Here is a 137,540-nt window from a genome sequence, read left to right on the forward strand (position 1 = left end):
GCCTGGTGAGACTGCAGTTTGATTTTACAATGGACTTACTTAGGCTAAGGCCTAAGGCCATCCTCACAGGAAGGAAGCACTCAAAAGGCATTTAGAAGGTCCACCCAAGTCTGAGCTCCTGGCACTGCAGGTTCAGCCTGAGTCTGGTGGCCAGTCACACCGTGGCATAACGACTTGGGAAGGTTGTGTGCCCATTGTCACAAGAACAAAGAAGCGACTTTGTTGTAGCTCTGACCTTAAGAAGAGATGAGCCAGGGGTTGTGGCCTGCACCCGTGGTCCCACGCACCCGGAGGGTACAACTTTGAGGCCAGCCTGGGCTGTACAACAAGACTGTCACAAAGGTGGGCTCGGACATGGTGGCCACCAAGGGAGCAGAGATGTGTGGGGAGCAGGGTGGGCATGATGGCAGGCGCCATGCCCCTCCGTGGCCTGAATTGTCTGTGGCCATAGCATGACTCCTTTATCTCAGGAAAAGTAAACTTTAGAGGCTTGTTTGCTTTCCAGAGTTCTGGGCCTTTACACCTGTCTCCCACCTGCTGCTGCGGCCCCTGGTTCCTAGGCCCTTTCTGGCTCTCCCATCTCCCTCTGTTCCCAGCCCACGTTCTGTAAGTCCTGCTTCCTGGCCAGGCTCCAGGACCCCCCTTTCCCCTCTGCTCCCTTCTGGGGCTTGTCTGCCTTCCTCCGCTTCCAACCTGAGAGCCCTTGTGGGTTTAATTTCCAAACTCGGAGTTTAAAGAAACTAACCCCTTTCCTGGGTCCTATAAGTGGCCGTTCCTCCTGTGAATTTTCTGGAGCGTGTTGTGAGGGGGCTTGGAGGAGGCCTATGGGTAAGGGTCTCTGGGGTGATCAGCAGAGTGGCCGTCTGCCTCGTGGTGTCATCTTGCATGGCTCGGAGCGTGAGGCCTCGGCTTCCAGCACGGTGGGCTCCTGGGCCTGCTGTGGTGCTTCACCAGCGCCTCCAGGGCCAGGGGCAGCTGAGAGCCAGCGAGGGGAGGTGATACTGCCAGGTACGGTGACGGTCATAGGAGGGTGTCCTGCTCCCCAGTGTGGAAGGAGAACACGGAAAGGCCCCTGAGGCTGCCCATGAAGCAGGGCTTACTTAAGAGGGGTCACATAGACTCTCCTGGGAGGGGAGGGGCACAGCTGGTGTCCTGGTGTCCCCAGGAGCGAGGTGTCCTGCCTTCTCACATGTCCTGGGCTTCCGTTGCTCTGCTGCCCTCTCCCCTCATCTCTCCCCCTCCCAGCCCAGCACGCCTACCAACAGCCAAGCCCTGCTCCCATGTGCCCACTCTGAGCCAAGGATGGGCTGCCAGTGCTTCTCACCGTGTTCCCATGGCGTCCGCAGCTCAGCTTTTGCCATCCTCAAGCCTTTGCTGCTCTCACTGGGGGCAGCCCTAGGCCTGGACGGCACCTTGACCCTGGTTCTCATTGCCAGAACCTCCCGTGGCCTGGAGCTGCAGAAGGTCGCTGCTGCCTTCACAGGTTCCCGTGTTCTCCATGAGAGAGGATGGACTTGGCACAGCAGGTGGCTCTGCCTTCACAGGTTCCCCGTGTTCTCCATGAGAGAGGACGGACATGGCACAGCAGGTGGCTCTGCCTTCACAGGTTCCCGTGTTCTCCATGAGAGAGGATGGACTTGGCACAGCAGGTGGCTCTGCCTTCACAGGTTCCCGTGTTCTCCATGAGAGAGGACGGACTTGGCACAGCAGGTGGCTCTGCCTTCACAGGTTCCCGTGTTCTCCATGAGAGAGGGTGGACTTGGCACAGCAGGTGGCTCTGCCTTCACAGGTTCCCCGTGTTCTCCATGAGAGAGGACGGACTTGGCACAGCAGGTGGCTCTGCCTTCACAGGTTCCCGTGTTCTCCATGAGAGAGGGTGGACTTGGCACAGCAGGTGGCTCTGCCTTCACAGGTTCCCGTGTTCTCCATGAGAGAGGACGGACTTGGCACAGCAGGTGGCTCTGCCTTCACAGGTTCCCGTGTTCTCCATGAGAGAGGACGGACTTGGCACAGCAGGTGGCTCTGCCTTCACAGGTTCCCCGTGTTCTCCATGAGAGAGGACGGACTTGGCACAGCAGGTGGCTCTGCCTTCACAGGTTCCCGTGTTCTCCATGAGAGAGGGTGGACTTGGCACAGCAGGTGGCTCTGCCTTCACAGGTTCCCGTGTTCTCCATGAGAGAGGACGGACTTGGCACAGCAGGTGGCTCTGCCTTCACAGGTTCCCGTGTTCTCCATGAGAGAGGACGGACTTGGCACAGCAGGTGGCTCTGCCTTCACAGGTTCCCGTGTTCTCCATGAGAGAGGACGGACTTGGCACAGCAGGTGGCTCTGCCTTCACAGGTTCCCGTGTTCTCCATGAGAGAGGACGGACTTGGCACAGCGGGTGGCTCTGCCTTCACAGGTTCCCGTGTTCTCCATGAGAGAGGATGGACTTGGCACAGCAGGTGGCTCTGCCTTCACAGGTTCCCGTGTTCTCCATGAGAGAGGACGGACTTGGCACAGCAGGTGGCTCTGCCTTCACAGGTTCCCCGTGTTCTCCATGAGAGAGGACGGACTTGGCACAGCAGGTGGCTCTGCCTTCACAGGTTCCACGTGTTCTCCATGAGAGAGGATGGACTTGGCACAGCAGGTGGCTCTGCCTTCACAGGTTCCCGTGTTCTCCATGAGAGAGGACGGACTTGGCACAGCAGGTGGCTCTGCCTTCACAGGTTCCCGTGTTCTCCATGAGAGAGGACGGACTTGGCACAGCAGGTGGCTCTGCCTTCACAGGTTCCCGTGTTCTCCATGAGAGAGGACGGACTTGGCACAGCAGGTGGCTCTGCCTTCACAGGTTCCCGTGTTCTCCATGAGAGAGGGTGGACTTGGCACAGCAGGCGGCTCTGCCTTCACAGGTTCCCGTGTTCTCCATGAGAGAGGACGGACTTGGCACAGCAGGTGGCTCTGCCTTCACAGGTTCCCCGTGTTCTCCATGAGAGAGGACGGACTTGGCACAGCAGGTGGCTCTGCCTTCACAGGTCCCCGTGTTCTCCATGAGAGAGGGTGGACTTGGCACAGCAGGTGGCTCTGCCTTCACAGGTTCCACGTGTTCTCCATGAGAGAGGATGGACTTGGCACAGCAGGTGGCTCTGCCTTCACAGGTTCCCCGTGTTCTCCATGAGAGAGGGTGGACTTGGCACAGCAGGTGGCTCTGCCTTCACAGGTTCCCCGTGTTCTCCATGAGAGAGGACGGACATGGCACAGCAGGTGGCTCTGCCTTCACAGGTTCCCGTGTTCTCCATGAGAGAGGGTGGACTTGGCACAGCAGGTGGCTCTGCCTTCACAGGTTCCCGTGTTCTCCATGAGAGAGGACGGACTTGGCACAGCAGGTGGCTCTGCCTTCACAGGTTCCCGTGTTCTCCATGAGAGAGGACGGACATGGCACAGCAGGTGGCTCTGCCTTCACAGGTTCCCGTGTTCTCCATGAGAGAGGATGGACTTGGCACAGCAGGTGGCTCTGCCTTCACAGGTTCCCGTGTTCTCCATGAGAGAGGGTGGACTTGGCACAGCAGGTGGCTCTGCCTTCACAGGTTCCCCGTGTTCTCCATGAGAGAGGACGGACATGGCACAGCAGGTGGCTCTGCCTTCACAGGTTCCCGTGTTCTCCATGAGAGAGGGTGGACTTGGCACAGCAGGTGGCTCTGCCTTCACAGGTTCCCCGTGTTCTCCATGAGAGAGGATGGACTTGGCACAGCAGGTGGCTCTGCCTTCACAGGTTCCCGTGTTCTGCATGAGAGAGGACGGACTTGGCACAGCAGGTGGCTCTGCCTTCACAGGTTCCCGTGTTCTCCATGAGAGAGGGTGGACTTGGCACAGCAGGTGGCTCTGCCTTCACAGGTTCCCCGTGTTCTCCATGAGAGAGGATGGACTTGGCACAGCAGGTGGCTCTGCCTTCACAGGTTCCCGTGTTCTCCATGAGAGAGGACGGACTTGGCACAGCAGGTGGCTCTGCCTTCACAGGTTCCCGTGTTCTCCATGAGAGAGGACGGACTTGGCACAGCAGGTGGCTCTGCCTTCACAGGTTCCCGTGTTCTCCATGAGAGAGGATGGACTTGGCACAGCAGGTGGCTCTGCCTTCACAGGTTCCCGTGTTCTCCATGAGAGAGGATGGACTTGGCACAGCAGGTGGCTCTGCCTTCACAGGTTCCCCGTGTTCTCCATGAGAGAGGACGGACTTGGCACAGCAGGTGGCTCTGCCTTCACAGGTTCCCGTGTTCTCCATGAGAGAGGGTGGACTTGGCACAGCAGGTGGCTCTGCCTTCACAGGTTCCCGTGTTCTCCATGAGAGAGGGTGGACTTGGCACAGCAGGTGGCTCTGCCTTCACAGGTTCCCGTGTTCTCCATGAGAGAGGATGGACTTGGCACAGCAGGTGGCTGTGCCTTCACAGGTTCCCGTGTTCTCCATGAGAGAGGACGGACATGGCACAGCAGGTGGCTCTGCCTTCACAGGTTCCCGTGTTCTCCATGAGGGAGGACGGACATGGCACAGCAGGTGGCTCTGCCTTCACAGGTTCCCGTGTTCTCCATCAGAGAGGGTGGACTTGGCACAGCAGGTGGCTCTGCACCCCAGCGAGTGCCGCAGGTGCTCCTGAAGCAGCAGCCACCGAGGCCTCTGAGGACCCCGGCCGGCAGTCTTCCCATCCTGGCCACCCGTGTTTGTGATCCCCTGCCTCACAGTCGCCCTTTGAGCTTGGTCCATCAGGGGCTGCCCGCTGGGTGGACTCTGGGTCTTCAGGTGTGGAAGTTGGGCTTCCTCCTCCTCCGTCTGGCCCTCCGGCAGCCCTGCCGTGGCCTGCATGTGCATTTCTTGGGTGGCGTTCCTGTTAGTCAGCTTTCCATCGCCATGGCCAGAAGTCCTGACCAGAGCCATCGGAGGAACAAGTCTGTCTGGGGCGCACAGTTTCTGAGGTCCAGTCCGTGGTTGGCCGGCTTCACTGCCGCCCTGTTGTGGGCCTGAGCATCGTGGTGGAAGGATGTGGTGGAGGAGAGCTGTAGCTCAGGAGGCAGAGAGCAGGAGAGAATCAGTGAGACCCCAAGGCCCCTCCAGGGATCCCTCCCAGCCAAGCCCCACCTGCAAGTGTCCCACCTCGGAGCCTGCTGCTCTGTCACACACACGCACATGCACACACGCACGCATGCACGCACACAGGAGAAAGGCAGGGTGGGCTGGGAGGTGGTCGGTGCTGGGGAGACCTCGGGTCCCTGGGCTTACTCGGCTGTGGTCGGAAACCCCAACCTCCCTGACTTCCGAAAGATGCGGGGGAGGGTGGGGCATCGGTGCTGCGGAGGACCCAGGCAGAGCTGCGCGGAGAAGGTGGCTCCCCGGGGGCCTCCAGCCAGCCTCAGCCCTGCTGCTGCCCGCGCCCATCGGTGGGATCCGAGCGCAGGACGGGTTGGTTCCAGGGTGTGGGCAGTGTGGAGAGGGTCAGTGCTTGAGGGAGCAGCGAGTTTCTGGTTTGTCGTCCTACAGGACTCGTAAGCACCTTCTCATCTCTTCAACTAGATCCAAACCCTCGAGGGTCCGACCTGGTTTCTGCTGGGCAGAGTGGCACCTGTGATTCTAGTGACTCGGGAGGCTGAGGCAGGAGGATCGAAAGTTCAAGGCCAGCCTTGGCAACTTAGTGAGGCCCTTTCTCAAAAAATAGAAAGCACTGGACATTCGGCTCAGTGGTAGAGCCCCTGGTTCAATCCCAGCACCCAAATCCCAGTCTGCAGAATGTCCATTGGGGGGACATGCCATGAAACCAGTCAGGGTCACAGTAAGTGAATTTGGGCTGACTAAAAGACACAGACACAGAAAGTACCTTTTTCTTTGGGTTCAGTGACCCCTCCTCACTCATGGCTGCCACTTGGGGGGTCAAGGCAGGCAAGAAAGAGGAGCTCGCCTCGAACGTGGGTTTTATTAATGGGGGGAGCTAATACATAGAACATTATATCCAAGAAAGGGCAAAGGGTGGGATCACAGCAAACAGAGGGGTGTCATTAAACGCCATCGGGCGACCCCCGCTCCCTGAGCTGCACCTTTCTTACCCGAGGGCAGGTGACGTCCAGTGGCTTTGCAGGTGCAATACCGGTTCAGTACCCCTTTGCTCAGGACTTACAGGTGTGCATGTGGCTCCTGACGTTACGTAGGTTCTACAGATAGTCTGCCTTTTATTTAGGGACTTGAGCCGGTGAGTTGGTGTGTGGTGGAGGACCTGTGGCCCACCTGCAAGGGCCCTGCCTGTGTGTGTGACCCTGGGTCCATTGTGTATGGGGTCAGAGTGGCCAGGTGTGGCCTCAGAGCTGCTTCCCCGAAGGTCAGCCCCAGTGGGTGCCAGAGTTCGGTGGCTGTCACTAGGACGCATGTGACTTGCAGGTGCTTTCTTCCAGGTGTGGAAGATATCCCTACAAGGACCGTGCTACATGACCCTGCTGATGACGGCCTTCGGCCTGCTGTGGGGACACCTCCTGCAGATCAAACCCACTCAGAGCGTCTTCATTGCCACCTGCCTGTCCTTGTCTAGCACTCCCCTGGTGTCCAGGTTCCTTGCAGGCAGTGCCCGGAGTGATAAAGAAGGTAGGTGAGGGGCTCCGGTAGTTGGCGCTCGTGTGGATGTGGATCTCGGGCTCACTGTGAGCCTCCTCTTCCTAAGGGCTGTCTGGGCAGCGCATGCTCAGGCTCCTGTTCTGCCCAGGGCTGGCGTGGGTCTTCCCCCTGGCCTGGGAACCGTGCCCTCCTGTGCTTGCAGGTTAGGTAGCCTAAGGGCCTGAGAGAAGCCACCGTCTCCTGCAGAACGTCCTGGGGTCCATGGCCAACGAGGTCAGGGTCGGCCACTTCAGCTATGAAGTGTCCTGGGCATGGATTTGGGTTTGACACTCGTCAGCAAACCTGGGGGCTTTGGTGGTGAGGGGCTTTGAGTTCCCAGGTGGTTGGGTTTCATCTGTGCATGTGGAGTGCCGGCATCGGAGCTCCCAGGGCCCCCCACAGGCTCTGTCTGCGTCCTCTTCCCCTCGGCTGCTCGCCCATGAAGTGAACGGGGACTGCTTTGCTCCTGCGTTAAGTCAGTGAGCATAAGGCCAGAGTGTCTTGGTAAATGAACCCAGAGCCTGAGCACAGGAGCAGAAGGGAACGTGAACTGGGAACTTCGGGGCGGGGCTGGGGCGCCGCGGTAGAGCACTGGCCTTGCCCGTCTGAGGTCCTGGGCTCGATTCTCAGCACCACATATAAACAAACCCATAAAGTCAAGGTCTGCCAGGAACTAGAAAAAGTAAAAAAAAAAGAGAACTGCAGAGGCGTGCTGACCCCTGCGGAGACCACGGCTGTTCTGTGCTGGGCCTGGGCACCCCCAGCCGGCTCTCCTTGAGGCCAGCGGGGGTTCCTACTGCTGAAAGTGTGCATTGACTTCTGCCAGATGCCCTGACCTCGGGCCACGGGGCAGCCCCTCCATGGGGACTGGACCAGCTGCCCCTGCTGGAGGGGCTGCATCTCTGATGGCCCTGTGGGCCAGTTCTTAGGACAGCCCTGTGATGGTCTGGATATGTGGTAGCCCCCCCCAAACTCGTGTTGACCACGTGGGAATGTTCAGAGGTGGACCCAGCAGAGCGCGTCACCCGTGACCAGCTGATGGTGGGAAGGGACCAGGACCTGGCCGCAGGCAGGTGGGCGTGGCTGCAGAGCGAAGGTCAGGGGTGTGCCCTTGGAAGATGGTGCAGCCTGTCCCTGGCACGCACACGTGCCTGCACACACACACACCCGGCTCCCGTGAGCCGAGCAGGGCCGCAGCCAGTCCTTCCGCGCCATGGTCTTCTGCCTCTGCTCAGACCTTGGCACCTGTGGGCGAGGCGCCAGCTGATCGTGGACTGAGATCTCTGAAACTCTGGGACACATAAACGTCCGCTCCAGGTGGTTTTGTGAGATATTTTCCTCACATTTACAATAAAAAACCGTGACACCCCCTCCATGACAGGGGAGCAGGGCCGAGGGGCTGGGGCGAGGGCGATGGCAGAGACCAGGGCCGGGCACCCAGTGTGCACCCAGCTCCTGAGGGGAGAGCCTGTGGCTGGGGGACGCAGGGTGAGGACTCGGGGTTGCAGCATGCCCGACCTCACCCACGGGAGACTCCGGGGCTGGACCCAGTGGCCACAGTGTGACCGTCGTCCACCACACAGCCTGGTGAAGGCAAGGACAGACGGGCTTGTGACACTGGAAACGCGAGATTGGAGGCAGCGCGGGAGACGGTGGGGAGGTCGGTGCCCACAGACTGGCGGCAGCTCCCGTCTGCACGGCAGGAAGGCTGCAGCGTGGCAGCGACTCAGAGCACGTCCCCAAACAACAGGAAAGTGAGCTCGCCGTGAGAACGGCAGAGCTGCGGCTGCCCAGGGCAGCCGGCCCCTGTCAGCCAGGCAGGTGTGTGGAGGCCAGCACGCGCCAGGTCCCTCTCCAGACACTGTGGCAGACGACGGTGGAAATACCTCCGTGTGCTGGGAAGGGTCAGTCACGGGAGCCAGCAGAGAGGCCGCTGGAGCCTGGGCATGCAGGGGTGTCTGGAAAGGCAGCCTCAAGTGTCAGCTGCCCTCGGTCCTGCAGCGCAGACGGTGTGGGACGGCTCCCAGGTGAGTGGAGGGCTTCCTCTGTGGCCACATGAACTCTTAGGAAGGAAGTCTTTTGTTCCGTTTTGTTTTTTGGTACCAGGAGTTGGACCCACATCACCAGCCCTCTTTATTTTCCACTTTGAGACAGGGTCTTCCCAATTACTAAGTCACTTAGCTCAGAGCGTTGCCAAGTTGCTGAGACTGGCCTTGAACTTGTGGTCTCCCTGGCTAGCCCCTGAGTTGCTGGGATCGGAGGCCACCACACCCAGCCCAGGAGTTTGTTTTGTGTTTGGGGGTTTTTCTTAGAGCCACAGTAAAACCACGGACAGGAAGGTGGTCAGAGGGGCCGCTCTGTGGGTGCGTGTGCAGAGGAGGGGGGTGGACGTGCTGAAGGACTGGATTTGGACAGGAAGGTGTGACGGAGGTGTCCCTGTGGCACGGTGAGGTGGGAGGGTGTGATGGAGCCGGCTGGCCCCTGAGGCGTCCACGAGGACACCTGGGCATGCCTGGGACTTGCTCTCCGGACTCGCTCTCACTGGGGCGCTGGACCTCCACTCAGAAGCCTTTGCCAGCTGAGGGATGTGTACATACACCACAGGGGCTTTGGCCACCCCTCCTGGGGCCCACGCGGGCTTGGCACCCTGTAGGAGACGCTTGCCGAGTTTCCTAGCGGTCACCTTTCTGTCTGGATGTGCAGAAGTCCTGGATGCGTTCAATCCTTTATCATTGTAGAGAGACCCAGCCTGTGGCTGCAGGCCTTCTGACGGAGGTCGCAGAGCCTGCTGGTCCACGCACATCGCGTCTTCTCTGTGGATCTGTTTTATGTTTTAACAGATTCCTCTCCGCCACATTTGCTCCTGACAGACGGGACCTTCTGCTCTTCAGTGCAGGTGCCTGATACATAACGTGGGGTTAATCCAGGGGGGGACACTCTTCTCCACACGAGGACTCTCGTTCCTCTCATTCACCCGCCGCCTCTTGCTTCTCATCCGTCTCTGTGCAGAGGCTGGGACCCCTGCGGGTGCTCCTCACGCAGGCTGATCTGGCCTTCTGCTCTTTGAGTATGTGATGGGGTCGGTTCCATGAAAAACGCTGCTGACTTGAACTGTGAGTCTGAGAACCGCCTTTGTGTGGTGAGCCTTCGCATCACAGGCAGGGACTGGCTGCCAAGCCTCCGACGACACGGGGACTTTCCCGGGTAGGCGACCCAGATCAGAGAGGTCCATCTGTACGTTTCCTGAGCTTTCTGCTGCTACCGCAAGTCGAGGCTTCTTTCCTAAAACTACCTTTGCCAACAGCCCTCCCTGCAGGGCTCCTCCGAGCACCTCCGACCACCTTCCTGTCCAAATCCAGTCCTTCAGCACGTCCACCCCCCTCCTCTCCACACGCACCCACAGAGCAGCCCCTCCGACCACCTTCCTGTCCGTGGTTTTACTGTGGCTCTAAGGAAAACCCCCAAACACAAAACAAACTCCTGGCTGGGTGTGGAGACCCGGTTTGGAACAGAAAACTGCTTTCCTAAGTACGTTTCCTGGGAGACTCTCAGGGTACACGGGGATGGCCAAGGAAGTGTCCTCTGTGGGAGCAAGAGAGTGAGAGTGGGCTGGGCACTGGGTGCTGCCCCAGGCAGTCCAGTGGCTTCCTGTCCTTGGAAGGTTGCAGAAGGGGTGAGGCCTCCAGCAGCAGGTGCGGGTGGAGCCCAGCCTTGGGCACTGGGCCCTTGTGAAGCCTGGGCCATGCTCAGCACACCCCGGAAGCCCGCGCAGGTGTCTGGGTGCAGTGGCTCTTAGGGAGGTGGCCTGTGGCCCTGGTGTTGCTGGTGCCCAGGAGTGGACAGTGCCTGCTGCTCATCATGCAGCGCTAGGTGTATCTTCCTTTCTAGTGTGTCACAGTGAAGGCACCCACTGCAGGTGGGCAACGAGCAGCGTGCAATGGCCTTGTCACCTGTGTCAGGACCAGGGCATGCCCACCTGTGGGCATCCCGCCAGGGGAGGGAGGCCTGGAGTTCATGTGGCAGGCTCCTGGCCAGACGGGGTCTGTGCAGCCCTCAGGCTGGAGGGGGGGCGCGGGCGTCCTGTGTGTCCAGGACACAGACACAGGTCTGCATGGCCCTCAGGCTGGGGAGGGCCCTGGTGTCCTGTGTGTCCAGGACACAGACACAGGTCTGCATGGCCCTCAGGCCGGGGAGGGCCCTGGTGTCCTGTGTGTCCAGGACACAGACACAGGTCTGCATGGCCCTCAGGCTGGGCAGGGCCCTGGCGTCCAGTGTGTCCAGGGCACAGACACAGGTCTGCATGGCCCTCAGGCAGGGGAGGGCCCTGGTGTCCTGTGTGTCCAGGACACAGACACAGGTCTGCATGGCCCTCAGGCCGGGGAGGGCCCTGGTGTCCTGTGTGTCCAGGACACAGACACAGGTCTGCGTGGCCCTCAGGCCGGGGAGGGCCCCTGGTGTCCAGTGTGTCCAGGGCACAGACACAGGTCTGCATGGCCCTCAGGCCGGGGAGGGCCCTGGTGTCCAGTGTGTCCAGGACACAGACACAGGTCTGCGTGGCCCTCAGGCCGGGCAGGGCACGGGTATCCAGTGTGTCCAGGGCACAGACACAGGTCTGCATGGCACTCAGGCTGGGCAGGGCCCTGGTGTCCTGTGTGTCCAGGACACAGACACAGGTCTGCGTGGCCCTCAGGCCGGGCAGGGCACGGGTATCCAGTGTGTCCAGGACACAGACACAGGTCTGCATGGCACTCAGGCTGGGCAGGGCCCTGGTGTCCTGTGTGTCCAGGACACAGACACAGGTCTGCATGGCCCTCAGGCCGGGGAGGGCCCTGGTGTCCTGTGTGTCCAGGACACAGACACAGGTCTGCATGGCCCTCAGGCCGGGGAGGGCCCTGGTGTCCTGTGTGTCCAGGACACAGACACAGGTCTGCATGGCCCTCAGGCAGGGGAGGGCCCTGGCGTCCAGTGTGTCCAGGGCACAGACACAGGTCTGCGTGGCCCTCAGGCAGGGGAGGGCACAGGTATCCTGTGTGTCCAGGGCACAGACACAGGTCTGCATGGCCCTCAGGCAGGGGAGGGCCCTGGTGTCCTGTGTGTCCAGGACACAGACACAGGTCTGCGTGGCCCTCAGGCAGGGGAGGGCCCTGGTGTCCAGTGTGTCCAGGGCACAGACACAGGTCTGCGTGGCCCTCAGGCCGGGGAGGGCCCTGGTGTCCTGTGTGTCCAGGACACAGACACAGGTCTGCATGGCCCTCAGGCCGGGGAGGGCCCTGGTGTCCTGTGTGTCCAGGACACAGACACAGGTCTGCGTGGCCCTCAGGCCGGGGAGGGCCCTGGTGTCCTGTGTGTCCAGGACACAGACACAGGTCTGCGTGGCCCTCAGGCCGGGGAGGGCCCTGGTGTCCTGTGTGTCCAGGACACAGACACAGGTCTGCATGGCCCTCAGGCAGGGCAGGGCACAGGTGTCCTGTGTGTCCAGGACACAGACACAGGTCTGCATGGCCCTCAGGCAGGGGAGGGCCCTGGCGTCCAGTGTGTCCAGGACACAGACACAGGTCTGCGTGGCCCTCAGGCTGGGCAGGGCCCTGGTGTCCTGTGTGTCCAGGGCACAGACACAGGTCTGCGTGGCCCTCAGGCAGGGCAGGGCACAGGTGTCCTGTGTGTCCAGGACACAGACACAGGTCTGCATGGCCCTCAGGCAGGGGAGGGCCCTGGCGTCCAGTGTGTCCAGGGCACAGACACAGGTCTGCGTGGCCCTCAGGCTGGGCAGGGCCCTGGTGTCCTGTGTGTCCAGGGCACAGACACAGGTCTGCGTGGCCCTCAGGCAGGGCAGGGCACAGGTGTCCTGTGTGTCCAGGACACAGACACAGGTCTGCATGGCCCTCAGGCAGGGGAGGGCCCTGGTGTCCAGTGTGTCCAGGGCACAGACACAGGTCTGCGTGGCCCTCAGGCCGGGGAGGGCCCTGGTGTCCTGTGTGTCCAGGGCACAGACACAGGTCTGCGTGGCCCTCAGGCCGGGGAGGGCCCTGGTGTCCTGTGTGTCCAGGACACAGACACAGGTCTGCATGGCCCTCAGGCCGGGGAGGGCCCTGGTGTCCTGTGTGTCCAGGACACAGACACAGGTCTGCATGGCCCTCAGGCCGGGCAGGGCCCTGGTGTCCTGTGTGTCCAGGACACAGACACAGGTCTGCGTGGCCCTCAGGCCGGGGAGGGCCCTGGTGTCCTGTGTGTCCAGGACACAGACACAGGTCTGCATGGCCCTCAGGCCGGGGAGGGCCCTGGTGTCCTGTGTGTCCAGGACACAGACACAGGTCTGCGTGGCCCTCAGGCAGGGCAGGGCACAGGTGTCCTGTGTGTCCAGGACACAGACACAGGTCTACATGGCCCTCAGGCTGGGCAGGGCCCTGGTGTCCAGTGTGTCCAGGGCACAGACACAGGTCTGCATGGCCCTCAGGCCGGGGAGGGCCCTGGTGTCCTGTGTGTCCAGGGCACAGACACAGGTCTGCATGGCCCTCAGGCCGGGGAGGGCCCTGGTGTCCTGTGTGTCCAGGACACAGACATGGGGTCACCTGCCATCATCATCTTTGCCGAGGTTCTTTTTGTGGTGATGGTGGTCTGTATTTATGTAAATGACCAGTGAGTTTGAAAGGAAATATTACACAGAAAGTTTTTATAGTATGCTGTTGCTTGCAGGAGGCTGAGTCAGGAGGATTGCTCTAGCCCGGGAGTTTGAGGCCAGCCTAGGCAACACAGCAAAACCTTGTCTCAAAAAAATGACAATAAAGAAAGAAAAATGAAAGAGAAGAAAAGAAAAAAAAAAACAGGACACCACATCTCTTGGAAATCAAGTACTGAAGTGTTGTAAATATTAAAATCTCGTTTTTGGAGTCAGTGCCTCCCTCTGGGACCCAGGCTGGCCTGGAGCTCCGGGCGCCAGTGCTCTCCAGCCGCCACCCGGGGTAGCTGGAGTGCAGGTCTGCCTGGTGAGCGGGGCCTCCAGGAACCCCTGTTCTTGATGATCAGAGCTGGCCCAAAGCTGGCCCTGGTGGTGCACACCTGTCATCCCAGCTGCTTAGGAGGCGGAGGCCGGCGGATCGAAGGTTCAGGACAGCCTCCACAACTCGGGCCCAAGCGACTGAGCAAGCCCCTGTCACAAAATGAGAACTCAAAAGGGCTGGGGATAGGCTCAGGGGTAAAGGGCCCTGAGTTCGAGCCTTGGTATCCACCAACAGACAAACCAGTTTGGAGTGCTGTGGAAGTGTGCCGACGGGGCCGCCTGCCGACGGGGCTGCGTGCCGCCGCGGCCAGTGTTGGAGTGCCTTTTTCTCCAGCAGGTGACGGTGACTACAGCGCCCTTCTGCTGGGCATGCTGGTGATGCAGGACGTGCAGCTGGGGCTGTTCATGGCTGTCATGCCGGCGCTCATACAGGCGGGAGCAGCCCCGTCCTCCAGGTAAATGTCCTCCAGGGAAACGTCCGTGCACACTTTGCTTTTCTGGCTCCAGCGTTTGTTTTTGCGATTGCTTCCACCGCCTTTCCCACTGTAGCGTTTGAGCTGTCGTTCAGACTGGCCCGCGCAGGCTGCAGTGACTCCGTCGCTCCTTGGCTGTGGGACGTGAGCAGTGTTTCCTCACTGTCCTCCGCTGGGTCCCTGGCTCACGGTGGCAGTGTGGGGTCCCTACCTCAGGGTCGTGGGGGCACACGGTGAGCAACACGCATGTGCACACGTGACGTGTGGCCTCGGTTGTCACCATCACCCCCAGTGGAGCCCTCCCTACCTGACTGCGTTTCCTGGCTCACCTGGAGAGAGGCCACCTGGGGTGAGCTAGGCCAGGAGGCTGCACGGTGTGCTGTGCATGGATTCACAGCAGGAGCACCAGCAGAGAAAGTCCAGTTGGAGGGAGGGGAGCCACTGAGGCAAGGGCATTGCCCAGGGTGGACACACACTGCCTGGCCTTGACCAGTGTGCTGCCATTCATGTGTCTGAGCAGCTGTGCCTCGTTGGGCCTGGTCACAGCGGGCCTCCCTCTGCGGGGAGCCAGTTTGAGTTGTGGGACCTGCCGCAGGCTTGCCCCCCGCCTCTCTGCCTCTGTGCTCTGACTGCGGCCTGGGACCTGGCCTCCGTGTTCCCGGCCTCCGGGCAGCCAGCCGTTTGGCCGCCGGGTGGAGCTGGCGTGGGCTGTAGAAGCCCTTTCTCCAGGCCGACAGGTTTCCCAAGAGCGTCGTGAGTGGCGTGGGGCTCTGTCAGAGGCCTCTCCTTGGCCCCCTGGTGTGGTGGTGTGACTTCCTTTTCAAGAGTTGAACCGTCTTGGAAGTCACCCACTTGGTCATGATGTGTCTTAGCTTTTTCTTTGTGTGAACACTTGGTTGGTGTCCCGAGGCCTTGGGGATCTGAGTCAGAGACGGGGGAGTTCCTGTGCTGCACCCTCTGTGGTCTCAGCGTGGAGCGTCATATGAGGTTCATAAAACGATGTGGGAAATGTCCCTCCCTCTTGTGTCTTCTGGAAAACGTTGTACAGAACCAGTGTTCATTCGTCTGCCCACACCCGGCCTCCACTGGGAGGACTTCTCCAGACAGTCTGCCCAGCTGCTGCAGGGTGTCCCCTGCTGTCACTGAGGGGCACTGCAGCCCTGAGGAATGTGCGGGTCCCCTGGGTCACCTTCACAGGTCAGCTTGGAGTCCTCCCTGCTGCAGGCCTTCAGCCACAGCCTGCTTGACCTGTTACTCCTTTCTGTTGGCTTTGGGTTGTTTGGCTCTGCAGATAGTTAGGACTCCTTCTCAGCACTGTGGGGCTGCATCGTACTTGTGTTGATGGGTCATATTCTTATTTTCATTCAATCAGTGAATTTTTAAGATTTCCTTCGGGTTTCCCCCTTGGTTCATGGGATGTTGAGAGTGTTTGATTTCCTGTTGTCTGTGACTGACTTCTGGTTTGATCCATTGTGATTCCACTAGTAGAAGAGGAAAACCTAGGGTAATATTCTGGTCTACCATATAAACTTTTCTTTAGGAAAATCTCTCTTCCAGTTTTAATAACCATGGAAATTTTACAGTAAAATAAATCAAAGAAATAAAATTAGTTATAATGATAGAGACTTTGCTTATGAAGTTTTATTCAGAATTAATCTTGATCTTTCCTAAAGGAAAGGATCATCTCTCTCCCTGGCCAAACATTTCACAAAGAACAGAACTCAGAATAGAGCTTCCCCTGGGCTGGGTTGTGGCTCAGTGGTAGAGCGCTCACCTTGCACAGTGAGGTGCTGGGTTTGATCCTCAGCACCACCTAAAGATGAAGATATTGTGTCCACCTAAAACTCAAAAATCAATATTAAAAAAGATGATCTTAAAAAAAACAAAAAGAATTTCCCATAACTAGAACGGGGAAAGGTCGTGAACACGCTCATGGAAGAAGGGGTTGTGTGTCTAGGCATCAAGATCTCCTGTGCCTAACAGGAGAGTGGGACGAGGTATGAGGGCTCGATGGCAGCAGTTGTGACAGCACTTCCTTCCTGCAGCCTGCAGCCAGAGCATGAGGTGGCACCCTGCTCGCAGCTCCTGGGGAGGCCGTCCGGGCCTGGGGAGACCCGGTCTCAACATGAGTAGAACAGCCGTGGAGTGCCCCAGGTCCATCCCAGCATCGCAGAATAAAGAGGGTGGGGATGCCATTTGGCAGTAGCGCCCAGTGTTGGGGTGGGACTGGGGGGCGCCTGCATGAGGGAGCACTCGCCCGGCCCGGCAGAGGGAGGCACTTCCCAGAGCACTGTGCCTCGGGGGAAGGGAAGGAGCGGTGCTCCTGTTCCCCTTGGTGTGCAGCTCACGGTCCTCACAGCTCTGAGCAGAGTGTCCTGGGAGAGGCTGGGCCCACGCAGGCTGGCTCTGCCCTGGGCCTCCTGCTCACGGGTGGCTCGTGGCCATCAGGAGGCGGCCTGAGCGGAGTCCCGTGGATGGACGTGGCAGAGCTGTGGCTGGTGCTCCACCCGGGCACTGCAGCTGGCTCTGCTGCTTCCCAGTGCGACCCCTTTCTCCTCGGTCAGACAGATGGTGGGACGGGGCTATGCCCACTTCCTGGGGCGGGGGCGAAAGGAGAGAGATGCTGCTCAGGGAGGGAGGTGCCCGTGTCTGGAGGGAGGGTGAATGGATGACCAGGGGTCATCCACCCCAGGCAAGTGTCCTGCAGAGGACTGAGGTGGGGTGGCAATGTTGTGAGAGCAGCACCCTCCTTAGACCTACACGAGCCAGCCGGTGACGGAGGCCTGAGAACTCAGCTGTCCAGCGGGAGAGGAGGGCTGGGGCGGCATCCAGCGAGGGGCCTGGCGCATAGGCCTGCGCCTGGGGGCCCTGTGTGGCTGGCAGGCCGAGGGGAGGCAGGCTGGTGAAGAGGTGGCTTCCTGTGCGGGGAGCTGGTTCTTGTGCAGAGCAATGGGTCGGGACAGGGTCTTGGAGCATGCAGAGCATTGCCCAGGGCAGGTCCCAGCCAGGCTGGTGGTGGGGAAGATTGGTCAGGACTGCAGGGCACCCAGCAGCTTCAGCTGGGGCAGTGGAGCAGCCCTTGGGGCAGCCGTGGAGGGGCAGCTGCAGAGTGGGCTCCCTGGGCTCACAGAGTGGTCTCTGTTGTCTTTCCTGCTTCGAGTCCAGCTCTTTTCTGGTCTCCCAGGTCACTGTGCAGCAGTCTGAGCCTGGCGTCCAGTGCTGGTGCAAGCTGGACTGCAGGGACAGGCCCTTTCTTGTGATGGGACGGTCTCCTCTCTGAGCAGGCCTGGAGGAGGTTTGTCCTGACTAGCAACAGTGAGGTCTGAACCCTGCCACTGTCCCTTGGTGGCTTCCTGTGGAAGCTCTGGGCTAAGTGTCAGTGACCACAGGCCCCCACAGTCTCTGAAGCACTGGGTAAGGACTCACTGTCCTGCACCCAGGTGTTAGGTGTCAGCTTCAGGATATGACTGGGCACTGGGATGTGCTGCTGGAGGTCACCGTGCTCTCCTGGGGGTCACCGTGCTCTCCTGGGGGTCACGTGCTCTCCTGGGGGTCACGGGCCGCCTGCTGAGAGCCCGGGCGCTGACTGCTGGGAGGAGGGTCATGGTCCCTCTGGCGTCCTCACACCTGGGAGACTCGAATGTCCCAGTGCTGACTGCAGACTGCCCACGTCTGACTCGGATCTGACGCACATTCGTACAAGTCGCAGGTTCATTTTAGTTCTTGGTTGTGTGTGTGATTTGGTCATTTATTCTGTGACGTGCCACAGGAGGAGAGATGCAGACGTCCCCTGGGCGTGGGTGCAGTGACGTGCTCTTTCCCTTCCAGCGTGCTCGTGGGAGTGCTGCGCACGCTGCTCCTGGCTGGCCAGACCCTCTTCTCCCTGGCTGCGGTCTGTCTGCTGTGTCTCCTCCTGAAGACGTACCTCATAGGACCCTTCTGCCGGAAGCTGCACGTGGAGAGCAAAGGGAACAAGGAGGTCCTCGTCCTGGGCGTGTCTGCCTTCATCTTCCTAATGCTGACGGTAACTCACCCAGCCACATCCTTGGGGCCCGCGGACTCTCCCTGGAAGCCTGTGGTCGGGTCTTGGCCGTTTCATCTGAGTGACGATTAAAATGTCTATAATGCACCTGGTTCACGGTGCTGGGCCTGAACCTGCTTGTTCCATGCTCACTCCTGGCAGGTGTGGTCAGTGCATGCTGCGCTGGCCACCTCTGAGCTTGCGAAAAGCCTTGTGCACGTCTGGCCAGGCCGCTGTCCTGAGCCCTGCCAGCGCCCGAGCAGCTGGGCAGCTAGTAGCCTTGTGGCATGATGAGGCAGGCCAGTCTCATCTCCTGGCCCAAGTGGGGAGGGTCTGCAGGCCACTTTCAGCCCAGGCTTCTCCTCACTCTGAGGGGAGTTGTGGGAGGGTTCCCTTGGGCTCCTGGGTCTACCCGGGACAGCAAGGCAGCACTCGCACCGGCAAGGTCACCCAGTTGCTGCCTCAGGGTTCATCTTGCTGAAGAGAAGGCCAGTCACTTAGAAATGGTGCAGGAGTGTCCACAGCAGCTCCACTTGGAGTAGCCAAAAACTGACCTGATGTCCTTCAGGGTGAATGACAGGCCGCTCCCAGGAGCCCCTGTCTGGCCCACCAGCTGCTGGTATGTGTATAGAGCTGGGCTGCAGACTGCCCCAGAGTGTGTAAGTAGCAGGCGGACAGCGACTGTTTGGACATGAGGGCGGGTCAGGGCACCCAGGAGTGGCAGAGGGCGCCCGGGGTCTGCGCTGCAGGCTCAGGTGCTGCTGAGGCACGGCCCTCGTCCTCAGAGCCTCCCATGAGCACAGCATGCTTCAGGGTCACAGGTGGGAGCCGGCTTCACTTGCTGTGCGCGCTGTGTGCTGTCATTCGGGAGGGGACCGAGCGCGTGTGTGCTGGCAGCTGCTCGCGGTGCCGCTCTGTGCTGGAGGCTTCGTGGCACACGCCACGGGGCCTCTGCCTAGCACGCGGGTGGCTGTGACTGGCTGCTTTCCACTGCCTGGTGCATCCAGGGCTCTGTCCTCTCAGCCTGTCGCCAGGCTGTCTGCTCTGGGCTCCTCCATGCTGCCTCCCGGTGCCCACACCCAGGTCACAGGGTTCTCGTCCTGCCTTGCCCTTGGTGGCGTTCTTCCTTTGTTGCCTATCTGGACAGCACCTGCTGGGCTCCTGCCGCCAGTGTTGAGGTGCAGCCCAGGGGTCCTGGGGGAGCTTCCCGCGGGCTGCACTAGGTGAGTGCACGGCCACTCTGCTGCGGGGCGGGGATTGTGCCACTGGGGCTGCGTGAGTCCAGCTGCGTGCTGTTCAGCAGGGTTCTCTTCTGGATGAGCACAGGTTGGAGGTGGAGTTGCTGGTCGGTCCCAGAGCACAACTGACACCATCACTGCAGATGTGACTGCTACCAGCGTCCCCCAGTGGAGCTGGCCATCCCGCATCCCTACCCACGTGGCATTGTTTCTCTGGTTTTGTCCTCTCCTGACACCTGCATCTCCGTTGTCCTCAGGACTGCTGATGTTGCACACCCACTGGGCACCAATGAGCCGAGTAGGCACCTGCTGGGGTGCCAGGGAGCCGTGTGGGCATGTGCTGGGGCACTGGAGAGCCATCGGGCACCTGCTGGGGCACTGGAGAGCCATTGGGCACCTGCTGGGGCACTGGGGAGCTGTGCGGGCACGTGCTGGGGCATTAGGGAGCCATGCAGACGCTCACTGGGGTGCTGGAGAGCCATTTGGGCACCCGCTGGCGCACCAGGGAGCCGTTTAGACAGTTGCTGGGGTGCTGGCATGTCTGGGCACCTGCTGGAGTGCCCGGGAGCTGGGAGCCAGGGAGCTGTCTAGGCACCTGCTCAGGCATGGCAGAGCTGAGTGGGCACCTGTTGAAGCCTTTGGGTTGTTTCTCTCTGCAGTTGTGATTTTCCTCCACATCTGTGGGGACGTGCATGTGGCCCAGTGTGGCTGCCTGTGCTCTGTGAGCCTGTCTCGTCTGTGGTGTGGAGGTGTCTGTGCCTCACGCCTGCCCTGGCCACTCTGCAGCCGTGCCCTACCTGTGCACACTCGTGTTGGTGGGTTTGCTGGTAGATGAGCTGGACTCCAGCGTGAGTTGTCGAGTGTTTTCTTTAGCAGGTCATGAGAGGCTCTGTGTCGTCCAGCTCCACGGTCCTCTGAGAGCTCAGTGCTGGGTGTGCGCTGCTCAGGGACTCCATGCGCCTGCCCTGGATGAGGCGTGTCGGCCCGTGACCGTCATCTGGATTGTGGCTGTGGGCATCCGGCTGTGTGGTGGGCATGTGTTTGAGAGTGTGAGCCTGTGTGTGTGTGGGAGTGCTCGTGTGCTGTGTGTGTGCCTTGTGGCTGTGTGTGCTGTGCGTGCGTGTGTGGTGAGCACGTTTCTGCTCCTACCATGCCTGGATCTGTCTCCTGTGCTCATGTCTGGTGGCTGTGGGCCTGGAGGATTCTGTGTGGTCATCACACGGGGCAGTGTGGAGTCTAGCCCTGACACGTCTGATTGGTGCTATGCCAGGCCGTCGGGCTGCGGGGAGGTGTGTGCCTGGAGCTTGGGCATCTGCTGGGCCTGCTCCCATGCGGGAGTCCCGCCGCGCCTCTCGCCAAGGCTGTCCCAGCTTCCTGTCTTGCAGCCAGGTGCACCCTGCTCTGGCGACCTGCTGCTGCGTCCTTCCGAGCTCTGTGGGCACTCTTCTTCAGGGCCCTTGTTAGTGGTGTCTGTCTTCTCCTGTGGTTGGAGGTTTGTGACAGGAATCCATCTGCTAGTGTCACAGTCCCGCTGTTCATTGTTTCAGGTAAAGGAAATGCAATCACAAATGCTAAAAGTAAATGTTGAAAATGCTTTTGTCCAGAAGTCCCACGGCTCCTGCGTGAAGTTTCCCTACCCGTGTTAGTTAGGCTCCGGGAAGCCCGTGTCTGAGTGCAGTGCCATCCTCACCTTGCACCTGGTGGTGTGTCTGCATGTGCTGTGTTCCCGTCAGACGTTGTCTTCTCTGTCACCTAGGTCACGGAGCTGCTGGACGTGTCCATGGAGCTGGGCTGCTTCCTGGCCGGAGCTCTGGTCTCTTCCCAAGGCCACATGGTCACTGAAGAGGTCATGGCCTACCTGGAGCCCATCCGTGACTTCCTGGCCATCGTTTTCTTCGCTTCGATAGGTAACCTACCTGCTGTTGGTCGTGACTGTTGCTAAGAACTTGCGGATACTTCCACGAGTGTTGGTGTGTGAGCAGTCTCTCCAGAACCTGAAGGAAATCGGACGTAGAAAGCGGGAGGCGACAGGCTGGCTGGGGCTCAGGTGGAGCGCTTGTCTAGCATGCGTAAGGCCCTGGGCTCCATCCTCAGCACCACATAAAAATAAGTACAATGAACATATTGTGTCCATCTACAACTAAGACCAAAAAGAAAGGGGGAGACAGGCAGAAAGATGTGCCCATGCACATCTGCTTGTCTGCAGGTACCGTGGTGGTTACAGGTCTGGGAGGCCATCTCCTGCTGTCCCCACGCAGCCTGCAGGGGTGAGCTTTGTGCTCACCACCCCAGCACCCTGAAAATCGCAGGAACCATCCCCTAGGTGAGTTGTTAAGACTAAACCAATCATGTCCAGGGGGTTGCTCTGGGACCTCCAGTGGCTGGTTTGGAGAAGTGGCCTCAACTGACAGGGCTGCCTGGGCTGCTGAAGCCCTGCCATGTCCCTGGCCTCTCTCCCTGTGGTGATCATTGTCCAAGACACTTGCGCAGTCTGTGTGGGTCCGTAGATCCAGCTGCCCTAGGGAGATGTGGGAACTGACCTGGAGCTTTACGTGGATACGTGAGGGACCAGGCACAGCCACTTCCATCCCAGGGAGAAGCACAGGAGCCCAACCTTTCACCAGAGGGGAGGGAGGTCTTTGGCCAGTGGGGTTGGTGAGCTGGTGCTGTTCGGTTCCCGGGAGATGGGCCCCGAGCAGGGAGGCCATGGAGAGCCCGACGGTTGGTCTATCGTCCTTTTCCCTTGGCCCTCCACCTGTGTTTCTGCACTCAGGCCCCACCTGTGACACCCACTCGCATGTGGAGTGGACTCTGCCATTCACCCTCCACTGGGCAGGGTCTGAGGAGATGGACCAGGCTGCAGAAGGCACTGGGAAGAGGGCCCGTGGGTGTGGAGCTCCTGCTCTGGAGCCTGGGTCCATCCAGGGACAGGGTGAGCCTGGTGGCCGGCCATGGACAGGCCGAGCCGCGCCCTGCCTGGCCTCCCCCCGTTGTGAGGGAAGCTTTACTGGGACTCAGGGGGCGTCCGTGCTTGTGGTGGTCAGCTTGGGCTGTCCCGACAGAGCCCCTGGATGGGCTGCTCCAGCCAAGAGGTCTCTTTCTTTATCTAAGCCTCTCTCTTTTTTTTTTAACTGTTAACTAAGCTTTATTTGACAGAAAGTTTACTATGAGGCTCCCCTGCCTCTCTTCCTCTTCCAAGGCCACAGCCTAGTGAGTGACCCCCCTCAGTCACCTGGTTATGTCCTCAGGCCTCACCTCCAGACACCCCTGGTAGGGCCCCAGCTGCAGGGTGAGACTCCGTTCAGTCTGGGGCCTGGGGCAGTGCAGGCCGCATGGCCTACGAGGCAGGAAGCACTGGCCACCCGAACTCTGTGGAACGGGCTGCCGGCCTGCTGCTCCACGGCCACGGCCACTTCCTGCCAACCATTTGGTGCTCAATCTTAGGAGATTTTCAGCAATAACTTCATCCCCTGCCTGACCCACCTCCCTGGGCATAAGAGGGTTCCGGAGCAGGCCCTGCGGGTTTTGGTGGGATGGAGAGGTGTCTCGTGGTTGCTTGTCACTTCCTGGGGGGACCTGGCTTGAGCACCAAGGCCCTGGCCCACCTGGATGTCTGAGGCCTGGGTGCTGGCACAGTGACCCTGAGGGTGGTATTCACCCACCCCACAAGCCCACCTGGAAGACGCTGGGCCTGAGAGGCTGAGCGGTGTAGTTAGGAAGTGGAGGGCCAGGGCTGGGCGGAGTCACGGGTCCCCTGTGGCACACATGGTGTTTGGTGTTTGTCATGAGAGTCGGTGACACTGGATGGGAAGTTGTGGCCTGGCTGGCTTGCCCTCCTGCCAGTCGAGAGTGATGTGACACCCAGTGGCAGGGTTCCAATTTCTCGCGATCCCCAGTGCTGCCATGCTGATGTCGTGAGCCGAATGCAGGGCAGGGTGCCAACCAGCAGGTATTTCCTCCTGGACAGCGTCCACAACAGCTGGGCCTGCACGGACAGGGGCTTGCAGGGAAGCCTGCGGCAGCCAGGCAGGAGCCAGGTTGTTCACCAAGCCAGAGGCAGGAGCCCAGGCATCCTGAGGGTGGAGAGGCTCTGGGAAGAGCTGGGGCACTGGGGGAAAGCAGAGCACGGCACCCATCCGGGTCCGACAGCAGGAGCAGCTGGTGCACACAGGCCCCGGGGACAGGCCGAGGACAGGCCCTGGGAAGGGCACCCTCGAGAAGGGCCTGGGTGTGCAGTCGGCAGAGTGCAGCCCAGTGGTGGGGGAGGCATCTCTGGGTTTCAGGAGGGAGGAGACCTTCATGATGCACTTCCAAGGAGACGCAGATGGGTTGTGGGTCTTGCCTCCCGAGGTCTTGGGTTCAGTGCTCCCCTTGGGGGACGGTGAGGCTGCCCGCAGGTGGAGCTGGAGTTCACTCCCTGCAGCTGCCTGTCCTCTGGCCGTCCCCAGGAGTGCACGGCAGCAGCCTCCGCAGGAGTGGGAGCAGGGAGGTGTCAGGAAGACTTCCCTGTGGCCTCAGGGGATGAGCAGGAGCAGCCCGACTTGGGCTGGCCGTAGACACAGGACTGTGGCCCGCCTGGGTCCGGCTGCCCACTTGCAGAGGCAGGGCCACACACCCAGGTCTGCGAAGGCCCGTGCAGGGACCCCACCCTCCGTGTGGCAGGAAGTGGCAGTGGTCACCCTATTCCCTCTCTCTGGGAGAGGGAGAGGGCTCGGTCCAGTGTGGTTAGGGGACTCAGGTTGTAGCTCTCTCCTGCTGGAGCAAGGGGAGGGTCCAGGGCTGGCTGGGCCCAGGCATCCCTGGGCTCACCTGTGCTCACCTGTGCTGTCTCCCACAGGGCTGCATGTGTTCCCCACCTTCGTAGTGTACGAGCTCACGGTGCTGGTGTTCCTCACCCTGTCGGTGGTGGTCATGAAGGTACTGACACTTCTTGCTGTACTTCACGCCTGTGGGAGTCCATGCCTGTGTACTTCACTCCCTGGGAGGCCAGCTGGGACAGGCCCAGGGTGACCTGTAGCCTGCCTCCAAATGGAGGGGTTCACACGGGGGAGTTGCTGGAGGGTGAGACGGGGAGCACCCATCCGAGTTCCTGTGAGGCTCTGCTGACGTGGTCTCGCTGGGGATGGGTCTGCAGGACCCCAGGCCCCTTCTGACAGAGGCAGACGCACTCAGAAGTGAATGCCAGGAGTTGACCAGGCTTCCCGCATCTGTTCTCTAGGTCACTTGTTAATATTTCATAACATCCTGTGAAAGTTGGGTGCAGAATCAGATGGTGGCAGAGCAGCCTCACTGGGCTGCTGGGCTGCTCACTGAGAGAGGTGCCCCTCTCTCTTAATCAGAGCATCTCCATCTTAGACGCTACTCAACCTTAAATGCTGTTGATTTGGTTTGGGGAAAGGTGTATTTTCTGCTAGTAAACCTGAGCCTCCTCTTTCACCTTCATGGGCTGCCTAGCCTTGTGGCAGTTTGTGTAGTTGCTGTGTCTGGGGACCACAGAGCCTCTGGTACACCCTGCTTGGCCACTCGAGGCTGTGGCAGACTTTGATGCTTCCCATCTAGGTTCTGTGTTTTAATTTTTTATTTTTTGTTACTGGGGATGGAACCCAGAGGCACTTACCCACTGAACCCCATCCCCAGCCCTTTTTGGGTTTTAGAGACAGGGCCTCACTAAGTTGCTTAGGGCCTCACCATTGCTGAGGCTGGCTTTGAGACTGCAGTCCTCCTGCCTTAGCCTCCCCAGTCTCTGGGTCATAGACATGCCACCATGCCAGCTGAGTTTGAGATCTCACTGGACTTAGTAACACGAGCTGTGCTCTTGCAGTTTGTGTTGGCAGCACTGGTCTTGTCTCTCATCCTGCCGAAGAGCAGCCAGTACATGAAGTGGATCATCTCTGCAGGGCTGGCCCAGGTCAGCGAGTTCTCCTTTGTCCTGGGGAGCCGGGCGCGGAGAGCAGGCATCATCTCCCGGGAGGTGAGTGGTTACTGTCCCTCAGGCGTCAGCCCATAGGTCCCTGGTGCAGGGGGGGCCAGTCTCTTTCAGACACTCCTGTCTGTGCTGGGGGATCTCCGGGGTCACTCCTCCCCAGCACGTGTGGCGTCTCAGGTGAATCGCCAGGTCGCACTTCCTGAACTGCTGCCTCTGACCGTTGCTGATCTGTCTGGGAATGGGCAGCAGGATCCTGCCCTTGAGGCTGAGCTGCTGGATGCACAGGAATAGCACACAAGAGGCCTAAGCCTTGTACTCGACCCACTGAAGGCTGCCATGAGGTCAGAATCAGGGGTCTGATATCCCCTGAGTGTGAGGAGCACAGGAGTCTTCCTTCAGAGTGTACTAGAAAAACGGAACTGCCCCAGGGACATTGGGCAAGTTGGTGTGACTCAGGTGGCCCGTGGGGCTCACCCTCACGTAAGCAGAGTCTCAATGCCTTGAGTTTTTCTTCCCATGTCCAATGTCCTCACCCGTGGCTCTACTTGAGCTGCCCTGAAAAGAGAGAGAGCGCTTGGTTTGTAAGGTCCCTGTCGTGCTGGGTGTGACTCTGCCCAGCCTTGCACCCATGTGGGGATCTCCCTAAAGCTCACTGTGACATGTGCTGTGCTCACCTGTGTTGCAGGTGTACCTCCTTATACTAAGTGTGACCACACTCAGCCTTCTGCTGGCCCCTGTGCTGTGGAGAGCTGCCATTACAAAATGTGTGCCCAGATCGGAGAGGCGGTCCAGTCTCTGACCACGCTGGGCGTTGAGCAACTCTGGGACGACTTGGAGGAGGTGTGTGCTGGTGTCAGCCCGAGTGCCGTCAGCAAGGAGCAGTGTCCTCCTGTCTGCCTGTTGGCACAGGCTCCTACTGTTGCGGATGTTCCTGGCATGACTGTCTTGCACTTGTGCACAGTAGGACTGAGGCACTGGCTCACGGGTGCCTCCACTGTTTTGCCTCGATGTGCCTTTTTTTCTGAAGTTATTATTAATTTCTATTGTTAATTCATCAGTTAATTATTTTTTGTAAAGAAAAAAATTAGGAAAATTTTTATTGTGCAACTTTAGAATTATAATCTGTTAGTCAACTACTTGTTATTAAACCTGTCTGTGCTGAAATCTTAATTCTGGCAGTGAGTCTGGAAGCTTACTTTTACCCTTTTTTTTCCTAGGTGAGATGAATATTTTATAGATGTCTGTATGCCTCTCAGCTATTTATTTATTTGTTTGTTTATTTATTTATAGTGCTGGGGATTGAACCCAGGGCCTTGTGCATGCAAGGCAAGCACTCTACCAACTGAGCTATATCCCCCAACCCTGCTGTTTTATTTTATAAATAAAAATATTTTGGGGGTGGGGGTACCAATTTGTTGAACTCAGGGGCACTTAACCACTGAGCCATATCTCCAACACTTTTTATTTTTTTGTTTTATATTTTGAGGCAGGGTCTTGCTAAGTTGCTTAGGGTCTAGCTAAGTTGCTGAGGCTGGCTTTGAACTTGTAATTCTTTTGCCTCAGTTTCCCAAGTCGCTGGGATTACAGGTATGTACCACCATGGCTGCCCTTTTAGCTATTTTAAATGAAAACACTTCCATGTCAATCACTATTAGGTATATCACTCTTAAAATATTTGATTTTGAATCATAAGAATGTTCATTCTTCAATAAAGGTCAGTCATGATCAGGGTATAATTAGTTGAAATTTATTGAGAATCTGTTTTGATTTTTGTATTGAGCTAATCTTTGCATAAAACCTCAGCTAATTTCTAAAATGGTTTGTACATTGCCTTGCTGTTCTCCGAGGATGGAGCGAGTGCAGCACTGTTTGAAAAGCTGAGATTCTGACTTCTGGTATGTTGTCAGGTGCCCACTGATGGAAGTCTGACACAGGGACCCCACAGGGCCCTGTTTTAGTCCATTTCAAGGTGCATAACAAGACCTTCCTAAGGCTGGGTGCGGGAGTTCATTTCTGTGTGTGCAGCTGGGAGGTCCAGGTCCAGGGGGATACTGTCTCTGCACTCCCAGGACTGTGCCTGAAGGCTGTGTCCTGGGGGAGCAGCTGGGAGATCCGCTCCCATGAGCCCTTCCTGTACCACAGTCCCCTGGGGGGGCGGGACACACCTCTGCATCTGAGCAGGTTCTACTCCTTTCGGCTGCACAGGTATTTGGTAGAAAGATGGATCCTGTGTGCCCTTCACGAGGAAAGCTGTTGTGGAAGCAGTTTTCCTCTGCACATGGCTCTGGGAGCTGAACGGTTCCGCCAGCAGCCTTGAAGGAGATGGTGGCCCCATGTGCTGTGTTGAGAATGTCCGTCAAACCGTGGGGAAGTCAGCTGAAGCAGGACACATCTGGTCTGAAGCCATCAATGGAAAGCTGATAGAGAGGTGTCTGGAAAACGGCTCTGGTCTCCCTCACTGCTGCCTGATGCCACCCTGCTGGCTTTCCCCCCCAGTGTCTAGCGTCCTGCTGAGAGTGTTAGCCCTGCCACCCATTTTGGGTGTCCACACTGAGGGAGCCCAGGACAGGACAGCTATTTAGGGAGAGGGTGGACCAGGAGGCCTGCACTAAGACCTAAGGAGGGCAGAGTCTCCAGAGTGACCACCCTGTGTTCTGGAGCAGGGGTGGCTCCTGGGGACTGGGATCCTGTGTAGTGAACTGAGTGTTTCCTGTGAGTGACCTGGAGAGAGATGGGGAACTGGGTCAGGGGCAGCATCTGGGGTCTGCAGGAGAGAAGTGGAGATGGGCTTCACTGTCCAAGGGAGCAGTCACCAATAGTGGAGCATCAGGGTTTCACAGTGAAGGCTTTAAAAGAGGAGCCCCGTTAGGTGGTGCAGCTCCGGCGCGCTGCAGACTCAGGTGTTCCCAGTCAGTGGTGCCCAAGAGGCTGGGTGCTGGCGGGGATGGAGAGAACTTCTGCAGCCTTCTCCTGCTCGCACCCCTGGGATGGCCGGCTGTGGCCTGCTCTGGACATGGGCTGGGTGACGTGGAGCTGAGGCTGTAGACTTGGGCCTCAGGTCTCAGGGTTGGTGCTGGGTGGCCAGGGGACAGAGCCAGCAGACCAGTTTTCCTGAGGTTTGTTTCATGAAAGCCAAAACATTTGAATCCCCTGATCAGATGGGGGAGGGGAGATGGGTTTGTGCAGAGGAAGGTCTGAGAGGAGGCAGGAAGGGGCACAGCTGCTCCCTGGATTTCTGAGTGGGGGTGGCGGAAGGATGAAGTGGCCGTGGCTCCTTCCCGCTGGATGTCTCGGGCTCAGTGGCCGCGCCCTATATGTCAATCAGCTTCATCGCTGTGACCAAAACCTGGCAAATCACCTAGAGGAGGAAAAGTTTGTTTGGGTTCATGGTTTGAAGGGATGCTGTCCCTGGCCATCTACTCTTTGCTCTGGGCCTGAGAGAAGGCATACTTGAGGGATGGGTGGGGCAGAGGAGGCTGCTGGGCACATGGTGGTGGGGAAGCAGGGAGCAAGGGAGAGAGGAGGAGGGAGGGAGGGAGGGGCTGGGACAAGGTGAACCCTGGTTTGCACTCCTTCGGACAGCTACGTCCCACAGTCTCCACAGCTCTGGGGTCCCCACAGCCATCGATGGGTCAGTCCACTGGTGAGGTTGGAGCCTAAGGACCAATCACTTCCCAAAGTCCCCCTCTGGACTCTCCTACCCTGGAGACCAGGCTCAGGCAGCTGTTCCACTGGAGCCAACTGAGCTGCACACACATCACCATGGAGAAGCTCAGGTTTTCTGTGAGTGGTCCTGGAGTTGGAGTGTCCCAGCAACTGGGGACACTCCAGGTCCACTCCAGGTCCGCTCAGAAAACCTGCACCTATGAGAAACAGATCCCGAGCTCCTCCTCCAGGGTAGTGTGTGTGCAGCTCAGTTGGCTCCAGTGGAACAGCAGCATGAGCTCCTGCACCAGGGCAGTGTGTGTGCAGCCCAGTTGGCTCCAGTGGAACAGCAGCCTGAGCTCCTCCTCCAGGGCAGTGTGTAATCAGCCCAGTTGGCTCCAGTGGAACAGCAGCCTGAGCTCCTCCTCCAGGGCAGTGTGTATTCAGCCCAGTTGGCTCCAGTGGAACAGCAGCCTGAGCTCCTCCTCCAGGGCAGTGTGTATTCAGCCCAGTTGGCTCCAGTGGAACAGCAGCCTGAGCTCCTCCTCCAGGGCAGTGTGTAATCAGCCCAGTTGGCTCCACTGGAACAGCAGCCTGAGCTCCTGCTCCAGGGCAGTGCGTGTGCAGCTCAGTTGGCTCCAGTGGAACAGCAGCCTGAGCTCCTGCACCAGGGCAGTGTGTGTGCAGCCCAGTTGGCTCCAGTGGAACAGCAGCCTGAGCTCCTCCAGTGGTGGCCCGTGCGGGGAACGCCTTAGGGTAAGTGATAATGTAAACTGCTGGCTACTGAGGGCAGTGCAAGAGGATGGGTAACCATTTAAAGGTTCTTCTTTTTTTTTTTCGCTTTTGTTTTAAGTTGCCAGTCCCTGGAGATGGGTGGGACATTAGAAAAACCTCTCACATCTGTGGAAAAACTATTTGCGTCTGAGGAACAGATAGGGAGAAAGTACAGATGGACATTTCAGGAGGATAGAAAGGCTGATATAATGAATTTTTGTTTCATTTTGTCTTGGTTTTCTTTTCCATTATTTTAGTGAGGGGTATCTTCGTCACGGAAATATGGAATTAAAAATTAGTAAAATCCAAACTGAAAGGGTGTTAAGTAAATTGATAGAGGAAGGAGGCATCTCAGTAAAATCAAGAACAGTTAGGGCATACGTCAGGACGATACAAAGGTATAGCCCATGGTTCATTAAACAGGGTTATTAAATATATCACAGAGGGACCATCATGGTGAAGATTTAAAAAGGATAGAAAAGGAAAACCCAGGAACTCTGCCAGTTGGCACATTGCCATTGTGGATGATGATACGATTTTGTTTGCCTAGTCCAAACCTTTCAGTTCAGATTATGGTAGAAGACACATTAGATCAGGAAAAAGAGGAAGCCTCTTGAGATAATCAGAAAGGGGAAGAAAGTTTAGAGCAGAAAAAGCGATCAGGGGAAAAGTTACAACAGGAGGCTGCTAGTAACACCTTTCTATCACCAGAGGGCGTGAGTGTACAACCAACAGCTCCACCTACGGAGACAACATATGGTGGGCCCCCCAACCCCCATAGTTGATAGATGGGATCCTGAGACAGGACCTCAAAGATTAGCAGGCCATATATTTGAGATGGGAGGAGGGCAGCAAATTCACCGTGCTTTAGATTTCAAAACAGTGAAGCAGCTAAAAGAGGCTGTAACAACCTATGGTCCTCAAGCACCCTTCACTGTGTAAGTATGGCCGAATCCATTGCCAACATGAACATGACGCCAGCAGATTGGACTAGTATGTGTAAAGCTGTGCTAAATGGAGGACAATACCTGTTATGGAAGGTTGCCAATGAGGAATTTTGCACGGAGACAGCTAGGCAAAATGCAGCAGCTGGTTATCCTCAGAGAAATCTAGATATGTTGTTAGGAAAGGGGCCTTATGAGGATCAGCAGCAACAAATTGCATATGACCCTGTTATATACTCACAAATTTCTGTAGATGTAGTTAGGGCATGGAAGACTTTACAAGGATATGGAGGTTTACAAGGTCAATTATCTAACGTAATACAAGGAGCTAATGAACCTTACGCTGAATTTGTAGGTAGGCTTATTCAAACAGCTACCAGAGTTTTGGGGGATACAGAACAAGCAATGCCATTAATTAAACAGCTAGCCTTTGAGCAAGCAAATTGATGGTGCAAGGAGGCCATTAGACCATGGAAACATGAAGATTTAAACACATATATTAAATTATGTAGAGACATTAATGAACAGGGGCAAGTCTTGGCAGCTGCAGTACCACAGGCTTTAGATACCAGGCCAAAAAACATGCTACAATTGTGAACAAACAGGAAATTTTAAAAGGAATTGCTCCATAGGAGGAGGGTTTAACAAAACTAGGTATCAGAGGGGTAGAATACCAGGTATTTGCCTACGATGCCATAGAGGGAGACATTGGGCTAATGAATGCCATTCTCAAACCACCATAGAGGGTACTCCGTTATCAAAAAACAGACAAGGGCCAGGTGTTTACCCACGATATCATGGAGAAAGGCATTGGGCTCCATTGCCAAAAAACTGACAGGGGGGCCCAATGCTCTGGGGCCCATGACCACAAATATATGGGGCACTGGAGGAACCCAGCAATACCATCAGGGTAGATCCCTCATCAGACAAACCAGAGGGAGCGCAGGGTTGGACACCTGCACCTCCGCCAGAGCAGTACTAACTCCAGAGATGGGAGTTCAAATCATTCCCACAGGGGTAAAAGGACCTCTTCCCCAAGGAACAGTAGGCTTATTAATAGGACACGGTTCTTCTACTCTAAAAGGACTTATGATAAGTCCTGGGGTAATTGACCCAATTATGAAGGTGAAATAAAAATTATAGCCAGTTCTCCAAGGTGTATATCAGTAATCTCACCAGGAGATAGAATAGCACAGTTACTAATAATACCAAGCCTACATGATAAATTTTCCAATCATTCTGTAGAAAGAGGTTCCAAGGGATTAGGCAGCTGTAGATTGGGCTATGCTTTCTTTACATTTAGATTCTTGCCCATGCTAAAACTAAATATTCAAGGACATGAATTTAATGGGCTACTGGACACAGGTGCAGAACTTAGCATCATCTCTCATCAAAAATGGCCAAAACATTGGCCGTTACAACAAGCCACTCAAACGCTTCAAGGCCTAGGAGTGGCAACTAATCCCCATAGAAGTGCAATAGTATTAGATTGGAAGGATCCTGAAGAATGTGAAGGAACTATACAGCCATATGTATTGGACCATCTTCCTATAAATTTATGGGGTCGAGATGTCCTAGATCAGTTAGGTTTGACATTAACAAATAACATCAATCCAAATGCGCCCACTATTATGGCTAGACAAGGTTTTAGGAAAGGAAAAAGATTAGAAAAACAAGAACAAGGTATAGCAGCACCAATACAAATAGATCAAGAAATAGATAGACATGGATTGGGTTTTCAGGAGGGGTCACTGAGTCAATAAAAATTACTTGGAAATCAGAAAGACCAGTATGGGTTCCTCAGTGGCCCCTGACTAAAGAAAAGACACAAGTAGCCCATGATCTGGTCAAACAACAATTAGCAAAAGGACATATACAACCTTCCATATCTCCCCATAATACTCCCATTTTTGTCATTAAAAAGAAATCTGGTAAATGGAGATTATCGTAAGATTTAAGAGCCATTAATAATGAGATGGTTATTATGGGACCTGCTCAATCGGGGATTCCCCAATTGTCTGCTTTGCCGAAAACCTGGTATGTTTTAGTTATAGATATTAAAGATTGTTTTTTTTTTCAATTCCAATTCATCCTGAGGATAGTCCACGTTTTGCATTTACTATCCCTGCACTAAATCATGAAGGTCCTGATCAGAGATATGAATGGAAAGTACTCCCTCAAGGGATGGCTAACAGCCCGACTATGTGTCAAATTTATGTTAACAAAGTAATCCAGCCACTTAGAAATCAAAATCCTGAACTACAAATATTTCACTGTATGGATGATGTATTATTAGCACACAAAGATAAAAACACATTGCTAGAATGTTATGCCACACTTACAAACTTATTAAAAAATTATAATCTAGAGATAGCAATAGATAAAGTACAATTAAATTTTCCAATTAATTATTTAGGAGTTCTATTTTTCTCAACCATGGTCCATCCACCAAAAATTCAAATATGAGTAGATCAAGTCAAGTCACTTAACGACTTTCAAAAGTTATTAGGAGACATAAATTGGATAAGGCCTTATCTAGGTATTCCAACAGGAGAGTTGGGACCTTTATTTGATATACTAAAAGGTCCATCAGATCCAAATTCACCCCGCATATTAATGCCTGAAGCAAGAAAGACATTAAAAATCATTGAAACATATATGGAAAATATGCATTTGGATAGAATTGATATAAGTTTGCCTTTATTATTTATTGTACTACCAACAAAAAATATTCCTACAGGAGTATTTTGCCAAGAAGGTCCATTATTGTGGATACATTTATCTTATTCTCCTAACACTATTCTTACTAGGTATCCTGAGGCTGTAGAACAATTGATACTCAAAGGAATAAAAGCAGCAAAGGGAATGTTTGGAATTTCTCCCAATAAAATTATTACTCCATATACTATGGATCAAATTGATGAATTAGCTAATGAGTTAAATACTTGGGCAATAATCATGTGCAAATCTAATGTTTCATTTGATAATCACTTACCATCTAATCCTTTGCTGTCTTTTTGGTCTTCGCATCCTGTAGTTTTTCCAAAAATGACAAGAAAAATACCTATCATGAATGCTCCAAATATATTCACTGTTGGGTCAAATAATGGTACAGCAGCAATAGTTACACCTGATCAAACTTTTACATTTTTAGTACCCAAACAATCAGCTCAAAAGATAGAGCTTAATGCAGTATTACAAGTTTTTGTGATGTTTAAAGATTCTGTATTTAATTTATTTTCCGATAGTCAGTATATAGTTAATGGTATAGTATCCCTTGAAGATGCTGGTAGGATTTCCCCTTCCTCTACTGTTTTCTCTTTGTTTTCCACTATATAAAGTCTAATCTGGGACAGAAAAGATCAATTCTTTATAGGACATAGCAGGGCACATACAGGATTGCCTGAAGCCCTTAGTTTGGGCAATGATTTAGCAGATAAAACTACACATGACATACATATTTTTTCTACACTAGAAGAAGCTACAAATTTTCATAAAAGGTCCATGTCAATACTAATACTTTACAAAAGCATTTTGAAACAACTAAGGAACAAGCTAGACAAATAATAAAACAATGTCAAAATTGTGTGACCTTTTTACCACAAGTTAATCTTGGAGTCAATCCTAGAGGACTGATACCTAACCATATTTGGCAGATGGACATCACACACTTGCCAGAATTTTGAAAATTAAAATATTTGCATGTTACACTTGATACTTCTTCCAGATTTTTGATGGGCTCCCTTCATGCCGGAGAAAAAACTAAAGATGTTATAGCTCATTGCTTACAAAATTTTGCCACTGTGGGCGTTCCAAAACAGTTAAAAACAGATAATGCCCCTTGTTATACGTCTACTTCTTTTAAACAATTTTGCTCATCATTTGGCATTACTCATATAACAGGAATCCCATACAATCCACAGGGACAAGGCATAGTTGAAAGAGCTCATCAAACTAGTAAAATGTACTTATTAAAGCAAAAAGAGGGAATTGGGAAGGGGTATATATTCCCCAAAGATAAACTTAAAATAACCCTTTTTACTCTAAACTTTTAAAATTTGGATTCATCAGGGCTTAGTGCTGCGGAAAGGCACATGTGTCAAAAAAATGTATATAAGCCCAAGGTACTTTGGAAGGTTATTTAACAGGACAATGGAAAGGTCCTGACCCAGTGATTGTCTGGAGTCAGGGTTCTGTTTGTGTGTTTCCACAGGGAGAACAGTATCTGATTTGGATTCCAGAGAGATTAACTAAAGCAATTTCTACAGACCAAAAAGAAGATGACTTGGCTCAAATCTATAATAGCTGATATCCATAACTTCGGTTTGGCTATGCTTACATCTGCAACAGTGGTTCTCCCACACCTGGAGGCTAATGAATAATGAACACCATTAAAGCCTATTTCGGATGTGAGAAACCTTGGGGCTTGTTTGTGGGAATACCTTCAGACCCATATGCAAGTTACAGGAAAAAGGATGGGATATCCAAAGAAGAGTCAAATCCAGGTGGTGACCAGGATGCCTTTTTCAATATCTATTTTATTATTGCCTTTTCCCACATCATGAAGTTCTATTTTATTTTTTGAGCTCATACAGACCTAGGTTAATGTTTTTCGGTTCTGTTCTATTTTTTGACTGTGGAGTTTTTAAACATTGCAATGGAGATTTCACCTGTGTAAAACTACAAGGCCGTTATTATTGTCTTATGTGTTGTATGTCATGTGTGCACACTTGTGTTTTGTGTTGTACATCTGTATGTGCATATGTCTATATATATGAGGAGCGCTCATGAAAAAATGGATCTGAATTTTTTTTAATTCACATGATTTAAATGGTTTAATTTAAATTAGGTAAACAGCTGTTGAGGATTGTTTTTAAAGGAGGTTAACAGATCTGTTTGTTTACTTTCACCTTTCCTTTTCATTATATTTAATAATTCTGTTCAGGATAATGTAAATTGTTCAGAAAATTGTTTTCTTAGTACCTGCTGGAACGTTACATAATTTTTTTTTAGCCATCATTGCCAGAATTCCTATCTTCAACCCAGTGCCAGTGAAGACAAAGATAAAACCAAACTACAGCTTCTGCGATAGCTATCAAAACAAACTGTATAAACTGATGCATCGGGCTGGGGATGTGGCTCAGGCAGTAGCGCGCTCGCCTGGCATGCGTGCGGCCCAGGTTCGATCCTCAGCACCACATACCAACAAAGATGTTGTGCCTGCCAAGAACTAAAAAATAAATGTTGGAAATTCTCTCTCTCTCTCCTCTCACCCTCTCTCCTCTCACCCATGACAATGGAGGTGCTTTGTTAAATAAAATAAAATAAAATAAAATAAAATAAAAATAAATAAACTGATGCATCAATGAATAATGTAACTCAACAAGTAATAGTCAAGGAGTCGATTTACTTTTGGAGGAAATGCACATATTGATGGATTCCTCTGCTTTGAACTGCTTGTAGAACTTTCCTGGACTATGTATCACTTGTATGCATTGTGAACTATCTGTTGGTGCAGCAAATTGTGGTAGTGCTGGAGTATCTTTGCTGATGGTATCATCGGTGGAACAATTTTTCCAAAAAGAGCCGTCATTTGGCTTGGTGCCGTGGCATTTTGCATCCTCCTCCCTTTTGCTAGCAAAGGCCAAATTTGGGGACCAACTGAGGTGAGGCAAAGAACCTCACGCCCCCACTGGTGCAAAGGCCTATCCAAAAGAATGGCTGTATGCTGGACCAGTAGTCAATGATGGGTAAGATCCAATTGCAGTGGTACCAACCTAAGACAGGACGCTGATGCCTTGAGGTCAGCTCATCCGATGACGGGTAAGGACCATATGTAGTATTGGACAACCTAAGACAGGCCCGATCCCTAAGCCACATGCTTGGTGTTTAATTAAACAGAAGGGGGGACATGTTGAGGGCCACAGCCGAGTTGCGATGATGCATGGCATTATGCCAGAAGGAACTGGTTAAGAGGTGATGCCAGTGAGCCATTAAGATGATGCTGGATTGAAAAAGGCTGTGTATTCAATTGTATATAGACCCCTGCTGTCCACCTCTGGCACCCGCTACTTTGGAGTTCTCCTGGGGATTCCTGGGGAGTTCGTGTTAGTTGGTGATGTTCCAGTGGAGGGAGTTCTGTTTGGTGTGTGGGAGTGCCTGGAAGGACCACGTGGGTGGCGTTCACGTGAGTTCGGAAATAAAATTTGTTCCTGCTTGAGTGGCTCGTGATTTGTGCCCAGGCAGACTGCGGGACTCCAGGACAGTGTGTAATCAGCTCAGTTGGCTCCAGTGGAACAGAGGCCTGAGCTCCTCCTCCAGGGCAGTGTGTAATCAGCCCAGTTGGCTCCACTGGAACAGCAGCCTGAGCTCCTCCTCCAGGGCAGTGTGTGTGCAGCTCAGTTGGCTCCAGTGGAACAGCAGTCTGAGCTCCTCCTCCAGGGCAGTGTGTGTGCAGCCCAGTTGGCTCCAGTGGAACAGCAGCCTGAGCTCCTCCTCCAGGGCAGTGTGTGTGCAGCCCAGTTGGCTCCAGTGGAACAGCAGCCTGAGCTCCTCCTCCAGGACAGTGTGTAATCAGCTCAGTTGGCTCCACTGGAACAGCAGCCTGAGCTCCTGCTCCAGGGCAGTGTGTGTGCAGCCCAGTTGGCTCCAGTGGAACAGCAGCCTGAGCTCCTCCTCCAGGGCAGTGTGTGTGCAGCCCAGTTGGCTCCACTGGAACAGCAGCCTGAGCTCCTCCTCCAGGACAGTGTGTAATCAGCTCAGTTGGCTCCAGTGGAACAGAGGCCTGAGCTCCTGCTCCAGGGCAGTGTGTGTGCAGCCCAGTTGGCTCCAGTGGAACAGCAGCCTGAGCTCCTCCTCCAGGGCAGTGTGTGTGCAGCCCAGTTGGCTCCACTGGAACAGCAGCCTGAGCTCCTGCACCAGGGCAGTGTGTGTAATCAGCTCAGTTGGCTCCAGTGGAACAGCAGCCTGAGCTCCTCCTCCAGGGCAGTGTGTGTGCAGCTCAGTTGGCTCCAGTGGAACAGCAGCCTGAGCTCCTGCACCAGGGCAGTGTGTGTAATCAGCTCAGTTGGCTCCAGTGGAACAGCAGCATGAGCTCCTCCTCCAGGGCAGTGTGTATTCAACTCAGTTGGCTCCAGTGGAACAGCAGCCTGAGCTCCTCCTCCAGGGCAGTGTGTGTGCAGCCCAGTTGGCTCCGGTGGAACAGCAGCCTGAGCTCCTCCTCCAGGGCAGTTTGTGTGCAGCCCAGTTGGCTCCAGTGGAACAGCAGCCTGAGCTCCTCCTCCAGGGCAGTGTGTGTGCAGCTCAGTTGCCTCCAGTGGAACAGCAGCCTGAGCTCCTCCTCCAGGGCAGTGTGTGTGCAGCCCAGTTGGCTCCAGTGGAACAGCAGCCTGAGCTCCTCCTCCAGGGCAGTGTGTGTAATCAGCTCAGTTGGCTCCAGTGGAACAGCAGCCTGAGCTCCTCCTCCAGGGCAGTGTGTGTGCAGCTCAGTTGGCTCCAGTGGAACAGAGGCCTGAGCTCCTCCTCCAGGGCAGTGTGTGTGCAGCCCAGTTGGCTCCAGTGGAACAGCAGCCTGAGCTCCTCCTCCAGGGCAGTGTGTGTGCAGCTCAGTTGCCTCCAGTGGAACAGCAGCCTGAGCTCCTCCTCCAGGGCAGTGTGTGTGCAGCCCAGTTGGCTCCAGTGGAAGAGCAGCCTGAGCTCCTCCTCCAGGGCAGTGTGTATGCAGCTCAGTTGGCTCCAGTGGAACAGCAGCCTGAGCTCCTCCTCCAGGGCAGTGTGTGTGCAGCCCAGTTGGCTCCAGTGGAACAGCAGCCTGAGCTCCTCCTCCAGGGCAGTGTGTGTGCAGCTCAGTTGCCTCCAGTGGAACAGCAGCCTGAGCTCCTCCTCCGGGGCAGTGTGTGTGTGCAGCTCAGTTGGCTCCACTGGAACAGCAGCCTGAGCTCCTGCACCAGGGCAGTGTGTGTGCAGCCAAGTTGGCTCCAGTGGAACAGCAGCCTGAGCTCCTCCTCCAGGGCAGTGTGTGTGCAGCTCAGTTGGCTCCAGTGGAACAGCAGCCTGAGCTCCTCCTCCAGGGCAGTGTGTGTGCAGCTCAGTTGGCTCCAGTGGAACAGCAGCCTGAGCTCCTACTCTGGGGCAGTGTGTGTGCAGCTCATTTGGCTCCATTAGAACCTATTTCAATTGCAGCTCTTCACCAGCTGCCCTAATCTTCAAGTTAGCCAGTCATATGGAAGGTCCCGAGTCTTCCCATTGGGGCACAGGGCAGTGCTGTTGGTAACAGGTGAAGCCTACCTGGCACACCTGCTCTCAGGCAGTGTTGGAGACCTTCTGGCTGGAGTGCCTTGCCCACATACCTCCTGGCACCTTTGGCTTCTTGTGGCACCTGGTATTTCTAACAATTTTGGAGCCTGGCATGGGGGTCTATAACCAATAGTGTTCTCAGGGACCCTCCTCAGAGGTGACGCTTCCCACTGCCTTGTTGCCCTCGCCTTGCTGAGGGTAGGAAAGTGGCAACCCTGAAGCCAACAAAGGACCCACATTCCAAAGTGGATTGAAAGTGGATCGAGGATGCTGGGGCTATGGCTTAGCGGTAGTGCACTTGCCTGGCAGGCATGAGGCACTGGGTTCAATTCTCAGCACCACATATAAATAAGTAAATGTGTAATCAGCAACTTAAAAGTAAATATTTTAAAAAAAAAGTGGATCTGCAACACAGGGAAAAGGCCCAGACAAGAACCACAGGCACCAAGTGATTGTGTACCTAGATCAAAATTAGAAAATCCATTCTTGGGCTTGAGGGAGAAGTACTTAGTCCTTAGGTGGTCGGGCAAGAAATCCGTGGGAACGGGGACTGAGCTCACGGTGGGGTCCCAAGGTGTGTGAGAAATCCCTGGTAAGAGGGACTGAGCACAGAGGGGCAGGAGGTTCACTCACAAGTGGAAAATCAATTACAGGAGCCTTCGAAAAATGGGGAATAAAAATTCTAGGGCTGGGGACAGGGAAGAACTATGGAAAGAGCCCGTATGTATAACCTTTCCTTTAAAGAGTCTTGTGCAGGGAAATGAATGATAGTCATGGTGGAAATAAATGTGCCCCCTGGACCTTTGACTTCAGTGTCCACCAGGACTGCAGACTCTATTTGTAATGTTCCCAACTGTAGGCCCTTTCATGTTGGGGTCATACTGTGGAAATCTGTGACAGGCCCCATTTTAATTTCTGAAGGGTACATCTCATAGACTTTGATGAGTGTGTAGCTGTTGCCTCCTAGCTGTGGAGATCTGTCCCCTGCTGGAAACAAATGTGTGTTTCCTGTCTGTTTCATGTATGTTGCACACCTGTGTATGTGTCTCTGTATGTGCTTGTGTCTGCACCATGTTCCTAGTATCAAAATTGGCCTACAGAAAAATGAGTTCTTGAACCTTAGCACATTTGCAGTTTTACATATTAATTTCTTAAGTTTTTTTTTTTTTATTGATTGTTCAAAACATTACAGAGCTCAAGACATATCATCTTTCATACATTCGACTCAATTGGGTTTTGAATTATGAAGCAAAACTTCAGGGTAATAAGGTACAAGAACAGAAAGAAAATCAGAAATGAAAGAATCAGGAGTTCTTGAGCTATTGAAAAGTCATGAGCTAGTCCTAGTGAGTTATCAGTGGGCTGGGCACAGATGAATGGACTGGAGGGAACAGCCTGAGTTTTTGTATGTGACTGAAATGATTATCATGGTATTCTAAGTGTCTTAATATTCCCATTGCCCTATCATCAATGATAATTAATAATGGGTACTTATTAAATAGACCTATAGAAAATGCTCTGAAAACAAAATAACTATTTAAACAGTGTTTACCCATGGAGAAGGGGACCAGGGAATGTACCTTCATTGTTCTATCAAGATTCTTAAAAAGGAAAATTACACATAGTTTTCTTGAATGTCTGTCTCTTGAATTTGGAGATTAGAATAGGACAATCCTGACCCTTGGTTATAAAATCCCATGTACGACTAGCCTAGAGTTTTACACTGGGTTAAAATCTAATCATTTGGGCTGGGACTATGGCTCAGCTGTAGAGCGCTCATTTAGCATGGGCGGGACCCAGGTTCCTTTCTCAGCACCACATAAAAATAAAGGCATTGTGTTGCGTCCATCTACAAAAAAGATTTTCTCTCTCTCTCTCTCTCTCTCTCTCTCTCTCTCTCTCTCTTTCCTTTAAAAAAAAATCAAAACCTAAAAAAAAAAAAATCTAATCATAAAAAAAAAAAAAAAATGAGTTCTTGTAAGTTTGATGCAGAGATCCAAACACCCTTCAGTTCATGTCACTTGAATAAAACGTGGAAAAGGGGCCCCTCTAAATGGGTGTGAGTAAAGATGCCCTTGAAATGGCCAACCCACGTGTGTTTCTGGGTGGCCAGCCGGAGCGTTGATGAATAAGAACAGCCAGAGTGAGCAGTGAGGCCCCCACCCGAGGCCTTGTTCAGATGCACAGACCACACCAGCGCTGAAGCAGCAGACAGGGGCACCTCGAGCCTCTTTCCGATGTCAGTGACCCCGAGGCACACCTGTGGGGATCCTGCAGCCAGCTCCTTGGTCCCAGGGGCAGGAGAAACTGAAGGTGGACGAACCCAGACGAGAGTTCCAACGAGGACGAAACTCAGGCTGAAGGACACAGCCCTGACCCTCTTTTGATGCCTGTTCACTCACAAGCCCTGAGGCAGCCCACAGTGGGTTCCTCTGCGGGGCCCTCCCGCAGGCAGGACCCTGCTGCCTACCTCCCCTTCAGGATTGTCTACGGATCCTCTTCTTCACACTTGTGCCACGGGAACCCAGGAAGAGGTTGGCCAACACGGGGCCCGGGCTCCTCCCAACCTGCTTCATCGCAGGGCCCTAGGAGGTATCCGGAGGCCGAGTGGGACAGACCACGGCTCTGTCACTTAGCTTTTCTTCTGGGCGTCCTGTGCTGCAGTGGGTGCATTCTGTCTGTCAGCCAGTTAAAGCGGACATCACGGCTCGCTCGGGAAGGCCGTGCTGCAGGGAGACCCCACAGCCCTCCTGCTCTGGTGCCGAGTCCGGTCTTGCCTCAGCCTCCTTCCGTGGCGCCCATTCAACGGAGAAACTGAGGTGTCTCTTAGCAGCACCTCGGTCTCTGCCGTGGCTGCTCCGCGGTGTGAGCACAGGGTCTCCAGAGACACACACGGAAGCTCCGTCTCACTCCCATCTCCTGCCATGGTGGAGGACCTTGCTCGTAGCTCCTGGGATCCAGGCTGGGGTCACTCTCAGTGTGACAACTACCAGGCAGAGCCCTGCCGTCTACCTGCACGTGCGTGAGCGGGTCGCCTTTGCTTTCTCTTCTCTGCCTTGCAGCCTTCCTTGAAGTCTCTTGACCCCGTCCCATAGCCCCTCCGTCTTGCTAGTTCATACTTTAGCAGACTAGAGGGAAAGATGTTCTTGTCCTCCTAGGAAAACAGTGGGTTCCTACATGGAACCCTGCCGCTTTCCCCGGAAAACCTCTGGCTCTCATCTTAATTGCTCTAGGGCGTCTTGTCCGCTGCCCCTACGTGCTGGGTCGACTGTGTAGTGAAGTCAAACGTTGACTACTTCTCTCCTCCAGGTCTCAGATTTGGGGTCTGTTGCTGTGGGGACACCATCCCCGGCTCTGTAAGTCAGATTTCTTTATACCACAACCAGTTGGACAGGACTCGGTGGCCCTAAATGTGAGTTAGGTGGTCAATACATACGTAAATGTATCAAACCTGCCCAGGGCACATGGCTCTCAGGAACACGTCTGTCCCTCACCAGAACAGCCAGGAAAGTGACTGCTCTGCCCCTCAGTATGCTCAGCCCCATCTATAATTCAGGTAAACACAGTACAAATCGGGGTTTCTCCCTGTAAAAGGGAAAGAACACAGGGGGACGTTGGTTCTGCGCCGGTGAGGAGCCACCACCTGAGTCGTCCCACCAGGCCGCGCCCTGTGGCCCTAGTGCTCTGGGGACCACAGGAGATGAGGCGAGGGGTACGGGGAGGCATGGCCCAGGGGCCAGGGTCGCCCACTCAGGGGTGCCAGACGGGCCTCAAGGGGTCCCCCTGGAACACGGGACACTCTGATGTGGCTCCGACAGTGGAGGGGCCCAGAAACTGCTCCCCGTGTCTCGTGCTTGGGTCACACTCCGCCTGGCACAGCCGTGGGCACAGGATCCCTGTGGCCCTCAAGCTGGGCAGAGAAGCCTAGTGTTTTCTGCACTCGTTGGAGGACAGGCGAGATCACTCCTGAGGGAGGCCTCTGCTGGAACCCCATCTTGCCGCTGGACTTTCACGAGCAGCTGCCCAAAGTGGCTTGAGACCAGGAGGGGGAATGTCACTTTACACGGAACCACTATGGCACCTTCTCGTATGCTTGGGCTCACTCGCTCAGTAAGCTCTGACAGGGAGACGGAAGGAAAGAGATGGCCTCCTTAAACACCAGCTGCCCATGTGAGAAAGGCCCACGGTCCTGGGGCAGAGCTGTCGCCCGTGCCAGACTGACCACTCCTGGGGTGACGACGTTTGTCACGTGCCAGACTGACCGCTCCTGGGGTGACGTTTGTCACGTGCCAGACTGACTGCTCCTGGGGTGACGTTTGTCACGTGCCAGACTGACCGCTCCTGGGGTGACGTTTGTCACGTGCCAGACTGACGGCTCCTGGGGTGACGTTTGTCACGTGCCAGACTGACCGCTCCTGGGGTGACACTCATAAGGACTGTTTCAAAATATGAATTTAAGGGTCTAAAACTGGAAAAAAAAACAATAAAAGAAAGTTTTAGGAATGAAAATATATTTAAGTATATGAAATTAGAAGGTAAAAGAAATGTTTCCAGATGAGAAAGTGTTTTTGTGTGGTAAAGTAATATTCTTGTTCTAAAATCCCAAGACGAAGAGTCCAAGACTAAGGTTGTGAACGAGCTGTAGAATGTCTAAGCTGCAGAAGGGCTAGGAAGGCAGATCTCAGAAAGTTTGCACCTGTGATTAAATTAGCTATCATTACCACCATCAGCTGAAATCATTTGGACTTTAATGTACTGACAGGGAGCAAACACTGGGCATTGATCTGCTCGGATCTATCAAGATGATTTTCTAGTGTCTGTTAGTTTTTATTACTTAGGGGGATTAAATCCTAAAGGAATTGTTTTTACAACTCTGGTTAAACAAACAACTGTTATTTCAGTTTATTACTTACACTTTGGATTCTAAAAATTTTAAGAATATTTTTTAGTTGTTGATGCACCTTTATTTTTTATCTATTTATATGTGGTGCTGAGGATCGAACTCAGTGCCTCACTCACACCAGGCAAGTGCTCTGCCACTGAGCCACAACCCAGTCCCCCAATTTTTTCTTTTAAGGTTAAATGTGGTTAATAGAAGGGCATCGGTGTAAGTCAAGAGCTTTCTTAGTGTTTGGTTTGAGCCACGTTTCAGCATCCATCCTGGATTGTGTTACGGTTAACATCCGCACCTTACTTGAGATAAGGCTCTGCTCCTCACTCTACTCCACGTTAGGATGGCTCCAATGTAGGCTAGATTTAAGCTTATTTAAAGTTGTGTCCAAAAGATGGATTTTTGTTGTAAAGATTACTGTGATCTCAAAATAACAAAGGTATATAATACACAACTAAGTAAAGGTTTAGGTAAATTATAAAAGGTATTACGTTTGTAAGAGCTTGTAAAGCGTCTTCTGATTGAGTTGATAAATTTATGTGTCTTTATGGAGGCAAAACAGATACCAAAGATATATTAGTGTTATTATACAGATTACGTTTCTTGGTTCAAAGCTATTATACAAACTGAATGTTTTTGGTCTTGTTAATTTCATTTTGTATTTTCCTTACTAGTGTTTTGAAGAAACATTCCGTATAACAGAACAACCTGAGTTAATTTTAAAGTAAGCCATAGGACAGACAAAATATAAGGTCATCTAGGACCATGGGAACAATGGGACTTCTCCCAGGGCTTTGCAACTCCGGGTCACATGACCTCCTGATCAGGGGGATTAAGAGGACCCTAGAGAAGAGGAAGCCAACCAGTGCAAGTTCTGCAAAGAAGAGGGTCTTTGGAGAAGGAAATGTCCCTGATGCTACCAAGGGAAGGCACACGTGGTCAGCAAGACTCTGACCCAGCCTGGCAGGCAGCACTAGAGAAGCTGAGAGGTTTCTTACAAGTTTCCAAGAGTGACCCCCACAGGAATCTCAGCTGACTCTTAGTAGATAGGAAGGAACAAGATCAGTTTTGAATAATTTGGTGTTAAACGCCTGACCAGACAGTATAATCAAAGCACAGTCCTACCTGGGCATAGAAATGTAATAGCAATGTAACTAGAGATGCAGCTTTGTCAGTCCTCCCCAAAGTCAGCACACCATGGGAGGTTATATAAAAGGGGGTTTCTCTACAGAGTACCTGATGCTCATGTCCGTTGAGTCGATTTGAGACCTGGCTATGCTTTTTAATGTTTCTGGTATAATTATCATAAACGCTGCTCAGACTCCCCTTCTAGAATTTTCAACTCATTGCTTTCAGCCTGGGGGCTTGATTTTAATCAGGACTTGGAGAGAAGACAGTCTTCAACCGAACTGGAAAGAACCTCACCAAGTGCATCACTGGACGGCCGGCTACCCAAACTGCGAAAAGGGAAGAGTTCATGACCTTCACCACTTTCCATGTCAGAATGCCTGCGCCAGAGGGGTGGCACTACCAGAGGTCTCCTAAAAATGAAACCAAAGGTATAAAAAGAAAAAGGGGGTACTTGTGAGACACGCAAAGCCTGGTGCTCCATTTTTAGGACAGTAGTATTCAGCCTTAACTGGCTCCAATTGTGCCCATTTCAGCTGTAGCCCTCCCTCTGCCACCTTAATTCCAAAGTCAGCCAGTCGTGTGGATGGTACCTGAGACCTGCCATCAGGGTGCAGGGCAGCGCGGCACCAGATATGAAAGCAGGCGTCTGGCCAGCCAGGTTCTACAGCGCAGGCCGACTCTGCCTTGCCACCCACCTTGCAGCACGTGTCTGATTTCCTGCAGCACCCCCGTGATCTCTCACACACCTCCTGAGGGACACTATGTCCCTGGAGGGGTGGGCACTCTGGACACGGAGGAGACGATCCCAAGGATAAGAAGGGAGTTCCCAAGCCTGGTGGGTAGAAGAGGAACCAGCAGGTGAGTCCCAGAGTCAAACGACGTGGCTCCACCCCGACTGGGTGGCCAGGACCCGGCAGTTGATGAGGGCCCTGGGGCTGTCCATCTGCAGAGGAGGGGGCCCGGGTCATTTTCCTGAGCAGACTTACAGAGGGGTGTTGTCCAGAAAGAAGCAGACAGTGACTTCAGAGCCTGCTTCATGGCAGCTGGAGTTCATGTTGGGAATCTCCATGGTCCCCCTGGACTTTGACTCAAAGGTGAATTTCAGGCAGATTCATAGAGTGATGGTGAGAGACGAGAAGGACAGCGATGGCCCCACAGGTTGGGGTGACAGGTGGGTGGCGACTCTCAGTGGTGGGGCCCAGTGGAGGCCAGGCTCGGAGTGCTAGGCCTGGCGGGGGCCCTGGAGTGGGCAGTGCTGGCCTGGAGGATGGCCGAGGGTGCTCCCAGCCCCTCCTCTGCTCCTGCGAGACTCCTGCAGTCCCTCTGGGTGCTGATCTCATGCTGGTCCCTGTCTTCACCATCCACCTGCTGACCCGAAGGGTGCAGGGGGCAGCACCATGGGAGACAAAGTGCAAGGTTACGTGAAGGACAGGCCTCCTGTCTTCAAAGATTTCCAAATGGTGGCTTCTCTAGTTTTTTCAGAGTAACGAAAAATGAACTGGAAGTGGAGTTGTGGCTGGAATTCTTTATGATCCTCAGGAAACAAATGGATGTGTGCCAAATGGGCACAACTGTGGACGTCGCTTGCCCTTTGCCTGTGGTGGCCACAAGAAAGTTGCAGGCCTTGCTGCCACTGGGTGGCAGACACAGAGAGCAGTCCTCCATCCTCCACCTCCCTGGCGCTCGACTGCCTCAGACACACCGGGGCCCCTCTCGGGGCCACACGTAGCCTTCAGGTAACACCATCGCGTCTCACCTTCTGTATTTGCTCCTGTCCAGCTGCCACAGCTGGACTGACTCCCCAAAGAATGGCCTTGGAGGAGGCCCGTGCTGAGGGACCCCAAGACCCCCAGCACCGACACCCTGCCTGAGAGCCAGCTGGGGTGGGGCACTGCTCCAGGCCTTGTTGGGCGAGGACGGGAGGAACGGGCACACACCCATGGCCTGTGGGAATGTCAAGTGGCCACCACCTGGAAGACAGCTTGGAGCTTCTGGTAAAACTAGACATGCTTTTACCAAAGGATCCATCCCTGGCATCTACCCCAAACTCCACACAAAACATACCCATTATATCAGCTTTTTCTTAAGTGCCCAGACTTGGAAGCAGTGAAGGCCTCCTTCAGTGGGTGAATTGAGTCACCAGGAACAGTGGCTCAGCCTGTCAGCCCAGCTAGTTGGAAGCCAAGGCAGGAGAATGTCACGTTCAAGGCCAGCCTCAGCAACTTAGTGAGGCATCCGAAGTTAAAGGTAAAAGGGGCTGGGGATGTAGTACAGTGGTTGAGAGCTTCCTTAGCATTCTAAAAGCCCTGGGTTCTATCCCCAGCACCCCAGATGAATAAATAAGCAAGCTGTGGTCTACCCAGACAGTGGAGTATTATTCACCAATGAATAATTGCCAAGTGACAGAAGCCCAGCTGAAGGCTGTGTGATCCCAACCATGATCTTCCTGGAGAGAGCATAGAGGTAGGTGCTGCCGGGGTTGGGAGGAGGGAAGAACTGACTGAGCACAGAGGGCTTTCAGGGTGTTGAGATGACTCTCAGGTGCTGAATGGCTGCCACGCAATGTTGTACAGTGGCCCAGCCCCATGGAGCGCACAGCATCGGGAGTGAGGCCCCACCACCCGTGGACTCGGGGTGGCGGCCCGTGTCAAGGGAGGCGCACACTGTGGCAGCAGGCCACGCCGGGCCAGGGGTCTATGGAGCTATGCACTTTCTCCTCAGTTTTGCTGAGGATCTAAAGTGCTCTAAAAAATAAAGTCTAGGGCTGGGAGTGTAGTTTGGGTGTAGGTCACTTGCCTGGCATGTGTAAGGTCCTGGGTTCCTTCCCTAGCACTGGCCGAAGAGGTCTGTTAAAAAACAACAAGTAGTTCATTTCTACAAAAACCAAACCAAACAGCAAGGTTTGACTGGGATCTCACTGGATCTACAGGTTAGTACAGGAAGAATGGCCATCGAGGTTCCTGATCCACAATATGGTGTATTTCCTTATTTTTGATCTGTTTTAAACATTTTAAGGAGCGTTACATATTTTTCTGTGGATTTTTTGCAAATCTAAATTAATTGATTTTTATGCCATTGTAAATAGTATTTTAAAATATGTATTTTTCAATAGTTTTTTGATATATAGAAACAGATGTGACTTTATTTTGCATTGATTTTTGTGTGTGTGTGCCTGCTAGACAATTGCTCTGCCACAGAGCTACACATGCAGCCTCCTGCACTGGCCTCATGTCCAGAGAATCTGGTGAATCACTGGCTGATGTAGTAGACTTCTGGGTATTCCACACTTGTTGTCATCATCTGAGAACAAATAAAGCTTTACTTTCTCCTCTTCACTACTTATGCCTCTTTCTTTATTTTTCTTGTCTTATTGCACTGGTTAGGACTTCCTGACTAATGTTGAATAGAAATGGGATTTTTCTTGCAATTATTTTGAAATTTTCAAAATATAGAGAGGTTGGACAAACAGTAGAACACCCATAAATTAAGCAGTTTTTATCATTTTGGTCATATTTATTCTTTTTTCTTCCTCTTTCTTTGTGTATGTTATCTGAAAGTATACTTACAAAAATACGTGTTTTTCCAAGCTATTTTGAAATAAATTGTCAACATCGTGACATTTAGTACCTATATTCGTTATTTTGCTTCTTCTAAAAATAAGGACAATCTCACATTACTACAATTACCATCATCATACGTAGCAGAGAAATTTCTTCTCTTAACTAATATTTAGACCATGTAAAATCTTCTTCAATTGTTCCTAGAATGATATCTTATGTAGCTTTTAAAAAATATTTGTTTTTTAGTTGTAGGTGGATACAATACCTTTATTTTTATGAGGTGCCTCACGCATGCTAGGTGAGTGCTCTACCTCTGAGCCACAGTCCTAGCCCTCTTGTGAAGCTTTTTATTTTATTAAATATTTATTTTTTAGTTTTAGGTGGACACAATATCTTTGTTTTATTTTTACATGGTGCTGAGAATTAACCCAGGGACTCACGCATACTAGGAGAGCGTGCTACCACTTGAGCCACATCCCCAGCCCTCTTGTGTAGCTTTTTAAATAATGGGTTTCACTGAGATATAATTCATATTTTACATATTTCACTTGTTTAAAGTGTGATGTGGTTTTATATATTTTAGCCATTTTAAGTGTACAGTTCAGTGGTGTTAATTACGTTTACAGCATTGTGCAGTCATAACTCTTTTTTAAAAATATATTTTTAGTTGCAGATGGACACGATACCTTTATTTTCTTCCTTTATTTTTAGGTGGTGTTGTGGATGGAACCCAGGGCCTCACACGTGCTGGGTAAGTGCTCCACCACTGAGCTCAACCCCAGCTCCATCCTTCATTAACTTTTTTCAAAATGTTTCTGTCACTACAAGTAGAAACTTCAGTCATCAAGTAACCACTCATCTCCCATAACAAACAGCCCCAGGAAACGGTTTATGCCACTCCTATTCTGGATGTTACATACAAGCGGAACCACACAATATCTATCCTCATATCCTGGAAATCTGGCCTATTTCACTTAGTGTGATATTTTCAAGGTTCATCCATGTGCAGGCTGTGTCAGAATTTCATTCCTTTACATGACTGTGTGTATATATCACATTTTATTTATCCCTTCATCGTGGATGGATGCTCATTACTATGAATAATGCTGTAATGAGCATTGGCATGAATTATCAACGTAGATACTTGTGTGTGTATGTACATGTGAAGGTGCAGGACCTCTGCATTCCTGGAATAAATCTCAAGTCGTCACTATTTGTTGAAAGACACAAATCTACAAATACAAGAGGCTCAATGAATCCCAAATAACGCACACTCAGAACATATCTGCTCAAGACACAGAATGAAACTGAACGGCAAAACAGAAGGAACTTGCAGGCATCAGGATAGAAGTGAGTTGTCACTCACAAGCAACCCTTGTGAGAGGAATAGTTAATTTCCCATCAGAGACCAGAGGGGACCAGAAAACAGTGGTTTAGCACATTTTACTGAAGAAAATAAGAAAATTCTGTGTCTACCCCAAATGCCCTGAGAACATGAAGGAGAGACTAAGACATTCTCCAGGTAAACACAAGCTGAGGGTGTGTGTCACCTCCAGACCTGCCCCATAAGGAACACCAGAGGGCTGACATGGAAGGACCCCCCCCCCAGATCCACAAAACAGGTGACTGTCTCCACAGCACCAATGTGGTAAATTTGTGGGCAAGTGGAAAGGCCAAAATTGTTGTATTTTTGGTTTGTAACTCCTCTTTTTATTTCCTATGTTATTGAAAAGAGGATACATATAATATTATGGGCAAAAAAATGTGTAAAAGATGTATATGGATAAAACTCAACCAAAAGGCACAGATTGCCAGAATGATAAAAACAAAACAAAACAAAAAACAGGATTCACACTGGGCCTGGTGGCACATGCCTGCAATCCTAATGGCTTGGGAGGCTGAGGCAGGAGGATGGCAGGTTTGAGGCCAGCCTTAGCAATTTAGTGAGACTCCATCACAAAAGATAAAAAGGGCTGGGGATGTGCTCAGTGGTAAAGTCCCCCTGAATTCAACCTCCAATTGAATGAATGAATGAATGAATGAATGAATACAGGATCTGAATCTACGCTGTCTACAAAAGACCCACTTTAGCTCTAAGAACACACAGAGGCTGAAAGTGAAGGGGTGGGAAATACATCAAGACAAACAGTCAACAAAAGCCAGCAAGGCAGCTCCGCCAGGATGAAAATAACAGACTCTGTCCAAGACTGTCACAAGAGACAGGGACATCATGCAAAAGGGCCAACTCACCAAGAAGACACAGCAATGGCAAATACATGTGCACCAAGCACCAGAGCTTCTAAACATGCAGAGCAAGCAGCGGCAGCCTTGGAGAGAGAGACCCTCCTCAATAACTGTAGGAGATGCCCGTGTCTTCTTTTGACCCTGGGTAGAGCAGCCAGAGGCCAGTAAGGATGCAGGAACCAGCAAGACACTCGGGGCCCAAGTGTCCTGCACATTAGACGCTGCACACTGCCAGCCTAAGGCACTGCTCTCCAGTGCACAGGCCCCGGGAAGTGTTGGCTGCCCCTCTTGTGATAGTAGCACATTCAAAAGTAAGTCCTACTTAGAGTCTTACTGCAGCATCCCAGGAGCAGGTCAGCCCATCCAAACCCAAAACTCATCCATCAGGAGCACTTTCCCAAAGCTACCCGTCCCCCTGTGCCCAGGCTGGTGCCTTCCTTTTCCCGTCCCGGTGTCTGTTTCTGACTCCAGCCCATCCAGCTTTCAAGATGCCTCGTGAAGCCTCCCCATCTCCCAGCAAGGTGAGTTCAGCTGCTCTCTGATCATCACACATCGGAGGCCTCCTTGAATCTAGGAGATCCACCATGGTTAGATACTGTGAGGAGGCAGGATCACCTCCCATCGTGGAAGCCCAGAATGCATCTTGCACTTTCCTGCTCCCTGGGGTGGTGGGCAGGGACTAGAGAACTGGAGGACACTTAGCCATTCGAAGCCTCCGGTGCACGATTTTACCTCCGAGACACGTCACTCCAGTCCAGCCAGCTCCGGCTGTCCCAGCACCCGGGCGGCCCTGGGTTGGAGCTGACCTTCTGAGCTCTGCAGGTGTCTTTCAAGAATGGCCAGAGTTAGCTTCAGGTGCTGCACCAGGCCTCCCCGTGAGGTCTCTCCTATCCACCCTGCCTCCCACCTCGGGAACACAACCTCTCGCCATCGGTTTGAAGAAATGACTCAGTGTCTCCCAGTATCTGTTTTCTAAGAAGTTTAGGTAGGCAGATGGCCCAGAACAATGGCTGCTTCTTGTGTCTCTTCTAGCCGGTGGTGATCAGGTGGGGAGGGGAACCTGAATTTGCAGGAGCAGAGCTAGGAACCTACAGCCTTTTGGAAAGAAGTGCAGAGGAGTGTAGTTTTGGAAGTAAAGCTGACTCCCTGGCGGCATGCACAGATTCCATAGCAGAAAGCTAGGCCAGAAATCTGCAGGTTTCCCCCAGGAGCCTCTGGCTCACCCTACCTCCCCACCAGCGGTTTCTGAGTACCTAGAATGTGCCAATCAGCAGATACTGGAAAGTATCTGCTCTCTTCAAAGGAGGCAAGGTTAATTAAACTGTTGGCCACCTAAGCAGGGGCGGAGCTTCACCCAAGAGGCAGCAGTGGGTGTAGTCTGCGTACAAGTGGTTAAATTGTGAAATCCTCTCAAGTGGGGTGTCCTGTAATAATATGTTCCAGGTGGAGAGGGAGGCCTCCGAAGGCTCCTTAAAGTCCTTGGCAGAGGTTAATGGCTCCCTCCCTTGGTTCAGCCTTGAGCTTTGCACCGGCTCTGGAGGCCCAGACTGTCCTCTACCTGGCTGGGTGGTGGGATTCAGGCTGGACTAAGCCTCCAGGGCCAGGCTGCACCAGGTCCATCCTGTGACAAAACTGCTTCTGCCCTTGAGGAGCAGCCAGGCTGCCTAGTTTTCCTGGTGACCCCCTTCTAGTTTCTTTGCACAGGTGCTCAGAAGGTGTGGACTCTCCAGGAATCTGGGTGCATGTCTCAAGGGCGCTGAGGCCACCGGCTGACTAGGGGCAGCAGTCTGTCTTTCCCTGGTGTCCGGTGCACGCCTTTACTCACAGGCCCCACCTGCCCTCCTCTGTGCAAACCTACGCCCACTGTCTCCTTTCCTCTGGGTTCACAGGAAAGTACTCCAGAGCACACCCACGCCTGGCTCTTCTTGTCCATGCGTGTGTGGATACACACGCAAAGGCGTGCATAACGTCAGCCCCTTCTTGGGCACAGGCATGCATATCTGGGTGCATACCGTTGGCCCTTTAGTGCACACACTTGGCCCGTCTCTCTGGGCGACACAGTTCTTCTTCTCTTACATGTACTTACAGGTATGCACACATGCAGCCCTTCTCCAAGTAGGCTTCAGGCATGCTCATACGTGGCTCCTCTACTCCTTGTGCACTCACAGGTGTGAATACAACTGGCTCTGCTCCATGCAAGCTCAGAGGAGTACACACATACATGGCCCCTTCTCCGTGCCCACTCACATGCATACACACAAGTTGGCCCATCCTTGCGCACACACAGGCACACTCACATGTGTCCCCTCTGTGTGCACATGCACAGGTATACATACATTTGGCCTTCTCGTGCACACACAGAGGCACGCACACACGTGGCCCCTCTCCATGCGCACACAGGCGAGCGCGCACCGCGCGCTCTGGCGCCAGCCCGGCTCCACCCGCGCCCGGCGCACGCGCACTCGAGAACGCGCGCGCGTCCGTACCCCCAGGGCGGGCGGCACCGGCGGGAGGAGAAGGAGCTGAGCGGCGGGGGGAGGAGGAGGAGGAGGAGGAGGAGGAGGAGGAGGAGGAGGAGGAGGAGGGCGCTGAAGGCGCGAAAAGGCGCGCAGGCGCGCTGCGCGAAGCGGGCCGCCGCGCCCACGTCACCGCGCCGCGCGCACGTCACGCCGGCCCGACGCTCGGCCCAGGGTGAGCCCGCGTCCCGGCGCCGCTGGCCCAGGGCAGGGACCCGCCACGGCCGGACTGTCCGGCCGGCGCCGCGCCCGCGCCCAGCGCGCCCGCCCGGCGAGCCAGGTGCGGCGGGGCGGGCGGGGGGTGCGGCGGCACCCGGCCGGCTGCATCCCGTCGCCCGCCGCCCCGGCCCGGCCCGGCCCGCGCCCCCAGTCGGCCCGGCCTGCGCCGGGGCTCTGCAGGCCGGCGGGCGGCGGGCGGGGGTCCCCGGACGCCCCCGCGCCTTCGCAGCGCGCGCGGGGGCTGGGCCGCGGGGCCTAGTGACAGGTCGAGGCGGGCGGGTCCCGTGGAGCCCACCTGTCAGAGTAGCCGGCCGCGGCCCCGGGGGTCTCGGTGGGACGGAGAACCTGCGCGCTGCGCTGGGAGCCGGGGGGGAGCCCCTCCGGGCCTCCTGCCCAGGTGGGGCCTCCTGCCCAGGTGGGGCCTTGTGCCCCGTTGAGGGGGGTGTCCTTGTCCCCGGAGGGTGGAAGTGAGCCCTGACCGCTGTGCTGCGGGGCCCAGGAGCTGGGGTCCTGCACTGGCCCTCTGACTGCAGGTGCTGCGGGGTGTCCTGGGGTGCGATTCCATTTGGAGAGGTGGCCTGAAACCCACTGTGGGACCTGCTTGGCCAGCTCCACTGTCAGGATTGGGCAGAGAAGGCCCTATTGCCTGGAGGCCCGCGTGCGGGTGGGGGAAGGCATTGCCTTTGAGACGTGGTGTGTGCGAAACTTCTTTTTTCATTCTTACTCATCATCTGTCTTTCCTTTTTTTCTGCCAGAAGAGTCAGTTTTCTCCTGTGGAGGTGCACAGCTTTAGCCTCGATTTCCTGGATCTGGTAACATGGCAAAAGATGTAAGTATTTCTGCTTCTTGTGGCAGACAGGTGTCAGCAGGGCTCATTCTTGGGGGCTTTCCCTTTATTTCAGGAGGCAGCACGTGGACTGCGGTAGTATACATTTTCAGACTTCTGAGCCCAGGTGGCAGGATAGAGGTGAGAGATGAAGGGGTCCAGTGCTTCCTGCTCTTTGGCACTCCAGCGCCTGGTGCACCTTGCAGAGTGCTCCGGTGATCCCTGGCAGTGGTTTCTATACCTCCAGACTGCACTGAATCTATATGTGCAGACCCACCCTTTGTCCAGGGAGGTGGAGGGTGTTGCAGGCTCTGTGGCCTTGTGCACAGGAGGGCTGGCTGGCACCCAGGGGCCTGGGGCTCGGGCTGCGTCTGTCTTGCATATGGTGGAGGACAGAAATTCAGCCTTGCTGGGTCTGTTTTCTCAGAAGGGTGGTGTTTGGTGATAATGAAATGTGGTACACTGTGCTAGTTAGTTTAGCTTTGGTAGCCTTGAAACTGTTGGATATCCTGAGTAACTTTTAAAACTGGGATGGAGAAATAGACTCTTAGGTCTGGAAATTGTAGTCGATGCTATTGGTCCTATAGTTCTTCGTAATATCTGTGTCATTGCCTTATGCCAGCGGTACCCTTGTGTTCCTGGGAATGTAGTGTTCCAGAAGCATTTATGTATGTATTTTTCACTGTGCATAGTTGGAAACAGGCAGGTGAGCTGCCTGAGACAGAACACAGGGGTGTGGTGGGAACGCATCCACAGCGCTGCCCCGGAGAGCCTGTGTGAACCCGCCTGTCGGCAGAGGCTCTGCGAGTCCCAGGGGAGCCAGGCCCAGGGAGGCACGTCCCTGCAGGTAGGCCAGTGTGGCTAGCTGAAGTCGCAGTGTGTAAGTGCTGTTGGTCGAGGGCCGTGCCCTCCTCTCTTGTGTGCATGCCCTAAAGGTGCAAGCGCCTGGGCACATGATCAGAAAGCAGCCGATGCCTTAGGTGGTCTAAAGTGGGGATGGGGTCCCCGTGACCTGTGTGGGTGCTTCTGGGTGCTGTGATCACCTTATTGAGCACACGTCACTGACGCAGTCTGAGGCCCTCTTAATTCCACGTCATCTGCTTGGCACTGTGCGCATGGTGTGTACACCATGAGGCTCCCATGGATGTGTTGGCTGTGGTCAGGCTTGGCTCTGTCTGGTTGAGGAAGACTAAGTCCCTGGACATGGCCACATGTCAAGTGAGGTGGGCTGGTGCAGGGTGGGCCCAGCCCCAGCTGGTCTTGGGTCATTCACTATGGTGATGGGGCGATGCTGTGAAGGCCGAGGAATAGCTGGGTAGAGGGGCAGATGGCCTTCCCTGTTGAGGCTGGGCCTGGAGGTTGTGGACAGGTCAAGGGCTGCACCTGTTCTCTAGCCAACCCATTTCCTTAAAGTAGGGGCATGACATTTGAGTTTCAGCAGGGCCTTTGCAGCTGGCACCGGAGGAGACATAGAGGCACACTGAGGTTTTCTAAGCAGTGCACTGGTGAGTGTTGGGAGCCCAGCCTGTTGGAGGGAGTGGCTGGGACCCACTGGGCAGAGCCTGAGGTTTCATGGAGGACCCTGGGGCCCAGGGAGGGGACAGACCAGGAGACCATGAGGGTTGGTGGAAGACTGTGAAGAGGAGAGGGAGCGCTGGCCACATGCTGGCCCTGTGATACCAGCAAGTCTGGGGAGGACCCCGTGTATGTAGTACAGCGAAGAACAGGGTTGTGCAGAGCCCAGCGCAGGAGCATCTGAGCAGTGGTGATGATGGGCAGTGGGCGCCCGAGGCTGGACATACCCACGAGGGAGAAGAAAGGTGGTCTGGGAGGACGTGGGGAGGGAGTAGGCGGGTGGGCGATGGTGTGCTCAGTGAAGGCAGGCCACCTTGCTCAGGGTTGGGCTTCAGGGCCATGCATGAGTGCCTGTGGCCTGCACGGTCAATGTCCTCTCTTGGGGTCTCCCCTAGTGCTCACTGCCTGGGGAGCTGTGACCACTGGCCAGCCCAACTTGTCATGACAGGAAAGTTTGTAAGTGGTGAGGGAGGGGTGTCATTTCACACAGTGCTGAGGGGAGGGAGCCTCTGCTGAATGGAGCCCATGGCCACCTCTGAGCTCCGCTACCGTTTGTGGGGAGAAAGATGTGCACCAGTGCAGCCAGTCCTCTGCAGTTCTGCACTTGCCATTTCAACCAACTGCAAGTGGAAAATGTTTTCAAAACCCTGCATCTGCACTGGACATGTAGTCTCTTTGCACGTTGCTATTCTCTGGACAAGGCAGAGTGGCCGCTGTCAGCGCAGTGTCTGCAAGTGCTGGGTACCTGAGACATCTGGAAATGATCTGAAGTCCGCAGGACACATGTGTGGTCACATGCAAGCCCCGAGCACATTATGGGAGCCCTTGGAGCTTTGGTGGGTCTCAGTGTCCATCAAGATCTTGGAGCCATCTCTGTGGATACTGGGGGATGACCATGTGTTCTGGGAGCACATGTGGGTCACTGGTCCTTTGTCCTGCAGAGAGCATGGCTGTGTGAGTGGGTGCCTGGGTCCAGTCCCTTGGATGCCTGGACTGTGCTGCCTGGTTGTGTACTGGGGTTTCTGGAAAAATCTTCAAGTGTTCTTTGAGAGCAGAGAGCAAAGGGAGCCATGTCACGGTCTCAGCTCTCCGTGGTGTAACCAAGAGACCTAGTTAATGTCTGGAGCAGATGATGACTTTACCAAGACGCTGTGCACCTCGCAGGTCTAGACGGAAAGGGGCCCTGCTGTCCCTGTGGCCGTGGGAGAGCAGGTACAGCATCAGTGCCTGGGCCTGATGGGATGGAGGGACCTCGTGGAGCTGAGCAGGCTGCAGGTGTCGTCCTGGGCCAGGCGTTCTCCAGGGGAGGAAGGTGGAGAGACCCCAAGTGGCGTGGAAGCCAACAGCAGCTCTGGGAACCTGGTGCTTAGGCCAGTGGGCAGTCTGGGCGCAGGGCCAGGAGAAAGACAGGCCCTCTTCACTGAGTCCACCCTTTCTAATCTTTGTTGTTTCAAGGTGCTGAGGTTCGAGCCCGGCCTGAGCTTTTGGAGCACAGTGCCTCTGAGCTGACCCAGGCTTGGCTCTTCCAGCCATTCTGTTGGTGGGGGGTGTGTGGTCTGCAGTCCTCATGCCCGTCCACCTGCAGGATGTGTGCATGTGCTCTGGGTGAGAGTTCTCAAAATCGCCCGGTTACGCGGATGCTCTCACACTCAGTATTTAAGGAGTTAATTCATTGTTTTTCATCATAGAATAGTTAGAAAATTCACTTTGGAGTTGCTACTTGGCTTGCCTTGGGTGGAGTTCTGCTGTTTGTTGGAGGGACCTGATGTCTTCAGTCTTGCTCAGACAGGCCCCAGTAAGGTCTGAGGGCCAGCTGGCCGTTGGCCTTCTATCTGGTTTGTGTGTTGGCCCTAATGGAGCCTGATTCTTCATCTTTGAGCTGGGTCAGTGAATGCTCACTGGCTGAGCCTCTGCACGTCCTGCCCACCAAGGGTGTGCTTGAGGATGCTGACCTGGGTTTCCGGGTCACGGGGATTGGGCTAGAGACTCCGAGACCTGAGTGGAGAGCCATGCCTGCCTCCCCACAGCCTGTTACTTGAGCTCTGGTCTCTGTCAGTGGTGTATGGGAATGACCCACGTGCACCTCTGTGGCCCTGGCACAGCCGGCTTGAGTCGGGAGCTTGCCCTGGTGTCCCGGGCTCCCATTAGGTCATAGCCCCTGGGTCCAGAAAGCAAGACCGATGGCCCTGAGACGTGGGCAGGAAGATAGCCAGATGCCCAGGCCAGCCCTGCTCCGGCTCTGCCCTGCCTGCCCTCCACGTGTCTGCAGGGGATGTCCTACGTTCCTAGGTCTGTTCTGGGTGGCGGGCAGCTCCTGGTGGAGACTGGGTGCTGTTCTCTCTGAGCCGCTGTTGGCTGGTCACGGTGGGCTGTGCTGCCCGTCACTGTTGGGCATTAGTGGAGTTCCACGGGAGTTTTAATCCAGCCGAGTTCTTCTCATGATGAGAGTTTTGGGGAGTCCTGGGAAAGCAGCCGGAAGAGAAAGCTCTTTGCCTGTGAGCACCTGGTTGGGTCTCCACTTAGTGGGCCACAGGGGCTGGACTGCCCACCTGTCTGACTTCTCCACGCTGGCCACTTTTTTCAGCAGCTGTCTATTGACGTGCTGCGGGATGGTAGGTGGTCAGTTGTTGGAACACAGCGGACCTGGACCTTAGTTCACTTCAGGCCAGTGGATGCCATAGTCCTGTGGTGGACACAGTCACGTGTCTCCTGTGGAAGCCTCTCCTGGGAACCAGGTCCTCTGCACAGTCCATTTCCGGGACACCAGTCTGATTTCTGCAGGATGAATAGGGAGCAAAAAGATATTTAAAGACCCACACACACCCTCCTGGACTGTCTGCAAGTGTCCCAGCTCTTAAGAGCAAACACAGCTGGCAGCAGCAGGTGTGGGGGAGAGTGGGCTGAGTCCTGGCCGTCTGTGGACGCCCAGTGCTTCCAGCAGGTTTGCACACATCTACAGGGATCTTTATCACAGATCCTTGGAGGTGTGTGAACGTGTGCATTTACACATGCCGTGCCTTTGAGGTGTGAGTCCTGGGGAAGTTTGGGCCAGGTTTGCCCTGTGTGCTTCAGACGGCAGGACGTGACTCTGCTGCCGGCACTCTGTTTCCACGTGGAGTAGATGGCCATGTCCAGGCCCACGGAGTCCGCAGTTTGACGGGTGAAAGTAGGAATTGCATCTTGTTTCAGCTGGCCTTTTTACACTTGGTGCGTGTGTCCTGTCCTCATTGTCTTTACCTGTTTCATGTTGACTTGCATGGACTCATTTGTTTAAGCCTGAGTGGATATCTTTTTTTTTTTGGCATCAGGGATTGAACCCTGGGTGCTTAACCCCTGAGCCACATCCCCAGTCCTTTATATTTTTTGAGACAGGGTCACACTGAGTTGCTTAGGGCCTCACCACTGCTGAGGCTGGTTTTGAACTTGCGATCCTCCTACTTTATCCTCCCAAGTCATTGGGATCATAGGCTGCACCTCTGCACCCAGCTGTGTACCTTAAATTTCAGCGTAAAATGCAGATGGATTTTAGAGAGTGCCAGGAGTGTTCTTTTTTGTTGTAGTGGTGGTGCTGGGGTTTGAACTCAGGGCCTTGTGCATGCCAGGCAAGCACTCTACCAACTGAGCTGTATCCCCAGCCCCCAGGATGTGTTCTTGAGTGGCCATCACCATTTATTTGCTCTTCCTTACTTGGTGTGGTCCTCAAGTCCTGGAGGCCCAGGTCCGCAGAGCAGTGGATGTGTCCATGGGCTCTGGGTGAGAGGTGACAGTGCCCTGTGAGGTGCAGCCCACCAGGCCTTTTGTGATCTGCTTCTGCTGTCTGGAAATTGGAGGAGTTTAGATGGGTCTTATTTGGGCTCCACTGTTTGCTTGGCCTTTCCGAAAAGGCAGGGTGTGTTTATTCTTTTTGTGCTTGAGTTGGAACTGGGCCTCAGGACCCAGGCTCAGCCTGCTCTGCCTGAGCCACCCCCAGCCTGGGGTGTGCCCTAGACACCTCTGCCACCTCTGTTGATGGGCACTCACCTTATTTTGCAGGAAGAAGGAGATAACTCTGGTTGCATTTCAGCTGCCTGGTAGCTTCATGGCTGAGCCTTCCTATCGGTGGTCTGCTCTGCTTTTGGGTTAATTGCTATTTCTTCTTGGCGATTGTAGCTTTAGAGCGTCTTTTGAAAACCTGCCATTCTTGGTGTGTTCACCTAGGAAACAACATAGCAGAGAGGGGCCTCCATGCCCTCCGTGTTGTGGCCTGGGCATGGCTGGCTGGGGGGCTCTGGGGTTCTCCAGCCCTGACTCCATCCTGGGTGCAGTCAGCTGCGCAGTCGGTGCCTTGGGCTTGGTGCCTCGCGGCTTTGAGGCCTTGAGCAGCAGAGGCCTGCAGGAGAATGCAGGTGGCTTTGGTTTAGGGGAGTGGCGGGCACAGCAGCCCTGGGGTTCCAGCTTGGTCGGTCTCTGTACAGAACGCCATGCCCTGGCCTGCCTGGGAGTGTCGTGGGACCAGTGGCCCCATCTGCCCTGGCTCCTCATGCTCTGGACCCCCCACAGCTCAGCAGCACTGCACTCACCCCCGCGACCTGCCCCAGAGACACGGGGTGGGGTGCAGGCAGAAGCTGGCAGAACCCGGTGGCACGTGGCATCTCTGGCAGAGAGCAGGAGTGAAAGCGGAGGCCAGGGCACTTCCTAGGAGGCCACAGGCCTCTCTGGTTGGACCAGAGCTGGGTGGGCTTGAAGAGGAGGGGGTGAGTGTGCTGCCTGGGGTTGGGAGCCGGGTGGAGGAGGCAGCCACGTTGCCCGTGATGGAGAGGCTGCCCAGCTGCTTGGTTTTGATGTGTCCCTCTTGGGGAGGTTGCCTGGGCCTGGCTGATGTGTGATGTGGTCAGCTCCTCAAGTGTCCGCACCTCAGTGCCGATTTCTCCTGCTCCTCGGCCTCCCTGCAGCGCCCCCCTGACTCTCTGCGTCGGCCTCTGAGAGTGGCGCCTTGTAAGTCACCCGCCGCGTCAGCTTCTCTGAGGACCCGGGATTAATGTTACTGCTGGGGCTGTCGGTGGGAGCTGCCCTTTCTTCCCTTCCTGGCCTCTCTGACCTGGTGGACACATCTGCCGCTGTCTGTGGAATGGACTCCTGCTGGCCAGTGCGGGGGGCTGGGGCAGCAGGTCTGTGGCTGCACCTCCTTCCTGCCTGGCCGGCCCCCAGCCTTGCCACGCATCGGGAAAGGAAACAGCCTCCTTACATGTCTATTAACAAAACAGAGATTTTCTTGAAATCCTCACAGTGCACAAAGGTGTCAGGAAGGAGGGGACCTGAAGCCAAAGCCGGGTGGCCCTTGTGACCAGCCTGCTGCTGTCCTGGGTGTCCTGGGTATCCCCACAGGCGTCTGAGCTGTGGTTTGGCCCACATGAACTTACCTACCCTGCTCTCTTCTGTTTTTTTTAATTTTGGCCCTTTGGAGGGGGCACCCAGATCCCACATACGCACCCACCTCCCCAGGCTCTCGCAGCACCCGCCCTCCCCTTCCTCCCCGTCTGCATCGTCCGCACGTCTTGGGGACACTCGGTGACGTGGCGTGGTCTGGCAGAGGCCCTGCCCTCCCCTCCTCCGACCCTCCCTCTTCTCTGGTCTCCCTGTTCCACGGGACCCTCTTCTCTTTCCCTCTGGCTCCCGCGTGTGAGGGAGTGCTGGTCACAGGCCTGCGCCTGGCTCTTTCCCTCCCAGTTTGCCCTGGGCTTTCTCATGGCAGCGATCTTAAATGCTCCTAAGGAACAAGCAGGGAGCTTGTGCTGGAGGCCTGCGTCCCTGCTGCCTGTGTCGGCACGGTCCCTCCATTCCGGCTTGCCCCCCAGAGACTGCGCCTTCAGCAGGGCCCAGGCAGGCAGCCTGCTCCCACGTTTCCCTCAAGGCAGCCCTGGGACCCGGGCCTCAGGCCAGTGTGCAGGTCTGAGCCCCTGCAGGGCCCACCTCCTGGTGCCCCCCCTGGAGTGTTGGCCAGGGTGGGGGAGGTCCTGAGGAACAGGCCTCCTGCTGTGGGCTAGCAGAGAGGAGGCCTCTGCCGCTGTGCCCAGGAGGGCCGCACCCTCAGGTGTTCACCTTTGTGTGAGCACATCTCACTGCAGACCCCGTGGGCTGGGGCCGGCTGCTGGAGACGGGTTCTTGGAAGTGGGGCTTTGGACCTGGGATCGAGGGCTGGAGAGGCAGCCTCCAGGCTCAGAGGTGCGTCGGCCAGTTGTGGCTGCGGCTGTTGCCTGCCCTGGTGGGGTCCCCCTGGTCTGGTGTCTTCTGTCAGGCCTCGGTCTTTCTTGGGTACAGGGCTGAACCCAGGGTCTGCCACCGAGGGGCAGCTGCAGCCCCCGGTTTGCTTGGAGGCTGTGTTCCGAGTTTCCCCGGCTGGCCTGTGCCGTTCTCCCACCCCGGCCCTCCCTGTGGTCAGTGTATGCCGTGCTGTGTGGGGCTGCCTGGGTCCACCCTCGCCCCCTCCGCTTGCACCTTCCCTCGGCCTTGCTGGACGGCCCTGCTAGCTCTGTCCAGCGTGCAGCTAGTGCGCTGTCCCTCCGTGGAGCCCTCCTTTGGTTCTTTGCTGTGTTCTGAGGCCCGAGTCTGAGCACTTGAGCATGTCAGCATGTCCTGGTGCTTCTGCCCCCTCCCTGGGGTCCGGCTCTGACCTGGGCTGTAGCTGTGGCTGCCCGCTGGACATTCAGGTCAGGAGGGCTCAAGGCTCTGGTGCACCTCCTTCAGCCAGGCAGGTGTCCTGAGGCCGTGGACTCTGGGCCTTGTCCTGGGAGAGGGCCCCCCTCCTGGAGGTTCTAGGTGTCTCCCCAGATGTGGCCTGCGGCCTTGTCCCTGGGTGTGGAAGGGGCCCGCTCCGCTTCCTCCTGAAGGGAGCCCTGTCCTTTTCCCAGGGGTCCTCAGTGCAGATCGGAGTCACCCTGATTGACGTGTCTTGTGCCTGTTTCTGGTTTAGTCTGGAAGTCCTTGTTACGCTTTGCAGCACTGTGACTCCATTTCCACTGAGCCCGCCTGTGGCGCACCTGGGTCTTCTCACCACAGCCCTGCCGGACTCCACGCTGGTGGCGGACGTGTGACCAAGAAGAGCTGGGCTGGCCTAGTGTCTCTAGCTAAGTGACCTGTGACAGCGTCGGGTACTGCACAGTGTGCAGCTGAGCCCATGTGCTGCGGGGAGGGCGCTGGCTGCAGGACCCTTGCACCTCGTGGGCCGCCCTGTGCCAGCAGGGGCCTCGTTGGTCTCTTCTCAGGAACTTTTACTTTTATGCCCTTGAATCTGTGATGGGTGTGCTCTTGCCAACTCCTGGGATGCTTTCCAGCCTCATTCCTCCTGTCTTTGGGTAAAGTATTGAGCATCTTTTTAGTGGCTGTAACGTCTTTAACAACCCACTTTCCTTAGCCCTAGCTTTACTCAGTTTTCTGGCCAAACTGTGAGTTTTTCAAATACTTAGCTTTCTGCTCCTGATTATCACAATGAATTTGACTAAAAGCAACCAGCAGCTTCCTGCTCCCACCTGAACGTAGGCTACCTTGCAATCTCCTTCTCCAGATTGATGAGTTCATCACCTTTGAATTCAGCCTCATGGAAAGTCTCAGGACATGAAGAAACATGCAGTTGACATCTTAGCCAGGACGCGACACAGAGGGCCTCTGGTCCAATTCCAGGAGAGTCTTGTGGAGTCTTGTGAGCCCAGTCTTTACTGTCCACAGTCCTGTTGGCCTTGTGGTCTCTGAGCTCCCACCAGAACCGCTGTCAGGTTCCACCTGCAGCAATCCAAGCTTTTCCAGCTTGCATCACTAAGGTTTTCAAAGTAACTCCCACAAACTCCAAGAAGCCCCCACAGCTTCTGAACCTCATGGTCAGGTTCGTCCAAGCAGTGACCCCTCCTCTCAGTGCCAGTTTCAGTTTTAGCCACTTTTGGCTGTCGTGATCAAGACACCTGACAAGACCCGTTAGAGGAAGGGAAGTTCATCTGGCACTCCCATTCCTCGTCCACGGGTGGGCGGGTGGCCCTGCTCCTCAAGGCCTGCGGTGGAGCTGCAGGTCCAGGCAGAAGTGTGTGATGCAGGAGAGCAGCTGGGGGCATCAGGCCAGGGCGCAGAGAGCGCCTGTGCCCCCGAGGCACACCCCCGAGGCACACCTCCTCCTGCCAGCCCCCCTCCCTGGCTCCCCTCCCAGCTCACCCCGTGGGGTTAACCCTCTGATTAGGCCAGGCCCTTCTGGCCCAGTCACTTCCCCTCTGAACCTCTTGCCTGTCTCCCATCTGCGTCGTCACACCTGGTGACACAGTCTCCCTGGCTCTGTGGGCTTTTCATGTGGAGATGCTGCGTTTCCAGGGCTGCTGCGGGCCACTGGACTCTGCCCTGCTGGACTCTGCCGGGTCCCTGCAGGGTGGCTGTGGAGGTGGTGGTTTCTGGTCCTGAGGCTGGGTGGTAGCCTGGAGTTGTGGAGCGTCCTGGTGGTACGCTGGACGTCAGGCGGTGTGCGTCCACTCGGAGTGCCGAGCTGTGTGCGTGCCTGGCTGGGCGTTGTCATGGTCGGTCAGCGACTGCTGGGGGCTGGCCTCTGTCACTGTTGCGTGGTCCTCAGACTCTGGTGTCTGATGCTCTGAAGCCTCCCTGCTCCCGTGGTGCCCGACCCTCATGGTCTCCCTCCTGTACTCCAGTGCCAGGCTTCAGCTGATGGGCTGCGTGGGCCGGGCTGCCCTGGGGTGCAGGGTGGTCTGGGCAGGGTCACCTGTTCCTGGCCTGGTTGTGGGCCTGGGAGGCAGGACCGCTAAGCGGCAGGCCCTTGCTCCAGTGTTCCCTTGTGGACGAAGCTTCCCCCAGGAAGAAGCCTGGGTCGCCGCAGTGGGCGTCCCCATGGCTGCGCTGGACCTTGCTGGAGCTGGGCCACTCGCAGCAGAGCTGGTGCCTCGTCTCCACGGCCCTGCACCCTGGCCAGGGGGACGTCCCAGGACTGGCTGGGTGGGCAGGGAGGGGCTCCTCGTTCTTACCTTTGTTGTTGCAGATGGGCACGATGCCTTTCCTTTTAAGTGGTTTTATGTGGTGCGGAGGCACAGACCCTGTGCCTCACACGTGTCGGGCCAGTGCTCTGCCACTGAGCCCCAGCCCCAGCCGTTCTGTTTTAAGACAGGGTCTCACTGGGTTGCTGAGGCTGGCTTGAACTTGGGATGCTCCTGCCTCAGCCTCCCGAGTCACCGGGATGACAGGGGTGGCCCCTGCCTGGCTGTGAGGTCCTTTCTCACGGCAAAGTCACGGCGAGAAGCTGCGCGAGGTCTCGGCGGCCCAGGAGCCGTTGTGGTGCCGAGTCGGACGCTAGAGCCGGCTGGACTGCAGCGAGGATTCTTTTCAGGGAAGGCCAGGTGATGTCCTGCTCCTGACAGGGTGCCGCTGACCTCACCACTGCCCCGCAGCGACCTCCCTTGAGGGCCTCTGGTTGGTGGTGAGTGGAGGGGGCTGGGCTCTGCTGGGCCAGTGGGCGCGGCCTCCTCCTGGAGCCAAGGTTCCATAGACAACGGCTCTGAGTGACCCACACAGGTGGGGACTCACTGGTGAAGGTGACACCTTTATTGACCTTGGTGGCCGTGGGTCAGGATGTAGGAGGGTGTGACGGGAGACTCCTGTCCCCAGATTGGGGTGCTGTGCAGATCTGCAGTGGCTGGGCCTAGAGATGCTTCTGAGGACCCTGCTTGGCCGTGGGCAGGGTCTGCTCAGGTGTCCTTGCAGACTGGCCACTGGCTTCCCAGAGAAAACCGCAGGGCAGGGCGCTGGCTGTAGAAGTGTCCTGCCACAGGGCTCCGTGTGGTGAGGATGGCCCGGGTGCACACTGGTGACAGTCTGTCTCAGTTTCCTCAGGCTACTGTGACAAACACACCTGGTAGCTTATAAGGGACAGAAACTATTTCTCACGTTCTGGAGGCTACAGATCACTGGTTGGGGTGTGGCAGGGACCACCTGGCTGTAGGCAGCGCCTTCCTGCTGTGTCCTGATGTGGGAGGGGCCGGCTCCATCCCATCACGAGGCGCCTGTGAGTTAGTGCTCAGGACAGATGCGCAGCCTCCTGAAGGTGGCCACTCAGCTGCGGCCCAGCTGCAGAGAGCTGGTCTGCTGAGTCCTGTCCCCGGAGGTCACCGGCTCTGCAGTGTCGGCTCCTGGGGGACTCGGTGTGCAGCCCTCCAGACAGTGCCGCAGGAGCCCAGCTGGTCTGGTCCCCGATTTCCTCCTTGGAGGGGTGCGCTTTCAGCCCTGCTGGGCAGCTGTGGTGTGTGTGCACCGGGAGCCTCCACAGCTGCAAACCGGGCTTCCAGGCTTCCAGGGCCCAGGGACCGGCCTGGAAACGGGCTGGCGTGAGGCCAGGTGTGCTTTACCTGTTGGCTCTGGGCAGCTCTGATTCCAGGCAGCACAGCCCAAAAGCCAAGCCTGGGCCCGAGGGCAGCTTCGCCAGGCTGGGCGTGATCGGGCCAGCACCCCACAGCAGAAGTCCCCTGAGTCACCCAGGCCGTCTCTGCTGCCCTGGGAAACCCACGCAGGTGGATGGGGGGAGGCCCTGCCAAAGGCTGAAGGAAGGGGCATCGTGGGGTCTGGAGTGTCCGGTCTGCAGCCAGAGGCCTGGGGGTGGGCCAGCAGGCTGAGGCGCCGGCCAGCCCTTCAGGTGAGCGTCCTTGGAGTGCGTTGGAGGACTCGTTTGGGGAGTGAAACGGTGCCCGTTTGCCCAGCAGCTGGAGGCCTGGGTGGCAGGACTGGCAGGTGTCTGGCTTTGTCTTTCTTGCTTTGAAGTTCAGTTGCTGCCCCAGTCACCCCTGAACTTAGGCTCAGGTGGAGAGCCTGACCCCCACGTTCCATCTCTGGCCCTGGCCAGGGCTGGGCTGTCCACCCTGGCCAGTGAGCTCACCAGAGCTGCTGTGGAGCCTTGTAGGCCGCCCAGGGTCATGTGACGTCTTCCCCACAGTGCTGGGGTGGCCCCTGAGGCGGTGGCACTGGATATTCTGCTCCTGTCTTGGCTGGGGATGGCCAAGCCGAGCCGGGAGCTTCCGGGAGCCTGGCCCTGCCTGCTGCCCTCCTGCGTGGCCCCTGTGCGGTGTGTCTCAGAGCTGGCTTCTGAGGGTGGGGCACAGTGGGTGGTGTCTGCACCTCCCTGTGTCTGTGGCCTGGAGGCCGACCTGCGTGTTCGCCTAGCAGATCTCGTGGACGCAGGAAACATGGCTCTGGGCGTCCTGCGTGCACCCTGCAGCCCTGCCCCTGGGGGCTCTGCCTCCAGCCTGAGGGGGCGCCTCCCCGTCCCTCAGTCGTGGGAGAGGTGCCCCAGAAGGAGCAGAGCAGCGCCAGAGCCGCTCTTCTAGGACCCGGGAGGGCTGGGCACCGTGGGGGGCGACTGGGCACCGTGGGGGGCGACGGAGCCCAGTGGCATCGGGGAGTCCGTCTGTCCTCATCAGGCCCAGTCCCCACGAGGCGGGAGCAGTGGTGGGCCAAGCCCGATCAGGGCTGCACTCCAGGCGTGGCCCACCTGGCCTGGTGCTGTCCTGCCCACCCAGCGTCTGTCCCCGGCTTCAGTGCCGACTGAGGCTCTGGCCAGCCCTGCTGCCTGGCCCGCCACCTCCACGGCCTCATCTCTGGGTTTCACGCCCGGCTCTTAAGCTGCTGTCCTGGCCCTGGGCCTTACCTTCTGCACCTGCCTCTGCCTTTTCTGTGGTCGTCCAGACAAGACCTGCCCCTGCCCTCCACTGACCTGGCACTCCTGGTGCTGTCCTGCGCAGCCAGCCCTCCTGACCACACCGGGTGGTTTCAGGCCCCTGCCTTCCCCTGGGCACTGCCCATGGGCACTCCTGCCTGGTGTGCTCACCTCTGGGCCTCGCTGCCTTCCCTGCTTTGCCTGCCCTCTGCGCCCCGTGGCCCTGCTCATCTGGCCTCACCCGTGACCTCAGCCGGACGGAGCCTTCACCCCTGGCACCCTGCTGTCCGCCACCAGCTCCGCCTGTGGCCTTCCCCCAGGCCTCTGTCGGGCCTCTCCTGGCTCTAAGGGGTGATCAGCCTGTCCTGCCCTGGCCTCCCTCTCTGCTGGCCTTCTCGCCAGCCTGCACGTGGTCCTGGTCCTCGGGGGAAGCCCTGCCCTCCTGCTGTCTGTGGGAAAGTGGAGGCCAGGGTCCAGGACATGGTCCAGGGCCCTCCAGGCTTTGAGTATAGGCTGTGGCCAGTGTCCCTCTCCGAGTGTGGCCCTGACCCCATCTGTGGCTGTTTCTTCTGTGAGACTGAGCCTGCCGGTGTGTGTGCCTGGCACTCCTGGAGCTGGGGACCCGGGGCTGCCTCCTGTCCCAAGGCCTCAGGCCCCGCCTGGCCGTCTCCTGGAGGAGGAGGGGAGGTGCTGGCAAGACCCCTCCTGCTGGGCCACGCCCTCTGCTGGAGGGGGCCTTCCCTGCCCTCACAGTCACGGAGTCCCAGAGACCCTGCGGATGCCCAGGGCAGGTCCTGAGGCTGGAGGCCCTGGTGTCCCGGTGGCCCCTGGGGTAGGCCGTGCGCGGGTGGCCACTGTGCTCACTGCTGCTGTTGCTCTCCGCAGGCCGGTCTGATTGAAGCCAATGGAGAACTGAAGGTCTTCATAGACCAGAGCCTGAGTCCCGGGAAAGGTGAGCCTCCGGGTAGGGAAACGGAAGTGGGGTGAGCGTGGGGGCCTGGGCCGCGTGTCCGCCAGGCGCTGCGCTGACTCTCTTCCAGGGTCACGGGTTCTGAAGCTGAGGAGCTGTGGGAAGGCCTAGGGCTGCAGACCACTTGTCCTCTCCGTGGTGGCCAGCACCGTCCTTGGCGGGGCCCGCCCGCCTGCTGTCCTCTGGCCAGGCCCAGATGTCTGAAGCTGGCCACTTGAGGGGACCCTGGGGGCCCTGCTGACACCTGGGCCACTGGGTTCTCCAGAAACACGGCTGTGGGAGACGCATGTGCGTGAGGAAGGTGGTGGCTGCGGAGTGGTCAGCTGAAATAGCAGGTGTGGGTGCAGAGGGCCTAAGGAGTGGACGAGGCTCTGCGGGCGAGCAGTCTTCTGGGCCCGAGTCAGCCAATGCCGGAGCAGCCCTGGCAGAGAGCTCCCAGCAGTCGGCCTGGGGGCCCGGGGAGGCCTTGGCTGCCCGCCACTCTCTGAGACTCCACTCTTTGGCCCAGACAGACCCAGCTCACGGCTCCGTGGCCCGTGGAGCCCAGAGAGGAGCGCCTCCTGGAGGGACACAGGAGGCTCCGGCGGCTGGCCTGCTGGTCACAGCTGGGCTCTGGAGCTTCCCCAGAGCCCAGAGCGGGTGGGTGCTGGCGTCACCTGTGTGCACGTCCCAGCCACTGCCTTGTGCGGGGCCTCACTGTGGGACGAGGGGGGTAGTCATTCCTGGTCTTCGCCAGGCTGTCGAGGGCTAGGCCCTGGGCTTTGTGTCCTGCTGTGCCTCGACTTGGCCAGGTGGCCGTGCCTGTCAGCCGCCACTCCTGCCTTCCTGTGTGTGCTCTGCCACTCAGCCCTGGGCCTCTGTCCCCAGGACACCAGATGGCAGCGTGCCGTCCCTCCATGGGTCCTGGGCTCCGTTGACCCCCAGTTGTCCTTGTGAACAGTGCGTGCTCATGGCCAAGCGTGACACACAGCCCAGGGCTCACTCCATGGAATGGGCACACCCTCTGCTGCAGTGGGGAGCAGGTGTGCAGCTGGGGCGCAGCCCCCCCTCCCTGTGGCTTATGCATTGCAGGGCCCTTCCCGCCTGGGTGGAAGGCTGGGCTGCGTCACCTGCGCCTACAGACCTGGTTGTCCGGTGCCAACGTTTCCTGGCAGTGTTAGTGTAAAGTGTATGTTGGGAAAACTTAGAGTTTCCTGTCTGGGCTGTGACTTGCAATGCCGTGGGCTCGAGCAGGACCCTCCTGGGCCAGCACTCTCCTGGGGAGGCAGCTGGACCCTGGGTCTCCTAGGCACTCTGTGCTCTAGGCACTGCATCCTCTAGGTCTCTGCACACCCGAGGATTCTACTCACTCTACGCCCTGCTCACTCTGGGCCCTGCTCACTCTACGCCCTGCTCACTCTACGCCCTGCTCACTCTGGGCCCTGCTCACTCTGGGCCCTGCTCACACTGCGCCCTGCTCACTCTATGTCCTGCTCACTCTGGGCCCTGCTCACTGTACGCCCTGCTCACTCTACGCCCTGCTCACTCTGGGCCCTGCTCACTCTGCGCCCTGCTCACTCTGCGCCCTGCTCACTCTATGTCCTGCTCACTCTGGGCCCTGCTCACTCTGGGCCCTGCTCACTCTGGGCCCTGCTCACTCTACGTCCTGCTCACTCTGCGCCCTGCTCACTCTGGGCCCTGCTCACTCTACGCCCTGCTCACTCTGCGCCCTGCTCACTCTGGGCCCTGCTCACTCTACGCCCTGCTCGCTCTATGTCCTGCTCACTCTGCGCCCTGCTCACTCTATGTCCTGCTCACTCTACGTCCTGCTCACTCTGGGCCCTGCTCACTCTACGTCCTGCTCACTCTGGTCCCTGCTCACTCTGCGCCCTGCTCACTCTACGCCCTGCTCACTCTGGTCCCTGCTCACTCTACGTCCTGCTCACTCTGCGCCCTGCTCACTCTACGTCCTGCTCGCTCTGCGCCCTGCTCGCTCTGCGCCCTGCTCACTCTGCGCCCTGCTCACTCTACGCCCTGCTCACTCTGCGCCCTGCTCACTCTGCGTCCTGCTCACTCTGCGCCCTGCTCACTCTACGTCCTGCTCACTCTGCGCCCTGCTCACTCTATGTCCTGCTCACTCGGGTCCCTGCTCACTCTACGTCCTGCTCACTCTACGCCCTGCTCACTCTACGCCCTGCTCACTCTACGCCCTGCTCACTCTACGCCCTGCTCACTCTGCGCCCTGCTCACTCTACGTCCTGCTCACTCTACGCCCTGCTCACTCTACGTCCTGCTCACTCTGGTCCCTGCTCACTCTACGTCCTGCTCACTCTACGTCCTGCTCACTCTGCGCCCTGCTCACTCTACGTCCTGCTCACTCTACGCCCTGCTCACTCTACGCCCTGCTCACTCTGCGCCCTGCTCACTCTACGTCCTGCTCACTCTACGCCCTGCTCACTCTACGTCCTGCTCACTCGGGTCCCTGCTCACTCTACGCCCTGCTCACTCTACGCCCTGCTCACTCTACGCCCTGCTCACTCTGCGCCCTGCTCACTCTACGTCCTGCTCACTCTACGCCCTGCTCACTCTACGCCCTGCTCACTCTGCGCCCTGCTCACTCTACGTCCTGCTCACTCTGGTCCCTGCTCACTCTGGGCCCTGCTCACTCTGGGCCCTGCTCACTCTGGTCCCTGCTCACTCTACGCCCTGCTCACTCTACGCCCTGCTCACTCTACGCCCTGCTCACTCTGCGCCCTGCTCACTCTACGTCCTGCTCACTCGGGTCCCTGCTCACTCTACGCCCTGCTCACTCTGGGCCCTGCTCACTCTGGGCCCTGCTCACTCTGGGCCCTGCTCACTCAGGTCCCTGCTCACTCTCACCCACTTTTTCCAGAGGTGCTTCCTTCCTTTTAAGTCCAGTCTGCTGCATTTTGTTGTTTTCTTTCTTTTATTCATTTGGGTTTGGGTCTTCAGTATAATTTGGCGTCCTCTCTTTTGACCTCTGTTTTTTCTGTGGCTCTTTCTCCTCTGACGTTGCCAGGGAGAGTGGCCAGGGTGGTGTGTGAGAGCCTCTTGTGACTGTCCCTGGCCCTGTGCTTCCCAGGGCTGCCCACCATCCACGCGGGTTGGTGGATCTGGGCGGTGGCGGTGCCTCCTGTCACTTCCTCAGGAGTGTGGCCTTCAGCCTGTCCTGAGCGGCCTTCCGGTCCTCCTTTTCTCTGTTTCCCTCTTGCTACAGTCACTTTTTAGCTTGTGGTGATGTTTCTGCGGCCCCAGAACTTGTTTCTGCCTCGTGGTGAGTTTCCAGGCAAAGGCTGCTCCCAGAGTCAGAGCTCTGTGTCACCTTGGGTGTGTCCCCTGCAGAGTTGGGCTGGGCCTGCCTGTGGGGCCTGCTATGTGTGGACACCTGTGCAGGGTGTGTTTCTGCAGAGGGCACTGTGGCCTGTCCTGCTGTGGCCTGGTCTAGCCAGCCTGCCCATGGAGTGTGAGGTGGCCAGCGTGCAGCTCCTTGTGCCTCTGGACCCTGTGATGGCTGCTGTGTGCGCAGGTTGGCCAGTAGGCAGGCCACAGGCAGAAGCCATCTGACCGAGGTGTTCTCTGGTCCTTTAAGCCTCGCTAGCACACAGAGCATTCCTGGCGCAGTGGGCGAGAAGCGACTCTAAGCCGCCCTGCAGGCGACTGCTGCCCACACGTGTGCACAGGTGCTGAGGTCCCCCATGTGTGTCCAGCCATGGCCCTGAGGTCCCTATGCGTGTCTGACCACGGTGCTGAGGTCCCCCACGTGTCCAGCCATGGTGCTGAGGTCCCTATGTGTGTCTGGCCACAATGCTGAGGTCCCCCACGTGTCCAGCCACGGTGCTGAGGTCCCTATGCATGTCTGGCCACAGTGCTGAGGTCCCCCACGTGTCCAGCCACGGTGCTGAGGTCCCCCACTGTCCAGCCATGGTGCTGAGGTCCCTATGCATGTCCAGCCACGCTGCTGAGGTCCCCCACTGTCCAGCCACGGTGCTGAGGTCCCTACGTGTGTCTGGCCACAGTGCGGTGCCTCTTCCCTGCGAGCCTCCCTCAGGGTGGCCTTTGCCTCAGGTTGGATGGTGGGCGCTGGCGAGGGTGGGGAGCTGAGGCTACAGGCCCAGGCCTGGTGGAGGACGTACCTGGCCCTGAAGGACCCAGGTGTAGCTGCCCTCAGCATGTGCTCAGAGTAGGTGCTCCCTCTCCTGGTGTCCCTGCCGTGGGGAGGAGCCAGCCCAGGTGTCAGTGAGTGACCAAGGGTCAGGTGACTTCAAACGTGAATGTTCTTGGCTCCAGAAACAGGCCGTGTGAGCGGCTCCACCTGTGTGAGCCTGGACACCTCGGGGGGCAGTGGGGTCTCTGTGGAGTCCCGACGGCAGAAGACGGAGGCAGAGAAGAAGAGTGTTCACAGGGCGGGGGGCCACAGGGCGCCACGGGAGCCTCGGGGACGTGGAGACCGTGGCCTCTGGCACGTGTGGTATGAGAGCCTGGGTCTACCGTAGATTCAGGGTTCTTGCCACTGAGCCTCAGAAGTGGGTGCTGCGGGGTGAGGCTGTAGCACTGCAGCCTCTGCTGTCCACGTGGGTCCCCGTAGGTCCCGTGTCTGCACACCCTGCACCCTAAGTGTCCTCGGTAAAATCAACTTAAAAGACAGACTGTTAGACTTGAGGCTCTAATGGCGTTTAGTAAAAGGGTTTTGCCGAAGCACTGGTCCTTGTGCTCCCGATTGGACGCCTTCAACCTGGGGCCTTTCAAGGAGCGTGGGCAGCAGTGCCAGGACCCCACCCTGTGTTCTTGGAGTCCTTGTTAGCGGATCCTCGCCTCGGACCATGCAGGAGCTCTGCCTGGCGGGACCCTGGAAGGGTCTGTGGGGTGTGGGCTCCAGGGCCACAGGACTGCCCTGCCCCCATGTGGCTCTGGCAGTCTGTTCCCAAGGAAACCCGTGAGCGGCCCGATTTGTACCTCCAGATGAGAACCAGCACCGGCTCGGGAGGCTGAGCCAGGAGGGTCTCAAGTTCAGAGCCCGCAGCCACCTAGGAGGCCCTCAGCAGCTCAGGGAGACTCCGTCTCAAAAAAAGAGGTTGGAGATGTGGCTCAGTGGTTAAGCCCCTGAGTCCAGTCCCTAGCACCAAACCAAGCCCTTAAAGCCCTGCGAGTCCCATTTCTCCTGAGGCCACGGGCTGCTGGTGTCGTTCTGGAGCAGCCGCTGGGAGTGCTGGGGTTGGGACCCTCAGCCAGACTGCTGAGCAGTGTTAGTGGACAGTGTGAAGGGGACAGGCGGGCTGGCCATTGTCTGCATCTGGGCTCAGTCCAGGTCTTGTATGTAACAGTGCGGAGAGTTCCTCAACACGGGGTCCTCAGAGAGCCCTGACCTGACCCCAGCCCTGACCCCTGTGCTACAGGCGTGGTGTCCCTGGTGGCCGTGCACCCGTCCACAGTGAGCACACTCGGGAAGCAGCTCCTGCCGAAGACTTTCGGACAGTCCAACGTCAACATCGCCCAGCAAGTGGTAAGGCCTGGGGTGGGCAGGGGCCTGCTTCCCTTCCCAGCTGTGGGGCTGCGCCTCGCCCCGTCGCCTGGGCCTGCCGTTGGGGACGGCCCCTGCCGGTGTGGTATTGGAGGCCCAGCAGGTGCCACGGCCCTGGCCCAGGGTGGCCTCTGCCAGCTTCCTGCTGTGATGGCCGTCCACTGAGCTCAGCCAGGGGCGTTCCTTGGGTGCTGGAGGAGCTTTGTCACGACAGGCCTGGCCTTCCTCCTTGGCCGCCCTGTGCTCCGCAGACCGGGACAGCAGGACCGGCTTGTCCCCTCTGCTCGGGCAGAGCCGGGTGCCAGCCTGTCCTTTCCCTGGCTGGGCTGTGGTCAGGATGAGGAGCCCTGCAGAGCCACAAGCCCAGCGGCCTCTGCTGTCGGAAGAGGGCTGGGGGCAGCCTCGGGGTGGCAGGGTCACCTGCACCCAGAGCCCAAAGGCAGGATGGGCTTCCGACCTGCGGCTACAGGCTCCTGTCTGGTCCTGAGATGCGGCAGCCCTGGCAGCTGGGCTCCGTCTGCACCCTGGGCCTCCTGTTGAGACTGGGCCTCTGTGTCACGCTTGCCTCTTGTCCCTGGCCGCCATCCTGCCTGTGTGCCCCACCCGACCTGTGAGCTCTGTCCCCACTGCTGTCCTGGTCCTCTTGGTGGGAAGGGTGCTTGTGTTTGGTGTCCCTGCCCCAGCCCCCCAGCGCCCGCCCCTGCAGGTCAGCAGGGCCGCATGCTGCTGTCCCACCCTGCAGTGTGATCGTACCTCCTCAGAGCAGACCACCACGCTGGGGACTCTGATCTTGGCTTGGTGCTGCCTGGTCCCTGATGACCTACACGTGGCCTGCAGTTGGAGTGCAGAAGAGCCCCTGGGGACGTGCTGAGCTGGGCATTCACGGGGTCCTGCAGGGCTTCTGCCTCGCTGCCGCCCAGTGGTCACCAAGGCTGGTGCTGAGGTCCTGCCTCGGGCTGTGGCGTGTCGAAGCTTCTGCTCAGTGAAGCCATCTTTGCGAAAGGTGGAGATTGCATCTCCCTTTCCCCTTGTGGTGCCTGTGATTCGGTGCCCGCGTGCGCGAGAGGCTCAGCAGGACTCGGCCTGCAGGCGGCTCGGGCTCACGAGCCAGCTAGCGGGTCGAGGGCTGTGTCTGCAGCTTGACCCTTGGCCCAGGCGTCAGGGCTTTCAGGGCTGGGGGGCTCTGCCAGATGTCGTGGGTTGGTGCTCACTGCTGCGAGCGGTCCCTGCCCTTTCCACACACTGACGGCCTCAGGGAGATGGCAGCGAAGCCACACGGGCTCTGGGGGCCGGTGGCACCTGTGGAGGGGCCTGATGGTGGGGCGTTTAGGGCTCTGGTGGGGCAGGTTTCAGGCACAGGGTGACGTGGGCCCTCTCAGCTCAGCAGGATCTCCCTCTGGGCACCGTGGGCAGTGCCCTGCCCAGGAGAGGGTTTGGAGGAGCAGCGTCCTGGTGTCCCTGACTGCCTCTGGGCTGCTCTCGCGGCGTCTGTCCGTGGGTGTGCTGTCCGGAGCACCCCTCAGCGCAGACGGGGTTCTGCCTGGCTCGAGTCGGTGAGGCTCAGGGGCTGCTGTGGCCGGGAGCGGCTCAGCGCTCGTGCCCACGCGGCGTCGAGACCCTGGGCTCCTTTCCAGCACCAGAGCAGCGCACAGCCAGAGCGAGGCCAGCCCTGGAGCCATGGTCCCAGGAGGTCCTGCGGCCCTCTGTGGGCGGAGGCCGGGCCGGGCTGCCGTCTCCCCTGCGCACTTTCCCGCCGTCGTGCCTGCCCCACAGTGGGACGTGGGGTCGCCTTCTCTGGCCGGTTCCAGCCTCACAGTGAGGACAGCAGAGAAGAGGTGCCTCTCGTGCCCTGTCACTTGCCCCTTTTCCTCCTCGAGGCTGGGACGTCGGGGCACAGAGCTCTGGTTGGCGAGGGCAGGTGTCCAGGCCGCTCCCTGCCCCAGGGGCCTCCGTGTCAGGGTCGGGGGACCCGTGCAGGTGGCCCACTGTCCCACCCTGGCGGCTCTTCCCGGGTGATGCGCCGTGTCTTGTCCCGGTCTCTGCCTGGCCAGGCAGCCTCCCACTGTCCTCCCGCCCGGGCCTCGCCTTCCTGCCTCCTCCTCCTCCTCATGCGGGCACCCTCAGGCTCTCTTCCTCCCTCCCCCCCCCACAGCGCCAGGGCACTGCCACGTCTGCCCGCCCCTCTTCCTGCCCTCTGCAGCAGGCTGGTGGCGAGGGTGGAGAGTGCCCACGGCCTGTGCGGCCCAGCCCCGCTGTGCCTGTCATCCCGGAGGGCTCACTGCGCCCGCGCCCGGGGCTGAGGGAGGCAGGCCGGCCGCGCCTCTCCCCGGGTGATGAGTGGCTCTGGGCCTCCAGCACAGCGCAGAGGCTGCCACGCCAAGCAGTGGGAGCAGGAGCGGGAGCGCCCTCAGATCTGCGCCCGGCAGCTCTTCCTCACACTGCCGGCCGTCCTGGCCAGGCTGGGGACCTGTCCGGCATGGGTGGTCCTTAGTGAGCACTGGCTGTGCACCTGCTGGACTTTCTGCCCTTGCTGCCCCTGGCCTGCTTGGGAGGCCCCAGGGGAGTCGGCTCCTGCAGCCGGGACATTGCCAGGACCCTCTGGTGGCGGTGGCCTGCCTGGAGCAAGCTGAGCAGCCGTGTCCCTGGGCCTGTTCCCCGCCTGGCCCAGGAGTCTTGGAGCCTCCTGAGAGACGTGTCTCCACCCTGACTGGTGTCCTGGACAGCATGGAGGCTCCTTGGGAGATGACTCTCTTTCAGTTGACGTGGTGGCTGCTGGGCATCTGGGTCCCCAGGATGTCTATGACTTCTGGGGGCTGGACATGTGGGTGGACGGGTCATCAGCTGATCTCAAGTCCAGGCTTGGGGGGCCCAGGTCGTTGGCCCCATGGGCCTCGGGCAGCACCATCCAGTCTTGGTCCCCGACACTGACCGCTGAGCTGGGTGGCAAGATGCTGGGGTTTCCGGCATCTTCCCCCTGCTGCTGGGACCTGAGCGTTCTCGGACATTGTCCTGTGCTGCAGGCCCCAGGCTGCCCCATGGGTTGGGTCAGTCCCACGGTGGGCACGTGGCCCTGGTCAGGGAGCTGCTCTTTCTTTCTGATCTCTTCTTGGTTGCATGGAAGGGTGCACCTGTGTGAAAGTGAGCGGGACCCCCTCACACCCGGGCACCCGAAGCCCGCGCCTCTGCCCTTTGCCCCATGGGCGGACTTGTTGGTGCTGCAGCTGGAGCAGGTGGCTGGGGGTGGCAGCATGGCTGTCTGGAGGGGCCGCATTGTGGTGCGTGGCTCCGTGGTGCCCTCTGGAGGGATGACCGTCTTCTGATGGACCTGCACCCTCTCGACTGCAGGTGATCGGCACACCTCAGAGACCCGCGGCCTCCAGCGCCATCGTGGTGGGAAGCCCACACACGCCCAGCACACACTTCGTGTCCCAGAACCAGCCCTCTGAGTCCTCGCCCTGGTCTGCCGGGTGAGCTCTCCGTGCCTCCACGCCTAGCCACTCTGCGGCCTCACCCGTGTTGGCCGGGGAGAATCCCCAGCTCCCCAGACCAGCTAGTGGGAACGCCTCGGGCCGGGGTGTGGTGATGTGAGGTCCCCTCCCAACTGGAACCTGTCTCAGTGGCCTGCACCTGCGGTGGCCAGGCCCGGTGGCCAGGCATCTGCCTCAGTCACGGTTGCCTGCCGAGATTGGCCCTAGCAGTCCTGAATCCAGACCACAGCGGCTGTGCTGACACCAGCGGACGTCTGGCAAGATGGCACCCGGTGTCGGTACAGAGCAGAGGGTGCCTTCCTACCCTCTGTGCCGCCCCGTCCTGACATTTGCAGGCACAGTTTGCAGTCTGCCCCGATAGTCTTTGTCCCCTGGATCCTGACGCCTGCCCGTGTTCTCAGCGGGAACCCCGCAGCCGCTGGTCTTTGGCGCGGGGGACCGTCTGACCGCAGGCTGCCTGCAGACACTGACGGTGGCTCCCGTGTGTTTGAAGGAAACGCAACAGGAAAGGGGAGAAGCATGGCAAGGGCCTGCGGCACTTCTCCATGAAGGTGTGCGAGAAGGTGCAGCGCAAGGGCACCACCTCCTACAACGAGGTGGCCGACGAGCTGGTGGCCGAGTTCAGCGCCGCCGACAACCACATCCTGCCCAACGAGTCGGTAAGGCTGCGCGCTCGGCAGGAGGTCCGCGTTCCCAGAGGGCAGGGCCTGTGCCTCCCGCGGCCACACGGCCCGGCACGGCACTCCTCAGAGCGCTGGCAGGGCTGTTGCTGTGTCCCCAGGCCTACGACCAGAAGAACATCCGGCGGCGCGTCTACGATGCCTTGAACGTGCTGATGGCCATGAACATCATCTCCAAGGAGAAGAAGGAGATCAAGTGGATCGGACTGCCCACCAACTCTGCCCAGGAGTGCCAGAATCTGGAGGTGGGCTGCCGCTGGGTCCCCACTGCTGTCCCTGTCACTCAGGAGGCGCAGCCTGTCGCCTGCACCTGTGAATGACCCCGTGTGTCTTGGACTGTTGTGGGGTCGTTTTGCATCTGGTGGCGGATGTGCTGATACGGCCATGGGCGTGAGCGCAGCCGGCCACCCAGTCTAGACCCTAGCCATGTGCCTCTCAGTCCACATGGGCAGCACTTGCAAGGAGGAGGAGGGCTGGGGGTCCTTCCAGGCCCAGGCCTGGCTCAGGTCTGGGCCCATCGCTCTGACGAGGTTTGGGGTGGTCGTTTGGCGAGAGCCGGCCCCAGGTGCCGTGCCGAAGGGGTGAGGCCCGGGCCCTGGTGACGCTGCTCCGTCTGCAGGTGGAGAGGCAGCGGCGGCTGGAGAGGATCAAGCAGAAGCAGTCACAGCTCCAGGAGCTCATCCTGCAGGTAGCGGCTCCCGCACCGCGACCCCGTGTGCGGGTGGCCCTGCTGGGAGGCTCTGCTGAGGGTCCTCCCGCGAACCTCCACACGTGACACCGAGCGCGTCCCCGGAGTGGCGGCTCCGTGTGTGCCCTGTGAGCTTCCTGTGGAGCAGGGGCCTAGTGGCCAGGGCACAGTTCCCACAGAGCAGCACTCGGGACCCCTTGGGGCCAGGCCCGTTCTGAGGACGAGGTCTTAGCCGGGGAGCGTGGCTGATGAGGTGCCTGCCATTGGGCAGCAAGATGGCCGGGTTGGCGACTGTACCAAATGGCCTTGGAGCTGGACTTCCCCCTGGAGAAACAGGGTCAGCGTCTGCCATGGGGGTGACAGTGAAGGTGACATGCTTGTAGGGCAGGCTAATATCCTGAACAAGGTGTGCTAGAACCTTCCAGGAGGAGTGAGGGAGAGGTTGGGGCTCATAGGCCACCGGCCTGGGGGTGCCGTGGATATCCAGTGGCACCCAGAGGCCAGAATGGGGCAGGCCTCAGCCCTCTGCAGCGCCACGTCTACTGCCTAGGACCCGCTGTGACTCCCTGAGGGCTGTGTGCAGCACCCGCAGCCCAGAGGCAGCCCAGAATGCTGGGCCTGGCCCGGATCCCACCTTGAAGAAAGTCGGGGGCAGGTGGGACCCCTCCAAGGCCTGGCCTCCTGCCCTGACCGGTGGCAGGAGGCGTTTGGTCCCTTGTTGTGGCCTGGGTGACCGTCCCCAGTGGCTGCACCTGCTGGCAAGAGGAGCTGGAGCCCAGCTTCGGGAGCCTGGGACCCGGGCCCTTGGTGCGGCCTTGTTCCAGGGCCAAGGTCCTTCGCAGAGGTCAGTCCTGCCTCTGGATGTAGCAGGTGGCCGGCACACGCGTCGTTGCCCTCCGCTCCTTGCCTTCTTCTGGGGATGTCCTCCGAGGCCTCTGTTCTCTGTGTCTCTCCCTGCCTCAGGGCAGAGGGCCAGCCCGGGCCTGGTCTCGCGTGCCAGCAGCCCCTGCCTCCACGGGGGGTGTGGACACCTCAGACAGAAGGGCTTCCCTGCTGTGGCCACGGCCATGCGGGTCACCTGCCCCTCTTTTTCAGCAAATTGCCTTCAAGAACTTGGTGCAGAGAAACCGCCAGGCGGAGCAGCAGGCCCGACGGCCGCCCCCGCCCAACTCGGTCATCCACCTGCCCTTCATCATCGTCAACACCAGTAGGAAGACGGTCATCGACTGCAGCATCTCCAATGACAAGTGCGTGGCGGGCACCCTCGCGGGAAGAAGCCCACTGGAGCATCCTTAGTGCTCGTTGCTAGCACTGTTGGGAACGTGTGCTGTCCCCTGGCGGCCACGGGCAGCGTGACTGCTGGCGGGACGTCTGTGTGCTGGGCAGTGCCTGGCCATGGACAGCCGTTCACAGACTGGCCCCAGCTCTCGTCCTTTGTTTCTCAGTTCTTAAGTTTTGTACAGAGACGCGGCCACGAGAACCGGGGGTGGGTATGGCTGGGGTGGCCGGGCCTAGCCAGCGAGCGTGGCCTCACGGGAAGCCCGCTCACGCGCCTCCCCCCGCAGGTTCGAGTATCTGTTCAACTTCGACAACACGTTCGAGATCCATGACGACATAGAAGTGCTCAAGCGCATGGGCCTGGCCTGCGGGCTGGAGTCTGGCAGGTGCTCCGCCGAGGACCTCGAGGTGGCCAGAAGTCTGGTACCCAAGGCTCTGGAACCCTACGTGACAGGTCAGTCCTGCCCTGGGCCTGCCTCTGGCTGTGATAGACCCGAACACGAGTCCCGCGGGTGTGGCTGCCGCCAGCCATGCAGCATTCGAGCCCCTGGGGGCTCTGGTCTGTGAGAGGGTCTCGAGCGAAGGAAGGGTCGTCTGCAACAGAGCCCAGGTGGGAGGACTGTGCTGGGGTGCCAGGGCAGTGGGCAGCCAGGAGGGCTGCTGACTGGGGTTGCGGTTCCTGTTGGGGGCGCAGGGGGAGGAGCAGCTCTGCTCTGTCCCCGTCTGGTGACCTCTGGGCTGCAGTATTGGGGTTTTGGCTGCAGGCGCTGGATGGCTCTGGTGGGCGCAGAGATGCCCACCCTCCTGTGGTCCTCAGCCCATAGGACTCCCTCCTGAGGGTCAGGGATCGTTCTCCCAGGCATGTGACCGTCTGACCTGACCCGTGGCTGGCTCTGGCGGGCCATGCACGGGGCCCTGGGCGCTGGGGTGGTGGTGGGCTCGTGTGGGCGCAGGCTTCCCCCGTCACCCGCCACTCTGTCCTTGCTCCCTTGCGCTCTCTGGGCTTCGCTGCCTGGGCCTCTTTTCCTCCTCTTTGCAGAAATGGCTCAGGGATCCATCGGAGGTGTGTTCCTCACCACAGCAGGCTCCACCTCCAACGGCACAAGGCTCTCTGCCAGGTGAGCCAGGTGGGGGCAGGTGGGGGCGGTGACGGCGGGACCCTGCTCCGGGGCACAGCCCAGGGAGCCCACTGACCCTGTCCCCGTGAGAAGAGCTTTCTTTCTCCTGGTTTCTCACCCTCAAAGTCGGGAGCGGTGGGAGGCTTCGGCTTTGACCAAGCGGCCCTGGGAAGTGGGAGACCCCCTGCCCGCCGCCTCAGTGACCAGGGCCTCCAGGATCTCGTTTGATTTTCTGGGCACATGTGTGAGACCCCGCGGGGTGCAGTTGTTTGTTTTTTGTTTTTTAACTTTGCGTTTTATAGTGCGTGTCTTTCTGTGACTAAAGGGACTTCTATTTAAGTAAATGTGTGGTCAGCTTTGGGGCCAGCGTCCCCAGAGCAGAAGGCCATCCCTGGGTGTGTGTCCAGTGCTCTGACGGGGAGTGGGTGGCAGCCTTCACAGTGAGGGCCTAGGGGTGGTCTCACCGACTTTGAAATGACCCCCAGACCTCCCGTGGTGGCTCCAGGGCAGGCTCACACGTCACTGGATGCTGACACTGTTTCCTAGAGTCTCCGTAAGTTAGCCGGCAGGGTGGAGCTGATAAGTGCTGGCCTGTCCGTGGTGTGGCGCAGAGGTGCTCCGCAGCCACCGGTGTGAGGGGCAGGCCCTGCAGGTGGGGAAGCCATCGTGGCACAGGTGACACGGTGTGGGACGTGCTGTGGTGTCAGTCAGGTGGCAGTGCAGCAGAGACTTGGGTGGCATCTTGCAGGCTTGTCTCTTCATCCTGAATTTCTGCCTCGTGGACGTCAGTCTGCAGAGTGGCTGGCCCAGGTTGCTTCTGAGCTGGACCCTGGCGTCAGGTTCCGGCTCAGGTTGCCCTCTCCGTGGTCGGCCTTCCCCGGCTTGTCAGGGTCTGCAGTGGGGAGGCACAGCCAGAGCTGCTTCTCCAGAGCACCATGTGGGCTCCCAGCTCGGGAGGGAGGCGGAGGTGGCAGGTTCAGGCCGGCTGGGCAGAGTGGTGAGACCTGTCTCAGAATAAAGAGGGCTGCGTTGTGGGTCAGTGTGGAGCAACCTGCACTTAACCCCGAGAACTGCAGAAAGTGGAAGCCAGTCCCAAGGGTGGGGCTCGGGTGCCGTCCTGCAGCCCGTCCTGCTTGGCTCTGGCTGGCGCTCTGCGAAGCACAGCTGGTGTGATTCTTACTGAAGTGCTGGTCCCACCTGGTGGTGCTCATGCTGCCCGAGGGTGTGCAGGGCTGACCACGGGGCAGGGCAGCCACAGCCCAGGGTCGGGTTTTCTGGTGCTGCCCGTTTGGGGTTCTGATCCACAAAACCACATTTTCACACACGTCCGCCCTTCGGGTGCTTGCCCGGCCTGGGCTCTGCAGCGCGCCCACCCAGCCTGGGTTGCCGCTTCCAGCCTGGCTCCTGTGGCCACGGCACACTGCGCCCCCCGCCTGCCCGAGCCCTGGCGCCTCTGGTCCTGTGTGCTGGGGCATCGGTTGTGCGGGCTGTGACCCGCCCTCGCTCTGGGACAGGTGTCTGGTGCCACTGCGACGGCTTGAGGCTTTGCCATGACACCTGAGCTTTTGTTTCTCCTGCATCCTTTAAAAACCCAAGCCTGTTGGGGACACGTGTGGCCTGTCCTCGGGTTGGGCAAATGGGCCATACCGCTGACTGCCCTGTTTGGCCCCGTCCCTGCAGTGACCTGAGCAATGGTGCGGACGGGATGCTGGCCACAAGCTCCAACGGGTCTCAGTACAGCGGCTCCCGGGTGGAGACCCCTGTGTCCTACGTCGGGGAGGATGAGGACGAGGAGGACGAGTTCAACGAGAACGAGGAGGAGGACTGACCCTGCAGGTCCCCACCAGCTTCACGGGACGCTGCGCAGAGGAGAGAAGCTGCTTTAGTGTGGGGCTGTGTTTCTTTTTGGCTACTCCCAAGAAGATGATGTTGGTCAACCACGGAATCGAGGAGCAAGGACTGCCCGGGTCCCCACCCTGCCGCGGACGCCACCACCCCTGCTGACGCGGCGCCTGCACTTACGGGAGTCCAGTCCTGCCCGACAGTGCTCGCTGGGCCTGCTGAGCCGTGCTGTGCCCGCCCTGCAGTGCTCACTGGCTGTCTCCGTGGACGTGCCCAGCAGCTCGTTTGCAGTGTCAAGGGCGCCATCAGGAGACCCAGAAGGTCTCCCGTCTCAGGCACGCAGCGTGCACAGGACAGGCCTGAGGGCGGAGACCTTGCAACTCGCTTCTCCGTGAGCTCCACCGGCCCCGCGGCCTGCGCGCACACTTCCTCTCTACTGCAGCCACAGATCCCAAGTCCTTCCTTCTCTGTGTGTTCTTGGGTAAGTTTACAGCTACGCTGGTGCAGCTCGGAAACTGTCCGGAAGGTTCATTGCTTATGGTAAAATTTGCCTGATTTCTTACAGGCAGCGTTTGGAAACTTTTTATTCTATAGTTGTTTACATACTTATACGTCTATCATTTAAAGACATGTACTGAAACAAATGTTGTATTTGTTTCTGAGCATCTTCCTGTAATCTATTATAAAGTTGAAATTAAACATAGAGAATGTTTTAACAGTTTTTTAACTCAAAATTTGTCAATCATTTTTAATAGTTCTTTTTTTATAAACAGAAAAAGGAATTTAAGGACAGGCAGTAGTCTCTTTTAAAATTTATTCACAGAAAACCGTTAACTGCACAGTTGCTGTTAGCTGCCTGTTCTGAAACAATAGTCTTTTTATTGAAACACAAATAAAATTTTCTGTAATATTTTATGGAATATGAAGAGACTTTAATTGTTTGACCTGTTTAACTTGGCACTGTTAGTTTTTATTAATAAAACGCGCATGGGCATTTTAAACAAGCCGTGTCTCTGGTTTGGGGTGGTCTGGATTGCTTGGGCTCTACTGAGGACCTGGTGCTGAGCAGCAGGAGCGTGGTCAGCCGGGGCTGACCTGACGCTGCTGCCGCAGCCGGGGCTCCTGCTGACCCTGCTGCCCTAGCAGTGGGGGGGCCAGGAAAGAGGCTGAGGTGGGTGCGACCTGTGGGCGCCTGGGCTCCTTCCCGAGTGTCCAGGGTACAGAGGACATTTGTTCCTTGACAGCTTTTTAGAAGCTGAGGCCGATTTGAGATTTGACGTTCATTAAAAGAATAAGATCATGAGAGCACTTCAGAAAGCTGGCGGAGCTGGGGGAGCACCAGGGGGCAGCACAGCGTCTGCCCACCTGGACAGTGGTCTCGTGCAGAAGACTTGGCCAGATGTGACTCTTCAGGAGCTCTGGAAGGCCTGCAGCTTCCAGGTGGGGAGGCAGACTGCAGCTAGTGCTGGTCCCGTTCAGCTCAGGCCAGCAGCGTTCCCCGCCACCCGGCAGGCAGCTGGGCTCGAGTCCTGGAGGAGCCCGACCACAGGTGGTGGGGTCTGCTCTGCCTGCTGACCACGGGCACAGATGAGGTGGCCGGGCTCTAGGGGTGCAGCAGCCTGTGGGCCAGTCCCTCCCCTGGCTGAAGTGACTTCCAGGGGACATGAAGGTTGGTGCCCTCTTCTCCCATCCTTCCCCTTCCTCTTTCTCTTTCCCCTTTGGGAGTCAGACACTGAATCTGGGGCATTTCCCAGCTCTGTGTTCGCAGGAAATGCAGAAAGAACTGCACGCCCACAAACAGGCCCAGAGGAGACCCGGGAAGACTGTCAGTCTGCACGTCGGCCCATCCCACTGCAGACAGCTGACCACTGTCCACAGCCAGCTCAGAGCCCAGCAGCCCCGGGGAGTGGGGGGTTCTGCTTCTCAGTTGCCTGATAACGGATTCAAACTTCTAGTTTCAGCAAAAAGACAAAAGCTACAAGGAAACAGGAAAGTGTGCCCTGTTTAAAGAAGTGAAAGCAACAGACTTGGTCTCTGAAAAAGAAGTGGTGGCAGGTACCTTGATAGGTCCTGAGACACTTGAAAACCCTCTCTTGAAGATGCTCAAAGAACAAGGAAGGATGCGGAGAAAGTCAACACCACGAATGAACAAAAGGAAGACACCAATAGAGGGGCAGAAAACCCAGCAAGAAGCCGAGAGGAGATCCTGGGGCTGAGACGTCCAACAGCTCAAGTGGGGAATTCCCTAGAGGAGTCAGAGGTGGCACCAGCAAACTAGAAGACAGGACAGTGGAGATCACAGAGACAAAGGCACCAAAGGAAAGTCGAGAAAAAGCCAAGTCTAAGGGATGTGGGACTCCTAGATGACAAATGTACACAGCTTGGGAGACTCAGAAGAGAAGGGCAAAAAGAATACCCAAGGGTATAGTGGTGGGCAGTCACGCAGTTTGATGGAAACATAGGATTATGAACCTCCAAGAAGTTTTAAGGAATTCTAAGAAAGAAACCCATGTACTGTAGTTAGACTTTTGAACAGTCTTGGAAACAGCAGTTGTCACACACAGGCTTACTTAATAACGTGATGCAGAGATCTGTCATCTTGGGGCCATGAGCCAGTAGGCAAATACCCTGAAAATGCTGGAAGAATCCTGTGTCGGCAAAATGGCCCTTCAACAGAGAGATTAAAGCATTCCCAGATAGAAGCCCAGGGCTTTACCGCCACAGGCCTGCCCTGCGGTCAGTGCACGAGAGTCCTGTAGGGTGAAATGCAGGGAAGCCAGAGGGTAACCTGAAGCCAGATGGAGTCAGGAGCTCAGTGGACGTAAGGATGTGGCAGTTACAAAAGCTGGTCCTGCCATGTTGGTCTGTTTTCTACATAATTTAAGAGACTAATGTGTTTAAAACAAAAATTTGTTTTTGTGCAGACGACGTATTGAGATGATCTCCCAGTATCAAACCCAGAGGTGTGGGACAGCTGTCAGGGGCCATTTCATAGGCTGTGGGAGGCGACCCTGGATCCATGAAAGGGTCACAACGTTAAGGTGCCAAATGGTACCACCATGGCAGCCGCACAGCACAGTTCTACAGTGTATACACCCAGGAAATAAGGAAGGAGCTCGAATATTCTCAACCAGAAAATTCAACTGAACGCGAAGACAGCGGTTCAAGAAATGCGGGATGAGAGAAGCCTAAAGGGTAAACCATTAGAGGAGGATGATGAGTAGTTGCTTCTCCCAGGACAGACTGGCAGACGGATAAGATGCAAGATCAGTCTATGTTGTTCATCAGATTTCTCTCTTTAGTTCTCAGGTCAAATAGATCACAGTAAAAGCGTGGATGCAGGCAGTCTCTGAGAAGGAGGTGGCCATGCTGATATAAGACAAAATAGGACTCGAATCAAGGAGATGGTAAAAGACAGGACATTGGTACTGAAACAAGGTTCAGTGAGGAAGGACATAGAGCAGCTATAAAGATCCACAGGTCCAAGGGTCAATCCTAAGGACGTACGAAGCCAAAGTGAAGGGCAGGTGATGTTGGATACCTCACTCGATACTGGGTACAACAGCCAGGAGAGGTGTCAGGAAAAGAGGACAGTCCACCAGGCAGACCCCACACAGAGGACTCCCCAATTCCACAACCAGACAGACCCCACCCACAGGACTCCCCCACTCCACAACCAGACAGACCCCACCCACAGGACTCCCCCACTCCACAACCAGACAGACCCCACCCACAGGAATCCCCCACTCCACAAAGAGGGAGACCCCAGCCACAGGACTCCCCCACTCCACAACCAGACAGACCCCGCCCACAGGACTCCCCCACTCCACAACCAAGGAGACCCCCCCCACAGGACTCCCCCACTCCACAACCAGGGAGACCCCCCCCACAGGACTCCCCCACTCCACAACCAGACAGAGCCCACCCACAGGACTCCCCCACTCCACAACCAGACAGAGCCCACCCACAGGACTCCCCCCACTCCACAACCAGACAGACCCCCGCCCACAGGACTCCCCCACTCCACAACCAGGGAGACCCCCCCCACAGGACTCCCCCACTCCACAACCAGGGAGACCCCGCCCACAGGACTCCCCACTCCACAACCAGACAGACCCCACCCACAGGACTCCCCCACTCCACAACCAGACAGACCCCACCCACAGGACTCCCCCACTCCACAACCAGACAGACCCCGCCCACAGGACTCCCCCACTCCACAACCAGACAGACCCCGCCCACAGGACTCCCCCACTCCACAACCAGACAGACCCCGCCCACAGGACCCCCCACTCCACAACCAGACAGACCCCGCCCACAGGACTCCCCACTCCACAACCAGGGAGACCCCGCCCACAGGACTCCCCCACTCCACAACCAGACAGACCCCGCCCACAGGACTCCCCCACTCCACAACCAGACAGAGCCCACCCACAGGACTCCCCCACTCCACAACCAGGGAGACCCCCCCCACAGGACTCCCCCACTCCACAACCAGACAGACCCCGCCCACAGGACTCCCCCACTCCACAACCAGACAGACCCCGCCCACAGGACTCCCCCACTCCACAACCAGGGAGACCCCCCCCACAGGACTCCCCACTCCAAAACCAGGGAGACCCCACCCACAGGACTCCCCCACTCCACAACCAGACAGACCCCACCCACAGGACTCCCCCACTCCACAACCAGACAGACCCCGCCCACAGGACTCCCCCACTCCACAACCAGACAGACCCCGCCCACAGGACTCCCCACTCCACAACCAGGGAGACCCCACCCACAGGACTCCCCCACTCCACAACCAGACAGAGCCCACCCACAGGACTCCCCCCACTCCACAACCAGACAGACCCCGCCCACAGGACCCCCCCACTCCACAACCAGACAGACCCCGCCCACAGGACTCCCCCCACTCCACAACCAGACAGACCCCGCCCACAGGACTCCCCCACTCCACAACCAGACAGACCCCGCCCACAGGACTCCCCCACTCCACAACCAGACAGACCCCACCCACAGGACTCCCCCACTCCACAACCAGGGAGACCCCGCCCACAGGACTCCCCCACTCCACAACCAGGGAGACCCCGCCCACAGGACTCCCCCACTCCACAACCAGACAGACCCCGCCCACAGGACCCCCCCACTCCACAACCAGACAGACCCCCCCCACAGGACTCCCCCACTCCACAACCAGACAGACCCCGCCCACAGGACCCCCCCACTCCACAACCAGGGAGACCCCGCCCACAGGACCCCCCCACTCCACAACCAGGGAGACCCCCCCCACAGGACTCCCCCACTCCACAACCAGGGAGACCCCGCCCACAGGACTCCCCCACTCCACAACCAGACAGACCCCACCCACAGGACCCCCCCACTCCACAACCAGACAGACCCCGCCCACAGGACTCCCCCACTCCACAACCAGACAGACCCCGCCCACAGGACTCCCCCCACTCCACAACCAGACAGACCCCGCCCACAGGACCCCCCCACTCCACAACCAGACAGACCCCGCCCACAGGACCCCCCCACTCCACAACCAGACAGACCCCGCCCACAGGACTCCCCCACTCCACAACCAGACAGAGCCCGCCCACAGGACTCCCCCACTCCACAACCAGACAGACCCCGCCCACAGGACTCCCCCACTCCACAACCAGACAGACCCCGCCCACAGGACTCCCCCACTCCACAACGAGACAGACCCCGCCCACAGGACCCCCCCACTCCACAACCAGGGAGACCCCGCCCACAGGACCCCCCCACTCCACAACCAGACAGACCCCGCCCACAGGACTCCCCCACTCCACAACCAGACAGAGCCCACCCACAGGACTCCCCCACTCCACAACCAGGGAGACCCCGCCCACAGGACTCCCCCACTCCACAACCAGACAGACCCCGCCCACAGGACCCCCCCACTCCACAACCAGACAGACCCCACCCACAGGACTCCCCCACTCCACAACCAGACAGACCCCGCCCACAGGACCCCCCACTCCACAACCAGACAGACCCCACCCACAGGACTCCCCCACTCCACAACCAGGGAGACCCCGCCCACAGGACTCCCCACTCCACAACCAGACAGACCCCGCCCACAGGACTCCCCCCACTCCACAACCAGACAGACCCCACCCACAGGACCCCCCCACTCCACAACCAGACAGACCCCGCCCACAGGACTCCCCCACTCCACAACCAGACAGACCCCGCCCACAGGACCCCCCCACTCCACAACCAGGGAGACCCCCCCCACAGGACTCCCCCACTCCACAACCAGGGAGACCCCCCCCACAGGACTCCCCCACTCCACAACCAGACAGACCCCACCCACAGGACTCCCCCACTCCACAACCAGGGAGACCCCGCCCACAGGACTCCCCCACTCCACAACCAGACAGACCCCGCCCACAGGACTCCCCCCACTCCACAACCAGACAGACCCCACCCACAGGACTCCCCCACTCCACAACCAGACAGACCACCGCCCACAGGACTCCCCCACTCCACAACCAGGGAGACCCCGCCCACAGGACCCCCCCCACTCCACAACCAGACAGACCCCGCCCACAGGACTCCCCCACTCCACAACCAGGGAGACCCCCCCCACAGGACTCCCCCACTCCACAACCAGACAGACCCCACCCACAGGACTCCCCCACTCCACAACCAGGGAGACCCCGCCCACAGGACCCCCCCCACTCCACAACCAGACAGACCCCGCCCACAGGACTCCCCACTCCACAACCAGACAGACCCCGCCCACAGGACTCCCCCACTCCACAACCAGACAGACCCCACCCACAGGACTCCCCCACTCCACAACCAGGGAGACCCCGCCCACAGGACCCCCCCACTCCACAACCAGACAGACCCCGCCCACAGGACTCCCCCACTCCACAACGAGACAGACCCCGCCCACAGGACCCCCCCACTCCACAACCAGGGAGACCCCGCCCACAGGACTCCCCCACTCCACAACCAGACAGACCCCGCCCACAGGACCCCCCCACTCCACAACCAGGGAGACCCCGCCCACAGGACCCCCCCACTCCACAACGAGACAGACCCCGCCCACAGGACCCCCCCACTCCACAACCAGACAGACCCCGCCCACAGGACCCCCCCACTCCACAACCAGACAGACCCCGCCCACAGGACTCCCCCACTCCACAACCAGACAGACCCCGCCCACAGGACTCCCCCACTCCACAACCAGACAGACCCCGCCCACAGGACCCCCCCACTCCACAACCAGACAGACCCCGCCCACAGGACTCCCCCACTCCACAACCAGACAGACCCCGCCCACAGGACTCCCCCACTCCACAACCAGGGAGACCCCGCCCACAGGACTCCCCCACTCCACAACCAGGGAGACCCCACCCACAGGACTCCCCCACTCCACAACCAGACAGACCCCGCCCACAGGACTCCCCCACTCCACAACCAGACAGACCCCGCCCACAGGACCCCCCCACTCCACAACCAGACAGACCCCGCCCACAGGACTCCCCCACTCCACAACCAGACAGACCCCGCCCACAGGACTCCCCCACTCCACAACCAGACAGACCCCGCCCACAGGACTCCCCCACTCCACAACCAGACAGACCCCGCCCACAGGACTCCCCCCACTCCACAACCAGACAGACCCCGCCCACAGGACCCCCCCACTCCACAACCAGACAGACCCCGCCCACAGGACTCCCCCACTCCACAACCAGACAGACCCCGCCCACAGGACTCCCCCACTCCACAACCAGACAGACCCCGCCCACAGGACTCCCCCACTCCACAACCAGACAGACCCCGCCCACAGGACTCCCCCACTCCACAACCAGACAGACCCCGCCCACAGGACCCCCCCACTCCACAACCAGACAGACCCCGCCCACAGGACTCCCCCACTCCACAACCAGGGAGACCCCGCCCACAGGACTCCCCCACTCCACAACCAGGGAGACCCCGCCCACAGGACCCCCCCACTCCACAACCAGACAGACCCCGCCCACAGGACCCCCCCACTCCACAACCAGGGAGACCCCGCCCACAGGACTCCCCCACTCCACAACCAGACAGACCCCGCCCACAGGACCCCCCCACTCCACAACCAGGGAGACCCCGCCCACAGGACCCCCCCACTCCACAACGAGACAGACCCCGCCCACAGGACCCCCCCACTCCACAACCAGACAGACCCCGCCCACAGGACCCCCCCACTCCACAACCAGACAGACCCCGCCCACAGGACTCCCCCACTCCACAACCAGACAGACCCCGCCCACAGGACTCCCCCACTCCACAACCAGGGAGACCCCGCCCACAGGACTCCCCCACTCCACAACCAGACAGACCCCGCCCACAGGACTCCCCCACTCCACAACCAGGGAGACCCCGCCCACAGGAATCCCCCACTCCACAACCAGGGAGACCCCGCCCACAGGACTCCCCCCACTCCACAACCAGACAGACCCCGCCCACAGGACCCCCCCACTCCACAACCAGACAGACCCCGCCCACAGGACCCCCCCACTCCACAACCAGACAGACCCCGCCCACAGGACTCCCCCACTCCACAACCAGACAGACCCCGCCCACAGGACCCCCCCACTCCACAACCAGACAGACCCCGCCCACAGGACTCCCCCACTCCACAACCAGACAGACCCCGCCCACAGGACTCCCCCACTCCACAACCAGACAGACCCCGCCCACAGGACTCCCCCACTCCACAACCAGACAGACCACCGCCCACAGGACTCCCCCACTCCACAACCAGACAGACCCCGCCCACAGGACCCCCCCACTCCACAACCAGACAGACCCCACCCACAGGACTCCCCCACTGCACAACCAGGGAGACCCCGCCCACAGGACTCCCCCACTCCACAACCAGACAGACCCCGCTCACTGGACTCCCCAACAGCGAAGGCGATGCCTAAGAAAGTCCCCAGGTCGCCAGAGAGTCTCCACACATGGGAAGACATAAAGTGTTTCACTGACCACGACAGATGAAGTTAGAAATGAGGGACCAGCTGGAAAGTTCACAGATTGGGGAAATGAACACATTCTGGGGCTGAGGACTTGGCTCAAGTGGTAGCGCGCTGGCCTAGCATGCATGCGGCCTGGGTTCGATCCTCAGCAGCAAGAAAAAATAAATAAATGTTAAAATTCTCTCTCTCTCTGTCCCCCCCCTCTCTCTCACTCTCTAGACCACAATTTAAAAAAAAAAAAAGAAAATTAAAAAAAAAAAAAAAAGAAATGAACACATTCTGAACTAATGGAAGCAGGAGCACAGGGAACATCCTTAGAGACACATGAAGACAAAGCGGCTCAAGCAGGGCCGTGTGGGTTCCATAGCTAGAAGCACATTAGGAAGAAGAGAAAGCTCACGTCAGCAACTTACCTCTGCAAGTTCAGGAACTAGGAGAGGGTCAGGCTAAGCCCAAAGTCAGCCAAGGAAAGGCACAATTCAAATCAGAACAGAGGTGAATGAAACGGAGAATAGTAAAACACAGAAAGATCCACAAAACCAGGAGGTCATCTGTGCAAAGTCCAGCAGAATTGACAAAGCTCTAGCTGGATTACTAGTAGGAAAGAAAAAAAGAAAAGATCAGAAATGCAAGTGGCATTTTTATGGATTCTGTAGAAGTAAGGATGTGAGCGAATGCCGTGAACAAGTGTGCCAACACACCTGGAAGCTTCCTAGAAACCAACCCGCCGAGAGGACATCAGAAGAGAAAAGTCTCTGTTCTCCAAATCTCCCAGAAGAGAAAACAGTGTCACCAGTGGTTTTTACCGAATATTCAGAAAATAACACCAGTCCTCAAACTTCTTGGAAAGATATTGAAAGTAAAAGCATGAAAAAGGTATTCCATGCAGGCAGGAGGACACTCCTGTGCAGCCAGCGTCACCTGGCTCCCACAGCCACCAGGGCCCTGTGAGGGAAGGAAGGCCCTGGCCAGTGTGCTTGAGAGCACTGGTACGGGAGACCTCAGTCAAACGCCGGCCAGCCAGCAGGACAGCAGGACCCCGAGCCCGACCAAGCAGGACTTGAACGCCAGGGGCTCAGCACGCAGACCCCATCGAGGTAGGGCGCAGTCAGGGCCGCGCAGGGCAGCACGGGCAGTTCCTACCTCCCACACTGTATGGTCAGGGTGCGCATGCTGACCGCAGAAGGAAACCCGAGTTCTCCCTGGACTCAGCTCACTGCTGCTGGTGGGTGCGGTTGGCATGGGCGGCAGCCGCGGCAGCCAGAAGGGCTGCGGCTCCCAGGGGCGGGCCCAGCCCACCGCCAATTTCTTCTTTCAGGGTTCTTGTAGAATCCAAAGACTGAGATCCACAGAGCACCGTGAGAGTACCAGTAGGATTTACTGACCATCAAAACCTTTGCAGTAAAAGAAAGGACTGTGAGCGTGTTTTCCCGGAAGGTGTGTGGCTCCTGGGGTTTATATAGCACACACGGCCCGGCTAGGGGTCCAGACTTACGCAGATTGTGCTGAAGATGTACCAGTGCTCTGGGCCCAAACTTCAGCCAGTTGGGGTTTGGAACATACTAATGCTACTGGTCAGCTCTGGAGTCCTGCTTCCATTCAGGTCTGCCCACTTCCATGTTCTCCTGGCGGGTCAGGAATGGGAGGTTGGGGTCACAGGCTGCAGCGGGCTCTGCACTGGGCCAGGCCTGGCCGCCCTGCAGTGGCAGTTGGGTGGTCTTGGCCCCCTCAGGGCGCTGAATCGCTGTGCCTGCCTGGGGGGCTCCGTGTTGCCACGGGGGTGCTCAACACCCCTCTCCCACCCACCCAGGCCGCCCTCCACCAGTGGCCCCGCTGGGCCGGGAGCTGTATCTAAATGACGTCCTGCGAGGTGGCCAGACTGAAGGCCTCTGCCTAAGGGCAGGAGGTGGTGCCCACCTCTGCCGCTCTCTGCAGCCTGGCGCTGCAAGGTCCAACCAGGGCCACCCGAAAGGAGAAACACGATGCCCTGTTGGGAAGGAGGAAGCAGAGCTGGCCAGTGGCAGGTGACAGACGGCCTTCTGTGTTGAAGACCCCGAGGCCCCTACAGCGCTGTGAGGAGAGCCACAGAGGGCCAGAGGCGTGAGCAAGGCGTGGCGCTTCTGTGCCTGACGGAGCGGCTGGCAGGAAGCCGGCTGCACAGTACTGTCCCACGTGCCACAGGGGTGGAGGCACGGGCAGGAGGTCTGCAGGACTTGCTGAGAGGAGTCAAGACCAGGGAGAAGAGGCACTGGGTGTCCGGGACTGGACACAGCACTGTGAGTCCGCTTCCCCGGCGTGGTCTTGGGCCCTGTTGGAATCCTGGGCTTTGTCTGCAGGAAGTCTCAGGGCTTTGGGAATCCCATGAGTCCCCAAGACCACCCTGCAGGAGCAGAGACGGAGAACTTCATTCTTCACTCCTGACTTCAAACCTGCCACAGGCCTCCGTCGCCCACGCCTGGCGCCAGCAGGAGAGCCAGGACGCCTCGCATCTGGGCCAGGTTCTGACGGAGGTCCCAAGGCGGTGCTGGGGCAGGGGTCCACAGGCAGTTGCGTGGAGCCCACTCTGTGTGGCCACGCATGGAGTGAGACGGGAAGACAGTGACCACAGCACTGTGAGCTTGTGGCTGGATGCTGGCCTGGACAGGATGCCCAGGTTATCAGGGAGCCACAGGCGGCCGGAAGTCGGAAAGCCACACCTGGTCGGGCTCCATGCAGAAGGTGGAGGGATAAGCAGACTGACAGACAGACAGACAGGTTCCCCTCCAAGGAAGGGGCAGGGGCCAAGAGTCAGCACCGTCATCACCCTGAAAGTGTAAAGTGACACAGAGACACTGCCGCCTGCCCACCAGGATGGCCACCGCCAAGAGAAGAGGAGGGGCCGGCCGTGGCTCTGTGGAAGGCTTGGCCCTGCAGGAGGAATGGAGCTTCTGGTAGGTGAGCCCTGGGGGCGGAGGACAGGCCATGGGGTGTGCCCTCAAGCGGGGTCCAACCCCTGCCCCTTTGCTCTGCTTCCTGGCCAGGCGCTCCTGCCTGAAGCAGTGGACCCACGGGTCACCTTTCCTTTCCAGGCCTTTCCCCTTGGTAAGCTGCCGTGTCTCGGGTACTTGTCACAGCGGCAGACAGCTGACTGGCACGTGTGGGGGAATGTCCCTGCGGAAGGCAGGTGGACCCACGGGTCACCTTTCCTTTCCCCTTGGTAAGCTGCCGTGTCCCGGGTACTTGTCACAGCGGCAGACAGCTGACTGGCACGTGAGGGGGAATGTCCCTGCGGAAGGCAGGTGGACCCACGGGTCACCTTTCCTTTCCCCTTGGTAAGCTGCCGTGTCCTGGGTACTTGTCACAGCGGCAGACAGCTGACTGGCACGTGTGGGGGAATGTCCCTGCGGAAGGCAGGTGGACCCACGGGTCACCTTTCCCCTTGGTAAGCTGCCGTGTCCCGGGTACTTGTCACAGCGGCAGACAGCTGACTGGCACGTGTGGGGGAATGTCCCTGCGGAAGGCAGGTGGACCCACGGGTCACCTTTCCTTTCCCCTTGGTAAGCTGCCGTGTCCCGGGTACTTGTCACAGCGGCAGACAGCTGACTGGCACGTGTGGGGGAATGTCCCTGCGGAAGGCAGGTGGACCCATGGGTCACCTTGCCTTTCCCCTTGGTAAGTTGCCGTGTCTCGGGTACTTGTCACAGCGGCAGACAGCTGACTGGCACGTGAGGGGGAATGTCCCTGCGGAAGGCAGGTGGCTGCTCTTAGCTACGACCCAGTACCCTCTGGCTCACAGCTCCACTTCTGGGTCCTCAGGGCAGCTCCCGGCGGAGCCACACAGCAACCTTCACGCTGTGGTGCTCACCATCGCCTGCACCAGGCCTCCGCGGCCCCTCCTCGCGAGCCCCTGTGACCCCCGAGTGTGGTGACGGGGCTGGCTGTGGGGGCCCAGGGTCTGCAGACTCCTGTCTGGAACCACTGCCCCCTGAGTCCAGTCTTCTTCCGTCTGACCCGGGCTTCCTGTCAGGGGCCGCCCTCCCTTCTGCCTCTGGGGCAGTGAGGCCTTGGCCACCTGGCTGGCCCCTGTCACCCTGCCCCGTGACGTGCAGGAGGTGTGAGCCTCACCTCCGTATTGGAAGGAAACACTCCAATGACAAGGTGACCCCGAGAGGACCTCCCATGCCCAGAGTCCAGCTGCTCAGCCCAGCGTCGCTGGAGCTCAGATGGCGGGACGTGGCCCTGTACCCGAGGGCCGAGCCGGAGTCCCACAGGAGCCCCTGAGCCGAGCTGGGGGGGCTGTGCCCTGAGGCCTCCCGACCGCCTCGGGACCCCTTCGTCTCTCCTTGTTCCTGGTACTGTGGGGCCTGCTGTGTTCTCTGCCCTGGCTGCCCCACCTGCCCTTCCTGTGAGGGGCACCTGGGGGGCAGGCTGTTCTGAGACCTGGACACAGTGAGTCGGTCTCTGATCCCGCTCACTCGCAGCCCGCCCTGCAGGCGTCTGGTCCCGCCCAGTCAGCCTCGTGGGAGACCCCAGGTGGGGGCTTCGTGGCTGTGTGTGCAGGGTGGCGTTCAGGGCCACCTGCTGCAGCTCTGCTGGCAGCGGGCACCGTGGGGCTCAGCCCTGGGCCTCGCATGGCCGCTGGAGGAGCCCACAGCCTCTGAGGGCAGGTTTGCCCGTGGGCTGCACCATCTCAGGTTTCTGTGAAGGGGTCAGTTTGGAGGAGGAATCATCCAGGGAAGCTGACCAGTGCCCAGGTGACCTGGCTTCTTGACCCCATGTCATGGGCTCCTACCTCCCTCTCCTGCCTCCCTCTCCTGCCTCCCTTCGGCGCCAGCCTCCCAGCGGCCCCCTCCGCAGGCCTTCCTCTTTTCCCTGGGCTGAATTTAAGCTTTGAAAGGGTTTTCCAAGAAGGGAGCGTTTGATTTCAGTCGTTTTTCTCCCTGTCAGGACAGAGGGACTGTTTTAGGAGAGTGAGGGTCACCTGAAGATGCTTTATTTTACAGCTCGAGACTTGTATTCTTAGGAGCGAGGGTTCGAGGCCCGTGCGTGAGCATCCCCACGGCAGCGCCTTGTAGCTTACAGTGCACCGGGGAGAGGTGCTGTCCGTGAGGCTGAGGCCTGACGTCCACTGGAGCCTCCACCTCAGCCTCCAGTTCCCTGTGGCACAGGGTGAGCCTCAGCGGGAACAGCAGCACCCCTGTGGGTGACAGGAGCGCCTCTCCAGCAGCCAGAGCAGCAGGACGCAGGGACCTGCAGTCCAGGGAGGTGGGCCTGGAGCCCAGTGGCTGCCTCACTCCTGGATTCTGAGTTTGAATTCCACCTTCCCTTCGTAGGGGTCATGGGGGTTGTCGAAGGTCACGTGCTCCGCGAGAATCTTGCACACGATGACGACCTCTGTGTTGGTGGGGACGTTGAGCAGCTTTGCTGCCACCAGAGGGTTGCTGTAGTGGGGCTGGAGTGGAGGCCGGGGTGAGATGTGGGGAACCCGTGGTACAAAAAGCCCAGCCAGGCCAGTGCGGGGGGGGGGGTGGCCCGGGACTCCTCCCCCACGGTCCCCATGCTGGTCTGGAGGGACACAGTGTGGGCTGACCGTGGCCAGAGCTGCCCGCGGCACAGAGGGGACGCTCTGAGCGGTCTGTGCGCTGGGAGGGGCTCTAGCGCTGTGCTGTCGGGGAGTTGGAACACGCGTGTCTCTGCGTCATCACGAGAATGCTGTTTGGAGTTGGCCGGCCGTGGACGGGATGGGGCTACTCACGGTCTTTGCTTGGGGCCACTGCAGGCTGCGGGGCGAGGCCATGCCTACCTGGGCTTTCTTCCCGTAGTAGGGGAAGTAGTGCAGGCTGAAGGTGCCGTTGGGCGGGTAGTAGGCCACCTGCAGGGGCCCCGCACCCCGGGGGGGCCCGTCCTGTGGGAGAGCCGGGGCTGAGTGGGTGCCGGGTGGAGCCTGTGCATAGGCGTTCACGTGCCTGCCCGGGGTCCTGGCTTGGGGTCGGTGGCTCTCCAGAGTGTCCGCGCCTCCTTGCGGCACATGTTGGGCTCGTTGGGGAGCCCAAGCTCGTCAGAGAACGAGCGAGGGGCCGTGGCCCGTGCAGCTCCCAGCCGGCCACACCATGCCCGCACCACCCAGGAGAAAGCCCAAACAGACTGCTCCCACCCGCCTGCCCCGCGAGGACAGAGGGCCACCTGGTGGGACGTGTCCTGTCGGTGGGCCGAAGGCCACATGTGGACCTGTGGGCAGCTCAGTGCTAAAAACAGACCCTAGAATATGTCAGTGGCAGTGGTTTTGGGAAAAAAACTGGGATTTGCCCGAGCGTCCTGCCACCCCCCAGCAGTCCCCTACTGGCCTGATTGAATGGCCATGGCTGTTAGGGACCTGAGAGACTTCTGTAAATAATCCAGTAAGAGGACAAGGCGACATGGTGCAGTGGTCTCTCCACACTGGGGCACCTTGGAGAGCTGGTGAGAGGCCGCAGATGCCCCACAGGCCACAGTGAGAGGCCGCACCTCACCATGCGCTCGCACCACATGCCTGGCCTTGGGCAGCTGCCTGGGCATGTCCCCGTGAGCCTCCAGTGGCTATACTTACCAAGAAAGTGCAGTCCACTCGGGGGGCTGTGTCGTTGCTGGGCAGGAACCGGACGATCTGGAAGGAGAGGTGTGTGCCCTTGTGTGGGCAGTGCCGTGGCTGCCGCCCCTCCGGTCACCCGCACACTCAGAGCCAGGCCCCAGGTGCAGGGGTCGGAGTGGGGCTGGGTCCTGGTCACGCCACGTGTGGCCTCAGGGTGCTGTGGGTGGGCTGGCTTCTTCTGGCCCTCACTCCAGGCCCCTCAGCACGTGCCCACCTGCCTCCCGGCCCCTGCCCCACTTCTCCAGCCCCATCCGCCCCTCCTGAGCTCTGGGCGGGGTCTGCCACTGATGGACATGCAGTTGCTGTGGTCCTAAGGGAGCCTGGTCACAGTCCTCCTGCTAGGCAGGTCTGGGGACACTCTGGCCAGCCACAGGCTCCCGTGATGGGTACTGTGCCCAAGTGTACAGCTCCCTCAAGGCACTGCCGAGAGTCCCAGGGCTGGCCAGTCTCTGGATCAGTGATCTTGCCCCTTGGCCTGGCCAGTTGCTGCCCCAGGCCTCAGCCTCCACGTCACCCCCATCGTCCCGCCAGGCCAGCTGCGTTCTGCACTCTGCTGCCTGCCCATGTCTGTTCTCACAGGCAGGAGGGATGGCCCAGCCTTGGACACCATTCCCGGCCCCAGCACCTCCCTCTGTGCTGAGCCGAGGGCCCCTCTGTGCCCGACCCTGGGGATCCCTGATCCTGGTGGAGGCTCCTGGCCCCTCCCAGCCCCTGCCTGGCCCTGGCCTCCCCTTAACTGCCCTCGTCCTGCTCCTTCTCAGCACCTCGCGGAGGGCTGAGCAGGTGGCTTAAGTCATGGTCAAGAGTCTAGGGTGAGGGCACAAGCCCCGCGCCAAGGGCAGGAGCAGACCCAGGCTCGGCCTCTTGCCAAGGCAGAGGAGGCCAGCCCTCGAGGCTCACCCTGTTCATCTTAATGATGAAACATGGCTTTCCTTCCCCAAAGCCGAAGTCGGGGTCCGGCAGGCCGGAGCAGTTCTGCAGCATGTCTGCGGTGAACTTGCAGGAGAACTTGGTGTGGTTGGGAGCCCTGAAGCTCTCCTGGAAGAAGTACTGCTCTGACGTGCAGTGGACGTTGTCCTGCTGGGCCGCGGGGGAGTAGCCTGGGGGAACAGGGGCCTGCCAGCCACGTCCTGCCTCCGCCCTCTGGAGAGTGGGGAACTGACCAGGGCGTCCCGCCTACCTGCCAGGAAGCGGTGGAGGCTGTGTGTGAGGCCCGCCCAGGAGCTGCTGTCGGAGACGTTGTAGCAGATCTGCAGCCCTCTCTCCCCGTACACGTCCGGCCTCAGGGTCACCCCTGGGGAGAGAGCACCGCGGTGTCTCCCGGAGCCCTGCCCCGGGGGTCCAGCCTGGCACAGAATGGTTGGAGGCAAGTCCAGCCTGGGAGACGGGCCTCTCCCGGGAAGGAAGCCACGGCCAGGCTCCCGATGGAGGGCTCTGAGGACACATGGCCCTGGGACCCCGCCTGAGAGCCAGGAGGAGCACGGCTGCTGTGAGGTGGGGCCTGTCCCAGGAAGGTCCAGAGCCTGGCCACGAGGAGCAGGTGGCTGGCAGGACTGAGCTCAGTCACACGGCCGTCACTGTCACGGGCTCAGGGGGCTGCATCTCAGCACACGGACACTTCTCCGGCTCTGGCTCAGTTCCCAGGTTGTGTGTGTGGGAGAGGAGTCAAAGCCACGCCTCAACACCCTCCTTCCCGGCCGGCGGGGTCACCTCGCACTCTGGCCACCCCCATGCTTCCCCATTTCCAAAGCTGCTGAAAACCCCTTTCCCGGCCACGGCACCACAGAACTTGCTGGTGCACCACGTCCACTTGGCAGCCTGCTCCTGTCTACCTGAGCAGAGGCTGTTTCTGGCGTTGGAAGGCAGCAGCTCTGCCTGGTTTGCCGTGAAAACCTGCGGAGCCTCTTAGGGAACCTGGCACTTCCTCCTCGGCCCCGCAGCCAGGCCCACCTCTCCCTCACCCTCTGCGCCTGTGGGGTGTCCAACTCGCCCTCTCCAGGTCCTTCCTCCCTGGTCTCCAGGCCCTGCCAGCTTCCTCCTGGGTCCTCCCAGCGACGTCCGACGTGCTCGCGGGCACTGGCCAGCCAGCGAGAGCGCTGTCCTCATCCCTGACCAGTGCTGTTGTGATGTTAAAGCTGAAGCCGCGTCGACTCAGATCTGTCGCTCACGGAGAAAGCTGAGCCATCCCTGCCCCCACCCGTGGGCGGTGGAGCACGCTCAGGGCTGTGTCCTTCTGCGCTTACCTGGTGACTTTAGCTGGTCCTGGTAGTCAGGTGTGTACGGGTCAATGGTCTGCATCAGGACGTAGAGGCACAGGGCAAAGAGCCCCGTCATGACCACGTAGAAGGCCACGTAGTACAGGCTGATCCACACTGCAGGAGAGGGGGCAGGAGGGGGCTCTGACTCCAGGGGTGGGGGCCACCCTGTCCCCAGCCGGGCTGGCACTGCAGAGCTGCCGGCAGAGCCTCACCAGGAGGTCAGGTCCTGAAGGAGGCTCAGGGCTCACTCTGCAGGGAGTTCATGGACACTGCTGTTGGCTGAAGACCCCCCAGCAGGGCCATCCCTGGGCGGCTTTGGGCAGGCCTGTGGGCGGCGGGGGGCCTTCTGTCCCCTGCAGTGGGTGGGAGGCCACCTGGACCTTTCCTCCCCATCTCCCAGGAGGGGGCAGGCACCCACTGTGGCCATGAGGGAGGGAGGCACTGCAGCCTGCTGGCCTCACCCTGCAGCGTCCGGCTCACAGAGCCGAGGGCAGCCTCTGGGGAGCAGGAGGCCTCCGGGGCCATCTGGGGACCCTGGCTTCCTGCTGAGGGGCAGGGTCTACACAGATAGGGACCCCCATGGCAGACGGGACCCTTGGGACAGAGGGAAGGGCGCCTCGGGGGGCAAGACACCAGGCCTGTTCTCGGGCCCCTGGTTTGAAGGCCGTACCAGTGACCAGAGGGAAAGGGGTCCTCCAGGGTCGCGAGAGCCAGGCCACTCACTAGGGACGGGGGCAGCCAGCGACACAGAGAAATGCCGGCAGGCCTGACGGAGGCTCCCAGGGGAGGGGCAGCTCCAGGGCAAGGGCCAACGCCGGGGGTGTCACCGTCACCCACAGGCTTGGGCCAGTGACACGCACAGGTCAGGCCTGAGAGGGTGACGTGTGACGAGGTGTGATGAAGAACAGGCAGACACCCGCCCCCCAGGGCCCACTGGGAGAGCCCCCTCCCCGTGGGTGCCACAGGGGCTCTGTCCCTGCTGGGGTCAGCTGGGCTGGCTGCATGCCCCTCCCTCCCGCAGGGTCCTGTGTGAGCGCCCACCTGGCTGTCCAGGGCCACTGCTGCTTCCCACCAGAGCCCGGCAGCCACAGCCTCTCCTGCAGTCTGGTCCTCCTGGCCAGTGGTCTTCTGCCCCCTTCCCACACCACCCTGGACGGGCGCCCTGAGCAGCCCCGCCGGGCCCTCACGTACCCCACCGGATCGGGGTGCGGCCCAGCATCTGGCCCGTGTCGGGGTTCCAGCAGTAGTTCTGGAACTCAGCCATGCGCTGGCTGCAGGACTTTTTCTCCTGCAGCGCGGCCATGTCCCCGGTGATGCCAGCTCCTGCTGGGACGGGGCAGTGGCCCTCGGTCTTATAGTCTCCTGGGCGTCAGAGGCACAGGAGGCCTTATCAGCTCTCCAAACACGGGGCTGTCCCCAGGCGCTCCCCTGCTATCACGCCTCCTCCCTGTCTCCGGCACCCGGGGGGCCCCCAGGACACCCTTGGGGTGCCCTTGGCAGGCGCTGCTCTGATAGCCACCAAGGGCACGTGTCTCCTCAGGAGGCAACCCTCAGAGCAGCGGAGGCCAGGCCAGGCCTGGGCACAGCCCTCCCCTCACGGGCTTGCTGCCTTCAGCGGCTGGCGGGGAGGGCGGCCTCCTGCCTGAGGAGCTGGACGGGGGCCCGAGGCTCCGGGTCGGAAGCACCCAGCCGTGGCATCTGCAGCTGCCTCCCAGCAGGCGGTGTGGCCACGTGGGCCACGCTCACGCTCTTAGAGCCCGTGAGGACACTTGGGGTGAGGTGTGGGTGTGAATGGGCCACATGTGGAGCCAGAAAGCCCGATGCTGCCCAGCTGAGACTGCCCAGGAGACGCAAGAGCTCCGGGGCGACCCCGAGGGTCTAGCCTGGACTCCCGTGGTGTCCTAATGAACCATCCTGTGCCTGACCTCAGGCCCTGTGCCCACTGCTGACGCGGAGCCTCAGGGTAGTGCTGTGGGACTGAGGCTCTGGGCGGCAGTCCAGCTCTCACAGCCTGTGGGCCTGGACCCCAGGGTGCTGGGATCTTGGTGGCCACTGTCTCCAGACGAGGTCCTTTCTGGAGGCCTGAGCTGTGTGAACAGCACCTCTGTGGTCAGAACAGCCTCGCCCACATCCCTTAGAGCTCAGCAGTTTCCCCGCGACGTTTCTGAGAGCCCGGCTCTGGGCTCGGGTGACGGGGACCTTGTGCCCACCCTGCTGCCCGTCTCTGGCTGGCCTAGTGCAGAGTCAGGGCTCTGGCCATCACCCAGTGGTGTCAGTGGAGACCACACGAGGAGCCCGAATTCCCACCTGCCTAGTTCACAAGGAGGACCTGGTCTTGTACTGTGCACCGTCCTGGCCCAGCCCCTGGTGATGCCCGCGTCAGAGATGACCAGACCGAACAGAGGAGCCCGTGACGTGGAAGGCCAGGTCTCAATAGGTGATCGCTCGTCACTCCGAGAACCAGGAGGATTAAAAAGGAAGGTGCCATCTGTACCTGCCAACGTCAGAGCTGGACATCGATGGACCTGGATGACCAGTCCACAGCCTCGACAGACAGGCCCACGGCCAGGAAAACTGGGACACCTGAGGAAAGACAAGGGAACAGGGGACACTGTGAGTCAGAGCCTGCAGGATCCGCCACACCCTGCAGCAGGCTCGAGGGGCTGCAGGGGGCCCAGGCCTTCAGCACAGGACCTGGGGACACTCCAGGGCCAAACAAACAGGAGAAACAGAAGAGACGCCAGTGGACGTGAAACAGAGCGGTGGCGGGCGCCCATGAGACAAGGCTGCTCCTTTGACAAGATCAAAGGGTGGACAAACGCCTCGTAAGAGAGGAGACACTGTCACGAGGGTCAGGAGTGAGGGGTGTCACCCAGCTCCTGCGTGGGGATTGGACTCAGGGGCCCTCGACTCTCAGGTGGCCCTCTTTTCTATTGTATTTGGAGACAGGGTCTCACTGAGTTGCTTAGTGCCTCGCTTTTGCTGAGTCTGGCTTTGAACTCGCATCCTCCTGCAGCAGCCTCCGAGCTGCTGGGGTGACAGGTGTGCGCCCCACACCTGGCAACACCCATTCTTCACTCCATCTTCTAGAAAACAGAGGGCAAGAGATACTCCCCAACCCAACTTAAGGCCAGTGTTAGCCGGATCCTAAAACCAGGTGACAGACAAGTGACCGGTGGACCAGCAGTCTTCAGGAATACGGAGAGTGGGCTGCAGACCAGTGGCCCTCGGGAACAAGGACACAAATGTCCTTTAAAATGGGGGCAACGAGACATGAATTGGCGTGAACACACTTTATATAAAGAGGTGAAAAATTGTGCTCCATATGTGTAATAAGAATCGTCATACATTCCGCTGTCGTGTATTTAAAACAAAATCAATAAAAAAATAAAATAAAATAAAACATAAAATGTGGGCGACTGAGTCCAACAGTGTATAAAAGCCCACTCTGTGTTCCAGTGGGATGCAAAGCGGGTTTGATTCGAGAAATCCATCCAAGAAACAGCACGTTCACTCCAGACCACTGTGAAGAACCAGCTGTGTTGGCAGGGCAAGAGACAGGCACGTGCACGCTAGGATGAAAGTGCAGCGCCGTGACAAGGCTCAGCCCAAAGGACACAAGGTCTGACAAGCAGGACAGAGGTGACACCCTCTGGGTGGGCGAGGAAGGAAGTGGAGGTCGGACTCACGGAGGCACAGGTCCCAGCTCAGTAGAGACGGAGATTCTCCAAGTCAATCTTCAGACCTAAAGTAACTCGTCGACGTACCAGCCAGAAGCCAGGTGTGGGGGCGCACACCTGCCATCCCAGAAGCTTGGGAGGCTGAGGCAGGAGGACCTCAAGTTCAAAGCCAGCCTCAGCAAAAGGAGATGCTAATCAACTCAGTGAGACTCTGTCTCTAAAAAAGTACAGAAACGAGGGCTGGGATGTGGCTCAGTGGTCGAGGGCCCCTGAGTTCAATCCTTGCTATCCCCACTCACACTCACAGTCCCAGCAAGATCACTTTGGAGGTAGAGACAGGAATCATTCTAGAACTTGTACAGAAAGCCAAGGGATCTAGAATAGGTAGATATTTTCTTCCACTTTCTGAAGAGTTCCTGGAAAATGTTTTTGAGACGAAGAATACAGTGGGAGGCAGGTCTGCCCAGCTCCACAGCTGGTGACAGCCCCAGTGACCAGGACTGTGTCCTGAGGCCAGGCGAGGTGCAGCTCAGGGTGGACAGAGCCACCGACTCCTGCAGAGGTGCAGGGGACATCGAGGCATGGAATAGCCTTGCTCCAGGTGCAGGCAGCTGGGCCTGTACCAGACACTGGACCTCAGCCTCACGCCTGGCCCACACGTAGCCCCTGGGCCACGGACTCTGGGTGAAACGTCAGGAAAGACACGGGAGGGTGTTCAGGAGCCACGGCTAGGGGAGTCGGACTGGACACCAGGCCCAGCCTGTGAGAAGGAGCGTGGGCAGGTGGCGTCAGCAAGATGAGCCACGTCTGCTCGGTGAGCCTACATAAGGAGACCAGAGAGGCAGCGGCCGGGAGGAGACCTGGAAACCACACGCTGACCAGGGACCTGCCCGGGACACAGAAAGTGGACCCTCCAGGTGGAAGCGAGGGCATGCCCAGAGGACACCAGCACGAGCCCTCAGGAAGTGCAGGTCGCAGCCACCAGGGCCACCAGCACCTGCAGGACTCTGAGGAGGCAGAGCTCCTGTGGCCATGAGGGAGGCCTGGTGGACGGCCCCGGGCGGAGCTGCCCAGAGAGCAAACACCCCTGCCACACGACCCGAGTGGCACTCAGGGACACTCACCATGTCCACAGCGGCTCCTCTCAGGCAGCCGAACACTGGAAGCAGCGGGTCGAGCAGGCCTGCTCTGGGTCCAGGTGGACAGAGGGTGGAGCAGGCCTGCTCTGGGTCCAGGGGTCTGTCGTACACGCCGACCTAGATGGCCCCCCAGAGCCATGTGAGTGCAGAGCTGGTCTGGGGGCCACTGTGCGAATCCACACAGAGAGCATCCTCGAAGTGCCCAAGTGCCTCAGACTGGTGGTCCACAGGGGTGGGCAGGGCAGGCGAGTGGCCTCCGAGGCAGCACAGGGCCCTGCTGCCCTGCTGGGCTGTGCCCCGGGCTGTTACTCAGGGGCTTCATCCTGGGTGCTCTGTGGCCGGGCAAGGGGCAGCGGGTGCTTTCCACAGGACACCTCTGTGCCTACCTCTAGTGCAGTCCTCTCCCTCAGCCCTGGGTCTCATGTGGGCCATGACGTGGGCGCCCCCTGGGGCCCCCAGAGACGCACCGCCCAGACCCACCGGCGTGGGATGCTCCTGCAGGGTCTCTGGGTGACTGTCCTGGCTCGGACCCCGGGGAAAGGCAGCAGAGGCCACCCGTACCAACAATACCACGAGAACCTGTCCCCTCTGACCCTGGTGACGGGAAGGCGTGACAGTGGTTGGCCCAAGGTCACCTCCTCCTAGGGGGCAGGGCTGACCTAGTGCCGCCTCCCGGGGACGACACGATGCTGTTCACCTCAAATATTTACTCACTAGCACCTGCCACAGTCCTGCCCGAGGCCAGCCGGGAGGTTCCTGCACGAGGCGGGTGACCGCACAGCCTCCGGCCTCCCTGGGCGTGGGCACTCTCTCTTCCTGGCCTTGTCCCTGTCCTCTGTGAGTGGGACACCGCCCTCCGTCTCCTCTGCAAGCCAAGCCGAGCCCTGCTGTAGGCTGGGCCCCGAGGAGCCTGCCCCTGGAGCTGGGGGCTGCCTCCTCCCAGGAGGACCTGGCCCGCCCTTGCGTGTCCCAGGGCGCCCTCCTGAGTCGGCTGTGCCCACCTGGCTGCTGGGTGTGCCCCTGGTGTGCCGCCGCCCAGGTCCCTGCCTCGCCCATCCTCTCCTGCCTGACTCGGGCTGAGCCCGGGCGGCTCTGAGTATCCGGCTCCCTGGCTGGCGCCACCTGAGCTACCCTGCTGACCGCTCGGTGTGCTGGGCCCTCACCCACGGACACCCCTGGACAGCTCTTGTGGGGTTCTCCTCTCAGCTCCTAATGGCTGGAGGTTTGCTTCTTGCTGTAATTTCCCTAGAATAAAAATGGATGACCGGCCATCCTCACAGAGGACGCCGCCATGGACGCCCTGTCCTTGCTGGCCAGGGTCCCACGAGGACAGGCGCAGCCCCGGGGGCCTGGGTTTGTCCTTCCTGCAGGGGGCTGAGCTGCCCCTGGCTGATCCGCTTTGGGGCAGCTTAGGGGATTTCTTTTTCTCCCCCACGGTGCCCTCCCTGCCCGGGGGCTGGGATTTAGTCAGTGCTGAGTCAGCCCCAAGTCCTCCTGGGCGTCCTCACCACCGCTCGGAGCTCTTCCTGGTCCCCCAGGGCAGGAGCCGGCCACAGGCCAAGGGCAGCGAGTCGGCGCCAAGGGCCTGGCCTTGGCCGAGGTCTCCTCCGGCCTGAGCGGGCAGCGGGCAGCGCCAGGATGGACTTCGGGTCTCTGGAGACCGTGGTGGCCAACTCTGCCTTCATCGCTGCCCGGGGCAGCTTTGATGGGAGCAGCGGCCTGTCTTCCAGGGACAGGAAGTACCGGGCCAAGCTCCGGCTGCCCCCGCTGTCCAAGTGCGAGGGCCTCCGGGACAGCCTCGACCTGGACTTCCAGAGCGTGTGCCGGGAACAGCCCATCGGCAGGCGGCTCTTCCAGCAGTTTCTCAGGGCTGACCAGAGGCACGAGCCGGCTGTGGGCCTCTGGCTGGACATCGAGGACTACGACACGGTGGATGGTGACCTGCGGCCACAGAAGGCACAGAGCGTCGTGGCCACGTACCTGGACCCCCAGGCCAAGCTCTTCTGCAGCTTTCTGGATGAGGGGACCATGTCGAAGGTGAAGGGCGGGGCCGTGGGGGGCCAGGAGGGGCTGTTGCAGCCGCTGCTGCAGGCCACGCTGGAGCACCTGAGCGGGGCGCCCTTCCGGGAGTTCCTGGACAGCCTGCACTTCCGGAGGTTCCTGCAGTGGAAGTGGCTGGAGGCCCAGCCTGTCGGGGAGGACTGGTTCCTGGACTTCAGGGTCCTGGGGAAGGGGGGCTTTGGGGAGGTGTCTGCCTGCCAGATGAAGGCCACCGGCAAGATGTACGCCTGCAAGAAGCTCAACAAGAAGCGTCTGAAGAAGAGGAAGGGGTACCAGGTGGGCACGGCGACCAGCAGCAGGGCCTGCTCTCGTGGTCCAGATGGAGGCTGCAGGCCCTGGAGGACCTGCCGAGCCGCACACTGCCCCCGCCACTGGTCCCGGGGCCTGTGGTCCTTCCCGGGTTCCTGGCCGGTGGACCCTGCCTGTCAGGGATTGCTCTCCGGAGTCTGCCCCATCTGGAAGTTCAAAGCCCGCTGACACTGCAACAGGGGAGGCTCTGGGGAAGGAGGCCGGGCTCTGAGGGAGGCCGGGCTCTCTGAGCCACATGTCTCTCGGACTGGCCTGGCCCGGGGCTGGGGTGCGGGGTTGGCCTTCTGGGAGGACAGGAGTCAGCGTCTTGCCGACTCCTCTGCTGGCACCAGTGTGTCCAGCCAGGCAGGGTCAGCGGGAGCTGCTCAGCCTAGAAGAACGCAGCTGTGAGCTGGACGTGACCACTCCCAGGGTGGTCGTGGCAATCTGGAAAGGGCAGGTCATGCCAGGCCATTCGTGTCTAACCCTGGCTTTAGCCTCCTCGGGTCTTGCTGCAGGCTGAGGCGAGCCCGGCCGGTCTTGCCCTGCACCCTGATGCCCCCCGTGGTCTCAGAGGAGCAGAGCTCTTTGGGGCAGAGGCTGGCAGGACGGGGCTGGGCGGCGGCAGGGGAGCTGGCTGGACCCAGGAAGCACTGAGAGGGAGGCCAGCACTGCGGCAGGGAGACGGCCGTCGGCTGGGTGGTGGGACCCCCGGGCCCAGTCTGAGATGGCTTCTCATGCTGCCCCTGTGTGCTGGGTGTGTGGAAAGGGTCTCCAGGGACTTCAATTGCTTCTGAAGCTGGGCACACTGTCCTGCATGAGTCTGGCCCTGTGGCCACTGGTGCAGGCGGCCTGGGCCCCTCCACAGGCCTCTGGTTTCCCTCCTCTGCCCTCCAGGGCGCCATGGTGGAGAAGACCATCCTGACCAAAGTGCACAGCAGGTTCATCGTCTCTCTGGCCTATGCTTTCGAGACCAAGACTGACCTCTGCCTGGTGATGACCATCATGAATGGAGGTGATGTAAGGTAAAGGGCCGTCCAGGCTGGTGGCCCGCGAGCTGAGCACATCTGCTTGGGCCCCATCAGAAGCCCCTCTGTCCCAGAGCTGGTGCCTGTCTCAGGCCATACCAGGGCAGCAGTCCCTGGTCGCCCTGGCCAGGCTGGTCACGGGTGCCTCCCGGTTCTGTTCCCTGACCTGGTGCCGGGAGCCGAGGCCGGCGCAGGGCCTCGCACCTCACACCAAGGGCCGGTGCGTGGTGATCGACACCCTTGGTGCCCGCCCGGGAGGGAGCTGGCCTGCAACACGAGCGGCCCATGTGGGCCGGCCGTGCCGCCAGCAGCCAAGCAGCATGTGTGCCCTGACCAGTCCCTGGGCGACTCTGAGGCCATCTGGGCTCCCAGGAAGGTCGGGGGGCCAGGCCCGGAGCTGGCTGAGGCCTCATCTGGGCCTTGGTGTCCTCGTCTGTGAAACGGGACCCATGCCCAGGTTCACGCTGTCCTGGAGGGCCTGGGCCAGCCTGGAGCTGCAGGGGGCCTGGCTGGGAGGCCCACACTGCCTCCTGCCCCCGCCCTCACTCCGTGGGCCCTTCTCTCTGGCTGCTTGGGTTCCAGTGAGGGACATGAGGGCCACACAGCAGCCTTCGATGGCCCAGGGAGGAGAGGTGGGCAGCTCTCAAGGTCGGGTGACTCGTGCCTGCCGTGGGCCACGCACATCAGCAGGGACCAGGCGGCCACTGGCCCCCGTGTGGACGGGCAAGTGGCCTTGGGCTCCCGGAGGACAGGCCCCTGACCGCAGCTCCTGCCTTTGAGAGTCGTGGTTGGGGTGCAGGAAGCCGGTGCCTCCGGCCGCCTGGGCCTGTCCCGGGCGGGCTGTGGCCAGGGTGCCGGTGCTCTGCGCGTGCCGCCCAGGTACCACATCTACAGCGTGGACGAGGAGAGTCCCGGCCTCCCGGAGCCACGCGCCACCTTCTATGCGGCCCAGATGCTGAGCGGCCTGGAGCACCTGCACCAGAGACGGATCGTCTACCGCGACCTCAAACCCGAGAACGTGCTGCTGGACGACGGGGGTGAGCCGTGGCGGCTGGGCGGGCCGCACTGGCACCACTCCCCACGGTCGCCCCAGGCTCTGAAGGACTGAGCGCGAGGGGTCGGACGGTCCGGCTCCCTGGTCCCCGGGCCCTAGGCACGGCCACTCCTGGGCCAAGGCCGGGCCGCCCTGGGCCGGACACAAGCCTGGAGCCGGAAGCTGCCTGTGCCGAGGCTCGAGCCAGGGTCGGGGACTGGGCACCCTGAGGTCACTGTCAGCCCTGCTGCCCGCATGCTGTGTGCCCCGGGCCCTGCAGTCAGGGTGTGTGTGCTGTGTGTGTGTGTGTGTGTGGTGTGTGTGTGTGTGTGTGTGTGTGTGTGGTGTGTGTGTGTGGTGTGTGTGTGGTGTGTGTGTGTGTGTGTGTGGTGTGTGTGTGTGTGTGTGTGTGTGGTGTGTGTGTGTGTGTGGTGTGTGTGTGGTGTGTGTGTGTGTGTGTGGTGTGTGTGTGTGTGTGTGGTGTGTGTGTGTGTGGTGTGTGTGTGGTGTGTGTGTGTGTGTGTGGTGTGTGTGTGTGGTGTGTGTGTGGTGTGTGTGTGTGGTGTGTGTGTGTGTGGTGTGTGTGTGTGTGTGTGTGGTGTGTGTGTGTGTGGTGTGTGTGGTGTGTGTGTGTGTGTGGTGTGTGTGTGGTGTGTGTGTGTGTGGTGTGTGTGTGTGTGTGTGGTGTGTGTGTGTGTGTGGTGTGTGTGTGTGTGGTGTGTGTGTGTGGTGTGTGTGTGTGTGTGTGGTGTGTGTGTGTGTGTGGTGTGTGTGTGTGTGGTGTGTGTGTGTGGTGTGTGTGTGTGTGGTGTGTGTGTGTGTGTGGTGTGTGTGTGTGTGGTGTGTGTGTGTGGTGTGTGTGTGTGGTGTGTGTGTGTGGTGTGTGTGTGTGTGTGGTGAGTGTGTGTGGTGTGTGTGTGTGGTGTGTGTGTGTGTGGTGTGTGTGTGTGGTGTGTGTGTGTGGTGTGTGTGTGTGGTGTGTGTGTGTGTGGTGAGTGTGTGTGTGTGGTGTGTGTGTGTGGTGTGTGTGTGTGTGGTGTGTGTGTGTGTGTGGTGTGTGTGTGTGTGGTGTGTGTGTGGTGTGTGTGTGTGGTGTGTGTGTGTGTGTGGTGTGTGTGTGTGTGGTGTGTGTGTGTGGTGTGTGTGTGTGTGTGTGGTGTGTGTGTGTGTGGTGTGTGTGTGTGGTGTGTGTGTGTGTGGTGTGTGTGTGTGGTGTGTGTGGTGTGTGTGTGTGGTGTGTGTGTGTGTGGTGTGTGTGTGTGTGTGGTGTGTGTGCAGGGTGTGCTGTGGGTGTGTCCTGGGTGTGCTGGGTGTGTCCTGGGTGTGTCCTGGGTGTCCTGGGTGTGCTGGGTGTGTCCTGGGTGTACTGTGTGTGTGTCCTGGGTGTGGTCTGGGTGTCCTGGGTGTGTCCTGGGTGTGCTGGGTGTGGCCTGGGTGTGCTGGGTGTGTCCTGGGTGTGTCCTGGGTGTGTCCTGGGTATCCTGGGTGTGCTCTGGGTGTGTCCTGGGTGTGCTGTGTGTGTGTCCTGGGTGTGCTGTGTGTGTGTCCTGGGTGTGCTGTGTGTGTGTCCTGGGTGTGCTGGGTGTGTCCTGGGTATCCTGGGTGTGCTGGGTGTCCTGGGTGTGCTGGGTGTCCTGGGTGTGCTGGGAGTGTGTCCTGGGTGTGCTGTGGGTGTGTCCTGGGTGTGCTGTGTGTGTGTCCTGGGTGTGCTGGGTGTGTGTCCTGGGTGTGCTGGGTGTGTCCTGGGTGTGCTCTGGGTGTGTACTGGGTGTGCTGAGTGTGTGTCCTGGGTGTGCTGAGTGTGTGTCCTGGGTGTGCTGGGTGTCCTGGGTGTGCTGGGTGTGCTGGGTGTGCTGGGTGTGTGGCCCGGGTGTGCTGGGTGTGTCCTGGGTATCCTGGGTGTGCTGTGTGTCCTGGGTGTGCTGGGTGTGTCCTGGGTGTGCTGTGTGTATGTCCTGGGTGTGCTGGGTGTGCTGGGTATCCTGGGTGTGCTGGGTATCCTGGGTGTGCTGGGTGTGTCCTGGGTGTGCTGGGTGTGTGTCCTGGGTGTGCTGGGTGTGGCCTGGGTGTCCTGGGTGTGCTGGGTGTCCTGGGTGTGCTGGGTGTGTGTCCTGGGTGTGCTGGGTGTGTGTCCTGGGTGTGCTGGGTGTGGCCTGGGTGTCCTGGGTGTGCTGGGTATCCTGGGTGTGCTGGGTGTGTGGCCTGGGTGTGCTGTGTGTATGTCCTGGGTGTGCTGGGTATCCTGGGTGTGCTGGGTGTCCTGGGTGTGTCCTGGGTATCCTGGGTGTGCTGTGTGTATGTCCTGGGTGTGCTGGGTGTGTGGCCTGGGTGTGCTGGGTGTGTCCTGGGTATCCTGGGTGTGCTGGGTGTGTCCTGGGTGTGCTGGGCGTGCTGGGTGTGGCCTGGGTGTCCTGGGTGTGCTGGGTGTGCTGGGTGTCCTGGGTGTGCTGGGTGTGCTGGGTGTGTGGCCCGGGTGTGCTGTGTGTGTGGCCTGGGTGTGCTGGGTGTGTCCTGGGTATCCTGGGTGTGCTGGGTGTGTCCTGGGTGTGCTGGGCGTGCTGGGTGTGGCCTGGGTGTCCTGGGTGTGCTGGGTGTGCTGGGTGTGTGGCCCGGGTGTGCTGGGTGTGTGGCCTGGGTGTGCTGGGTGTGTCCTGGGTATCCTGGGTGTGCTGGGTGTGTCCTGGGTGTGCTGGGTGTGTGTCCTGGGTGTGCTGGGTGTGGCCTGGGTGTCCTGGGTGTGCTGTGGGTGTGTGCAGGGTGTGCTGGCTGTGCTGCCTGTGTGGCCAGGGTGCCTGCGGGCAGCGGCCTGCCAGGCCCCCCAGTGACCGCAGCGCGCTGTTCCAGGCAACATCCGCATCTCGGACCTGGGGCTGGCCGTGGAGCTGCCGGAGGGGCAGAGCAAGACCAGGGGCTACGCAGGGACGCCAGGTGAGGTGCGGTGGGCCTCGCGCGGTCAACAGCCAGGGTCCACTGGCTGCCCCCAGGGCCGCCCCGGGACGGCCTCCTGCCTGCTGAAGCCACCCGCTGGGCGTGATGAGCAGGGGCCCAGGGCAGGACCTCAGGGCCTGGGCTGCAGAGAATGGGTCTGTCCCGAGTGCTGGCTCGGGGAGTCGGGCCTGGGGCCACTGCGGGATGTCCGCACACAGGTGTGTCACATGCACACACACACACACACACACACACACACTTGTGAACGTATCCATGACCCTGCCTGTGTGCGTCTGGGTGTGCAGGTATCTGACACGTGCCTCTGCATGCAGGTCTGTGCACTGGTACGATCTGTGTGTCTGGCATGTGCGTGTGTGTGTCTGTCCTGTGTGTCCTGTGTGTGTGTCCCCGCGGGCAGGGAAGGAGTGGCAGAGCTGAGGAGGGCAGGGTCTAGTGGAGACCCCTCATTAGTGCTGTGTGACCTTGGGTGATTTGCTTAACGTCTCTGGCCATGGGTTCTGATATACACCATGGACACCACGGGAGGTGTGGTGTGGACGTAGCTGCTTGCCTGGTGACTCTGCCGCAGCCAGAACAGAGGTGGACCCTGCCTGCAGGGATGCGATAGCTGTATGGCCACTAGAGGGCCCCGTGGCCCGCGCTCTGCTGTCAACCTGCGGTCAGGAGCCAGTCTCTGGCTTTGACTCCCAGCAGCTCCCTGGTCAGCTGAGGCTGGCGGCAGAGGCCGGGCCTGGCTCCCTGCAAGGTCTCTGCTGGCTGAGGATGGTGTCTTCCGTGTGCAGGCGGGCACAGGGTGCCCGGGCGCTCAGGACCCACCACGGCATGTTGCTGGTGGGCCCAGGGCCTGGACGGGCAGGATGGGCTGCGCCACACTGACACTCAGCTCCAGCTGTGTCTCTGCCCAGGGTGCTGGCCCTGCTCGGTGCCTAGGGGTCCGTGGGGCAGGTGGGCAGGACCCTCTGTGAGGGAACCACCTGACCCCCAGGCGAGGATGGTGGGGCTGCGAGGGGCTGGCCCCAGGCCAGGTTGGCCGTGGTGGCAGTTCAGCACAGGCCTGAGGGCCCAGCTGGCCACTTGCCTCCTGGTCAGCCGGAGCAAGCTCCGCTCTCCTCTGCACAGTGAGGTGACTGGTGGCCCTGGTGGGTGCAGGAGTGGGGTCAGCTCAGCAGGTGCTGGACAGGTGCTGCCAGACAGTGCCCGGGCTGAGGTCTCCCTGCAGGACGCCAGGCCTGCTCTGGGGGCGTCCCGTGGGCCCGTTCCTGGGGTGCCTGGCCAGGGTCTGTGCTCTTGGGTCCTGGCCTGGGGTGAGTGAGAAGCCCGCAGGGCCGCCTCTGCCCCAAGAGCCCTGCCCACGGCGGGGCCTGCCCGGCGTGGCCTGCAGGGCCCAGGGAGGGAGAGGAGACCCCACCCTGGGTCACTTGGCCCAGGGAACACGGCTCAGCCGGGGCACTGTCCTTGTCAGGATGGGGTGCTGTGGCCTCCAGGGGTGGAGGCCAGCGGGGACCTGGGGTGCGGCTCCCTCAACCTGCAGCTGTGTCCCGCAGGCTTCATGGCCCCGGAGCTCCTGCGCGGCGAGGAGTACGACTTCTCTGTGGACTACTTCGCCCTGGGGGCCACCCTGTACGAGATGATCGCGGCTCGAGGTCCCTTCCGAGCCCGAGGAGAGAAGGTGGGCGCTGCCCAGCGGGGGTCTTGCCATGGCCCCCGTTGGCTGGGACACCGTGGGGTGGTTTAGAGGACCACGGGGATGCAGGCTCCGGTCAGGTCTTGCTCCTGGTGTGGCTCTGAGGGTGACACCCTAACCCTAGAGACCATCCAGGCTGCCGGCTCCCCAGAATGAGAGGTGGCAGAGGAAGTGTCCCCACAGAGCCTGCCGCCCTCCCCTTCTGAGTGGCAGACTGAGACCTGAGAGTCATTCATGGGCCCTGTTCACAAAAGGGCTGCTGCTGCACCATCCCAAGGCCTGGCCACCCACAGCTCCGTAGCTCCCTGGCTGCTAGGCCACCGATGAGCACACAGGTCACAGTGGCTCATGCTCCTGGAACAGCTGCTACTTTTCAATTTAGTACAGCAAGCTCCCCTCCTCCCCACACTTCAAAAGCCTGCTGCCCAGCATGGGCACAGAGCTGACCTGAATGTCCTGGAGGGAGGTGGACATCTCGTGGTTCCTGTTCAGCCCGTCCCCCAAAGCATCTCAGAACTTTGGCTTTCCTGCAACTCAAACAAGAAAGAGCCCCTGAAGGTGGCTCTGCCGGGCTCATGGCCAGCAGGATGGCTGTAGGTCGATTCCCTCCACAGGTGTGGACAGAGCTCAGGGGCTGTGGGCCGAGGCAGGGCAGAGCTAGAGCCAGGGGCCAGGATCTCTGTGGTGTCCTGCCAATGGGAGCAGCACCTCACAGTGCCCTCAAATGCAGCCTGTCCAGCTCTGAGCCCACCACCCACGACTACCTGGGGCCTGGCCCTGACTGGTGGGGTGCAGTGCCCTGTGCTGGTCTCCCCAGGATGGCACTGGAACAGGCTGAATTCTGAGCTCCTGGTGGTCAGTGTCCACGCCCCCCATGCTCAGTCACTCTGCGTCCACCTCTGCCAGCGTGCAGAGGACTCGCCTGCGGGTAGACTGGGGTGTCGGGGAGGAACGTCCAGCCTGGCCTGCGGGTGGGCTGGGGTGTCAGGAGGAACGTCCAGCCTGGCCTGCGGGTGGGCTGGGGTGTCGGGGAGGGGCGTCCAGCCTGGCCTGAGGGTGGGCTGCTGGGGTGTCAGGAGGAGCGTGCAGCCTGGCCTGCAGGTGGGCTGGGGTGTCAGGAGGAGCGTCCAGCCTGGCCTGAGGGTGGGCTGCTGGGGTGTCAGGAGGAGCGTGCAGCCTGGCCTGAGGGTGGGCTGGGGTGTCAGGAGGAGCGTCCAGCCTGGCCTGCGGGTGGGCTGCTGGGGTGTAGGGGAGGAGCGTCCAGCCTGGCCTGAGGGTGGGCTGGGGTGTCAGGAGGAGCGTCCAGCCTGGCCTGCAGGTGGGCTGGGGTGTCAGGAGGAGCGTGCAGCCTGGCCTGAGGGTGGGCTAGGGTGTCGGGGAGGAACGTCCAGCCTGGCCTGCGGGTGGGCTGGGGTGTCAGGAGGAGCGTCCAGCCTGGCCTGCGGGTGGGCTGGGGTGTCGGGAGGAACGTCCAGCCTGGCCTGCGGGTAGACTGGGGTGTGGGGAGGAACGTCCAGCCTGGCCTGCGGGTGGGCTGGGGTGTCAGGAGGAGCGTCCAGCCTGGCCTGCGGGTGGGCTGGGGTGTCAGGAGGAACATCCAGCCTGGCCTGCAGGTGGGCTGGGGTGTCGGGAGGAGCGTCCAGCCTGGCCTGAGGGTGGGCTGGGGTGTCAGGAGGAGCGTCCAGCCTGGCCTGAGGGTGGGCTGGGGTGTCAGGAGGAGCGTCCAGCCTGGCCTGCGGGTGGGCTGCTGGGGTGTAGGGGAGGAACGTCCAGCCTGGCCTGCGGGTGGGCTGGGTGTCAGGAGGAGCGTCCAGCCTGGCCTGCGGGTGGGCTGGGGTGTCAGGGGAGGAGCGTCCAGCCTGGCCTGCGGGTGGGCTGGGATGTCAGGAGGAGCGTCCAGCCTGGCCGGGTGGGCTGGGGTGTAGGGGAGGAGCGTCCAGCCTGGCCTGCGGGTGGGCTGGGGTGTAGGGGAGGAACGTCCAGCCTGGCCTGCGGGTGGGCTGGGGTGTAGGGGAGGAGCGTCCAGCCTGGCCTGAGGGTGGGCTGGGGTGTAGGGGAGGAACGTCCAGCCTGGCCTGCGGGTGGGCTGGGTGTAGGGGAGGAGCGTCCAGCCTGGCCTGCGGGTGGGCTGGGGTGTCGGGGAGGAGCGTCCAGCCTGGCCTGCGGGTGGGCTGGGATGTCAGGAGGAGCGTCCAGCCTGGCCTGCGGGTGGGCTGGGGTGTAGGGGAGGAGCGTCCAGCCTGGCCTGCGGGTGGGCTGGGGTGTCGGGGAGGAGCGTCCAGCCTGGCCTGCGGGTGGGCTGGGGTGTCGGGGAGGAGCGTCCAGCCTGGCCTGCGGGTGGGCTGGGGTGTCAGGAGGAGCGTCCAGCCTGGCCTGCGGGTGGGCTGGGGTGTAGGGGAGGAGCGTCCAGCCTGGCCTGCGGGTGGGCTGGGGTGTTGGGGGTAGCGTCCAGCCTGGCCTGCGGGTGGGCTGGGGTGTCAGGAGGAGCGTCCAGCCTGGCCTGCGGGTGGGCTGGGGTGTCGGGGAGGAGCGTCCAGCCTGGCCTGAGGGTGGGGTGGGGTGTTGGGGGTAAGCGTCCAGCCTGGCCTGCGGGTGGGCTGGGGTGTCAGGAGGAGTGTCCAGCCTGGCCTGCGGGTGGGCTGGGGTGTCGGGGAGGAGTGTCCAGCCTGGCCTGCGGGTGGGCTGGGGTGTCAGGAGGAGTGTCCAGCCTGGCCTGCGGGTGGGCTGGGGTGTCAGGAGGAGTGTCCAGCCTGGCCTGCGGGTGGGCTGGGGTGTCAGGAGGAGCGTCCAGCCTGGCCTGAGGTGGGCTTGACACAGAGGGTGTGTCCGCCTGGCGGGCAGGTGGAGAACCAGGAGCTCAAGCAGCGTGTCCTCTCGGAGCCCGTGGCTTACTCAGACAAGTTCGGCCAGGCCAGCAGGGACTTCTGTGAGGCGCTGCTGGAGAAGGACCCGGAGAAGCGCCTGGGCTGGAGAGACGGCTCCTGCGACGGGCTGCGGGCCCACGCCCTTTTCAAAGACATCAGCTGGAGGCAGCTAGAGGCCGGTACTGTTGGGCACCTTGGGCCTGAGGGACTGCCTGGCCCTTGCATCCTTGCCCTGTCCAGTGGTGGGACCCCAACCCCTCTTGCCCAGCCATGCCACCCAGCCCTCTGTCCATCCCCAGCATGCCGGGCCTGGGCACTGCAGTGGGCGTGTGGCCCTGAGTTCAGCTGAGCTTGGTGTCCACTCTGTGGCTCTGAAGGCCAGAGCCATGGGAGGCAGGGTCCTCTCACTGTGTGGAGAGGTGAGGTCTTGACCTGGCTGTCCTCAACTGTGTGTCCCTGTGTCCTCACCGTGTCTTCAAGCATGATGTGCACACTTGTGAGTCTGTGTGTGTGCTCCTGGGTGTGTCTATGCGTGTGTGTGTCTGGGAGGGACGTGGAAGGCCCCGCTGTCCCTCCAGGAGCCTGGTGGAAGACCTGGATCATCACCATACAACTGTGCCTAGGACAGAGCCGGGGCCGGGGGCCAGCTCAGCCTCCTGGGGGGAAGCGGTCCCGGGAAGGGTCAGGCAGGGGAGTGGGCTCTGCGGGGGAGAGCCGTCAGGACACAGGCCCCAGGAAGGACGCGGGTCCCGGGAGCCCCAGGACTGTGCTGTGCCAGACCAGGCTGAGTCGGGGTGTCCAGCGCAGCTGGTGGGAAGGAGCACACAGAGGCCTTGGAGGGGCAGCAGCTGGCCGCCAGCCTGCACCCGCGTGTCTGTGTGAAGGCGGGGGCTAGGGGGCCCCAAGGACCTGGTGCACCGAGGGAGGGTCTGGGGGTCTGCACACATGGGGCTCGTCAGGGACTGGCATCCTGCATCTGCTGGCTCCTGGGCATGTGAGCAGAGGCCATCTTGGGAGGGAGGGTCGGCGGGGTCAGTCAAGTCCACCTGGGCACGAGCCAGGGCCTCTGGGCCACAGGGAGGTTGAGGGAGCTGCCGAGGGCTGAGATCCCCAGGGGCCAGGGCAGGAGGGCTGGGGAGCGCGGGGCGAGGGCTGGTGGCTCATGGTACACTGCCCAGCCCGGCTTCAGGCGTCCAGCTGTCCTCGCAGCACAGAGCACTGGACCCCAGGCCGGGATCTGAGAGACGCTGCTTTTCTCCTTGGCTGCTGGAGGCCCATGCTCTGTCCTCCTCACCTGTGCCTCCTCTCACCTGCCCTCCTCACCTGGGCCTCCTCTCACCTGGCCTCCTAACCTGGGCCTCCTCTCACCTGTCCTCCTAACCTGGGCCTCCTCTCACCTGTCCTCCTAACCTGGGCCTCCTCTCACCTGCCCTCCTAACCTGGGCCTCCTCTCACCTGTCCTCCTAACCTGGGCCTCCTCTCACCTGCCCTCCTCACCTGGGCCTCCTCTCACCTGGGCCTCCTCTCACCTGTCCCTCTTCACTGCCCTCCTCATCTGGGCCTCCTCTCACCTGGGCCTCCTCTCACCTGCTCTCCTCACCTGGGCCTCCTCTTACCTGAGCTTCCTCTCACCTGCCTTCCTCACCTGTGCCTCCTCTCACCTGCCCTCCTCACCTGGGCCTCCTCTCACCTGTCCTCCTAACCTGGGCCTCCTCTCACCTGGGCCTCCTCTCACCTGCCCTCCTAACCTAGGCCTCCTATCACCTGGGCCTCCTCTCTCCTGTCCTCCTCACCTGGGCCTCCTCTCACCTGCCCTCCTCACCTGGGCCTCCTCTCACCTGCTCTCCTCACCTGCGCTCTTCACCTGGGCCTCCTCACCTGGGCCTCCTCTCACCTGCACCTCTCTCTGTACCCCACAGGAATGCTGACTCCTCCCTTCATCCCCGACTCCAGAACTGTCTATGCCAAGAGCATCCAGGACGTGGGAGCCTTTTCCACCGTCAAGGGTGTGGCCTTTGACAACGCAGACTCGGAATTCTTCCAGGAGTTCGCTTCGGGCAACTGTCCGGTTCCCTGGCAGGAGGAGATGATCGAGACAGGCGTCTTCGCGGAGCTGAACGTGTGGCGCCCTGACGGGCAGATGCCGGACGACATGAAGGGAGTCTCCGTGGGGGAGGCGGCTCCCGTGTCCAAGTCAGGACTGTGTCTGGTCTCCTAGCCACGTTCCGGAAGGAGCAGCTCTGGGTGCACATGCAGACCTCTGGGTCAGCCCGTGGCCCCCAACGGCGGGCACCAGCTCCCTTCCCCCTCCAGACCCCTCAAGGACGAGAAGCCTGCCCAGCCCAGGAGCCCCGGGCCACCAATGGGGTCGTCCACCTTCTCGTCTTATTTCACTCAAAAGAGGCAGGAAAACATTCCAGGTGCCATAAGGCAGCGACAGACGGGCCCAAGGCCATGCAGAGATGCACGAGGGGACCGCCCTTCCGGGCAGCGCTGGCCAAGGTGCAGTCAGAAGCCGGGGGCAGCGTGGGTCTCCTGGGCCGTTGCTAACACCCCAGCCCAGGTCCCTCAGGAGGAGGCCAGCTCTCAGTGAGATGAGGGCTGGCAGACCATAGCTGCAAGCTGCAAGAGGCTGGACTCTGGGATGGTCCCGGACTCCGGACTGGCCCTGCTCCCAGCCACCGCACTCCAGGGACTCGCACTCGGGGACACTAAGTCTGTGGGAGTGGAAATGGTGGGACTTCCCTGGGCTTAGCTGGGAATCACTGCCTCCATGAAGTGGCAGGGAAGCTGCCTCAGGGGCCAGCACCACTGGTGGTGGACACTGTGTCCTATTTCATGTCCTCTGTCACCACCTGGGGTGGACATCTGTGTTCTCATTAACACCACCTGTGGTATAGTTGTGTAGATACCTCCTCCGTCCACAGCACCTGTGGTGGACGCCATCTCATCTCCTCCATCACCACCTATGGTGGACGCCCGTCTCCTTGGCCCACAGCACCTGTGGTGGACAATGTCCCCTCAGTGCACAGCACCTGTGGTGGACGCCATCTCATCTCCATCACCACCTGTGGTGGACGCCCGTCTCCTTGGCCCACAGCACCTGTGGTGGACACTGTCCCCTCAGTTCACAGCACCTGTGGTGGACGCCATCTCATCTCCTCCATCACCACCTGTGGTGGACGCCCGTCTCCTTGGCCCACAGCACCTGTGGTGGACACTGTCCCCTCAGTGCACAGCACCTGTGGTGGACGCCATCTCATCTCCATCACCACCTGTGGTGGACGCCCGTCTCCTTGGCCCACAGCACCTGTGGTGGACAATGTTCCCTTAGTGCACAGCACCTGTGGTGGACGCCATCTCATTTCCTCCATCACCACCTGTGGTGGACACCCGTCTCCTTGGCCCACAGCACCTGTGGTGGACACTGTCCCCTCAGTGCACAGCACCTGTGGTGGACGCCATCTCATCTCCATCACCACCTGTGGTGGACGCCCGTCTCCTTGGCCCACAGCACCTGTGGTGGACAATGTTCCCTTAGTGCACAGCACCTGTGGTGGACGCCATCTCATTTCCTCCATCACCACCTGTGGTGGACACCCGTCTCCTTGGCCCATAGCACCTGTGGTGGACACTGTCCCCTCAGTGCACAGCACCTGTGGTGGACACCCGTCTCCTCCGTCCATAGCACCTGTGGTGTGTTAAGGTCTGTAGACAAGTCAGAATAACACCTGGCATTTGGCCAGGGGAATGTAGAGTTCCTAAACAAGTCTGGATGGTGCCTGGCAAAAGGCCAGAGGGAGTGGTTTGAGAAGTAACAAAATTGAGCCATTAAGTGTGGAGATTCCTGATTGGTTGACTGATGTATCTAGTTTATGCTAATTAAGATAAGCTGTGCAAAATGTATAAATAGCTCTGTTGTCCTACAATAAACGGCTCCCTCTCCTGCTGTATCAACGTACGCAAGTTATTCATCACCCCCCGGCAGTGGTGGACGCCCATCTCATCTCCTCCATCACCACCTGTGGTGGACACCTGTCTCCTTGGCCCACAGCAGCTGTGGTGGACACTGTCCCCTCAGTGCACAGCACCTGTGGTGGATGTCCATCTCATCTCCTCCATCACCACCTGTGGTGGACACCTGTCTCCTTGGCCCATAGCACCTGTGGTGGACACTGTCCCCTCAGTGCACAGCACCTGTGGTGGATGTCCATCTCATCTCCTCCATCACCACCTGTGGTGGACACTGTCCCCTTAGTACACAGCACCTGTGGTGGATGCCATCTCCTCGGTCCACAGAATCTGTGGTGGACACTGTCTCCTCAGTCCATAGCATGTGTGGTGGACGCCCATCTCCTCTATCACCACCTGTGGTGGACGCCATCTCCTTAGTTCATAGCATCTGTGGTGGACGCCACCTCCGTGGCCCACAGAACCTGTGGTGGACACCATCTCTCAGTCCACAGCACCTGTGGTGGACACCCATCTCCTCTGTCACCACCTGTGGTGGATGCTGTCTCCTTGTGTTGAGAGCCACAGCCAAAGGGGCCCCAGCAAACTTCCAGCTGCCGGCTGATGATTGGCTCACAGCGGCCCCAGCAACATCTAGCTGATTGGCTCCTCTGCGGTGATGCTCATTGGGCTGTTTCCTTGCCCTTCAGACTGCCGGCTGATGATTGGCTCACAGCGGCCCCAGCAACATCTAGCTGATTGGCTCCTCTGCGGTGATGCTCATTGGGCTGTTTCCCTGCTTTTCAGACCACGGAGCTGCTCATTGGGGGACTTCTTTGGCTCCGCCCACACGACCCAGCCAATCGGCTTCAAGAGCAGGAGGATTGTGGGAGGTGGAGAGGCTGGGGTGGGTGAGAGGCTTGTGGAAGCCGGTGGTGGCAGTTGGGCTCTGAGGGTTTTTCCTGAGGAGCTGTTTTGTTTGGCGTTTGTGGTTCTAAAAATAAAGTTAGTTTCTTTTGACAAGTGGCTCCTGAATTGTGCCCAGCCAGACTGCGGCATTTGGTGGCCCGCACGGGGAGCGACTGAGGGTAAGTAAACTGCCCGCCCCTGAGGGCAGGGCGAGAGGATAGGCAGCCATTCTAAGTCTCCTCTTTTGTTTGGCTTCACTTTTGTTTTAACTTGCCTGTCCCTGGAGATGAGTGAGACGGAAGAAAAACCGCTCACATCTGAGGAAAAACTATTTGCGTCTGAGGAACAGATAGGGAGAAAGGCTGTAATGATTTTGTGTGGTTCCATTTTTATTGCATTCTGTCTCGGCTTTGTTTGGCGTCATCTTGTTGGGTTGTATTACAGTAGAAATACGGGATCAGAAATTAGTAAAAAACAAACCGAAAGAGTGTTAAGTAAATTGTTAGAGCAAGGAGGCATCCCAGTAAAATCAAGAGCCGTCAGGGCATACGTCGATACAATACAAAAATGTAGCCCATGGCTTTTTAAGGAGGAGTTGTTAGATATATCACAGTGGGACCATCATGGTGAAGATTTAAAAAGAGTAGAAAAGAACAACCCAGGGACTCTGCCAGTTGGCACATTGCCATTGTGGACGTTGGTATCTGGTTTGCTTAGTCCAAAGCCTTCAGTTCAGACAAAGGTAGAGGCTAATAACATCTTTCTATCAGAAAGCATAAGTGTCCAACCAACAGCACCACCTCTACAGGACACTGCTACTAACAGCATTCTATCACCAGAGGGCGTAAGTGTCCAACCAACAGCACCACCTCTACAGGACACGGCTACTAACAGCACTCTATCACCAGAGGGCGTAAGTGTCCAGCCAACAGCACCACCTCCATATGCTAGGAGGCTCCCAACCCCCGCAGTTGATAGTTGGGATCCTGAGACAGGATCTCAAGTATGCCCTGTATTTGAGGTAGGAGGACAGCGAATTTACCAGGGTTTAAATTTCAAAACAGTGAAGGAGCTAAAAGAGGCTGTAACAACCTATGGTCCTCAAGCACCCTTCACTGTAAGCTTGGTGGAATCCATTACCAACTTAAACATGACGCCAGCAGATTGGGCTAATGTTTGTAAAGCTGTGTTAACTGGAGGACAATACCTGTTATGGAAGGTTGCCAATGAGGAATTTTGCAAGGAGATGGCTAGTCAAAATGCAGCAGCTGGTTATCCTCAGAGAAATCTAGATACGTTGTTAGGAAAGGGACCTTATGAGGATCGGCAGCAACAACTTGCATATGATCCTGGTGTATATTTACAAATTGCTGTAGATGCAGTTAAGGCATGGAAGACTTTACAAGGACATGGAGGTTTACAAGGTCAATTATCTAAGATAATACAAGGAGCTAATGAACCTTACGCTGAATTTGTAGATAGGCTTATTCAAACAGCTACCAGAGTTTTTGGGAATACAGAACAAGCAATGCCATTAATAAAACAACTGGCTTATGACCAAGCGAATCGTTGGTGCAGAGATATCATTAGACCATGGAAACAGGAAGATTTAAACACATATATTAAATTATGTAGAGACATTAATGAACAAGAGCAAGTCATGGCAGCTGCACTAAAACAGGCTTTAGATGCCAGAGACATTAATGAACAAGGGCAAATTGTGGCAGTTGCAGTAAAACAGGCTTTAGATGCCAGGCCAAGAACATGCTACAATTGTGAACAAACAGGACATTTTAAAAGGAATTGCCCCATAGGAGGAGGGTTTAACAAAAGTAGGTATCAAAGGAGTAGAATACCGGGTATTTGCCCACGATGCCATAGAGGGAAACATTGGGCTAATGAATGCCGTTCTCAAACCACCATAGAGGGTACTCCATTACATTGGGCTAATGAATGACGTTCTCAAACCACCACAGAGGGTACTCCATCATCAAAAACCGAAAAAGGACAAGGTGTTTATCCACAATGTCGTGGACAAAGGCATTGGGCTCCGTTGCCAAAAAATGGACAGGGGGCCCCAATACTCCGGGGCCCCAAACTACAAATATACGGAGCACTGGAGGAACCCAGCAACCCCATCAGGGTATTGACCAGGACACATTGTCCCTCAGATCCCTCATCAGACAAACCAGAGGGAGCGCAGGGTTGGACATCTGTGCCTCCGCCAGATCAGTACTAACTCCAGAGATGGGAGTTCAAATCATTCCCACAGGGGTAAAAGGACCTCTTCCCAAAGGAATAGTAGGCTTATTATTGGGACGCAGCTCTTCTACTCTAAAAGGACCTTTGATAAGTCCTGGGGTAATTGATCTCGATTATGAAGGTGAAATAAAAATTATAGCCAGTTCTCCAAAGGGTATATCAATAATTTCACCAGGAGATAGAATAGCACAGTTACTAATAATACCAAGCCTACATGATAAATTTTCAGTCGTGCTGTAGAAAGAGATTCCAAGGGATTAGGCTCCACAGGTGTAGATTGGGCTATGCTTTCTTTAAATTTAGATTCTCGCCCCATGCTAAAACTAAATATTCAAGGACATGAATTTAATGGGCTACTGGATACAGGTGCAGACCTTAGCATTATCTCTCGTCAAGAATGGCCAAAACATTGGCCATTACAACAAGCCACTCAAACGCTTCGAGGCCTAGGAGTGGCGACTAATCCCGATAGAAGTGCAATGGTATTAGATTGGAAGGATCCTGAAGGATGTGAAGGAACTATACAGCCATATGTATTGGATCATCTTCCCGTAAATTTATGGGGACGAGATGTCCTAGATCAATTAGGTTTGACATTAACAAATAATATCAATCCAAATGCACCCACTATTATGGCTAGACAAGGTTTTAGAAAAGGAAAAAGATTAGAAAAACAAGAACAAGGTATAGCAGCACCAATACAAATAGATCAAGGAACAGACAGACATGGGTTGGATTTTCACAAAGGGCCACTGAGACAATAAAAATTACATGGAAATCAGAAAGACCAGTATGGGTTCCTCAGTGGCCCTTGACTAAAGAAAAGATACAAGTAGGCCATGATCTGGTCAAACAACAATTAGCGGAAGGACATATACAACCTTCTGTATCTCCCCAAATACTCCCATTTTTGTCATCAAAAAGAAATCTGGTAAATGGAGATTATTGCAAGATTTAAGAGCCATTAATAATGAAATGGTCATTATGGGACCTGCTCAATCGGGGATTCCTCAATTGTCTGCTTTGCCAAAAACTTGGTATGTTTTAGTTATAGATATTAAAGATTGTTTTTTTTCAATTCCAATTCATCCTGAAGATAGTCCACGTTTTGCATTTACTATCCCTGCACTGAATCATGAAGGTCCTGATCAGAGATATGAATGGAAAGTACTCCCTCAAGGGATGGCTACCAGCCCAACTATGTGTCAAATTTATGTTAACAAAGTAATCCAGCCACTTAGAAATCAAAATCCTGAACTACAAATATTTCATTATATGGATGATGTATTATTAGCACACAAAGCTAAAAACACGTTGCTAGAATGTTATGCCACACTTACAAACTTATTAAAAAATTATAATCTAGAGATAGCAATAGATAAAGTACAATTAAATTTTCCAATTAATTATTTAAGAGTTCTATTATCCTCAACCATGGTCCGTCCACCAAAAATTCAAATACGAGTAGATCAACTCAAATCACTTAATGACTTTCAAAAGTTATTAGGAGACATAAATTGGATAAGGCCTTATCTAGGTATTCCAACAGGAGAATTGGGACCTTTATTTGATATCCTAAAAGGTCCATCAGATCCAAATTCACCCCGAATGTTAACGCCTGAAGCAAGAAAGGCATTAAAAATCATTGAAACATATATGGAAAATATGCATTTGGATAGAATTGATATAAGTTTGCCTTTATTATTTATTGTACTACCAACAAAAAATATTCCTACAGGAGTATTTTGGCAAGAAGGTCCATTATTGTGGATACATTTATCTTATTCTCCTAACACTATTCTTACTAGGTATCCTGAGGCTGTAGGACAATTAATACTCAAAGGAATAAAAACAGCAAAGGGAGTGTTTGGAATTTCTCCCAATAAAATTATTACTCCATATACTATGGATCAAAATGATGAATTAGCTAATGAGTTAAATACTTGGGCAATAATTATGTGCAAATCTAATGTTTCATTTGATAACCACTTACCATCTAATCCTTTATTGTCTTTTTGGTCATTGCATCCTGTAATTTTTCCAAAAATGACAAGAAAAACACCTATCATGAATGCTCCAAATATATTCACTGATGGGTCAAATAATGGTACAGCAGCAATAGTTACACCTGATCAAACTTTTACATTTTTAGTACCCAAACAATCAGCTCAAAAGGTAGAGCTTAATGCAGTATTACAAGCTTTTGTGATGTTTAAAGATTCTGTATTTAATTTATTTTCTGATAGTATATAGTTAATGCTATAGTATCCCTTGAAGATGCTGGTAGGATTTTCCCTTCTTCTACTGTTTTCTCTTTGTTTTCCACTATACAAAGTTTAATCTGGGACAGAAAAGATCCATTCTTTATAGGACATATCAGGGCACATATAGGATTGCCTGGAGCCCTTAGTTTGGGCAATGATTTAGCAGATAAAACTACACATGACATATATATTTTCTCTACACTAGAAGAAGCTATAAACTTTCATAAAAAGTTCCATGTCAATGCTAATACTTTACAAAAGCATTTTAAAATAACTAAGGAACAAGCTAGACAAATAATAAAACAATGTCAAAATTGTGTGACCTTTTTAACCACAAGTTAATCTTGGAGTCAATCCTAGAGGATTGATACCTAACCATATTTGGCAGATGGACGTCACACACTTGCCAGAATTTGGAAAATTAAAATATTTGCATGTTACAGTTGATACTTTTTCTGGATTTTTGATGGGCTCCCTTCATGCCGGAGCAAAAACTAAAGATGTTATAGCTCATTGCTTACAAAATTTTGCCACTGTGGGCATTCCGAAACAGTTAAAAACAGATAATGCCCCTGGTTATACGTCTACCTCTTTTAAACAATTTTGCTCATCATTTGGCATTACTCATATAACAGGAATCCCATACAATCCACAGGGACAAGGCATAGTTGAAAGAGCTCATCAAACTAGTAAAATGTACTTATTAAAGCAAAAAGAGGGAATTGGGAAGGGGTATATATTCCCCAAAGATAAACTTAAAATAACCCTTTTTACTCTAAACTTTTTAAATTTGGATTCATCAGGACTTAGTGCTGCAGAAAGGCATATGTGTCCAAAAAATGTACATAAGCCCAAGGTACTTTGTAAAGATATTCTAACAGGACAATGGAAAGGTTCTGACCCAGTAATTGTCTGGAGTCAGAGGTCTGTTTGTGTGTTTCCACAGGGAGAACAGCAGCCGATTTGGATTCCGGAGAGATTAACTAAAGTGATTTCTACAGAGCAAAAAGAAGATGATTTAGCTCAAATCCATAACAGCTGATATCCAAAACTCCAATTTGGCTATCCTTACATCTGTGACAGAACCAGGATGCTTTTTTCAATATCTATTTTATTATTGCCCTTTCCCACATCATGAAGTTCTATTTGTTTTTTGAGCTCATACAGACCTAGGTTAATGTTTTGCTGATCAGTTCTATTTTTTTGACTATAGAGTTTTTAAACATTGCAATGGAGATTTCACCTGTAAAAAGTTATAAGGCCTTTACTATTATGTTATGTGTTGTATGTATTATATTATGTGTGCACACTTGTGTTTTGTGTTATATGTTTGAATGTACGTATGTCCATATATCATATATGATGAGCACTCATGACAAAATGGATCCAAATATTTTTTTTTATTCACATGATTTAAATGGCTTAATTTAAATTGGGTAAACAGCTGTTGAGGATTGTTTTAATATGTGAACAAAAAAGGAAGTTAACAGATCTGTTTGTTTACTTTCACCTTTCCTTTTCATTATATTTAATAATTCTCTTCAAGATAATGTAAATTGTTAAGAAAATTGTTTTGTTTTAGTGCCTTCTGGAATGTTACACAATTTTTTCTTTAGCCATTATTGCCAGAATTCCTATCTTCATCCCAGTGCCAGTGAAGACAATGTAAATTGTTAAGAAAATTGTTTTCTTTTAGTGCCTTCTGGAATGTTACATAATTTTTTCTTTAGCCATTATTGCCAGAATTCCTATCTTCATCCCAGTGTCGGTGAAGACAAAGATAAAACCAATCTACAGCTTCTGCAATAGCCATCACTGAACTGCTTGCACAACTTGCCTGGACTACATATCACTTGTATGCATTGTGAACTCACCTGTATGCATTGTGAACTATCTGTTGGTGCAGTGACTTGTGGTAGTGTTGGGGTATTTTTGTTGATGATGTCATCGGTGGTACAATTTTTCCAAAAGGAGCTGTCAATTGGCTTGGTGTATCTTCCTCCCTTCTGCTTGTCATGATCGTTCAGCTAAAATTTGGGGGCCAACAGAGGTGAGGCAAAGAACCTCACCCCCCTGCTGGTACCTCTCCACAGGTGTGGCTGTATACTGGACCGGTAGTCAATGACGGGTAAGATCCAATTACAATGGTACCAACCTAAGACAGGAGGCTGACGCCCTGAGGTCAGCTCATCCGAAGACGGGTAAGGACCATATGTAGTATTGGACAACCTAAGGCAGGCACGGTCCCTAAGCCACATGCTTGTTGTTTAAACAGAGAGGGGGAGATGTTGAGAGCCACAGCCGAAGGGGCCTCAGCAAACTTCCAGCTGCCAGCAACCTGTGGTGGATGCTGTCTCCTTGGCCCACAGAACCTGTGGTGGACACTGTCTCCTCAGTCCATAGCACCTGTGGTGGATGCCCATCTCCTCTATCACCACCTGTGGTGGACACTGTCCCCTCAGTCCATAGCACCTGGATCTAAGCCCGTCATTCCCAGGCAAACCTGCATCTCCCAGGCCCTTCAGTGACCCCATAGGCCCACCTCACTGGGCAACCACAGCTCCATGCCCCTGACTTCCACCTCCTTCCCAGAGGGGCGAAGGCGCCTGGCTGAGAGGCTGTGGGCTGCAGGAGGCTGAGGCGGGCAGCTCTCCCGCCTGTCCAGCTGCCAGTGGCCCTTGCTCTCTGGTAGGTGTTCCCACTGACTCCCTATCTCAGCGGTGTCTTCCGGGCCTTTGAGGACCTCTACTGGGGGCGGTCTCTCAGGAACAGTCATCCTTCCTGCTGGCCCTAGCAACTCGTAGCCTTCTAGGTCCTAAACCTGATGTCCTGCCTGGACGCTGGCCAGCAGCTGCAACTCATCTGCTGTGCTTCATGATTTCCTGGGAGGAGGGCAGCAGAGACCAGGGCCCTGCTGCAGAGACTGGCAAGTCTCTCAGGAAGCCTGGACACTGCTCATGCCAGGCCTGGGGTTCTCTGCAGAGAGCCCCCAGTTCTGACCCTCCCTGAGACCCTCCTAGGACCCACATCATGCGGTGTCCTCTCTTGCAAGTCTGTCGCTGGGGCCTGGTGGGCAGTTTCCACTTCTGACCCCCTGAGACCTGCAGCTGTGGTGACCCTAGCCCCCTCACTTCCATAGTGATTCTAGAAACTTTCTGCCCTCCAGAGTGGAGTGGGGGAGCGGGAGATGTCCTGGGGAGGTGCAGTCAGAAAGGACTCGGAGAAAAAGATGGTTCAGTTAAAGAACTATTTAAAATATTAACAAAGAGGGCAGGTTCCTTGGATCGTGGTACGAATTCCAACTTGCATTCTTTCTTTTAAAACTGAATGTACATATGCATGCATGTGCTTACATACACACACCTTAAACACAGCTACACACTCACCCCTACACACTCCTGCATACACATGTACACACATCTGCACACACACCTGTGCACAACCTCTACACAGAGCCATACACATGCATACTTCTGCCTACACCTGCACACATGCACACACCTGTACACACCTGTACGCACACTATTATGCACCCCACACACTCCAGCATACAACCTATACATCCCTCATGTATACACCCCTGCATACATGCATGCACACACACCTGCACACGGGCACACACTTGCACATCCCCCCACCCTTACACACATCTTCCTATTCTCCTACACACCCTGGCTGGTGAGGGGGAGCCTGGATGGTTGGGGGAGCCTCCTGAAAGGGGGGCTTCCTGGCTGGGCAGCCTCCTGCATGGCTGGGCAACCTCCTGGTCGGCTGGGCAGGCTCCTGGCTGAGGAGTCTGCTGGTCGGCTGGGCAGGCTCCTGGTTAGCTCTGTTCCTCAAGCACAGAGGAGCACCAGGTGTTACCGGGCTGTAAAGGGCGGTCACTGGCCCAAGTGCTGGGCACCAGAAGAACTGCAGAGGCAAACCCCCTGCCTCCTGGGGCGGAGGTCCTCGGGACGTGGGAGACATGGGCTGTAGCATTCCGAGGGGGGACTGGCCGAGGTGAGACAGTGGAGAGCAGAGCAGGAAAGGAGTGTGCTAGCTCGGCTCCCGTCCCACCATGTGGCCACAGAGGACCGCCTCCCCCCTGTTAGGAGAGACCCGGGGCCAAGCTGAGGTGCGGCTGCCCAGCGCCTCAAGCCCACGGTGGTGGGCATCCCCACAGGGCTCTGGAAGCACTGGCTCCCTCAGGACTCGGGTTTGACTGGGGTGGCACCAGGGGCACTTCAGCCCCACCCAGGTGACCGCAGGGTGCAGCTCTCTTTGGAAACCCTGATTAGAGCTGGGTCCCACCTGCCCTCGTGCCAAGTGTGGTGTCCACCCTGGGTGGAACCCAGTGCCCTCACCCCCAGGGTCACTTTCCCAGCAGCTTCTGGGCCGGGGTCCAGCCCTAAGGGGGATCCAGGGGTCCTGAAGGAGGAGTGGCGTCAGCGGAAGAAGAAGAGCCGGGGCGACAGGTTGCAAGTTATGAGCAGAGTCCAGAAAGATCTGCTGCCCGGGGGGCCTTTGTCTTATGCCTTTTACAGGTGTTTTTCCAGGTAGCTAATGGATAGCCTCAAAGCCTGACGCTTCTTTGACGAACATAATTTTCAAGAGTCACACTCTTTTCTGACATACATGGTTACGTAAGATATTGAGTACGTTGTTCAAGACATCGTTCTGTAGCCTTGGACAGTCTTGATCTAAGTGTCACATTGTCACCTCGATCTCTAGGTGCTAGGCAACGCCACAGACCACATGGCTCCGGACTTTTATTCACTTCTAACTTTAAAGCGTACCTATAATTATTTTATCAACCTTTAGCTTTAAAGCATTCTTATGATTATTGGAAAGCTTTCTTACTTTTAAACTAAAGTCCCAGTAAAACACACTTAAAATAGTGAAAGTCTAGTACTTAAAAGCCTACTACTCTGAAGTGCTTCTAAAATATATCTATATTAATTTTTCATCATTTATTTTTGATTTCCAAGGTGATTTCCTTTTTCCATGTGACCTATTTAATTGCTTTCTCACAGTTTCCTTGATCCTTGGTCAAAGTACACCAGTTCTTATGTCTCTGTAATCTTTAATAAAGGGCAGGCCTTACACCTCAACCCGTCTGTCATTTGTATTAACTGTGTGTTTTCCATTTTCATCATAAGTTTCTGTGGAAGGCGAAGGAGACTGCTGGTTGGGGAATGTCTTTCTATTAGCCTCCTGTCCTCGAGGGGGACACCATAAGCTACACACGGTGTTCCTGGTGCTGTGGGCACAGCAGTTGTCCTTGTGTAGCTAGGTGTGGTACAGGTTGTGGCTTTAGGAGGGGTTGAGGGGAGGTCATGTAAATTGTCACCATGGCTCAGGCCTGGGAATGACACCTTGTTTGTATCCTGAGAGACACTGAAACGCACCTCAGGGCCTGTCCCAGCGGTGCCCTTGGTCTCATCTGGGATTCTCCTGCAGTCTCGGGCCAGACGTACCGCCGTTATGGACTGACATGCGCCCTGCTCTTCACGTCATGACATCATAAACAGACACTTGATCCCCCCATGGTTCCCATTTCCCGATGGCACGGCCCTGCCGCGGCATCCCTCACGCTGGGACCCTGTCAGACCATGGGTGCAGGAACGCCTTCACCACTTCTGTCCCATGGAAGGTGGCTGAGGAGCGGGATCTGCCAGCATGTCCACGGGAAGCCAAGGATGGGCGGAGTGTGCCGGAGCCAGGCCCTGCCTAAGGACAGGGAGAGCGGGCCCTGCTGGTGGCTGCCTGTGGACTGCAGCTTGGGGTCGCGGGGTGACTCACTATGGTGTTGCAGAGGCTGCGTCCTCGTCTGCAGTCCTTCACACCCGCCTAGCGGCCACGCGTCACCCTGGGGCCTTTGCTCCCTGGGCTCACCTGCCCCTGGGCCTGAAGATGAAGCTGCACCAGCAGAGGGTGGTTCTGATTCCCATGGTTCTCGTTTTTGTTTTTGAGCAGTTTGTCTTTGGAGACAGGGTCCTGCTAAGTTGCCAGCTGGCCTCGAACTGCGGGCCACCCGCCTCAGGCTCCCAGGGGCTGGATGTCAGGTGTGGCCTCTGCTCCTGGCTGAAAGGCCTCAGTGTGGAACAGAGCACTGAGGGTGAGGTGCAGTGGGCTTTCAGGTGGTGCTGACCACACAAGAGGCTGACTGGCCCTGAGGGCGACCACAGTCCCCCACCGACAGCAGCAAGATGCTCTTCCAAGTCCCAACTCTGTCATTTCCAAGACCCATGGGCTGAGGATCAGTGCCGATGAGGGGCAGAGGGGAGTCCGCAGAGCAGGCCCTGGGCGGGGGCCACCTGGGGTGTGAGAGCTCCTGTGCTGCTGCAGTTCAGGGCCACTGCTGGCCAATACCTGACCCGCCAAGCGCTCCCAGGCCCGCCGCGGCAGGGTCTGGTTTCCAAGGCTGCAGGGCCTGGTTCTCTCCTTTCAGCAGCAGGGCCGTCTCGGGCCTGGGTGGATCTTTGTCTGAACTGAGGTGCTGGACAAGCCTGAGGTTCCCAGTGTGGGGCAGGTTGGCCTTCTCTGGGCAGCAGCGCCCCCTCCACGTGGGAACACAGCTGTCTGGCCGGGACGCCTGGTGGTGCCTTTCCTGCTCAGTCCCTGGAAGAGATCTGGGGTATCCTCTTACACAGCCTTCTAGCAGAGTGCTGAAGCCCCATGAATTTTTAAAATCCGAGGCTGCCCCTGGGCTGGCCTCCCACCCCCCACCCCACCCCCGCTGGCCCTGGCTTGCATTATTCAGGGGTTATTTGGTTTCAGGAGGAGTCATGTTGGACTCCAGCCCCCCAGGATGGGTGAGAGCTGAGCCAGGCCAGGCCCACGGTGTCTCTGCAATGACCGTCCCTCGGGAGGTCAGGGCAGGGCACCCTCAGGTGCATCTCACGCACTCTCTTCTCCACAGCTTGCAGCTCACGCCTGCTCTTGAGTCTCACAGGCCCTGTCTTTCAAATTGACCTCTGCAAGGGCCCCCACAAGTCCTCCTGCCCTAGCCGGGGAGACTCGGGCTTGGGCAGGGTTGTCTTGAGCGGCCCCGGCAGGAAGTGCGGGCTGACCCAGGACATCGGGACAGACCCACTCACCTTTGACTGAGGTCTGGGGAGAGGAGGAACTGGTGCCATTCCTTGCCCCTGGGAACCTATGAATAGTGGGCCCTCTGGGAGCCTGAGACTCGGTGGTGCCCCTGGATTCTCTTGGCTCTGGTGCCCACTCAGCCCTGACCTCCAAGGTCCCAAACCAGGCTTGGTAGGCACACCAGTCATCCCAGCACCTGGGGAGGCAGGGGCAGGAGGATTGTGAGTTGGAGACCAGCCTGGGAAAGTCAGCCAGACCCATCTTAAAAATGTCCCCTGAGCCGTCCAATGAAGTCCCTTAGCCCCCAATCCTTAGACCTATCTGCCACAAGGTGGGGGTGGCAGGGGTGGCTGCTCACGGAGCCACGTCCCACACTACACCCATCATCTCCAGAGAGAACTCACGGGCTCCTGCCAGGGCTTCCCAACAGCCCCCAGGTGACAGATGCCAGGCTGGCAGAGGGAGAGAGGGAGGGGTGGGGTGGGCACTTGGGACCGTCCCTGTACTCTCTGCTGGCCTTCCCTGCAGACTGCACGTGGGATGGGGGCTTCCCTGCTGTACTGAGACTGTTTTGGGGGAAGCCTGCACAATCCATCTTCCCAGTTACCCTAGTGTCTTGCACACAGAATTCCAGGAGATACTTTTTGACTGCAGGAAAGTCTAGATCCAGGTGAATGTCCACTTTCCCTCCTGGAGGCGCAGTGCCTGGAGGGTCAGACCCACCTGGCTCGTTTCTTACTTGGTCAGCTGTTTGGCCTGGGAAAGGCACTTAGTCCTGGGCACCTCTGGGCACCAGGCGAGCAGGAACAGGTGCACGCAGTGTGCAGCACGTGGAGGCGCTCAGCCAGGGCAGGTCCCATCTCTGGAGCCCGCGGTGCCTTCTGAGGCCCAGGTTGAGCTCAGCCCAGGTCTGGGTGTGAGGAACAGGTAGGAGTCGGGTGTCTGCCCCCTGCTCTGTGTTCATGGGAAGGCTGTCCAGGGGGAGCCTGAGGTGCGCTGGAAAGAGGGCACGAGGAACAAGAGCCAGGGCCCACCCACCCGTCTGTTTATTAAGAAAAAGACATCTGATAGAAGATTCCACCCAAATAAGGGCAGGAATAGTGTTTCCAGAAACGGGGGCTGGGGTCAGCCCCATCCCATTGGGCATTTCCCGCAGCGTGCAATGCCACGTCGAGACCCTCGTCGCTCAAGGCTGAGGGGAGGGCCTGGCTCAGTGCAGGTGCACGCTCCCTCTCCTTGGAGTCTGTAGCCATTTACCCAGGCTCAGACCACGCAGCAGGCGGCCTCATCTCATCAGCGCCTTTCGGGAGAGCTGAATCCCATGACACCGGGAGAACACCCAGATCCCAGACTGCAGCTCCCCGAGGAGCGGGCTGAGGCCACTGCCGGTCGGCATGGGGCTCTGGCCGGGCGTGGGAGGAGGCTGTTGGAGCATCTGACTGCAGCCTCTGGTTCCTGCCACACCAGCTCCCAGTGGACACGAGTGACAGACAACTTCTGGCTCCTCAGACTGGGAGCTGGGCTGGCACCTTCTCCAAACAAGCATGAGAGCCTGTCCCTCCCAGGAAGACTACTGGCAGCACTGACCCAGGCAGCACGGCAGGTTTCAGGTGGCAGTGGGGATTTGGGAAAGCTTGTTTGCTACTGTGAGCTTCATAGAGGCCAGTAATCCTTTAAGTGACCAGTGCATGATCCCTCAAAGTCGTGCGTGGGAACAGCACCATCCCACAGCAGGAGGGTCTGGGGGTTTCCACACACAGAAGAAAAGTACTGGGGCTCTCAGGGTCCACCGCCATCGACTTGGAAAGCTGTGTCTCTCGTTTGGGTGTCCAGAAGATGTGAGTCAGGGCTCTTCAGAGAGACGGGACAAACAGGATTAGAGCAAGACATGATCAGGCGGCAGGCGGGAGGGTTGGCCGGGGGACTTGGCTCATGTGATTCCGGAGGCTGAGAAGCCTCACCATCTGCTGTCTGCAGCCAGAGGCCCGGGAGGCCTGTCGTGGGGCAGGTCCCAGGCTCAGAACCAAGGCACCGGTGGATGACTCACAGGCTGAGGTCTCAGACCTGGGGACTCTGGGTGCTGGCAAAGGCTCGGAGTCCAGGGCCCAGCCTCGGGGATGAAGCTGCCCCGGCTCCGGGAGCGTGGGCAGCCTCTGCCCTGCCTGGTTCTGCCCAGGCCCAGTCTGTCCTGTGGGTTGACACACAGTGGCTCAGACACACGCATCCACGCCCTGAGGCTCTCAGTTCTGCCCACGTCCCCCTGGTACCGTCCAGCCACACCGAGGTGAGCCTTCTCTCCTCCACACCGGCCATGTGCCAGTCTCCTCAGGAAACCCTCCCAGACAGGCCAGAGTCAGGTGCCAGAGCTGTCTAGGTGCCCCCAGTCCAGCTGACCCTGAAAGCAGCCGTGGCAGACAGCAGTACAGCAGGCCCTCGGCTTTCCCCGGCCCAGCCACGTGGTTGTGAGAGGCCAATCACTCCCTGCTTCCACCGGACCGTGCCCCGAGAGGAACAGAGACACCCGCTCACCAGCGTCCAGCTGGCCCTGCTAAGGCTGAGTGCTCCTGGCAGGAGAGTGAGAAGACAGGTCCTGGCGGAACACCCAGTCAGAGCTCGGCAGCAGGGAGGACATGGACGCAGCAGCTGCGCTTGCGGACACCAGTAAACACGCCCAGGGAAAGGTGGCCAGGTGCAGGGTCATCCATAGGAAATGCTAGAACTTGCAGAACAGCCCGAAAGCGGGTCCTGGGAGCTGGGGACAGGTCTGCAGAGGAGGCCCACGAGGGGCACAGGGAAGCTGCAGGGACGGGCGGTGCACCAACCGGTGGTTCACCTCCAACCTGTGACACTTCCACTGCAGAACTGTGCGGACCTGGTGTGCCAGGCAGGCCCCCAGAGGTCTAAGACGACCTTGGGGACAGCCTGGGCAGATGTCAGAGCACCTGCTACACCCAGGTGTGGCGTCCTGGGGGCTGGATCCGGGAGGGGCTCACTCCTGACCCCTGAGTGGAAGTGCCCACAGTCCAGGGCCGCTTGCTCTACCCTGGGTGCCAGCGGGGCCAGGAGACCATCGGGGTGCCTGCCGGCCCCACCCCAGGCCCGTGGTCCGCGCCCAGTGGGCGTCACTGTTGACGAGGGGCTCGCACACACGCGCCACACCATCAGGCTCAGTACTGCCCACGTCCCCCTGGTACCGTCCAGCCCACACCACCCCACGGCCTTCCCATCCGGGCGAGCGCCCGTGCTCTTCCGTTCCGTGGACCTCCTGGGTCCCCGTGGCGCTCACAGGGTGGGACCAGAAGGCGTGTTTCTGAGGCCCGGGTCGCAGGGCGTCTTGCTCCCGGTCTTCGGGAAGCAC

The 137,540-nt window shown here is 57.9% G+C and overlaps 4 protein-coding genes across 13 annotated transcripts in view; 3 read left to right on the forward strand and 1 right to left on the reverse strand.

The window, feature by feature from the left end:
- The window catches only part of Slc9d1 (solute carrier family 9 member D1), a 40,011-nt gene extending 13,582 nt beyond the window's left edge, over positions 1 to 26,429 (forward strand). For 3 of the 4 annotated variants that reach the window (XM_040281751.2, XM_021729369.3, XM_021729382.3), the window contains 7 exons: positions 6,409 to 6,595; positions 13,936 to 14,056; positions 17,903 to 18,098; positions 21,090 to 21,240; positions 24,171 to 24,250; positions 25,155 to 25,304; positions 25,945 to 26,429. In XM_040281751.2, coding sequence (XP_040137685.2) covers positions 6,409 to 6,595; positions 13,936 to 14,056; positions 17,903 to 18,098; positions 21,090 to 21,240; positions 24,171 to 24,250; positions 25,155 to 25,304; positions 25,945 to 26,058 — 999 coding nt within the window. In that variant the 3' untranslated portion in view covers positions 26,059 to 26,429. The remainder of the gene's footprint in view (positions 1 to 6,408; positions 6,596 to 13,935; positions 14,057 to 17,902; positions 18,099 to 21,089; positions 21,241 to 24,170; positions 24,251 to 25,154; positions 25,305 to 25,944) is intronic. The other variant, XM_013360645.4, reaches the window with a different exon arrangement.
- Positions 26,430 to 53,343: 26,914 nt separating this feature from the next.
- Positions 53,344 to 84,127, forward strand: Tfdp1 (transcription factor Dp-1). 4 transcript variants are annotated; one of them, XM_078016376.1, is made up of 12 exons: positions 53,419 to 53,539; positions 54,234 to 54,307; positions 68,427 to 68,493; positions 73,905 to 74,011; positions 77,375 to 77,496; positions 78,011 to 78,176; positions 78,299 to 78,442; positions 78,817 to 78,885; positions 79,981 to 80,132; positions 80,451 to 80,617; positions 81,203 to 81,281; positions 82,962 to 84,127. In XM_078016376.1, the coding sequence occupies exons 2-12, from the start codon at positions 54,296 to 54,298 to the stop codon at positions 83,107 to 83,109; spliced, it is 1,233 nt and encodes a 410-aa protein (XP_077872502.1). In that variant the 5' UTR covers positions 53,419 to 53,539; positions 54,234 to 54,295; the 3' UTR covers positions 83,110 to 84,127. The 4 variants fall into 4 exon arrangements, with proteins under 4 accessions (XP_077872505.1, XP_077872502.1, XP_077872503.1 ...); XM_078016377.1 differs by lacking the exons at positions 81,203 to 81,281; positions 82,962 to 84,127 and adding an exon at positions 80,928 to 81,196; XM_078016379.1 differs by lacking the exons at positions 68,427 to 68,493; positions 73,905 to 74,011 and having other exon boundaries at positions 53,344 to 53,434.
- A 12,954-nt stretch (positions 84,128 to 97,081) lies between these two features.
- Atp4b (ATPase H+/K+ transporting subunit beta) lies at positions 97,082 to 105,886 on the reverse strand. Of its 2 annotated transcripts, XM_005316968.5 has the most exons (8): positions 105,801 to 105,886; positions 102,188 to 103,579; positions 100,982 to 101,110; positions 99,919 to 100,032; positions 99,639 to 99,838; positions 98,697 to 98,753; positions 97,914 to 98,015; positions 97,082 to 97,562 (listed from the first exon to the last, which is right to left on the reverse strand). In XM_005316968.5, exons 2-8 carry the CDS (start codon positions 102,297 to 102,299, stop codon positions 97,401 to 97,403), a joined length of 876 nt encoding a protein of 291 aa, XP_005317025.1. In that variant the 5' UTR covers positions 102,300 to 103,579; positions 105,801 to 105,886; the 3' UTR covers positions 97,082 to 97,400. The 2 variants fall into 2 exon arrangements, with proteins under 2 accessions (XP_005317025.1, XP_077872506.1); XM_078016380.1 differs by lacking the exons at positions 100,982 to 101,110; positions 102,188 to 103,579; positions 105,801 to 105,886 and adding an exon at positions 100,700 to 100,972.
- A 1,290-nt stretch (positions 105,887 to 107,176) lies between these two features.
- Positions 107,177 to 121,675, forward strand: Grk1 (G protein-coupled receptor kinase 1). 3 transcript variants are annotated; one of them, XM_005316967.4, is made up of 7 exons: positions 107,177 to 108,152; positions 109,062 to 109,189; positions 110,072 to 110,229; positions 113,070 to 113,153; positions 114,719 to 114,843; positions 117,700 to 117,901; positions 119,642 to 121,675. In XM_005316967.4, exons 1-7 carry the CDS (start codon positions 107,454 to 107,456, stop codon positions 119,938 to 119,940), a joined length of 1,695 nt encoding a protein of 564 aa, XP_005317024.2. In that variant the 5' UTR covers positions 107,177 to 107,453; the 3' UTR covers positions 119,941 to 121,675. The 3 variants fall into 3 exon arrangements, with proteins under 3 accessions (XP_005317024.2, XP_077872500.1, XP_077872501.1); XM_078016374.1 differs by having other exon boundaries at positions 107,177 to 107,852; XM_078016375.1 differs by lacking the exons at positions 114,719 to 114,843; positions 117,700 to 117,901.
- Positions 121,676 to 137,540: the final 15,865 nt, after the last annotated feature.

The sequence above is a fragment of the Ictidomys tridecemlineatus genome, chromosome 6 (genome assembly GCF_052094955.1).
Source record: "Ictidomys tridecemlineatus isolate mIctTri1 chromosome 6, mIctTri1.hap1, whole genome shotgun sequence".
Classification (NCBI taxonomy): Eukaryota; Metazoa; Chordata; class Mammalia; order Rodentia; family Sciuridae; genus Ictidomys; species Ictidomys tridecemlineatus.

Excerpts from the sequence above, each read along its gene's own strand:
- Tfdp1 (XM_078016376.1), top strand. Across the intron at positions 77,497-78,010 it reads TCCTCGCCCTGGTCTGCCGG|GAAACGCAACAGGAAAGGGG; the intron begins GTGAGCTCTCCG and ends GTGTGTTTGAAG. Across the intron at positions 78,177-78,298 it reads ACATCCTGCCCAACGAGTCG|GCCTACGACCAGAAGAACAT; the intron begins GTAAGGCTGCGC and ends CTGTGTCCCCAG.
- Atp4b (XM_005316968.5), bottom strand. The coding sequence starts at position 102,299 with ATGGCCGCGCTGCAGGAGAAAAAGTCCTGCAGCCAGCGCATGGCTGAG. Across the intron at positions 98,754-99,638 it reads TCATCATTAAGATGAACAGG|ATCGTCCGGTTCCTGCCCAG; the intron begins GTGAGCCTCGAG and ends CTCTCCTTCCAG. Across the intron at positions 98,016-98,696 it reads GAGTGGACTGCACTTTCTTG|GACGGGCCCCCCCGGGGTGC; the intron begins GTAAGTATAGCC and ends GCTCTCCCACAG.
- Grk1 (XM_005316967.4), top strand. The coding sequence starts at position 107,454 with ATGGACTTCGGGTCTCTGGAGACCGTGGTGGCCAACTCTGCCTTCATC. Across the intron at positions 110,230-113,069 it reads CGTGCTGCTGGACGACGGGG|GCAACATCCGCATCTCGGAC; the intron begins GTGAGCCGTGGC and ends GCGCTGTTCCAG. Across the intron at positions 117,902-119,641 it reads CTGGAGGCAGCTAGAGGCCG|GAATGCTGACTCCTCCCTTC; the intron begins GTACTGTTGGGC and ends TGTACCCCACAG.